A 144,179-nucleotide genomic window follows, 5' to 3' on the forward strand; every position below is an offset into this window, starting at 1 on the left:
TTGATCAGTTGTTTAGACATGTCTGATTCTTTGTGACCCCATGGACTGCAGCACGCCAGACTTCCCTGTCCTTCACCATCTCCAGGACTTAGCTCAAACTCATGTCCATCCAGTCAGTGATGCCGTCCAACCATCTCATCCTCTGTCATCCCCTTCTCCTCCTGCCTTCAGTCTTTCCTAGCATCAAGGTCTTTTCCAATGAGTCGGCTCTTCACATCAGGTGGCCAGAGTATTGGAGTTTCAGCATCAGTCCTTCAGATGAATATTTAGGGTTGATTCCCTTTAGGATTGACTGGTTTGATCTCCTTGCAGTCCAAGGGACTCACAAGAGTCTTCTCCTCAGTTCAAAAGCATCAATTCTTCAGTGCTCAGCCTTCTCTATGGTCCAACTCTCAGATCCATACATGACTCCTGGAAAAACCATAGCTTTGACTATATAGACCTTTGTCAGCAAAGTAATGTCTCTGCTTTTTAATGCACTGTCTAGGTTGGTCATAGCTTTTCTTCCAGGGAATAAGCGTCTTTTAATTTCATGCCTGCAGTCACCATCTAAAGTGATTTTGGAGCCCCCCAAAATAAAGTCTGCCACTGTTTGCATTGTTTCCCCATCTATTTGCCTTGAAGAGATGGGACCAGAGGCCATGATCTTACTTTTGAATGTTGAGTTTTAAGCCAGCTTTTTCACTTTTCTCTTTTACCTTCATCAAGTGGCTCTTTAGTTTCTCTTCCCTTTTTTCCATTAGGGTGGTATCATCTGCATATCTGAGATTATTGATATTTCCCCCAGAAATCTTGATTCCAGCTTGTGATTCATCCAGCCTGGCATTTCACATGATGTACTCTGAGGAACCAGAGATCAAAATCAGAGATCCAACTTCTGGATCATCGAAAAAGCAAGAGAGTTCCAGAAAAACATCTATTTCTGCTTTATTGACTATGCCTTTGACTCTGTGGATCACAATAAACTGTGGAGAATTCTGAAAGAGATGGGAATACCAGACAACCTAACCTGCCTCCTGAGAAATCTGTATGCAGGTCAGGAAGCAACAGTTAGAACTGGACATGGAACAACAGACTGGTTCCAAATAAGAAAAGGAATATGTCAAGGCTGTATATTGTCACCCTGCTTATTTAACTTGTATGCAGAGTACATCATGAGAAATGCTGGGCTGGATGAAGCACAAGCTAGAATCAAGATTTCCAGGAGAAATATCAATAACCTCAGATATGCAGATGACACCACCCTTATGGCAGAAAGTGAAGAAGAACTAAAGAACGTCTTGATGAAAGTGAAAGAGGAGAGTCAAAAAGTTGGCTTAAAGCTCAACATTCAGAAAACTAAGATCATGGCATCCGTCCCATCACTTCATGGCAAATAGATGGGGAAACAGTGGAAACAGTGGCTGACTTTATTTTTCTGGGCTCCAAAATCACTACAGATGGTGATTACAGCAATGAAATTAAAAGATGCTTACTCCTTGGAAGGAAAGTTATGACCAACCTAGATAGCATATTGAAAAGCAGAGACATTACTTTGCCAACAAAGGTCCATCTAGTCAAGGCTATGGTTTTTCCAGTGGTCATGTATGGATGTGAGAGTTGGACTATAAAGAAAGCTGAGCACCGAAGAATTGATGCTTTTGAACTGTGGTGTTGGAAGACTCTTGTGAGTCCCTTGGACTGCAAGGAGATTCAACCAGCCCCTCCTAAAGGAGATCAGTCCTGGGTGTTCATTGGAAGGGCTGATGTTGAAGCTGAAACTCCAATACTTTGGCCACTTGATGCAAAGAGCTGACTCATTTGAAAAGACCCTGATGCTCGGAAAGATTGAAGGTGAGAGAAGGGGACGACAGAGGATGAGATGGCTGGATGACATCACCGACTCAATGGACATGAGTTTGAGTGAACTCTGGGAGTTGGTGATGGACAGGGAGGCCTAGCATGCTGCAGTCCATGGTGTTGCAAAGAGTTGGACATGACAGAGCAACTGAACTGAACTCTGCATATAAGTTAAGTAATCAGAGTGACAATATACAGCCTGGTGTACTCCTTTCCCAAATTTGAACCAGTCCGTTGTTCCGTGTCCAGTTCTAACTAGTTCTTGTTTACCTACATACAGGTTTCTCAGGAGACAAGTAAAGGGATCTGGTATTCCTGTCTTTTCAAGAATTGTCCACAGTGTGTTGTGATCCACATAGTCAGTGAAGAAAAAGTAGATGGAATTCTCTTGCTTCTATGATCCACAGATGTTGGCAATTTGATCTCTGGTTCCTCTGCCTTTTCTAAATCCAGTTTGCATATCTGGAATTTTTTGGTTCACATACTATTGAAACCTAGCTTGAAAGATTTTGAGCATGACCTTGCTAGCATGTGAAATGGGTGCAATTGTGCGGTAGTTTGAACATTCTTTGGCATTGCCCTTCTTTGGGATTGGAATGAAAACTGACCTTTTCCAGTCCTGTGGCCACTGTTGAGTTTTCCAAACTTGCTGGCATATTGCTTGCAGCACTTTCACAGCATCATCTTTTAGGATTTGAAATAGCTCAGCTTGAATTCCATCACCTTCACTAGCTTTGTTCGTATTGATGCTTCCTAAGGCCCACTTGACTTCTGACTCCAGGATGTCTGGCTCTAGGTGAGTAACCACATCATTGTGGTTATCTAGGTCATTAAGACACTAGGTACATTTGTTCTGTGTATTCTTGCCACCTCTTCTTAATCTCTTCTGCTTCTGTTATGTCCTTACTGTTTCTGTCCTTTACTGTGCCCACCTTTGCATGAAATGTTCCGTTGGTATCTCTAAGTCTCTTGAAGAGATCACTAGTCTTTCTCCGTCTGTTGTTTTTCTCTATTTCTTTGCATTGTTCACTCAAAAAGGCTTTCTTATCTCTCCTTGATCTTCTTTGGAAATCTGCATTCAGTTGGGTATATCTTTCCTTTTCTTCTTTGCCTTTCATTTCTCTCCTTTTGTCAGCTATTTGTAAGGCTTCCTCAGACAACCATTTTGCCTTCTTGCATTTCTTTTTCTATATATCCTTGCTCATATATAAATATACACATGTTCAGTTATCCATTTCAGGATTATTGGAACAATTTCAATTTTTTGATCTATATTTTCCCCTTTCATCTTAATTTGCCTTTACATTTCAATAATACCCCATTCAATAATCATTTTGTCATTTTCATTATTTTTCATGTATTATGTGTTAGCATTAATATGGATAATAGATGCTTTTACTACTGTCACTGTTTCTACTATTCTTTAAAGACAGTTTTCCATATAGTGATTTTAATCTTGATTTTCCTTTCATTTGGCTAAAGGATTTTTTTTTTTTTTTTTTTACAGAAAAGGTAAATAGTGGGCACTCTTGGGCATTGTCTTAAATTTCTCTTGCCTTTAAACATGATCAGTCATTTGATGGTCATATAGTTGTTATGTCACAATCCTTTTCCCTCAAACACTGTGGATATTCTTCCACTGTTCTCTGTCATTAAGTGGCTTGAAGAAAAGCCATCACCAACATAAGTGAAGAGGAACTAAAAAGCCTCTTGATGAAAGTGAAAGTGGAGAGTGAAAAAGTTGGCTTAAAGCTCAACATTCAGAAAATGAAGATCATGGCATCCGGTCCCACCACTTCATGGGAAATAGATGGGGAAACAGTGGAAACAGTGGCAGACTTTATTTTTCTGCGCTCCAAAATCACTACAGATGGTGACTGCAGCCATGAAATTAAAAGACGCTTACTCCTTGGAAGGAAAGTTATGACCAACCTAGATAGCATATTCAAAAGCAGAGACATTACTTTGCCAACAAAGGTCTGTCTAGTCAAGGCTATGGTTTTCCCTGTGGTCATGTATGGATGTGAGAGTTGGACTGTGAAGAAGGCTGAGTGCCGAAGAATTGATGCTTTTGAACTGTGGTGTTGGAGAAGACTCTTGAGAGTCCCTTGGACTGCAAGGAGATCCAACCAGTCCATTCTAAAGGAGATCAGCCCTGGGATTTCTTTGGAAGGAATGATGCTAAAGCTGAAACTCCAGTACTACTTTGGTCACCTCATGTGAAGGGTTGACTCATTGGAAAAGACTCTGATGCTGGGAGGGATTGGGGACAGGAGGAGAAGGGGACGACAGAGGATGAGATGGCTGGATGGCATCACTGACTCGATGGACATGAGTCTGAGTGAACTCCGGGAGTTGGTGATGGACAGGGAGGCCTGGCGTGCTGCGATTCATGGGGTCGCCAAGAGTCGGACACGACTGAGCAACTGATCTGATCTGATCTGATGTTTTTGTTTGGCTACTTATAATTTTTTTTTCTCTTGAGTCTTGAAAAGAATTACCAGCAATTTGAGGGTCTTAATTATTTTCTGTGACTCAGTGGGTTCTTTATGTGGGCTCAATCCTTATTCAACCCTAGGAAGTTTTTCTCCAGCAGTTCTTTCATAAGTACTCCTCTGCCTGCCCTGCTCTCCTGAAACTCCGAGTACTGTTGACCCTTGAACAAGATGTGGATTAGAGGTGCCGACCCTTCATGCAGTGGGAAAAACCTCGCATCACTTATAGTCAACCCTCTGTATAGGTGATTTTTCTAGTATCCATGATTCCACATCCTTGAATTCAACCAACTGTGGTGTGTGTAGTATTTACTGTTGGAAGAAAACCCACTTATAAGTGAACCCACACAGTTCAAACCCATGTTGTTCATTCACTAGGTCTTCTCTCTTTCCACTTAGCATGTTCATTTCTTCTTTCTCTGTGTACTGAGAAATACCTTGAAGTATTACTCTAATTCGTTAGTATAAGTTTCTGTAGGATCTGATGTGTTTTTTTACTGACAACTTTCCATTTTACACTTTACTAATAGTGGTTTTCATGTGATAGCAGCTAGTGTGTGGACATGCATGCATGCTAAGTTGCTTCAATTGTGTCTGACTCTTTGCAACCCTGTGGACTATATTCCACCAGGCTCCCCTGTACATGGGATTCTCCAGGCAAGAATAATGGAGTGGGTTGCCATGCCCTCCTCCAGGGGATCTCCCCTACCCAAAGATCAAACCCGTGTCTCTTACATCTCCTGCATTGGCAGGTGGATTCTTTACCACCACTAGTACCACCTGGGAAGCTTGATAGCTGCTAGACCTGATCTCAAATTACCTTCTTTTCTCATAATACAAGGTTTTATCAACTTTAACTGAGAAAATATTTTTTTTTCCTGTAGTCAATTTGTTTTATATGGAAGATGTTTGCTCTAACCCTCCAGAAACGTCCCCTTTGTTTTAATCACTAAAACTTTTCAAGGGCCCAGAGATTGGCTGTAAAATTTCTGCAGCAGGGCAGTTTATCACTGAGAACACACATGAATTCTGCCTGAGATTGTGGGGGGTGGAGAAAGTTACATAAATGTCTTTTAATACTTTAAAGTTTTTAATTAAAAAGCATTATAAAACTTTAAATCATCTAAGAATTTCTAAACATTTTTCTAGACAACTACTACTGCTAAGTCGCTTCAGTCGTGTCCAACTCTGTGTGACCCCACAGACAGCAGCCCACCAAGCTCCCCCGTCCCTGGGATTCTCCAGGCAAGGACACTGGAGTGGGTTGCCATTTCCTTCTCCAACGCATGAAAGTGAAAAGTGAAAGTGAAGTCGCTCAGTCGTGTCCGACTCTAGCGACCCCATGGACTGCAGCCTACCAGGCTCCTCCATCCATGGGATTTGCCAGGCAAGAGTACTGGAGTGGGGTGCCATTGCCTTCTCCGTTTCTAGACTAGAGGACCACTGTTTTGTGATGAAACAAGGGAGAACTCCTAAATAAAACCAGTCACTGCTCCTATTTGCTTTCCATGTTATTGTAATAGTACTGAATTAGCCAGGACACCGTTTGATCCTCCCCCTAACTGATATTGCTAGGAATCTGGTATGGGGATCCTTCTGCTTTTCTTAGCAACCGTCCTTCTAAGCAGAAGCAGAATGTGAGGTCCACTAGCCATTGGTGTATGTAGATAACCCAGCGCACCATCCGAAGTGCCCTTAAATTTAAGATTAGTCCTTTCCTACAGCTATAGGGGTGTGCTGGAGCTGACACAAAACTCAGCTGGCTATGTTTTCCAGTATTTTGCAATTTGGTTGTTATATACAGCTCTTATTTAAAAGTATGTGATACAAACTGAAAAATAAATTATAAGTATCATTAAAATTAAATCATGTAAACTTACAATCAAATGTACACTCAAAACTCATCATTTCCTAGTTGCTTTACAACATTTTATTATCTGTGCTCTTAAGGATACTTTTTATCTCTTGTATCCATATGGTGGCAATACTAAGTCATATCGGTGTGCTCCTGTGTATCACTTCCCAATTCCCGTTCAGTGATGTGAAGGAGAGCTGATGGTTGATTATTTTCTACCCTACCTCTGTTGATCCACCATCACCTCTAGCATCAATTTTCTCTGAAATCAGGGGAGAGAGAGATGTGCTGTGGGGTTCTGCTGAAGATTTATAGCTATTTACTTCCCAGAGATGCCTATCCTTCTAAAGCCTTTGATCATAGACTGATGAGAACTTCCTTTGATCCTAGCCTGTGCTCACAAGTTTTTGTAGAAATTTATCAAAAGTTAAGTTCTTCCTATTGATTGTAAGTCCTTCCCTAAGGAAAAGGCCAAAAAACTTGGAGTCCCAGAGATTCATGGGTGTTATTGTAGCTGATACATATCATTTAAATTGATCTGTGAGAGATGAAGTTAAAAAGAAAATGAACAGTAAAAATGAACTGAATTAGGAAGTCCTGTGGGAGAACGATGAATAGGATGTAGTGTCACGTGAAGTTGGGCTCTAGACCAGATCAAGCTGATGTGCAGATAGGTAAGAGACAGTAGCATCTGGTTCCCCACACCCTTGCCATCTGGCACTGCCAAAGATGTCATATGGACTTCTTGAAAAGGTGCATTAGCTTTTATTTTGCACTAACTTTTAGTATCCACGTGCCAAAATGTACATTAAGTGTCAAGAGAGATTTACCACTGAGCTTTCAGCCTGGAACAGTCTAGCATATAAGTTGTGGTCTGTGATTTTGTTGCCTTTCCTCTGAAGAACTTGCAGATCTACTTTTATCAGGTATGTTAAAGCAAATGCAGCTAGGAAATGAACACATTGCAATATGATTACAGAGCCAAGCCGTAGAAGCTTTCTAGAACAATACCTAGCTTCCGCCACAGGGCACATAAGAAAGTCCTATACAGGGAATATCTATGAAACAATTTTTTAACTTCAAGAACATTGTGTAAGAGGCACTAATCATTTACAAAGTCCACTCTGACAGATTCCTCCCAAGAATCAGGGCAAGGGAAATGTTTATCTCACAGTGAGCTAGCAAGTTCCTTCTATTGGAGTGTTAGGACTATGAAACCATTGTGTGGCCTTTTATTTTTGCCTGACTAATAGGAAGCTCCATTTCCCTTCAATTATTGAAAATTTCCATGGGTATAATTTTATTTTCAATAACTTCTCTCTTCCCCTCTTCCTTCACTACCTGTTTTGTATCTATTTTACACTGCTCCTTTTTTTTCTTCACTCATCATAGTTGTAATTAATAAAATGCTATACTATATTTTTATCAGAATAAATACCTAAATAGAACAGCCAACCATGTATGGATCAGTGACTTTAGTTTGTTGAATTATGAGTAGTCCAATGCTGTGTACCAACAATCCAGTAAAAGTAAAGCAATGAAATATTTTCTGGAAGTTAGTAAAATTATAAATAAATATTTTAGAAGTTAAGTAAATACATTTGGAATGGCCTAGCAAATGTTCGGTCCTATGCTTAGAACTCAGCAAATCCAGTTATGGTTTCTTGAGAACCTAATCTTATTGGCTAGGGAAGTCTTTCCAATGACCATAATTCCTGGCTTCTAGTTATTAGGTGCAGCCATGTTCCAGGAGCATTCTTTATATTATCTTATGTAGTCCTCACCCCTAAGACATCAACTCATTGGGTCAGGTTTTTATTAAATTGCTATCCAGGTGATTCTAATGTGCAGCCTGTGCTGAGAATTTCTAATCCAGAGTAAAAGAAATAGGTGTGACTGCAGAGCATGCACGGAGAAGGCAATGGCACCCCACTCCAGTACTCTTGCCTGGAAAATCCCATGGGTGGAGGAGCCTGGTAGGCTGCAGTCCATGGGGTCGCACAGAGTCGGACATGACTGAAGCGACAGCAGCAGCAGAGCATGCAAAGCAGAGCCAAATGACGCCATAGCATTTGTCCATGCATAGGGAGGACAGCAGCCTGCCTGGAGCCGAGGGTGTGATGTCAGTTGTTGGAACCACCTGCAGAATAGGAACCACAGATGCAGACGTTCAATTCTGGAGAACTTGCAATGGAAGTAATGCCTATGACAGTACTTTTACAAAGAAAAGGAAAAATAAACTATGTTTGAAAAGTGATTATATTAAAGAGGTGCAATGGCTTAGCCTTGACAATACTAGCTCTCATAAAGGCTGGGGAGGAGAGATATCAGCTAAGTGTTGTTCCTTTTCCTCCAAATTCATATTCTGAGGTTTGCCACCAGTTGTTATGGTATTTGGAGATGAGGCCTCTGGGAAGTAATTAAGGTTGAAAGTGAAAGTGTTAGTCGCTCAGTCTGTCTGACTCTTTGCAACCCCATGGACTGTAGCCCACCAGGTTCCTCTGTCCATGGGATTCTCAAGGGAAGAATACTGGAGTGCGTTGCCATTTTCTTCTCCAGGGGATCTTCCAGAACCAGGGATTGAACCCAGGTCTCCTGCATTGCTGGCAGATTCTTCACTGTCTGAGCCATCAGAGAAACCCCAATTAAGGTTAGATGAAATAAAGGAGGGTGGGGCCCTCACGACAGGATTAATGCCAGTTCTTATAGACACCTAAGTGCCTTCCCCTGCCCCCATGCACACATGTGCTAGCACGCACACGTGAGGGCACGTGAGCAGAGAACTGCAGACCATAGGCCAAAAGAGGAAGACTTAGAGTAAGGCCCACCTCCCCAGCTCCTCCCTCTTCAATTTCCCAGCCTCCAGAATGGTGAGAAATGGATTTCTCTTCTTTCTTGTTTATAAGCTATGGGTATTTTTGTGATGGTAGTCCAAGCTAAGACAAGGAGCAGCCTGGACGAGAGGTGATTTTTCTAAACGAGGTATCATGTTAAGGTGTCTTCTCTCTGAGGCTTTGCTTAACTGCTCCCCGTGGCCTCTTCAGGCTTATTGTTCATTCCTCTCTACTGTGTCTCTTATCGTGATAGACAATGGTTGTTTAAGAGTATGTCTTCCCCAGCAGACCCAGGTCTTTGAAGGCAGCTGCCTGCCTTCTTTATTGTTGGACTGCCAGTGCGTGCGTGCTAAGTCACTTCAGTCATGTCTGACCCTGTGCAACCCTGTGAACTGTAGTCCATCAGGCTCCTCTGTCCATGGGATTCTCCAGGCAAGAATACTGGAGTGGGTTGTCATACCCTCCTCCAGGGGAATCTTCCTGACCCAGGGATCGAACCCGTGTCTCTTCCATCTCTTGCACTGGCAGGCGGGTTCTTTACCACTTGCGCCCCCTGGGAAGCCAGAGGGACGGGTAATATGGTGTACCTGCTGCTGCTAAGTCACTTCAGTCGTGTCCGACTCTGTGCGACCCCATAGACGGCAGCCCACCAGGCTCCCCCGTCCCTGGGATTCTCCAGGCAAGAACGATGGATTGGGTTGCCATTTCCTTCTCCAATGCATGAAAGTGAAAAGTGAAAGTGAAGTCAGTCAGTCCTGTCCGATTCTTAGCGACCCCATGGACTGTGGCCCACCAGGGTCCTCCGTCCATGGGACTTTCTGGGCAAGAGTACTGGAGTGGGGTGCCATTGCCTTCTCCGGACTTGTTGAATGAATCAATAGGCCGTTATCAGACTTCTCAAACTCATTAGTCTCTGTGAAAAAGATCATTACCTCTGTCAACAAAAACTGCTTAAAATACCAAACCATGAGTCACAGGGCCTCTCAAGACAAGTAAATATGAAATAAAGTGACCAGCACATTTTCTCCACTGTGGTAAAGTTATCCATATTTTTTGGTTTGGGAGAGTTTGGACTATAAATCATTGAGCTCCGAAATGAGACCTCTGTAAATAAATTGGTTCCAGCAGGTTAGTCATAGAAGGTATGGTATATTTCCCACTCAACACCATAATTCTCATGCACAGTCTTGGTGATGCATGGAGCTATCCTGTAACTTTACTCTTAACGTGGTGAGTGGTGGCAGTTGGAGGTTGACTGTCCTAGTCTTGTCTTACAGAGCAAACCTTTACACATATCAAACCAGGTACAGCTTTAGAAATTTTTATTTAAGAGAAAGTTAAACCTGAGGTCATGCTTCAGACAGCTGTGATTGAGTGCTGCACAGAGCAGGGAATTTCTGAGTTTCCTTCTGGAAAGTAAATGCAGATATGCATGTTGATGGTTACTTGTTTATCCTCCCGCTCTTCTTTTTTTGCTGCTGAAAGTATTTCAGCAGTTTTCTGCTGAGCTGATTTATGACGTCAGTACCAAGCTGGAGGTAAAACAAACAAACAAAACAAAAAAAGCTGCTATCTTTTGAGAAGATTATCTGAAGTTTGAGTGGTTAATAATCAATTATATATCTGTGTATACTTGAGATGTCACAACAGGATTCTGTTATTTCTTATAGTTTTATTGAGATATAATTGACATAGAGCAGTGTATTTAATGTATACAGCATAATAATTTGACATATATATTAAGTTAACATCTGTCATCTCATATAAGTACAAAAAGAAAAAATCGTTTTTGTAATGATATCTCTTAGGATTTGCTGTGTTAACAGCATTTAGATACACCACACAGTGTTAGCTACATCATTTTGCACACTACACTCTTAATCTTTTTTTATCTTACAACTAGAAGCTTGTACCTTTTGATCTCCTTCATCTAATTCCCACCCCTCTTTCTTGTAACCACAAATATGACCTCTTTTTCTTTGAGCTTTGCTTCTTGTTCTGTTTTTTGTTTAGTTAGATTCCAGATATACATAAGATCATACAGCGTTTGTCTCTGACTTATTTCACTTAGCATCATGCCCTCAAGGTCATCCATGTTATGACAAATGGCAGGATTTTCTTCTTTTTCCGGCTGAGTAATATTCTAGTGTGTATGCGTGTGTGTGTGTGTGTGTGTGTGTGTGTGTACTATAAAGGTTAAGGGGCAGGTATCTCTTTGACATAGTGTTTTTGTTTCCTTTGGATGTATTCCTAGAGGCAAGATTGCTGGACCACATGGTACTCCTATTTTTAGTTTTTTGAGGAACTTCCATACTGCTTTCTATAGTGGCTACACCAGTTTACATTCCCACTAACAATGTACCCTTTTCTCCACATCCTCCTCAGCTTTTGTTATTTCTTATCTTTTTGATAGTGGCCGTTCACAAAGAGTCAGACACAACTGAGCAACTGAACTGATAATGGCCTGACTTACATATAATGGGAAATGATTACTATAATAAATGTAGTTAGTATTCATCATCACATATAGATAAAATAAAAAGAAAATGCAAAACAAAGATTATTTTCCTTATAATGAGAACTCTTAGAATTTACCCTCTCAACCTCTTTCATACATAACATATAGCAATGTTAACAATAATTATCATGTACATTAATTGTCTTATTCATCTTATAACTGGAAGTTTGTACCTTTTGACCACCTTCCTCCAATTCTGCCTCCCCCTACCCTTCACTTCTGGTTGCCACATATCTGATCTTCTTCTGTGAGTTTTTTAATTTTTATTATTAGAGTCCACAAATAAGTGAAGTCATACAGGATTTGTCTCTCTCAGTCTGACTTACTTCACTTAGCCTAATGCCCTCGAGGCCCACCTATGTTATCACAAATGCCAGGATTTCTTTGTAATTTTTAAAATGCTTAAATAATACTCCATTATATATATGTTTTGAACTGTGGTGTTGGAGAAGACTCTTGAGAGTCCCTTGGACTGCAAGGAGATCCAACCAGTCCATTCTAAAGGAGATAAGCCCTGGGATTTCTTTGGAAGGAATGATGCTAAAGCTGAAACTCCAGTACTTTGGCCACCTCATGCGAAGAGGTGACTCATTGGAAAAGACTCTGATGCTGGGAGGGATTGGGGGCAGGAGGAAAAGGGGACGACAGAGGATGAGATGGCTGGATGGCATCACTGACTCGATGGTCATGAGTCTCAGTGAACTCCGGGAGTTGGTGATGGACAGGGAGGCCTGGCATGCTTCGATTCATGGGGTCGCAAAGAGTCGGACACCACTGACCGACTGAACTGAACTGATATATATGTATATATGTGTGTATCACAACTTCTTTATCCATTCATCTATCAGTGAACACTTAAGTGGTTTCTATGTCTTGGTTATTGTAAGTAACTGCTATGACATGGGAGTGAAGATACCTTTTCAAGTTCGTGTTGTTGTTTAGTTTGGATATATTCCCAGAAGTGGAATTCCTGGATCATATGGTAATTTTGTCTTAATTTTTTGAGGAGACTGCATCCTCACTAGTAATGCACTAGTATATAATCTCACCAACAGTGCACATCCTTGCCAGCATTTATTCTCAGTTTTCTATTTGAGGATGGCTGTACTAAGTATGAAGTGATATTTCAATGTATTTTTTAATTAGTTTCTTTTTTATGGAAGTGTAGTTGATTTACAGTGTTGTAAGGTTAGATGTTACTTAGTAAGCCCTAATGTCTGAGCCACCAGGGAAGCCCTATTTTATATATAGTAGTGTGTATATATAGTAGTGTGTATATTGGAGAAGGCACTGGCACCCGACTCCAGTACTCTTGCCTGGAAAATCCCGTGGACGGAGGAGTCTAGTAGGCTGCAGTCCATGGGGTCACTAAGAGTCGTGTCACTTTCCCTTTTCCCTTTCATGCATTGGAGAAGGAAATGGCAACCCACTCCAGTGTTCTTGCCTGGAGAATCCCAGGGACGGAGGAGCCTGGTGGGCTGCCGTCTGTGGGGTCGAACAGAGTCAGACACGACTGAAGCAACTTAGCAGTAGCAGTGTGTATATGTTAATCCCACACTTGTAATTTATCCCTCAGCCCTTTCCCTTTTGGTGACCATAAGTTAGTTTTCTATGTCTGTGAGTCTGTGTCTGTTTTGTATATAAGTTCATTTGTATCTCTTTTTTAGATTCCACATGTAAGAGATGTCATATATTTGTCTGATTTACTTCATTTAGTATGATAATCTCTAGGTTCATTCATGTTATAAATAGCATCATTTCATTATTTTTATGGTTGAGTAATATTCCATTGTATATACGTACCACCTCTTCATTATCCGTTCGTTTATCAATGGACATTTAGGTTGCTTCTGTCTTGGCTATTGTAAACAATACTGCGGTGAACATTGCATGCATGTGTCTTTCATTATGTTTTTCTCCAGATACAGGCCCAGGGGTGGATTACTAGATCATATGGTAGCTCTATTTTTAGTTGTTTAAGGCAGCTGTGTACTGTTCTTTGTAGTGGGTATTACCAACTTACATTCCCACCAACAGTGTAGGAGGGTTTCATTTTCTTCACATCCTTTCCAGAATTTATTGTTTGTAGCCTTTTTGATGATGGCCATTCTGATTGGTGTGAGGTTGTATCCCCTCATTTTGACTTGCTTTTCTCTAGTAATTAGCGATGTTGGATATCTTTTCCTGTTCTTCTTGGCCATCAGTATGTCCTCCTTGGAGAAATGTCTATTTAGGTCTGCCCATTTTTGAATGGGTTATTTGTCTTTTTCATCTTGAGCTGCTTATGAATTTTGGAGATTAATCCCTTGTCTGTCACATTGTTTGCAAATATTTTCTCCCATTCTGTGGGTTATCTTTTCATTTTGTTTATGGTATCCTTTGCTGTGCCAAAGATTTTAAGTTTAATTAGGACCCATTTGTTTATTTTTGTTTTTATTTCCATTATTCTAGAGAGTGGATCCAAAAAAATATTGCTGCGATTTATGTCAGTGTTCTGCCTACATTTAGGTCTTTGATCTATTTTGAGCTTATTTTTATGTATGGTGTTAGAGAATGTTCTAGTTTCATTTACATGTAGCCGCCAGTTTTCACAGCACCACTTATTGAACGGACTCTCTTTTCTCCACTGTATATTGTTGCCTCCTACATTTTAGATTAATTTGACCATAGATACATGGGTTTATTTCTGGGCTTTCTATTCTGTTCCATTGATCTATATTTCTGGGGTTTTGTTTTGTATGTGCCAGTACCATAATGATTCGATGATTGTGGCTTTGTATTGTAGTCTGAAGTCAGGGAATCTGATTCCTCCAGCTCTATTTTTCATTCTCAGGATTGCTTTGGCTATTTCAAATCTCTTGTGTCTCCATACAAAAACAATTTTTTTGTTGTTGTTGTTCTAAGTAAGTGTTAGTTGCTCAGTAACGTCTGACTGACTCTTTGCAGTCCTATAGACAGCAGCCTGACAGGCTCCTCTGTCCATGAAATTCTCCGGGCAAGAATACTGGAGTGTTGCCATTTCCTTCTCTTTTGTTATAGTTCTGTGAAAAATGCCATTGGCAATATGATAAGGATTGTATTGAATCCATACTGTTGGATTTTGTTTGCTAGTATTTTGTTGAGGATATTTATATGTTCATCAGACACATTGGCCTGTAATTTTCTTTTTTTGTAATATCTTTGTCTGGTTTAGGTATCAGGTTGATGGTGGCCTCATAGAATGAGCTTATGAGTGTTCCTTCCTCTGCAGGTTTTCTGCAGTTGTTCAGAAGGATAGATGTTAACTCTTCTCTAAATATTTGGTGGAACTCACCCATGAAATGGTCTGGTTCTGGGATTTTGTTAGAAGCTTTTAAACCACAGTTTCAATTTCAGTACTTGTGATAGGTCTGTTAGTATTTTTTATTTCTTCTTGGGAGATTGTACTCATCTAAAAATGTGTCCATTTCTCCCAGGTTGTCCATTGGATTGTCATAGAGTTACTACTTTGTTTTTTTGCAGAGTCAGTAGTATCTCTTCCTTTTTCATTTCTAATTTTATTGATCTCAGCCTTCTATTTCTTTTTTTTTTCTTGATGAGTCTGGCTGAAAGTTTATCCATTTTATTTTTTCAAAGAACTAACTTTTAGCTTCATTGACCTTTCCTATTATTTTCTTCATCTCTATTTCTTTTCTAATCTTTATGGTTTATTGCCTTCTACTAACCTTGGTTTTTGCTTGTTCTTTCTTTTGTTGCTTTAGGAGTAAGTTTAGGTTGTTTGAGACTTTTCCTGTTTCCTGAGGTAAGCTTGTAGTGCTATAAACTTCCTTCTTAGAGAACGGCTCTTGCTGCAACCCTGTAGGGTTTTGGATCATTGTGCCTTAATTTTTATTTATCTCTAGTTAGTTCTTGATTTTTGTCTTTGATTTCCTCAGTGATTCATTGGTTGTTTAGTAGCATATTTTTTAGCCTCCCTATGTTTGTGGGTTTTTTTTTTTTTACAATTTTTTCTTGTTGTTGATTTCTAGTCTCATAGCATTGTAGTCAGAAAACATGCTTGATATGATTTCAATTTTCTTAAATTTACCAAGGCTCACTTTGTGGCCCAGCATGTAATCAAGCCTGGAGAATATTCCATGTACATTTGAGAAGAAGGTGTATTCTGCAGCTTTTGGATGGAATGCTCTATAAATATCAATTAAGCCTATCTGGTGTAATCTATAATTTAAGGCCTCTGTTTCCTTATTGATTTTCTCTTTGGATTATTTGTGCATTGATTAAAGTGGAGTGTTAAAGTTCCCCCACTATTACTGTGTAACTGTTGATTAATCCTTTTACGGCTGTTAGTATTTGCTTATATATTGAGGTGCTCCTATATTGGGTGCATATATATATATATATATATATATATATATACACTTTTAATATCTTCTTTTTAGATTGATCCCTTGATCATAATGTAGTGTTCTTTGTCTCTTGTAACAGCCTATTTTGTCTGATATGAATATTACTATTAGACCTTGCTTTTGACTTCCATTTGCGTGGAATACCTTTTTGTGTCCCCTTATTTTTAGTCTGTATGTGTCCCTAGATCTGAAGTGGGTCTCTGGTAGAAAGCATGTACATGGGTCTTGTTTTTGCGTGCATTCAGCCTGTCTGTATCTTTCTGTTAAGAGTATTTATGTTTACAATAATTATCAATACATGTGTTCTTATTGCCATTTTGTTGATTGTTTGGGGTTTGTTTTTGTAGATCTTTTTCTTCCCTTTCTCTTTTCTTCTTTTCTCTTGTGATTTGATGACTGTATTGTGTTTGAATTTCTTTTGTGTGTGTCTGTGTTTGTACCATAGATTTTTGGTTTGTGGTTACCATGAGGTTTTGATATAGGAGTCAAATAGATATAGATATACAAGGTTATTTTAAGTTGCTGGTCTTTTAATTTCAAATGCATTTCCAATATCCTGAATTGGTTACTTTCCTCTTTTCACAATTTTTGTTTTTTTAAGACTTTTATTTATTTTAAATTATGTTTTATCTATTTTATATTTATTTTTAAATTTATTTTTATGTATTTATGTATTGGCCATATAAGATCTTAGTCCCCAACTTGGGGTTGAACCTGTGCCCCATGCATTGGGAGCATTAAGTCTTAACCACTGGACTGCCAAGGAAATCCCACAATTGCTGGTTTTGATGTCATATTTTTGTGTGGATGATTTCCTACCTTCATTGTATGTTTGCCTTTCCAGGTGAGCTTTTCTATTCATGATTTTCTTGTTTCTAGTTGTGGCTCTTTCTTCTCCTAGAGAAGATCTGTAACATTTGTTGCAAAGCTCTTCTGGTAGTGCTGACTTTGCTTAGCTTTTGCTTATCTGTAAGGCTTTTGATTTCTCCATTGAATCTGAATGAGAGCCTTGCTGGGTAGCATGTTTTTGGTTGTAGATTCTTCCCTTTCATCACTTCAAATATATTGTGTCACTACCTTCTGGCCTGCAGAATTTCTGCTGAAAAATTAGCTAATAACCTTATAGAAATTCCCGTGTTTGTTATTTTTCCCTTGTTGCTTTTAATGTTTTCTCTTTAATTTTTATTTTTTTAAAATTTTTTAAAAATTTTTAAAATTTTTAATTTTCCCTTGTTGCTTTTAATGTTTTCTCTTTAATTTTTATCAGTTTGATTACTATGTGTCTAGGCATGTTCCTCCTCAGGTTTATCCTGCCTGGGACCTGTGCTTCCTGGAGTTGGGTGACTGTTTCCTTTACCATGTTAGGGATGTTTTCACTTCAAATATTTTCTCTGGTCCTTTCTCTTTGCCTTTTCCTTGTGGGGATCCCTATAATGCACATGTTGGTGCATTTTATATTGTCCCAGAAGTCTCTTATACTGTCCTCACTTCTTTTCATTCTTTTTCCTTTATCCTGTTCCAAAGCAGTGATTTCCACCATTCTGTCTTCCAGCTCACTTCTCTGTTCTTCTTCCTCACTTACTCTGCTATTGATTCCTTCTAGTGTTATTTTTCATTTCAATTATTGTATTGTTATCTCTGTTTGTTCTTTAGATTTTTTCTTTGTCAAACATTTCTTATATCTTCTTGGTCTCTTTTTTCCCTGAGATCTTGGATTATCTTTACTATCGTTATTCTGAATTCTTTTTTGGGTAGATTGCCTATCTCCATTTCACTTAATTGTTCTTCTAGGGTTATATCTTGTTCCTTTGTCTGGAACATAATCCTTTGCCATCTCATTTTGTCTAACTTTCTATGATTGTGGTTTTCATTCTGCAAGCTGCAGTGTAGTAATTCTTCTTTCCTCTGTTCTCTGCCCCCTGATGGATCAGGCTGGTCTAAGAGGTTTGTGCAGCCTTCTTGGTGGGTGGGGCTTGTTCCTGCCCACTCGTGTATGGAGCTGGGTGTTGTTTCTTTGGTGGGTAAGGCTCTGTCAAGGTGTGTGTTTAGCAGACAGCTGTGGATTCATGGAGAATTTAGCCAGCCTGTCTACTGGTGTGTGGTGCTATATTTCTGCCCTGTCAGCCTGAGGCATCCCAGCACTGGAGCCTGCAGGCTTTTGGGTGGGGCAATGTCTTGGTGAGAAAATGGTGGCCTTGAGAGGGCTCATGCCAATGAGTACTCCCCAAAACTAGAGCCACTGATGTCTTTGTTCCCATAGTGAGCCACAGATGCCACCAGCCTCCACAGAAGACCATCCAATACCAACAGGCAGGTATGACCCAGACTCCTATGAGGTCACTGCTTTTTCCCCTAGTCTTGGTGTGCATGAGATCTTGTGTGTGCCCTCCAAGAGTAGAGTTTCTGTTTCCCCCAGTCTGGTGGAATTCTTATGATCAAACCCTGCTAACCTTCAAGGCCACATGCTCTGAGGGCTTCTCTCACTGCCAGACTCCCAGGCTGGGGAGCCTGATGTGGGGCTCAGAATTTTGACTCCTGTCAGAGAGCCTCTGTGATACAACTATTTCCCAGTTTGAGGGTGCCCACTTAGTGAGTATGGGATTTGGTTTTATCACTGACTGTGCCTCTTGTACCATCTCATTGTAGTTGCCTTTGTCTTTGGATGTAGGATATCTCTTTTGATAGGTTCCAGTGTTTTTTTAATCAATGATCGTTCAACAGTTATTTGTGATTTTGGTGTTTATGTGAGAGCAGGTGAGCTCATGTCCTTCTACTTGGCCATTTTCTCTCCCAATCTTGTTTTTATGATTATAATTAGCATTTTTTTAACCCACTCAAAGAGTTCCCTTTAGCATATCTTAGAAGGCAGTTCTGGTGGTAATGAATTCCCTCAGCTTTTGTTTCTTTGGGAGTCTGTATTACTCCTTTTTTCTAAAGGATGGCTTCACCAGGTGTAGAATTCTTGGTCAAATGTTTTTATCTTTCAATATGTTATCTTTCAATATGTAGACTATTCTCTGGTGGCTCAGCTGGTAAAGAATCTGCCTGCAATGTGGGAGACCTGGGTTGGAAAGATCCCCTGGAGAAAGGAACGGCTACCCACTCCGGTGTTCTGGCCTGGAGAATTCCATGGATTGCATAGTCCATGGGATTGCAAAGAGTTGGACATGACTGAGCAACTTTCACTTTCATTCTCACACAGACTGCTGCTGCTACTGCTGCTGCTAAGTTGCTTCAGTTGTGTCCGACTCTATGCGACCCCATAGATGGCAGCCCACCAGGCTCCCCTGTCCCTAGGATTCTCCAGGCAAGAACACTGGAGTGGGTTGCCATTTCCTTCTCCAATGCGTGAAAGTGAAGTCATTCAGTCATGTCCAACTCGTAGCGACCCCATGAACTGCAGCCTACCAGGCTCCTCCGTCCATGGGATTTTCTAGGCCAAGAGTACTGGAGTGGCTTGCTATTGCCTTCTCCATGTAGACTATGTCATCCCATTTTCTCCCGGCCTGAAAAGTTTCTGTTGAGAACATGGCTGATTGTCTGATAGGGATTCCCTTATATGTAATTCCTTTCTTTTCTCTTGCTGCTCTTTGTCTTTTGATAATTTAATTATATTGTGTCTCTGTGCAGCCCTGTGCTGGTTCAACCTACTTGAGGTCTTCTGGGCCTTTTGGATCTGAACATCTATTTCTGTTTTGGAACTTTTCAGTCGTTATTGCTTTAGTTAGACTTTGTCCCTTTCTCTTTCTCTTCTTCTTCTCTTCTGGAATTCCCATAATATGAATATTTTTACTTTTTATTGTGTCCCATAAGTCATGTAGGCATTTTTCACTCTTTCTTTTCTTTTCTTTTGTCTTGTTGCTCTGCTGACTAGTTAATTTCAAATATATTGTCTTCCAAGTCACTGATTCTTCTATGGGATTGAGTCATTTTTGAAGCTCTCTATTAAATCCTCAGCTTTTTCAGCTCTAGGATGTCTTTTTTACTGGTTTGTTTCTTTGTTGAAGGTCATGTTTTGGTCATGTGGTTTTCCTAATTGCATTTAGTTTGTGTTCTTATAGTTCACTAAACTTCTTTAGGAGAATTATTCTGAAAATTTTGACTATTCAGAGTTCCATTTCTTTAGGGCTAGCTATTAGGGTTTTCTTAGTTTCCTTTGGTGGTATGATATTTACCTAATTTTTTGTGAACCTTGATTTCTTACATTGATATCTGTGCATTTGAGTATGTAGCCTCCTCTTCCAGATATTGCATGTACATTTCGGTAGAGATAATTCTTCACCAGTTAGTTCAGATTGGGTTTCTGGACAGGTATCCTGGTAATGACCTTGGGCAGGCTGAGCCTGCTATTAGGGTCTATTACGGGGTGAGGCAGCAGTTTGAGCTTTGAGGTCAGGAGTGGGGTCATGTGCCACTGGCTGAGAACAGCTGGATAAGACTGCCAGCTTGGTTACTTGGCCACATGATGCTTTAGGATGGGCTCCACAGTTGCATGGATTATCTGGTCATGTTTACTAGATGGCAGGGACTGAGTAATGTACTCAGGAGTAAGTGGGCCTATGAATTAGCTTCCCTTCCCTGGCAGGACAGCAGGATAGGATAGGGTAGGATAGCCTACACAACTGATTGTATGGGGACCTGAATCAGGCAACACTGTGCACTGAATATTTTGGTCACCAGTTTTGCTCTGGAGACAGAGAAAGCATGGGGGTATGCTCTCTGTTGAAGTTCCCATGTAAGCAGGATTACTGGATGGGCTATACAGCTTCCTGTGTGCTCTGGTTAGATTCCCTGGTCAGATAGGCTGAAGGCTGTCTTCAGCAGTGAGCAGGGCTATAAATTTGTTTCCCTGACTGAGCACATTGAGAAAAGTAGCTCCAAAGCCACAAAAGCGTTTTGTTTGTGGTCTTGACTCACAGAGACGTGGGCCCCAAGTTTCTTGGCTGAACAGGTCCACTAGCTTCACTCTAAGGGTGATCAGCTCTGTCCACCTGCCTCTCAGCTTGAGTGTTGCTGGGTTTCACAGCTTCCAGATGTTCTCACCAGCCCTTCCTGTCATATGAGGATGGGAGCCATGTTCTGCAGCTGGTAGGCCTGTGACTCAGCTTTTCTGCCTGGGTGTGAGCAGACCAGGCTCCAGGGCTGGCAAAACTCTTCCACTAGGAACTTGAATCAGATAGACCAGTATCCTTAGCCAGACTGGGCCACTGACTTGGTTCTGCAGGTAAGCAAAGCTGCTGATTGGGACAACTGCTGAAGCAGGGGCATGCTTCCCTCACTCCCTTGTTCTACGATTCTCAGTTGTAGCTTGTCCATGAATAGTTGAGTTGTGAATTGTTCCTTGTGTGAGGGGAAGTCAAATCAGGAGTCACTTATGTCACCATTTGGGTGACATCACTTATCAATAATAGCCATTCTGGGGACAACTTGTGGTTTTCTTTTGCATTTCCCAATGACTAGTGATTTTAACTTTTTTTCCATGTGCTTTTTGGCCTTTTGAATGCCTTAAAAATGTCTACTCAAGTCTCTTGCTCATTTGGATTATTTGTGGGGCTTTCTGCTATTGAGTTGTATGAATTTTTTATATATTTTGGATATTTACCTCACAAAACGTGCGGTTTGCAAATATTTTTCCCGTTCTGTTCATTGTATTTTCATTTTGTAGATTATTTCTTTTGCTGTGCAAAAGCTGTTTAGTTTGATGCAGTCTGTCTTGTTTATTTTTGATTCTGTCGTTTATGCTGTGTCCCATCCAAAATCATAGCCAAGACCCACACCAAGGAGCTTTTCCCCTGTTTTCTTCTAGGAGTTTCATGGTTTCAGGTCTTGTACATTTAAGTCTTTACAGGATTCTTATTTTTAGACAAATACTTTTTCGTTTTTAAGGGGCAAGTCCAGGGAGGAAATATTTTTTTGAGTTGACACAGTATCAAGTCTTACTATACTTACCTAACTCCAACCATGTCCCAGAAGATTTGGCAGGCCAAGTTCTCTGACTCAGGGTCTTGTGGTTTAGATAGATGGACAAAGTGCCATCTTCAACTGTATTCTTCATCATATTATCAAGAACTTGGCTTCCCATTTTGACTCATCTGAAGTGTAGCTTTAAGACATGAACAAGATAAGAGGATTCTAATTTTGCTAATGCTTCTTGGCCATTGCTACAGATAAAGGGCCATACTACAGTCTTAGTGGTCTATAGCCACAGTCATGTTGTGGGTTGTAACTTTGGCCAAATTGTAAGTGGAGAACTGGGCAACTGAGTTGTTTCACTCAATACACAACATGTGCTCTAGGAGTCCTGAAGACTTTCTGGACTTTCTCATAACCTTACTTCACAGGTGTAGAATTGGAGGTCTACAGGTATGTGGAGTTGATAAATTCCCACAGCTGGGTTAAAGAAAGAGCTGACCTAGCTAAGACGTCCTAAGCTGTAAATGGATCTTAGTCTCTTCCCTATATAGAGTCTATGCTATGAATACAAATGATAAAGTAAAACTACATATCACTCATTAATGGTAGTGACTTTTAATTAAAATATAAGAAGCACTATTTCAACTATCTGGTGATCTTAAGTAGTGATTCTCAAATTTTAGTATTAACATTAAAATCACCCAGAGAACTTCCTGAGACAGATTTCTGGGTCTCACTCTGAGTTGGTCAGGGGTGGGGCTTGAAGAGGCACTTCTAACAGGTTTCCAAGCAGTCCTGATGCTAATGCTGTTGGTCTGGGGACCACACTGCAGGAACCACTGGTCTAAAGCAACCCATGCCATTTCCTGCCACTCATTGTGTGCCACGTGTACCCTCTCCACCACTTGAGAGCTATATGGTTAGATCCCCCAGCAGGAAGACCAACCAGTGGACTTTTCTCTGAACTTCCTAGTGCCTTTTCCAGCACTTAGTAGTGAAGAGCTGTAGCTTGAGTCAGACCGCCTGGGTACTCTGTGGTCATAGGGCTGCATGACATTGGATAAGTCACCTAGATTTGATACTTGTTTCCCCACCTGAGATACTGTCTTCTAACTCATAATTGTGAAAGAATTGTTAAATCAGATAACACATACATAGTTTAAATGGATAATATTCACTTGGTCTATCAATCAAAGAGCAGTGAGGAGAAAAGAAATGAATCTAGTCTTAAAGAAAGGCCTGAATAAAGACGGTTGGCTACTTAGGTGACAGAAACCAGACTAGGTTTGGCTCAGAAACCAAACTGGGAGTTCTGAGAGAAACCACAAGTTTAGCAAAAACATAAAGCTGCAACTACACCTTGTGTTAGAGTAAAAATGGGAAGACACAGTTGCCAGAGGAAGAGAGAGGGAGAGAGGAGCATAGTAAGGCTGCTCAGATCCCCAAGTCTTTCTGGCGGGAGCTGGGAGATTCACCACCTAGATGCACTACCGAGGTAGTGAAACAAGGGAGAGTCGCTCCCTAGAAGCTAGAGGTCAGGAGATTCTGAGTATAGAGTTCTCTCTAATACAGAACAGAGCAGGGAAAGAGCAGGAAATGAATCCGAGCGGTACTGCCATACTTGGTGTATTAGTCATTGTTGCCATGACTGTAATTACTGTGTGCCCATCTCATCACCAGACCATGCCTTCATGTCTGGGACCCTCACTGTGCTTAGGTGTTGAGTGCCAGGTGCATGCAAAGTGACCTCATTATAAATTCAGTCAGCAATCAAAACAAGTGGGAAAGTCATTTTAGATTAAGAATGGTTTACATATATTGACTAGATGCTATAATGTGAAAGCAGAATCTAGAGTGAATCTTCGTTTCCTGTCTGGAGGTCCATGTCACCTTTGCATGCCGCACAGTGCCTCTCAGGACCCCTGTGCTGTGGCTGGCCCATATATGCAGCCCAGAGAACAGAGGGACAAAGGTTACTTTCACCGACCAGTTTTTAGAGAACGATTCTGCAGCTTTGGAGATGGACAGTGAATGGGAGGGACTGACAGTGATTACGTTTTCTTACACATGATATTACCTAGAGCTATTTCTTTCCACCATTAAGCATATAGTGAAATGATGTAAATGACACTGCCCCATCATTCACGTGACCACTCCTGTTTTTCTCACTGGACAAAAACGAGATAATGACAGTGATGGGGTGGGTGGGGGACTACAGAAGGAGATGCAACATTAACATAAAGAGGAAGAGTGTTTAAAAATTTCTTTGGTGATTGCTGAAATTTCAAACCATGACTTCAGTTTCAAAACAACCTTTATTCTGTTTGAAGACCTAATACAATGCATTAAAGCAACTTAAAACAACAAGACATAGCTCCATTGAACCTATAGCTTGAACAAATGTCAAGGAGGCACAGTCCCCCCGCCCCCCGCCCCAGGTGCCTTGTAAAGGCAAAATTACAGCTGACCATGACAACCTCCCTCTCGTCAAAAGACCAACTTTATTTTAACAGTATCATAGAAACAGATTTGTAAAAACATCGAACAGATCGTAGCTTTAAAAAATACACACATATAAATGAGCTATTTTTGTTTTGCCTTTTTTTTTTTTTTTTTTTTTAATAGCAGCATCCTGGGCAGCTAATGCTCTCTCATGGTGACAAGCTCAATGTTAAGTTGGTTAGTGTTTCCAATGAACCCAATTCTGTTCATACTAGTCATTTATACTGGTAATTTAACTAGATTTCTAAAAAATAAGAATTTGGCATTTCAGAACTTTGTCTCATGTGAGGCATTGTGCTATAAACTGCCCCTTTCTTAAATGACCCTAAACTCAAATTTCAGGGTCTGCTTTCCAACTGACTTGGATACCATGCATAGCAGAAGCACAGTTGTTAGAACCAGCAGAATTTTTCTCCCAAAAAGGAACATCAGTAGGACTTCCCAAACACGTTACTAGTTCATAACCAGCTATATGACAAAGCAGTTGGTTCCGCAGTGACAGCTCACATCAACACATTTGACTGAACACACCGAAAACGTGGGTTTCCAAGTTCAGTGAGCCACGGAGACCAGCTACCCCAAAGGAGTAACTTTTAAACAACAGAAAAAAGCCAAAGAATTATGAACTTCTCACTCCACTTGCAAACAATTTTCACCTTTGTTAAGACAAAACAAAACAACTTCAAAGAAAAAAACCCCATATACATATACAAGAATTGTACTAGACATTGTCTCGTTATGTACTTGAACTCAACGACTGTGGATCTGTTTTGGCTGAAAGGTGTACTGGAAACAGTCCATGCACATATACATATATACATATATCAAGGGCCGTGAAGTTGTCAGAAGTTGCAAAAACAAGCTTTCTGCCTTTTCCTCATGGTTGTGATTTTTTTCTCGTGGGTGATTTCAGATCGCAGCGCTCCCACTTCTACAGCCCCATCATAGCCTCTCTGCAGCTTAGCTTCTGGCTTTTACCTTCAGGATGCTATACCGGGTGGGGAAAATCCACACATGGATGTAAGCATGTATCAGGAATGCCTCTGCTGTCTCCATTTATACTCACAAGCCACTCAGTGCTGTAAGATGAATGGTTGGACTCCAAGAACCCTGCTGGTCAAACATCTACAAAGACAGATGTGATGGGATGCTATACACTATCAATAAGGCGTCGGGCAGAGGCATAGCATCCTACATAAGGTGTGACTCACTGTGATAGGAAATCATGAATTCTGCCTTTGCTGTTCAAAGAAAAATCTACTGCATTTATGCTCATGAGATGTAGAAATGAGGCAAGTGCCTAATACCATGCCATCTTGCAAAGTGTTGAAGCAAAAAAGGTGAACAGAACTGTAGCTTTTCCACGAAATACTCCATCTCAGATAGTTTAGAAATTAAATGAAAGTTAATAATATACATGGATGTGCTATCAAAAAAGCAATAAACCTAGCTGATAAAACTACTGTTTACTAATGGTTGGGCTTCTGTATGACATGGAGGGATAGTTGTAAAGCAGACACTCCTCGACTAAAACTAGGGGAATCATCAATTGTCTGGAGATGAAAGGGAGATGGTCAGGTCAGTACAGTCAAGTTTGAGGACTGACAGTCTGTCTGGCTGTAAGACTGACTATTGCTCTTGATATGAGTAGCTTCATGTAAAAAGGAAAAAAAAAATACATTCTAGTTAAGTCAGCTGCGGGATTGATCCTTTCAAAGGAACAACATTAAAAACAAAACAAAACCCCTTACCCCAGTAGTTGGAAAGAAAGAAAAACAAACCTGTGGAGAATCTAATATTGAGCAAGAAGAACTGAAGTTGTAAGATTCCATTTTAATCTCCCCTTTATTCCTTCCAGTGTAGGTACAGTTCCCAGTAAACTGAAAGGCTTTTACATACAAGTTGGGGATAGACACCTCTTGCTCTTGCTAAGGTAAGTTGGAAAGAATACTCTTAACAATTCCTCCCTCTTCCCCACAATGAAGTAATAACACATACAATTATTTGGGTGAATGAGGACTGTTACTATGATTCCTACAACGGCCATGACTTCAACAAGCTCCCCCACAATCGGGGCAGGAACGATGATGACCATGTGAGGCTCTCTGATCTAAGTTGAATGGAAAGCTAGGAAAATAGCAGATACCTGGATAAAAATATCTTTTTCAGGTCATGCTTTTTCTTAAAATGGATGTTGGCTGGTTGGTAATGGGTCATCTAATGTTAAAGAGAGACAGGTTTTCTAAATGCAGCAATGATATTTTGAAATCAGTGTTTCCAACAAGGATGAACACTGCTCGAAGACCCTGCCTGCCTTCCTAAGAACTAGCGTTCCAGGAGGTTTGTAATTGTCATGAGGGCATAGTAAGTAGCAGATCAAAGTGGGAAGAGACTCCACTTTGCAGTGATCCACTTCTCCGTAATAACAAGAAAGAGAAAGTGCATGCCATCTCGCCAACCCTCCCCCACCCCACTTGTACAACCCTTTGCTACATCCCCGTCCCTAGATTCAAGAAGTTCACAATTCTTTACGAAACAAACATTGCCAGGTACCGTATCTTAAGTCTTGAAACAACATTGTTGAACTCAGCGATACTTTGTCATATTCATATATCTTTTTTTTTTTTTTATTGAATAAAGCAGCTTTGAAGCTTATCAGGCACTGCCCAACAAAACATTTAGTCCAAAAAAAAAAATCTGTTATGAACTTTTTAACCTTGGGCTAACAGCCAAGTACTCTGTACAAGAAAGACTGTAAAATATTTCATAGTTTTAATTCTGAAGCCATTTTTTTTTAAACTGGCATCCTGTACATTTCTTAAAAAAAAAAAGGAAATGAGTAACAAAATGAATATTAACAAAAAAAAATCAGGGACAGTATTTTCAAGCAACAAAAACTGGGGCAGGGGAAGCTTATTCTGAAGGTACATTTAAAACAGATAACAACAGTGAAAATTAAGAATTGCATAGCACTGTGAATTTAGCCTTCAGCACAACAAAACAGAAGCTATTTGGTATTGATACAAATCCATCTATTTGATAGTTAGTCATCCAATGGTATGTACATATTTTATATACTAAATGTCATTTTGAAGTCCCGTTTTCAAAGCTCCATTTTTCTGTTGGTGGGTCTTCTTGGTTTAAGAATTTCAACAAAACACTTTCTGGCACTCTGCTACAACAGAACTTCCTCTGAACACACGGAGCAGACGTTCCCTCAAGTGTTCCCTGCGAGCGGAAGTGCCTTTCTGCTACATATCGGTTCATTTTGTTAGAAAATGAAATAATCCACAGTGCAGTGCGTCTGGGGGCCACCGTGCACGGCAACACCCAGGCTGGACCGAGCGACCCCAGGCTAGGGCTCGTCAGCCCGTCCCCGCTCCGGTCTCCAAGGTCCCAACTCTTGAGCTGGTAAAGCTTCTGAAAGCACGAACAAGCACCATGGTTAAAGGCCTCTTTGTCCCTGCACGCAGAGATTTTTGCATTTCTTTTTCTCTTTGTGTGTGGTTGTGGCTTTAAATTAAACCAAAAAAAAACCGAAACAGAAAGAGGGAAGAGAGAAAGGCTGACGAAGCACTCGAGACGAGGAACGGCGGCTGTCCGGTGCGTGGCCCTGCGATGCGTCTTCCCTTCCTGCCGTGGGGTCGAAGGCTCGAGTCCCATCTGAAGACAGGCGGCTGGGTGTCCGCAGCTCAGTTCCCAGGTCAGGCTGCAGGGGAGCCCTGTGCTTGCCAGAGGCCTTGGGGAGTCAAAGGTGAGGAGCAGGCTGGAGGGCGGCCCTTCATCGCCTCTGCTGCGCGTACACCGGGTAGGCTAGTGTGACGTTGAGGGAGTCGTTGTGCTGCACGAGAGAGGTGTGCTGGTAGTGGAGCACCAGCTCCTTGAGGGAGCTGTACAGGTTGTAGGGCTCGGCGAAGCCGTAGCCCGTGGCCGTCTTGTTGATGACGCAGTGCTTGACCTCGCCGTCCACCCTGCGCGGGGGAGAGAGCACACGGGCCTGCGTGAGCTAAAGAAGAGCGTCATGCCAAGGTACCCCCGATGCTGCCTGAGCTCGGGACTGGTGGCGCTGTCCCCGTGCTCCTTAGCGGCTGAGTGATTTGCGGGGGTAACCAGCTTCCCTGAGCCGCTGGATGATCATTTCGAGACAGCTTTGGAATTGTCCACATACCTCTCCATCTACTCTAAACTCTCCTATTGCCTTGTCCTCTATTCAAGGTCTTTCCCCTTCCTTCCTGTGGCAGTGGTTCTCTGCTTACACGGAGGGAGATGACAGGCTAGAAAATACCCGAGAGCCTTTTCCTTCAGCAGGCCACTCGCTTCTCTGAAATAATGTTAGTGATCCAACCTCTCCCCCTTCATGGTACTCCCCAGACTCTGACAATAAACAAAGGAAAACCAGCCCTAGGAGGGAAATGTCTTCTGTTGGCAGGGACAGTGAGCAGAGCCCTTTCTCTTACTGTTTTAACTGGCCCCTGATGGGGACTTGACCTGTTGGTGGTGCTTCCACGAGAATCTCCTCAGATTTTTAACTATATGGAAGCCCCCAAACAGCAAGTATGGCTGTTTCCATTTTAAAGATGAAAAGCAAAAGACTTCTCTTGATGAGACAAGCTGCTGACCTGCCGCCCAGAGCCCCAGTTCTCCACCTGAATAGCAGCTTGCTTTCTACTAGCCCTCTGAACAGATAGATACTCCTGCTTAGATGTTCAAATATTAGGTTTTATTTCCTCTTCTACACTATCGTAATGCTTGACAATTAGAACTTTTTCAAATCCTTGCCCCCAAGGTTGGCTGGCTGGAATACCTCCTTGACGTGTTTCACAAGACAGATAATTGGCTGGAGATACATACACCACAGAGCAGGCGTAGCAGCCCTGTTTACTGCTTTCCCGGACAAGAAAAGTGCCGTCTCGCTTCCCTCGCAACAGGTTTTCAGCTTTGTTTCGGTTGCTGCTTCCAACATTCCAAGTCTTCTCATCGTGGTGGGGCAAATCCTCATCATCTTCTACCAGCGAATATTGGCTGAAAAGGTGGAAGAGGAGGTTTCTGAGTGAAGTACAAGTGGCGGCCACTCGCTGCCCCTCTGAGGAAAAGCCCGCCTATCGCCTCGACCTAGTTCCTGCCTCTGCTCTGAGCGACTCAGGCTGGCAGTCACGGGGCTGACTCAACCAGCTCCTCGGGCCTGAGCTTCCTCATAGAGTTTAGCCTTCAACCCCCTGAACAAAGCTAGCAGCACTAAGTGAGACTCTTCCTGTTTTCAAGTCGGCAACTATGCTCAGCTACCTGGGCAGAGAGGACGGTATTAAACAATCCTGTTTGTCCAGTTTAGATCAGGAAATTGACTGACTAGGAGGAACGCCAGTTTTTAAATAATTAATTGAAACAAAAGGTAGACATAAGCTTTAAAAATATACTAAACAGCAGTTGTCTCCCTCCCAACTCCCCTCTGACTGTTCCCAAAATATGTTGGGATTTTCCAGATGGTTCTGGGGCTTCATTATGGACACAGGGTCACTCTTTCCCCAGCCTGTGGTGGGGGTGGGGAGGTGGTGCGGATAAATCTACGTTCTCCTTTGCTAAACTTTCCTTTTTGAAAATTCTCGGTAATGAGGCAGATGTATTTTCTCCTACAAGATAGTCCATTCCTCACTTGCTCTGCAGACAAAGCAAGTCGTGCATTTTCCTCAAAAGAAAAAAAAAAATCACCCCTGCCCCCTCCCATCTGTACTAACTACTTACTCTTCAGTGTTTTCATTGCCCAGCCACTCGTTCAATTTCTTCTGCCGAACACCTTTCTGAGTCAACCACCTGGAAAAGAGTTTTAAAAAGAAAATGCATTAAGAACCCATCCTTTATTTTCGCAATTACCTATCATGCACGGGCAGGATTCCACTTCCAGTACGTACATCAAGTATTGGTCTCTCGTCTTTCTTAGCTGAATGAGGTCTGGTTTAATGCTGTTCATGCGTTTGTCAATCTCACGATACTCAGCCGCCTGCTTCTTCAAGTCCTCTTCCAATCTCCTTCTGCTGTCGACAATTTCACTGATTCGAGACTTTAACTTTTCATAATTATGCATAATCCTGCAGGCAAGAGAGATGCATCTGTAATTACCTGGAGAATCATGAAAGTTCCCCCAAGGTTTCAGTATTGATTCTCAGCAGTTCACCTCAGGTAAAGAATGCTTTCTCTCCCTGTCATTTCATAGAAACAGAGGTCACCTTTAGACAGTATAAGAGAAGTGTGGTGAGCTCAAGCACAAGGACAGTGAAACCCGCCCAGGCCACCAACCTTTGGATTTCCGTCTCGTTGCCTTCACGTTTGAACTTTTCTATGTATTCTTTGCTGTACCGCTCCTGGGTTTGGCACTGTTCTTCAAATATTTTTATGGTTTCATTAAATGCTTCAATAGCTGTTCTTTTCATTTGGATTTCCTGCAACACAAATTTTAATAAGACAGGGTCATTCCTTTCACAAAACAGACAATTTCTTACAGCAAGACACTGCTAGAGACAATTGATTGGCACTACTATCTGACATGTAAGTCCCAATGTTAGCAAGGTAGGACTCTAATTCATAAAACTCCTTAAAATAGTATCAGAGAAGCACACATTTCCTTTGGAGAATTTTCCCAGTCTATGGAAGATGACTGCTTGACACTTTGCTACAGTTTTCATCTTTTTTTAAAAACCATTCCACTTTTATCAGCAGTTTATGGCATCCTTCTGCTCCCTCTGGCGGTCCCAGATATGTGATGGCCTAGAGGAGATTAAGCCTCTAGGAAAACAAGGCAGTAAATGTAGCCTCAACCTTTCATTGCAACAGGACCTACCTATCATGGTTAAATCCCCATTTCAGAGATTAGACAAGTCTGTAGAACTTCCAGTTAGTATTAGCTTTTACTCTAAAGAGAATTCTGCAGTCAGCAATTATGTCAAATCAACTTAATTTATTATTCTGATACTTACAGGCTTCATTTAAAAGGTTTAGAGATATAGTAAGTAAGTACTAGAATAATCAACAATGATTCACAAATAAATGATCTCTCTCATCACTCTATTGCCAGAAAAAAACATTTTACAGTCTTTTTTGGAAGCTGAATATAACATGCACTTGATTCTAATAATTAAGAACTCTACAGTTTTAATGTGATTTTCAAAGAAAACTCACCTGGGAAGTTCGGGTATAGTCTTCATATAATCTATCATATTCCCGACTTTTTTCTTGAAATTGAGTGTTATATTCATGTAATTTTTTCCCTACAGCTTCAATATTATCTTCTTTGACAACTTGATCCTGGAAGGATTATAGAGATTGGAAGAAAAAGGGAAAAATAAATTCAGTTGATAAGGTACTTTTAAATGACCACTGTTGGGAGGATTTTTCCACATCAGATATTTTGTTACAGTATTTTATTGTTAAAGTATTTTATACATTTGTGATCACAAAATTACAGTTTGAAAGTTTTTTGAGTTTAATGACATGGAATTCATCTGCCTCAAAATATTTTCTACGCAATAAAAGAATCTTTTACAAATATTATAATAACATGGGTATGTGATTACCTGTTGGTATTTGGATACTGGATAAAGTAATTTCACATCCAGTTTGGGATTATACTGAGCTAGAGATTCATTCCGGTAGTGGTTTATTAGTTCAACCACAGAGTTGAAGGTTAATGGGTCAGAAAAGCCATATTTCCCATCTCGGTGAAATATCTTGATTAATTTGTTATTTCCTCCTTTCCTGCAAATGCAATATAAAAATAATGGCATTAGAATTCTCTTAAAAAAACAAACAAACGCCGGTATGTTCTACCATCACCCTGAACATGCCATTCCAGCCACGTGCCCTAACTCACCTTAGTGTAAGCGTGTAATCCCCATGCATTTTAGTAGATGCGTCTCGTACCAAAAAGGTCCCGTCAGCTGTGTCTCGAAGTTTTTCATTCACTTCTTCCCTGAAGTGAAAAGAACAGGAGACAATGCTCACCTCGAAGATTTGATGGTTCTCGAGTTATGTTTTTTAAAGGCATTTTCAGAATTAACACCCAGTCACTCTGGACAAATCAGCACAGAAAATCATGATCCCCAAAAGGTTGCCTCTTTAACTCCCCTCAAAAAAAAAAAAAAAAAAAAGCTTAGACTAAGAATGCCACTTCGTTACGTTTAACGTTAATTCTGAGAGTTCCTGTCTAATAGAGAGTGACTTTACACTCTGCCTCGAGGCAGTGCCACTTCACCCTACTGCCTCCCTGACATCTCTGGCAATAATGAAACTTCTCGGGTATTTAATTTCCTGCGGCATCCAGCACCCACAGCTCCCCGGAGCTCAGTGACTTCTATGGTCGTCTCTGGAAGGGAACCAACTATGCTTCATGCTTATGTTGGATGATATCCTAAAAATGGAATTTAGCAAGCTGGTGCTTTTGCTTTGCTTTCTCTTCCTCTAAACTCCCCAGCTCTGCTGAAAAACTCGGAGTCTCTATAGCCTTACCTCGAGATATCTCCCCAGTACCATTCAGCATCTTGTAAAGACATATTGTTATTCATACCGTTGTTGGCTACAGTAGTGGGTTTTGGTGGTTTGGGAGGCAGTGCTGTAGATGGAGGAGAAAGAAAAAGTTTTTGCAATCCCAACTGCAAATAAACATTTAAAATTCTACCCAAGTTCCCTTAGATAAACAACATTTTCATGTAGAAAAGATTAGCTATGAAACACAGCAGTAATGTACAAGTCCATGAAACTTTCTTTTTTTTTAAATCAGAAATTTTTGACTACCGATTAAAATTTTTAAAAAGAGCTTAGAGACTAGCAAATAAAATGGGCTGGCCATGTAAATGAATTTCAAAGTAAATCCAGGGTCACAGCATCTTCTACTTTTAGGTTTGAGTTGTATTAAAGTTTCATATCTGGTCAAATCTAGCTCAAGTAAGAAACCACGAACAGAGTAGCAGGAGGAATCACATGGCTTGGTTTTAATTTCCTCCTCTTATTTAATTATAAAAGACAAATTTCCTTTCTGTCCTCCACAAATGCCGTTGCGGTAATAAAAAAGCTCATCTACACAGCAATATGTTTTAAGAGGAGGAATTGGGTTTCTCTAATCTTAGTATTTCAGGCACTGTTCTGCCAAATGCCACTTGAAGAGACTCCTCTGTGACCTCAATCTCTTTAGTATTCATGTTAATATTCTATTGGATAACTATGCTCTACATTATGCCAAGACTAATTAAAAACCATATCCCCTCTTCCTCAATGTCAAATCAGTATTCATATACCAACTGGTGACAAATAAAGACTGCAGTATTTCTGAATTTCTTAATTGGGAGGAAGGCTGAAAGAATTGAGAAAGTAAAATAAGTCTAGGATATCTTGCTAAATTCTAAGTCGTAAGTTTTAAAGCACCACTATTACATTTTAAGCAAAAATTATTTCAGGAGTCTAGCAGGTATATCTTATAATGCCTGAGACTCAATAATGGAAAGCCAACTTCTCTCACTGCAGTATCTTAAAAGAAGAGAGAGCAGACAAAGTCTCAACATTTGATTCAGAATAGTTTCAGGGCACCAAGAACTGAGTTGCAATCACTGCTACATTTGACATGCTTTCTAAAGTACCGAGTGTTATCACTGCAAAGTACCACACTGTTCTCAACCACTGTCAGAAAAGAAGCACCAAGGATGCAGCCTTTTAATTAAAGGAACAATATACAACAATATAACCCAAATAGCAAACGAGCTCGAGTCACAAAAGACACAGGTGAAAAACTGGAATCCAATTTATATCCATTCAACTAAGAATAAGCATTTACCAAACACAGCCTGACCTGCTTGCTGCCACAGGCAGTCAAACCATTTGTTTCATTTTCACACTGTGAGCAAACTCATTAAATTAGAACAAATTAATAAAAACAGACATCCAAAGAGGAGCTGTTAATAGCAGTTGTCAAAAAAATTAAATGCCACAACATTAACCAGTTCTCTAAAGAATACTGCAGTATTACCTGGTGGATCCATTTCTATATAAAACATCAAGTCTGTGCCACAATTTATATCTGTCTTAGCATATTCTAAATCCAGGTCTTCCATATTCCAAACAGTGTTGTACATTTGTGCGAGAGTTTCCTTGGCTGAGCTCAGTTATAAGAAAAGAGTCCGGCTTTCTTTGTAATGGTGTCTTGGAATTCATTTTAAAACCTATAAGGGGCTGCACTGTAACCTATGACATCACACACCCCAGCCAATCAAGTCACAAAAATGTCACCAGACCACTCCTGCTTCATCATTTCTCTTCCCTACCAGCCTTAACACAGCCCCAACCTCACGAAGATCCTACATTTGACAGAGCTGCAATGTGTAAACGCTCTTCGTTTCAAAAAGGTGTTTAATCTGACTGTTCTTCTTGAGCCGTGAGTTGTCTAATTCCTTTTTATTGCTCCTTGCAGCATGGTATGCTCCACTGTTGGCAGGCTGACAAAGCTGATATGCAGCAGCACGTAGCTTCCCCCCACCACCCCGTCCCCGCCTCCCCCTAGTGCATCTGGGTTTATAGATAGCCTGATCATTTCTTGGTTTAAAAATCTTACAAAGGCATCCAAATGGTATACTTAAGATATGTTTTACAGTCCTAAAATGCCTCCGATATATATTAAGAGCAAGAAGGATCAAGAACTCTCTGGATATTTCATGCACTCAGAACTTATACAGTGTCACAAATGTACTACATTAGAAAGCACAATTAAAAGAAAATGTAGAGGCAAAAATCTCTATTAAACACTGCAGTTGAAACTAGACTTTATAGAATATGGAATGCAACCCCCACCCCCTCAAAAAAAGACAGGCCATAATATCAGAATGCAGAGTACAGGCAGAGTTATCTTTGCAAAGTATTTCTCACTGATGAGCCCATCTTCAGATTTACTATGCTAAATACTGCTTGAGGGGGTGGGTGATGTAATCACTTGGGGGGGGGTACTTTTTTCCCCCCTTCCATCTCAAATGCCTCACTTTGGGAAGAAATATTATTCCTTCTTAGCAGTATTTAATGTAAAGAAATCAACTCCCCTATAAATCTAAATGCTAGTTCTTCTATAATGAGCAGGGAGGAAGGAAGAAAAGGTTCCCCTCACCCATGGTAAATGTAGCTAATTTAAAAAACTACAGTGGGCTGTGTGATCTGCGTACGTGTGCCTGTCACATATTTCTGTGACAATTTAAAGAACACAGAAGCCCTTGAAATTTATTCTTAGAAGTTGTCAAATTTGGAATCATAAAATATATAGAAATAGCGAAGGCAAGGCAGTCTCTGAGCACTGCTCACGTGTCCCTCTTCCAGCTTATTTCATTCTCCCACTAAGGAGGAAGGCAGATGCATCCTACACCCTCCCACCCTCTCTCACTCACATGCTCTCTTTGCTTAAAGCTTAAGTAACCCGAAATGCAAAGACAAATGGTAAAAATGGTAAAAGTGATGGTGGGGGGATAAGCCCTCAGAAAAGAAGGAGAAAAAAATTTTTTTTGAGTTTAATAAAAATGTTGACCCAAGTCCTCCCAGCAGCTTCGGACAGCACACAGCCCCAAGGGCTCCCCCACCCCATGCCTCTGGGCGCACTTGGTGCAAACCGGTCCTGCTGCTGGAGCCCATGTGGCAAACAGACCCGGGAGGAGGGCAGGGAGACAGGTGACTTTTCACGTCTCTCCCAGGCCTGGCCAGACCCCAACTTCCAGACCAGCACTTGGTAATTACCTTCCCTCCCCATTTCCAACGGGAGCCCATCTTTCCCTTACACTGCCCAAGGAAATGGGGGAGTGGTTCCACTAATCTCTCATCTGCCCTCCTCATGCAGTGCTTACTATCTCTCCCTCTCTCCCTGGGACACACACACACACACACACACACACACACACACACACACAGTAGAAATGAACCTTCCAAAAGAGTCCCCCCAAAACAGTGCAAAAGCCAAGGGCCAGAACAGTGCGTAAATGAAAGGCAACTTACTTTGCAGGTTATGCATTTCAACGGTTTCCCTTGGAAATGCTTGTATCCGACAATGGAAAAAAAAAAAAAAATCCCCAAACCGATTCCTCCAGCCAGGCGGCGCAGGACCCCGGGACTCTGCCGCTCAGCGCCCGCAGCCCGTGCAGAAGCCGGCCGCCCGGAGCCCGGGCTGCGCCGGCGAGAGAAGGAGCCGGGGCGCTCGCACGTCCCTCTCAGATAAAGATCGCGGCTTCATGATTAACTTGGGCAGGTTCAAATATTTGCTGAGCTAGGGATTTCGGGTGGGGGAGGGGAGGCCAAGTCCAAGTTGTCATCATCGGCTAACAAGTGGCCACTGCCAGCCCGGGTCCTCCTCCTCCTCCTCCTCCTCCTCGCCGAGGAAGTGAGAAGGCCATTGTCAGGGGGCCTAAAATAGGTTCTCCACAGGCTGCGGCGGCAGCGCGGCTCGCAGGCTTGTGGTGCTCAAGTGGCCACAGTGCAGCGAGGCACTTGGCGCTGCCAAACACAGGAAGTGGCTGAGCTAGTTCAGCAAAAAATAGAATCAAAGCCTCGCTTGTAAAGGCCTGAACCTCTCTCAGAAGGGCCCAGAACACCGTGCCTCGCTCGCGTCCACCTCCTCCCACGCACCAGCACAGACAGCCCTGCAGGTGTCACGGGAGAGCCCCCGGGGGAGCCACCCTGCAGGGAACAGGGTTACAAACTGGTCCACAGGAGGAGGCTCCTAGGGAAGAGTGACTGTATGGCTCCAGTAAGTGCCGTAGTATTAAAAATACACTCAGATAAAAACTGTACTCTGCAGCTATTTGTATGGAGTCAATTTCAACTCCAGTTGAAATGGCCATAAAAATGCATTAGGTTCATGCATACGCTACAGGAAGCAAAGAGTAGGAGGGCAAGGAGATGGCACCCCATGCTAGAGGAGTCTTTTCTCTTTACTTGATAAAAGTTGCAAGGAACCAAACTTAGGACCCTTGGCTTCTATTTAAAACAAACAAACAAACAAACAAAAAAACCCTAAAATTTGGCCAAAGAAAATTTTCACTCACATCAGCACAGATGGCTTCACTGTTATCTCAAGAACCTTAACCCAATGTAAAATCACAGAATCACTAGCTTGAAAACCAGAGCAAAATTCAGAGATCACTTAAAGGAATTCCCTCCTACTATAACACAACACACGTTTCAAAACCAGAACACTTGCTAGAAGACAAAAACAAAATTTAGAGATCACTTCAAGCAATTCCCTCCTACTACACACACACATGCCTGAAAACCAGAACACTCGCTTGAAAACCAGAACAAAATTTAGAGATCACTCCAAGCAATTCCCCCGTACAACACACACAAACTGTTCTGACCCAGAGTGAAGTGGTTTGCATAAGATTATACCACTAGTCCTAAACTCCTTTTTGGTCCTAAACTCCTTTTTCTCCACCCACTGGCCCTGCTCTTTACTTCCCTCTGCCAGAGAAAGTAAAAATTAACAAGTGAAACTGAAGTTAATTTCTTTTAAGCCACATGCAAAAAACTTCACACCTAGAACAAAACTGACTTTTTTTTTTGTTTCCTATTTTTAATTTTTTTGAAAAGCTGCCTTCTAATTATCTTCGAAGAAACATGCATTCTGTGATACCCTTAGACTCTATACGAGAAGGTGACATGCAATGTCAAAGGTCATATGCAATGATAAAGGAAGATCTAAGTGCTGACCCAGAGTCCAAAAGGGAGGAACCAGTTTCAGAATTATTGCAATATCTGGGAAATGCTGCCAAACTCACAACGAGAGTGATTTTACAAGCTCTGCTTTGGTGCAATTGATAGACTATGAAGCACCTACTTTTCCTATGGGGGAAAAATTAGTCTATAGGTGAATTTCCTAGCTCCTGCCAGCTGATTACAGACATAGGGTTAGTTCAGAGAATACTCCTGCATCATGAGTTGCATAATCTTGCCCTACCTAAAAAAAAAAAAGTCTTTCTAAAGCTTGGGGATCTTGGAAACATCAGTCACTCACGCATACCTGTCTGGATTCACAGAATGTGTCACGTCAAAACCTTTTAAGATTAAAATGTTCTCTAGTCCAACGGTCTGTTTCCTGTGTCAGAAGAAAATTATCCATGGGGAAACAGCACACTACTTATAGAAAATCTTAAAAAAGATTTGAAAACTTTGCTTCAAATTTCTCACAGTATGTACAATCATCTACCACAGAGGTTCTATTAATTACTCAAAGTATGAGAAGAGTCTCTTCCCATTCAATTTTAGTCAATTTAGTAATCTGCAAAACACATGCTATTTATTAGTTTAAAAAGGGAGCCCTCTGCTGGTAGAACAGAATCAGTAACTTTGGCTCCAGAGAAAACTTGCTGTGTATTTATTTAACTCATCTCCCAGTGTTCAAAAGTTCACACAAAAAAACATAACTGCCCAACTGTCATTTAATCTATATGATTCACTAAGAAAAAAAAATAAATGCACAGATGTCATAACAACCTTGGAAATATTTTACACATGCCTGCTAAACTCTTGTAAGAAAACTTTTAATTTCTGAAACCCAGAGATTTCAGAAATCTGGGTTTCCACAATAGAAAACTTACTCAATTGAAAACTAACTTTACCTTCTAGATTCTTCAAAACTCTAAGTCTTACGACTTTCCTCTTCCTCAAAGTTTTGTAAAATTCATTTCAGAGGCAAAATAGGCCATGTAGCAGTTCTCAGCAGGTGTGAGCTAGTCAGGAAAAGGTTTCTTAATTGTTAATATAGTGCGAAAGTTCCAGACTGAATGCTGAATCTCATACGTGCCAATCACCATTGAGTGGCCAATGCCCCACAGGCAGCTTTCAACCTGCACAGCTTCTTAAATGGTTTTGTGGGCCACAATTTATGAACAAAAGCCCATTGGAAAAAAAAAAAAAGGCAGTGAGAAAAAAAATAAATGAACCCAAATCTTCTTTTAAGGGTTCAACTAATGCCTCTTTACTTAATTTTAACTTAAGACAATTTAGAGTAGAAGGGCCTTTCAGGGTGATGCCAGATCTGCAGTCCAGGGCTCGTCATGACCCTACACTAAGGAAAATGTCCATTAGAGTTTATACATAAACTCAGGTTTACAGATGCACCAAAGTTATACGTTCTATAGACTATCGGAAAAGGTGTGCCCATTGCTTAGCAGAAAAAAGAAAAAAGAGCCCCTCCACAATTTCCGTCTCAGCTGTCCCTTGAGACAAAGGAGGCTGCACTGTGAAAACGTAAAGTAAAAGTGAACCGTAGCCTCCACGACGTGCTCCTGCTGTTCAGAGCACAAATACACTTCCTATTTTTTGTCAAAACCTAGCACGCCTGGCCTGTTTACTCCTACCCATCTATTAAACAGACACAGTTTTTTCAAGGTTTCATTTCTCACCTTCGAAACAAGCCTCTAATGTCAGACCGCATTTTAAACCCAATAAAAAATAAATCAGAGAAAAGTAAAACTCTTTGAAAGTCATTTCCCTCTGGCTTAGTGCTTGCTTTAGTCCTGGTTGCAAACCAAGCCCGGAGCATTTAAAACAAGATTTATGAATCAGGCTCTTCAGGATAAATGTTTTGCAATGCACCAGTGGTTAAAAATTAACTCTGACAGGTGTAGAAGGGCAAGGGGGAGAAAGAAAGGCATTTATTTTCCCTCTGGGTTTGAGGGTGCAATATTAGACTTCAATTTTCTGAATATATCCATGAAATCTGAAATATGTCAATACACTTATAATGGGTTTCATTCAAAGGCACCCTGTGTTAAATAGCCCCTGTTTTACCTTAGTTGCTCTATAGAAATCTGCTTTAGCAACCTAAGGATCAAGTAGGGTAAACATAACACAAAGTGATTCAAGAAAACCTGCTGCTCCACTTTAACCATTTTTGACTTTCAGTAACAAAGAGAACAGCAAACTGTCAACCAAGTTCTAAGAACATACCGGGTGCATACTCTTTGAAACCTTAGTTTCTCTCCCTATAGGAGAGAAGTTACTTCACAGGTGTGCTGGTTGCATTAAATGGGTTGGTGTGTAAGAGTTCTCTGACAGTAGGGAACTTTATCAAAGAATTTTTAAAAATTTTATTTGGAGGATTATTATGCTATGCCCAGTTCTACGCTAGGAAGAGCCGAAAAGAAGGCTTTGTCCTTGAGAAATGTAGCCGAGCAGATGAAACGAACAGAACACTACTGAACAGCTAAATATAAGAGGACGAGGGACTTCAGGACATAAATGTACTGAATGGGTCAAAACCCTGCACATCCAGCAGGGGAGAGGCTCCCTGGGTGCCAAAGAAGAGGATGGCACTGTCAGCGGCTGCTGGGCACTGATACATCGTGTGCACTGGGTTAAGGGCACCAGGGCAAGGTGGCGGAGGAGGGCTGGTCCTGAGATGCAGGCGCCTCCACTCACCCGGCTGCACACAGGGCCGAGGCCATCAGACCTCCAAGCAGTGCGCCCACGGGGCAGCAACTGCCCGGAGAGTGTCCTTTCAGATGCCCTCCAGCTTTTCAGTGGGGAGCACTGCCTGCTGGGATTTGGACAGCACTAACCAGGAAGGCGGCTTGAGGAGACGGAGCTGAGAACGAGGCCAGCTCCGGTAGGGTCTCAAACACTAGAGCTGAGAGGAGGACACGAAAGGCATGCTATATTGTCACGCGCTTCAGTCCTCCTCACCTCCTTCAATTCTCATAACCATCCCAGGAGAGAGGCATTATTCCCATTTCACAGACTGGAAAACAGTTTGGAAAGGCTGAATGAAGGTCTTGGCAATGAAGCCAGCAAGGAAGCAGCAAGAATTGGAATTCAAACACCTGGATCTATCTGACTCATCCTGTTCTCTCCATTGCATGATGTATGAAGCACGACAGAGCAACTTGGAGCCTGATCTCAAAAGCTGTAATAGTTGCATTGGGGCTGTTCCCTGTATGTGATCCCTGAGCGCAAACGTCACCTATTTTTAATGTATTACTTGCTGGAAACTTCAGAGAACTTTTTGACTGGACACTAACAGCAGCCCTGTTGCCAGTGAAGATTCCCAAAGTCCAGGCGGCAGACAGAGCCGCAGGCTGGTGTCCTGAGCCAGGCCCCCCGCCGCAGACCCACCCCTGGCTCACACTGGTTGGGGTGGCCCCAGGTGAAACCATCAAGCTCTATGGCCTTCAGGTGCAAGTGAAGAGCTGGACAATACTTTCAACTCTAAAGTGACGCTTTGGATGATACTGTCACTTAAAGTATTTACTGCTTTTTCAAACCTGGTAAAAATATCGAGCTGTTATTTTTATCCTTTACAATTTATTTTGAATAAATCTTTGAAACTCTTTCAATGAAATGCTATTTCTTCTTCCCCCTTTCAAGTTGTACCTATTCTTCAAAGCCCGTTTCAAGTTCTGTGTTTTTCCCTATAAGTTTTTTTTCTGTCTATTCAATTACCCTAAAAAGTCACCAATCACATCTCTCAAATTCTTTTTATACTTCCAGTACACGCCCTCCCACCTAGAATTTAATGAGATGCTATGTGCTGATGGGTCTTATTTGAATTGACACAGTGCCTCACACATCATTAGTTCTGCCTTTCATTTCCAGTTCTAACTGGCAACAACTAGAAAAGGTATCTGTTTGCCCCATAATAGTCTTGCTTGTCCTCCACCCCCCAAATATCATTCAGGCATTCATTTCTATTCACGATAATGAAGTTACTGCAAATGAATGATTTATGACTGTTCCCTGGAGGTGCGCCAGTACTGTTCTTCCCAGCCCCATGGGACGAGCACGTGTCAGGGTAATGATGAGACTCCAGGAAAATATCACGTTCCTACCAGGCCAAGGAAGTCAGTTCTCTAACCTGGGGTGTCCCGCCAATCATCTACACTGGAGCCATTCCTGAATACAAAGGTGTGGGTGAGGAGATACTGTCCTGGGGTGGGTGGGCTATTTTCACCAGTGAGAGGCACTGAAGCAACAAGTTAATTCCAAAGGTTCCATATGATTTCCAGAATCACGTGAGAGATATCACACAAATGGGGAAATGCCTCCAACTCGGGTTTAAAAATTAATTGGATGCAATTTGAGGGGGAGAGGCTGCTTGAGTTCTGGGATAGTCATTTTCAACAGAGCTGATAGAACAAATCCACCCTTGAAATTGGCACACTAAATTCTTAGCAGAAAGATGTAGGTAGGGTCCATGACATAGCAAGCAGTCTTGAGCATGCGTGATGAAAAACAGTTGCAGAGCAAGCTTTTCTTGGGTGGAATTAGGCTGAAACTGAGAAAGACATTTAGCCACTTTACATCAGAAGCAGAAGCATCAAACTCCACCACCGATTCTAGTATACTCTGTGCAGTACAAACGCTTGAAAACTCTCGTGGAATGAAATCGTTTGTGCGTCTCTGTCAAGCTTGGTCTGGCTTTTCACTTCCATGTTTCCCCCTCTTTTCTGGAGCAGGGTGGGGCGCTGAGAGGACTAGGAACCCCCCCTTTCCTTGCAAGCTGGGCGCAGCTCTCCCTGTCTCTGAGATGGACCTCCACAAGAATCAGGAGGAAGTGAAAGATGGAAGCTCGATGCTTTGACCCAGGGTCCTGTCCTGTTCTTGCTGGTCCTCTTCCTCTCCACCCTTGTGATCAGTCTAGAGGGGGTGGTCTATAAGCAGCTCTAGTGCCCTGGGCACGCTGGCCCATCCCCGTCCCACAGAGTACTTCTAACCTGTCACTGCGTCATTTCCTACTGAGCCCAAAGGCAGCTTCTGAACACCAACACAGAGCTCCCTAACCATTATCAAGTGATCTGAGCAGTCACACAGATGAAACTTTGTGGCCAACACCCAGGACTACATACCTGGGCCATACCTGTTAACATTCTCCGATGCAGTGGACCTACAATCCAGGATATCCCTGTTTTATACCCTCCTTGCTGGGATCTGGAACACTGGAATGGACCAGAGTTGCCTTATGGACTGTTTCTGCTACAGCCTTCACCTGTGGATCCCATATTTTGGGTCTGTCCATAGAAGCCCTGCCCGATACCTGCGTCATGAATGCCCATCCCATCCTTTAGGCGGGTTTTAAGTTGAGGCCTTCCCCTCTCTGTCCACCCAGTTCAGATACAACTAAGCCTGGCTATGTAACACCCTTAAAAAAATCCGTGTGCACACGCGCACACGCGCACACACACAAGCACAACATAATGTACCAACGTATGACTGATAACTGGGTTCCCATTGCTTGCTCATACAGAGATGAGTTTGGTAATTTGCATGAGTTACTTGTAATAAGCAATACATTCATGATGTTTTAATTAAATTCAAGACATAAACTCACACTACAAGCGATATTACTGGTCCTGAAACCTCGCACTTCACTTCTAGGGTGCTCATCACCATTTCTAAATGACCAGTTCACTTTTAACCAAGGTGGTTTAGACTTTCCACAGTAGAAGAAAAATACATCAGTTTAGATAAAATCCACTGCTAGTTCCATCTGCATTTCCCACTTTGTTAAAAGGCTAACTGAATGCCAAGCTGCTTTCACGGAAGTGTATGGCTTGCTCTAACTTGTTGCAGTCGACCCCTATTCTCCTACTGCTTGCATTACTAAAAATGTTTATTTTGACAAGACATTTCTTAGCCTACGTATTTCCAAAAAACACATTCCAAAATACTTTAAATTACGTAGTAATTATAAACTCCCTACCTTATAAGTATTAGAAAGAAAAACAGAAATGTCAACAAGTAAAATGAACGCCATAATTTATGCAGCAACCAGAAGCATTGAGTTGAAGGGGTCAGGGGAGCACTCCCAACAACCCTCACCTAAAACCAAGATCATGTAAAATCCACAAATTTTAAAAGCCAGATAATGCTGATTATATATGCAGCACCCAGATATTTTTTCTTTAAATCATAAAGGAACATGTTATTATGGATCTCAATTTCATGAGAAACTTATGCTACTTCAAAGGAGGTTGAAAGCTACCATTTTTCAGGCTCTAAAAAATGAACAGCGAGGACATTTTAAAAGTTCAGAAGGCATTACCTGGTGCAGGCTGGCGTTCATTCCATTCGGTGGAGATTAAGATTTCTATAATTTTTATGAGGTGTTCAGTATTCTCAGAACTACAAAAAAAAAAAGAGAGAGAGAGAGGTCTGTTAGAAACCTTGTTCCCTAAACAACAAACTCATTTTCATTTCTGCACATTTGGGTGACTCTGTCTGATGGAAGTATGCAAATGCATTTGTGAACTAGTATCTTTAGAAGCCTAATGACCCATCACCTTAGGACTACCCTCATGATCCCCAAATCCAGGTTTCTCTTCTATCACTTACCTTGCTGCTGGGAATCTGAAAAGCAGAGGGCTGAAGAGTTCAGAAAGTACTCTTGCATTCAGAAGATTTTTGCTGGACGTTTGAGAGAGCTTGAAGAAATGTTTTAGCAAATACTGCAGTGTGAGCCAGTACTGATGAGGTATGCTGGGCGACCTAATGAGTTTCTTCAACAGCTGGATGTATTCTTCAGAACTCTGCACTTCTGTGAGTGAAAACAAAAAAAAGCAAGGAGAAGACTAAGAGACTGTTGGTAGCTATCAGTGACTAAACACCTAGATTTCCGTTCTAGCTACAGAGGAGTCGTTTAGAACGAAGGCACGAGAATCAGCAGAGAATTATGTTTGCTCTTCTCATTAGAAAAGGCATTATGAGAAAGTCGAAATCTCACGTCAAATGGAAACGCAAGAAACTCTTGGTGTGCAGAACCCAGGAGGTACTGGGTGTGCTGCCTTCTGTGGGCCAGCTTCGAGTGTGATTGGCTAACTCGGGGGAGCAGCAGATAAGTATCGCAGGTTTTAACTTTGAAGGTTACGAACCACAATTTCCTGTCCCCGGAGCACTTTAACTGAGCATTAGCTCCTGAAGCGGAGAGTCTTCTTCCCTGAACTCATGTTCTACTGGAGGAAGGTGATGAGAACATCCCCAGTCCCTCAGTCCTAGTCCAGTTCCCTGAGTCCAGTGATGATGCTTGGCACTCTGAGCCATTCTCTGATGTAGTGAGTCTTAAAATACCGACCAAGGGTTCACAATTAGCCAAATTCAGCATGGGGATGCAAAGGAGAACATGGGTCTTCTACTGGATACCCTGGAAGGGAGGGACTCTGTGCTGATGGGACCGGGTGGGGGAGGGGGGGGGACAGAGTCCTACTAACATTTTCTAAGCAATCTCTCTTTATATGCAGCACTTGAGTCTACAAGTCCATCCACATCTCAACACAAGTTCAAGGAGGCTCTCAGAAGAGACAACATACCTGGGGCTAAAGAAATCAGTTCACTGGAAACGGCTACCGGAATGACAGGATTCGGTAAGTCCAGGAGATAGCGTTTGAAGGCGTCAGCTAAAACGTGCACATCGAACATCTCCAAGTCCAAGGAGGCGGTATCTATTAATAGAAATGTGCCACAACAACAACAACAAAAAATCAGACCTGTTATGCACTGTTTGGGGTGATTTTCTGAATGTGCAACTTACATGTGACACGTGAAAGGAAGCAGGATGAGGACAAATAGAAGATGCCTGAGCATTTATTAGCAGTGTTCTCTCAGGGGCTGCTCGTGGCATTTCGAATAGAGCATTTCTCCTCATGCAGATCTGTCGCCCACACTGCAAGCATTTAGCATGAAGGCCCCTGCCCCTGCCCCTGCCCATGGTGCCAGAACACATTCCCAGACTTTGCAGCAACAGAAAACAGTGCCTCTGCTGTGGCTGAATTGTGTCCCCCACAACTCCTATCTTGAAGCCCCAACTCCCAGCACCTCCACATACCAATGTATTTGGAGACAGGGCCTTTGAAGAGGTGTTTAAAATAAAAGGGGCCATAAGAGTGAGCCCTAGTCAACTGGACTGGTATTATAAAAGGAGAGAATTTAGACAGAGACACAGCAAAGGTGCACGCACAGAGGACACAGCAAGGAAGCGGCCACCTGGAAGCCAAGAAGCAGCCAAACCTGCTGAGCTGGGACTTCGAGCCTCCATAACGGTGAGAAAACAGACTTCTGTTTTTTAAACCACCCAGTCTACGGAATTTTGTTACGGCAGCCATGGCAAACTGCTGCAGCCCACACAGCATTTGCACATACATTCTGGAGACGGGGGTTCTGCCCTGGTGGAGAAGGGTTCTGTCTAAGGGTGCTGAATCACATGGTAAAACCTTCCTGAAATCCCAATGAGGAAACATGAAACGCAATCCTGTCCCCAGATTTCCTAAAATCTGAGTTGTTCAATATCAGTATCAATTTAACCCAAGAGAGTAGAGACTGATTGATTTAACAGCAAGCGATTAGAGAATTTTACTAATCTCAAGAATAGCCATAAAAATAATGTAAACATCCTTAGAATATTTCTCCCTAGTACTGACAGAGTATTCTGATTAAGGTATTACTAATTAAACCTGTGGGCACCGAACTATCTCGAAAGAAATATAACATGTGCAATCTGTCCAGTAAATCCTTCATCTGGAAAAGAGGTCAGGCAATTCAACCCTGGGCTGATGTGAATCACAGCTGCTCTGTGAGTACCTGGGGTATAATGAGGCATACGGCCCAGTGGGAAGAAGTGCTGCTGGGGGCTGGAAGGACCACAGTCACTGCTGAAGGATGCACACTAGTGATGGGAAAGACGACTCAAGAGCAATTATCTGGGGACTTGTGTACTCAGTGGAGAACAGGGAAGCGGAGGAGCAAAATGCTACATCTTTAAACAGCTTTTTTTTTTTTCTCATTAAAAAAATTTTTTTTAGAGGGTAACTGCTTTACAATGTTGTTAGTTTCTGCTTACAGCAACGTGAAATCAGCTATTATGTATACATGATGGTAGCTCAGTTGGTGAAGAATCCGCGGGAGACCCTGGTTTGATTCCTGGGTTGGGAAGATCCACTGGAGAAGGGATAGGCTACCCACTCCAGTATTCTGGCCTGGAGAATTCCATGGACTGTATAGTCCATGGGGTTGCAAAGAGTCAGACACGACTGAGCGACTTTCACTTTCATACATTTGTCGCCTCCCTCCCACCCCCATCCTACCCTTCTGGGTCATCACAGAGCACCGAGCTGAGCTCCCGTGCCATACGGCAGCTCCCCGCTCGCTGCCTGACACATGGCAGTGTAGCACGTCAGCCCTACTCTCTGTCCCACCTGCTCCTTCCCTGCTGCCCCGTGTCCACAAGTCAGTTCTCTCCGTCTGCGTCTCTATTCCTGCCCTGCAAGCAGGTTCATCAGTACCATTTTTCTAGATTCCGTATATTTTCCTTAATACACGATATTTGCTAAACAGCTTTATTAACTGGGCTTTCAAATAAGTCTGAAAGGCGCACTGCTGCAAGTGCTGATACCACGTTTGGTAATCTGGATTCCAAGGCAGTTAGAAACTAACTAGGAGGAGTAACCTAACCAGGAGACGGACGGGACTGGGTGGTGGCCCAGGAGAGGATGAGAGAGAAGCAAAGTTCACGGGGAGATGTTCAGCTTGAGAAGGAGCGGCAGCATCCTGGACGCTCGTGAACCAGGTGTGACACTGTATGAAGCACTCAAGTGGAGCTGGAAGCTCCCAGAGTTCTTTGAGCACATCGTCATCATAAGCCAAACCTGTCTCACCAGCTAGGTAGATCTTATGAAAGATAATCGTGTAATATCATAAAGCTCAGAGATATCCATCTGGTAGCAAATATGGACAGGGAAAGAACGAAAAGGTGGAGAAGCAAGGGGTTAAATCACTTAAATGTCCCACAAAGAACAAACCAGGTACATATCACATCCTTAGTTAAGTGTGGGGAAGGGCAAGACTAGGTCTCTGCATAAAAGATCCATGTGGAAAGTAATATAACTAGTGTGACTGTCAAAACTGTGTGTGCATTCCTGCTGGAGCATTCCATAGCTGCTGGCCAGCTCCCCCCACCCCCCCAACCTGCCACCAAATCACCTGTATATTCCATTTAATATCACTTTGCCCAGAAAATTTGTATTTCTTAATTTGCTCATCCTAAAAAGAGTAATAAACCATTTTTGCAATGAGGTATAAACTTTAAGATGCTAAATATTCCCCATGTCCTTCCCTCAGGCAGGCTATCTGCTGCCTTTTCTCTGTGCAGGAGCAGTGCTGATAAGCCATCCCTCTACTGGGACACTTCCCACTACGGTAATTACGAGTCTCTCTCGGAGACCGATGGGCACTCCTAGGCTGACGTCCCTTGAGGGCACAGACTGTGGCTCTCACCTGCTTTTCTCACATCCCTCAGGGCTCAGCACAGAATGTGCTTGTTAAATGTTTGTGGGCTGAGCTACTTTGTGGGCTCAGGACTTTCCTGAGAGTGATGTTAACTCACTGAAGCCCTTCTCCAACACATGAGGTATTATTCCAAAGAGACTTTATAGCTTTTGAATGAAATAACCTTACTTCGAGTCTTCAGGTAACCTCACCTTATGTCAAATTCCACCAGAGCTGATGTAGTACGTTCTATTTATTTACAGATAACTTCTAAAGCTCCTTGGACTTTCTGACTTCTGTTCTAGAAGTCTCCTTTTCCGTATTAAAGCTATCCTAACATGCTTTTCCAAGAGCTGGAAACAGCTGTCATGTGAGGACTATGGAAGTTGGCTGAGTCTTCAGGTCTGGGTTGGGGGCATTTACAGTCTCTTCCACCCTGCTTTTCACTGAGTCTGCGCCTGACAGGTAACCAGTAACCTTTGCCACATTTCAGCCCTTCTCCCACTGGAAAGGAGTCCCCTCCCTGACTGATCTCTAGCTGAGTCAAGGGGTTGTCGACTGGGGTCCTCAATTTTGCTGCCCTACTCCTGACTTCAGGAGACACCAGTACCTGCAGACAGTTCTGATTGTCACAAGCTGGGTATAATCTCAGTGGCATCTAGTGGGCAGAGGCCAGGAGTGCTGCTGAAATCCTACAATGCTAAGAACAGCTCCTTGACAACAAAGAATTATCCATCCTAAAATGTCCACGCACTGAGGCTGAAAAAGTTTGAATTTTAAAATTGAGGCATCTTGACACATGATTACCACATAATGATTTCTTATTTGTATATACCATTGTTAAAGCATCACCACAGTAAGTCTGGTTGATATCCACAGAGTCACACATAGAAATTCTTTTCTTATGATGAGAACTTTTAAAGAAAAAAATCTGAATCAGGTTAAGAGAAACCAAAAAGGTGGGGAGAGGGAGAATAATTCACACTATTAAAATTTTAAAAAAGACAATGTATTTTAGGGCAATACAGTGGGGGGGTAAAAAGAGTAAGGACTTCTAGGGCCAGAACAATCTGCATGCAAGTCATGGCTTTATAAGCAGCATAACTTTTATACACAAGACTGATGTGTGGATGAAAGAAAGTAACTTAGTAGGTGCTACTAAGAATGGGCTGTGGTCCTCCACGCACATCCACCCTTTTCTGACACTGGTGATTCATGGGGTTAGTTAAAAGCCATGCTTTTTGTTTTTGAGTTTAAGTGACTTATCTCTGAGCTTCCTCCAGAGATAAGTTTTTAATCTCTGGAAATTACGGTTTTTTTAAATAGACAAATCCTCAAGCTGGAAATAGTCCTGGAGGATCCTCACTCCTAAACTGAGATAATGTTTTTTACTCTTTTTGTTTTGCCACAAAATTTACTTTTATGGCACAGAATCCAAGGAAAACCAGTTTTCTCTGTGTGTGTTGATCTCAAATGGGGAAGAAAGCTGTCTATCAAAATATCTTGTTGACTTGAACTTGGGTTATTTATTCCCTCTTACAGGTGGTATGAAGATTTTTTTTTAAAAGCTCAACTGGATCATTTTGGTTTTGGTTACATTTGAAAACGTAACTACTCTTTTTCAAATAACTCCCATTTCATCAGTCTCTGAAGTCTAAACATTTCCTGTGACTTTTAACGTGCTCAACTTGACCAATTTTCTGACCAAAACATGTATCTCTAGTTCAATTGGCTAGGACAAAATTCAGTGTTTCCTTAACACCCTGGTAAAGCTGTTAGAAAAAAAAAAAAAAAAAAAAAAGCCAAAAAACCACGGCTTTTCACCTTACTTTTTCTGCCAGTCAACTTCTAATGACCTACTCTGGGTGTGTAGGAGGATGGACCCTGTGTTGTGTGTAAGACTGATTTCCATGTACAAAGGAAAAATGAAAGTTAAAAAAAAATTTTTTTTCAAGCTTCAAACATTTGGGTGGTGTGTTTCAAGTTAAACTATCGACTGATGAAGATCTAATCTCCTTTCTTTCCCAGAAACATCTTTTCTAGAAATTTTCATAAGCTGCCTCGTTTTGAAGCTGCCTTACACTTCAGATTTTTTCATTTATTAAATATCACGTGGGTATTCTTTGCATAACTGTACATCTGAAAATGCTTCTTCTAAAACTAGATTTTACTTTTGGTTCAAGCACCCAAATCCAGTTAAAACAGTGCAAGGCAAAAAAAATTATCAGTAAAAAGAAAAGAATTGGGAGGGAATAAAGGGTCTAAAAGATTCCAGAAGCTGATGTAGACGATGACTTGCTGGAATGATGGCAAGTAAATTTGTATTTTTATAGTTGTATTCTGTATGGCAACGAGAGAAGGAACTAATAGTTAAGGTACCATTTGGTTAAATTAATGGATGCCATTTATGGTGTGCTAAGAGTTGACTTGAATTGGCTCACAATTCTTCCCAAGTGGTAACACATTGGTAACATGAAACTAATCACGTAGGAATATTTACACTACACTACAAACCAGGGCTTCCTCCCCTTCTCCAAGAATTGGTTTACCAGCACACTACTAAATATAACAATATCATGATGTTGCAAGTGTTACTCACTCAGTTGTGTCTGACTCTTTGCAACCGCATGGACTATACTGTCCATGGAATTCTCCAGTTAAGAATACTGGAGTGGGTTGCCATTTCCTTCTCCAGGGGATCTTCCCAACCCAGGGATCAAACCCGGCAGATTCTTTACAGTGTGGTTATATGGCTCAGCTGGTAAAGAATCCACCTGCAATGCGGGAGACCAGGTTCAATCCCTGGATTGGGAAGATCCCCCGGGGAAGGGAAAGGCTACCCACTCCAGTATTCTGGCCTGGAGAATTCCACGGACAGTACAGTCCATAGGGTCACAAAGAGTCGGACATGACTGAGCGACTTTCACTTTACTTGACAAAAATATGGCATGAAAAGGCAAGCAAGCAAGAAAGGAATGAAGACAGAAAAGAAGGGAAAAGGTCAGAAGAGACCTTTGTTAAATGACAGGTTCATAAGTACTTTTTCAACTAGTCCAGATGAATTAGATGTAGCCAATGGCAAGGGTGGAGAAAGATGACAGATGAGCAGAACCAGAGAAATCCCAAGATGTTTCTCTTCTGTGCAGTTTCTGCAGGTCCAAGAGGCTCATGGCTGTGATGCCAGCCAACGTACCTGCAGGCAGACGGGCACAGACACCTCTGCTCAGGAGACAAACATCAAAGGCCTGCCCACTTACAGAAAGAACACAGAGGGAAGTGTGCATGATTTCTGAGCTCCCTCCAAACCGAGAACGTTGCACGCTTAAGCTCAAGTGTTTTGTGCTTTACCTAAAACGCAAAGGTAAGAACCGTCTTTCCCTCTGTGTATTTCCAGCTCTCTGACACTCACCACAATCAAGAAGCTGTCGTAACTCGGCTGGGTTGCTGGAGCTCTGTGTTCTGTATAGAGTTGAACATTCCAGACCTAGGACACAAAACAGACTGAGTATGCAAAACACAGCTCTCTGGGGAACCTGCAAGCCTGCAGCCAGATAGACATTCCAGTTTTCATCCAGTGTCTATTCGAGATGTGTACGGAGCATTCTTGGAAGTCAACTCCCACTATTCATCTTATCTGGCATATCAATAATTTTGGCAAAATCATCTGGCCACTGAGAACAAGTTAATTCTATTTATTAAGATAGGGAGAATTTAAAAGTTTCCATAGAATAACTACACATTAGTATGGAGTGAGAAGTCAGAGCAAGACTATCTCCCCAGGTCACGGCCACAAACAACTTATGTATCCAGCACAGGTGGCAGGAAGTGGATTCAATGAACATCCACGCAACAGATACAAATGATGACACCCACGAGATCAGGCCATAACCTGTGAGCTGATTTCCCTGACCCGTTGGATTACCTTTCTTTTCAATGGCTTCCACGAGCTTGATAAGAAGCGGTGGAGCAACGTCAGGGGGTGCGAACTGCTCTGCAAGGTCTGGGAGAGTGGAAGCTGCAAACAAAAACAATCCTGCGGTTACGTTTGATCGAGGGTAATCCAATGCAGTCAACAGCAGTGAAAACGACCCCAACACGAGGTCATGGACTGCAATCAGGACAGCAGCAAACTCAGGCCAGGAAGAAAGAGAGCGCCTGAGCGGGGCCCTGTGTTTAGAAGGCTCCTCTCAGGCCACCACCCTCCAGCACTGCCTCTTCCCACGGGGTGAGCTGCCTGGGGCACACACCTGCTGCTCCTCTCCTAGGACACGATCAGAGGGCTCCCCAGAAGCCCAGATCCCCTGCCTCAGTGGCTTCTTGGGTCGCTGCCTCAGGCCCATCCTTCTGAGCGCAGACCTAGCTCCGGCATGCCCCACTGGCCCAAGGCATGGGCTGTGGCGGAGGAGAGTGGGCTCAGGATGGAATGGAGTCTGGCCGTGCAAGGTTCCGGCGGCATGGGGCCAAGCCAGGCGCGGACCAGCTCTCCACATGTCACCACGCTCTCAGGCAGAACTCGGAACCCAAGAAATCAAAATTCAGGTCCAGCTTCCTGGTCATTGTGAAGATATAACTGTCAACGTAATAGGATGGAACCGCTTTTATCAAACTGTCTGTCGATGTGATTTTAACTTTCAAATATTCAGATGCAAGTTGGGGCTCCTTTGTGTTTTGTCCCAGGCCCCACAAATGCCAAGGTGGGTGTACTATCAAATACAAAAGAGGTCCAAGTCCCCATGGACCTGCTGCTGAAATGCCTTTATTGGCTTACACATGCTTTGGTCAGTTAATATCTTAACACATGTGATACTGTCACAAACTGTTCTTTCCATGCTTTTATTTACATGTTTTACCAAATGATAACAAAAGAAAAAAATCTAATTGGGTGACACACATAATGTCCTTCAACATTTGATAACTGCATTTTTCACTCCAAAAAAATATAAGTACCTTTCTTATAAGACACCAGAAGAGGGAGCTAAATATACGCGCCTCAAATTTCTCAAAATGCAAAATATAGGTAAATGACAGTCTTTATGAAAATACCTAGCTGTGAAGTCTATTTATCAGCCACCCATAAATCACTTTTAGACACTTAAGGTTCATGGCCGTGTGTGTACTCTCACATAGTTTATATAATCTAAGACTAAATATTGAAAACTTCGTTTCAATGAGATTTCAGTGGTGTGACTTTTTAAGCCATATATCATGTTAAGCAAAGTTCTAATGCAGCCCATCTTTCTAATAGTGAGATAGCACTATTAGAATATCTCACTAAAAGTGAGATAGAAAAACAACAGACTCACAAGACAACCACAGTCAAGCAAGATTATGTTAAACTTTGACCTCAGAAAATTATTGTTTATGTGATTTTGGAAACCCAGACCCTGTAGTATAAGACCCTTCTATTCCCTGAGACAGTAACGTGATCTTGCCACCTAACTCTGTTAGCCATACCAACTACTGAGGATAAAAGGAGAAGAGCTATATTATGGAAGAAAATCCTATAGGAGCACTCTCCAGAAGAACTTGCTGTGATAGTGGAAATGCTCTATTAGCTGTGCTACCCAGCAAGTGCTCCGAGCACTTGGAATATAACTCCCGCAACAGAGGAAGAGAATTTTTAATGTCTATTGACTTAAAATGAAACAGCTATAAATGACTACTGACCACAGTCCTGAAGAGCACAGTCCCACAGCCTGAACAAGGGCAAGTTTCGTCAAAAGCACATGAAAGATTCCTGAGTTGACTTCGTACTACAAAGACCTCACTGTAAAGCCGGCCCTGAGCACCCAGCATCGGTACATGGGACTCAAGAGTGTGTGAACACAGGGCACGCAAGGTCTATCCCTGAGTCTCCTGGGCCATTTTGTCCTGCTGCAACAGCACTTGAACATACTTGGCACCTCATAAAAGCAGGGCAGGCACGCTGCTGACTCGCCAGACAGTCACGATGCAGAAAGCGGAGTGGCGACTTCATCTCACCTGTGTTTCCGCCACCAACCTGAGCCTACGGACCACCTGGAGAACTTGTTATGCAGACAGACTGCTGGTAAAACTACAAATCCCCAGAATCAGAATATCCAAGAATGAAGCTAGTTATCTGTTTTAGGTTAGTAATAAGTTTTAGGACAAGACGCTTACTCCTTGAAAGGAAAGTTATGACCAACCTAGATACCATATTCAAAAGCAGAGACATTACTTTGCCAACAAAGGTCCGTCTAGTCAAGGCTATGGTTTTTCCTGTGGTCATGTATGGATGTGAGAGTTGGACTGTGAAGAAGGCTGAGTGCCGAAGAATTGATGCTTTTGAACTGTGGTGTTGGAGAAGACTCTTGAGAGTCCCTTGGACTGCAAGGAGATCCAACCAGTCCATTCTGAAGGAGATCAGCCCTGGCATTTCTTTGGAAGGAATGATGCTAAAGCTGAAACTCCAGTACTTTGGCCACCTCATGCGAAGAGGTGACTCATTGGAAAAGACTCTGATGCTGGGAGGGATTGGGGGCAGGAGGAGAAGGGGACGACAGAGGATGAGATGGCTGGATGGCATCACTGACTCGATGGACGTGAGTCTGAGTGAACTCCGGGAGTTGGTGATGGACAGGGAGGCCTGGCGTGCTGCGATTCATGGGGTCGCAAAGAGTCGGACACGACTGAGCGACTGATCCAATCCCGTCTGAATATGAGAAGCAAATCCATGCAAGTGACCCCTAGCCACTGCCTGAAAAAAGGTCCAGCAATGACACTGCCCACATCTGTTAAAATATGAGTACACCTGAAAAGTCCTTAAAATAGAAGTATCTTGGGGTGGGGCGAGGGATACATGAGGAGATTGGGATTAACATATACACACTACTATATATAAAATAATCAAGGACCTACTGTATAGCACAGGGAACTCTACTCAGTATTTGCAGTAACCTGTACAGAAGAAAATCTGAAGAAGACTATATATATGTATATATGAAACTGAATTGCTGGCTATGCTGTACACCTGAAATTAACATGATACTGTAAATCAACTATTCTTTAGTAAAAAATGCAAATATCTTGAAAGTTTCTTTTTAACTAGTCTTTTTAATTAAAAGCACTGTAAAAAAAAAAAAAACAAAAAACTATAAAAGAGCACAGCATCTCATTTCCTCTGGTAAACTATAAACTACTTCCTTTTGCCTTAGATTGTCAGCTCACAAAAAATATCCTCCCCTACAGATGCCTTCTACACTGAGCAAAATGAAATTTCCTATCAGCACATGTAACAGGAGAAAAACACAAAGGTAGAGATCAGAGGTACAGAAATATTATTAATTAGGACTCACTGTAGCATCTCTGGAGAAGGCAATGGCAACCCACTCCAGTACTCTTGCCTGGCAAATCCCATGGACAGAGGAGCCTGGAAGGCTGCAGTCCATGGGGTCGCTAGGAGTCAGACACGACTGAGCGACTTCACTTTCACTTTTCACTTTCATGCATTGGAGAAGGCAATGGCAACCCACTCCAGTGTTGTTGCCTGGAGAATCCCAGGGACGGGGGAACCTGGTGAGCTGCTGTCTATGGGGTCGCACAGAGTCGGACACAAATGAAGCGACTTAGCAGCAGCAGCAGTAGCATCTCTTAACCTTCTCAAACTTACAGATCTCAGCATACACCAAAGTGCAAAAAGCTAAAGATTAAATAGTAAATACATGAACCCACATATCCGCACAACATTCACCCAACTAACATGTCTAGCTCCTCTTTCTCTTCCCTCATAAATTACACAGGCTTTTTTTTTTTTAATTAAAAAAAAAAAAAAAAGTTAAAGTTGGCAACCAAAGATGGAATTGCTTAATAAACGTTTATCTTCTCCCAGAATCTTATCAACACGATCATTTCTGCAAGCAAATATGAAAGTTAAATTAAGTGATAATTAAAGATTTCACCTAACTGTGATTGAAATGTGTACCCAACAGTTGTTATATTACTGGGCTGCAAATACTACATATAAAATTGTTTCTTCACTTCAGTTTGAAGGAGGGAAAAAAAATCTTTCCTAAGTCCTTTCAATGTTTCTTTGGCAAAACATGGTAGTTTGCTTTCCATATCCTGAGATGCAAAGTATCATCTGTTTCACTCATACAAGTGCAACGTGAAGTTTCTAAAAAGCACTGTGATGGCTATCAGGTATCTATAACAACACCTTTCTCAAAGTACACCCCAGAATATTTTAAAAAGAAAAATACTAGACGTATGCAGTAGGAAGTACAGGTACTCCTTTGTAACACATCGAATGAATTTATCACTGCATCTTTTTTTTAATATTGAAAAAAGCTTATTACTCAAATGTATAAATCATTACAACTGATTAAAGTTTTGCAATGGGGGTTTTAAAAAGTAAATTTTACAAAGACACAAGGTTTTTAAAAATAACAATGCAAGGATTTCCTATTCTGTAGTACAATATCTATGATTCAGTCCATTTCCCTTTAAAATATTTAAACACAGGGGATGTGAAAGCTTTACCCAAGAAACTTATGAAGTTCACGTTTTCTACTTTGAGTATTAGGATCAATTAACAGTCAAAGTCTAAAAAGCATTTTAAAACAAAGTATTATTTCCACAATCCTAAAATCAACTATTCCTTTAGTTTTATTAAATACTCAAGGTCAATATTTACACTTCTGTTAGATCCCATTTTAAAGAATTTCAGCAGGAAATGACAACTGCTAAGAAGTACCAAATTTGGCAAGTTGTTCTTTGAAAAGTCCTTGATGAAGTACATCATACAGGTCAATAAACTAAAACATAATGGAACTCATATATACACACACAATATAGAGGTCATATATGGTGACCATTAAACAAAACACAAATTAGCAGAGCGTAATCCTCATACATATGAATTCTCATTTGATTTCACCTTGCAGACAGATTTGTATACCTGAATGAGGAATGTTTTTTTGGTTTTTGACTCCTGCTGTAATCAGTGTAAACGTGTGGAGAGCCAAGTCTACTCTTACAGCTGGGTGAATTTTAGATTCCTCCACTATAAGCAACACCAGTTTTTCACTTAGCTGAATCACTTTTCATCAAAAGAAATAGGTATTAAAGAGAAAGAAGACAAGAAAGAACAGCAGAAGGCTCTAAAAGTGATGGTGAAGCCAAGATGCATCTTGTTTAAAAAAAAAAAAAAAGAGGAATCAGCCTTTTACAGGAACACCAATGAACTAGTCATACTGTTTAAGAGCCCACTCATTGGAAAAGACCCTGATGCTGGGGAAGATTGAGGGCAGGAAAAGGGGGCGACCAAAGGATGAGATGGTTGGATGGCGTCACCGACTCAATGGACGTGAGTTTGAGCAAACTCCAGGAGACAGTGAAGGACAGGGAAGCCTGGCATGCTGCAGTTCCACGGGATCACGGTCAGATGCCACTGAGCGACTGAACAACAACAAACTAATGAACCTGTCCCAGGTTGTAGAAAAGAATTCTTGAGGACATGTCAGTCAGTCAGTTCAGTCACTCAGTCATGTCCGACTCTTTGCAACCCCATGGACTTCAGCACACCAGGCTTCCCTGTCCATCACCAACTCCCAGCGCTTGCTCAAACTCATCAGATGCTGCCTTTCCCACTAGTTCTATTTCCCCCCCTTTGCCCTGGCGACAACCAATCGCATGCACAGGAGAGAGCCTTCCCTCCCGAAGCAGGCCCTTCCCAAATCACTAACATGGACAGGCCTGAACAGTCCTTGGGCGCCAGTGGTGTGTGGGAGACAGTGGCATTCCTCACGATCAGTGGTGCCAACGCCGCTACAAAGTGCAAGATGAAACCAGCACACAGCTGCACCTTTTGGAGGCCTTCTCCATAAAAAAAGATATTTTAGAATTAGGGCCTGGCAGGGACGAATGGAAAATTTAGGCTGAAATTCTGGGACTCCAGAAACGGCCCAAGCCAAGTATTTCATTACTGATGGAAGCAGCTTGGAAGTACATAAAAAGCTGCCACTTACCTTTTAAAATGTAGTACAAATAAACAGAAAAGAAAGTATATGCAAACTGTGGATCAATATTAAATCAAGATGCTTGCCTATTAACTGTTGCTCAATCAAAACTTTTTTCCACCTGGAACAATCTCTCTCAGTCTTTCAAATGAAAAATGGACATTCTGGTAGGCTAAAATCTAACAAATCCCAATAATACTTTTCTTAAATAAACCTTATAAGCACATTCATACTTTATGCTTATAATGGTTAGTACTCTGAACGTTTAAACTTCTCAAGTTCCACGGGCAAAGCCATAACAAATGCTGGCTAAGGCAATGCAGAAAAAAGCTAAACAAAACAAACAAACCCCACAAAAATAAAATAATCATGAGTTCCTTAACTCTGTAACTGTTTAATCAGCAGTATAGAGAAATTACTAAAAGCACAACTTTAAAGCCAAAGAGACCTGGGTTTTAATCTTGGTTTTGCCACTTACTGAGTATAATCTTGGGTATGTTAATTAACTTGAACCCCAGTTTCTTCACCTGTAAAATGGGAATAATTTTAAGTGTAGCAAGGATTAAATGAATAATACATAAACAAACACGGGTAAGCACAGTGCCTAGAATGTAGCAAGCACAAGCTAATGGGTAGCTATTATTAATTTTGAATTATCCATTTAATCTTTTTTATTATTATTCATAGTTTTTTAAAATACCTAAAAGCAATGGTAAGTTTTAACACCAGAAATTATTAATTAAGACAGAATTCTCAACAGTTTTTTTTTTTAACGTGGCAAACAGGAAATATTTAATTAGAGTAGATATCTGCATTTTGCCTTTCCATATATAACACTCAGTATCTTTTCAGAAATCATATCTAAATTATCACATGATTTTCACTACAGCGCACTTTTTCCCTGTTAGGACTATCTATTTGAGCTACTATGTTTCAGTTTTCTGAATGTAAAGGAAAGATGTGGTTGGAATGATACTGAACTTGGTGTAAACTAGGATTTTTCTTTTGGAGTAGGAGGAAGAAGAAAAATACAAGCAACTGAAAATGGGAGTAGAAAGTAAATGTCAAAGGAAATCTTAAGCCATAACTACACTATTTTTAGGCATAACTAGTTGGGGGGAATTAAAGAGTTGTCAACAGATTTAAATAAGAAGTTTGCAAATCTTTTCAGATCCCGTAATTAGTCTTTAATACCTTTAAGTTTTATCTTCTCCCATTTATCTCTTCTGCTCCACAGCTGAAAAAAGGGATCTGAGATCCTCTGCCCATCAATTTATTTCTAGACAAGAGACTAGTCCAGGAAACAAACAGCAGGCAAAGACTTTATTAAACATAAGCAGACATTATAGTTTCGCTTCTGATGGCCTTGGCTGAAGTCTCAGCATTGAGATAATTGAAATGCAAGATTACACTTAATCTTTGACAGGCTAGCCTAATTAATTGTGATTCTTATCACCTAAATTGGAGTCTGATTTAAAGATTACCATTTATAGCATATAGCAAATTAAGATGCTGGGCAAGAGATAAATGGGGAAGAGAAAAAGACTTCTCCCTCTCCCCACACGGAAAATAATTTGTAGTTGAGTCCCTAGGATCTGGGAGCCTAATGGTTTATAAGAAAAGTTGGGATCCTTTGGTTGGTTGGCTTAGAAAGATTTCATACAAAGTGTGCTGAGAGGCCCCAAAAGGGAAGGAAAGAGAAGAACCGTGTGACTCAAACCCAACGGACGCTTGACCATTTATTGAGTGAATGACTATTACTGAACATCAGTCAGGAATCACACTGCCACACTAAGTATTTTACAGACAGGCTTTCACTTATTTTTTATAGCAGTTCCTTATCACCCTCAATTTAAAGGCGAGGAGACGGAGAGAAATGAAGTCATTTAATCACAAACCTCCTGAATAGTGTCCCTGAGTCCAGCTTGGGCCTGTTTCTCTTCACCAGAATCTTATTTTTTCTTTTCAAAGACAGAAACCTGTGATAAGTTTCTCTGAATCTCCCACCAAGGCTCCCTAGTTTAAGGGTAACTGCAGCAAGGGAGTCACGTGACACACAGTGGCTGCTCCCCAAGTGGGCAGCTGTAGTATTGATACTCTCTGGTGTCTTCAAGTAAAATGACTCTAATAACACCAGTTTTTGCAGCTCCCCACCAAATAAACAAAGGATGTTCACGCTACCATGCGACTGCACTCATCTCACACTCTAGCAGAGTAATGCTCAAAATTCTCCAAGCCAGGCTTCAACAGTATGTGAACCCTGAACTTCCAGATGTTCAAATTGGATTTAGAAAAGGATTTAGAAGAACCAGAGATCAAATTGCCAACATCCATTGGATCATCAAAAAAGCAAGAGAGTTCCAGGAAAACATCTGCTTCTGATTTTTTGACTACACCAAAGCCTTTGACTGTGTGGATCACAATAAACTGTGGAAAATTCTGAAAGAGATGGGAATACCAGACCACCTTACCTGCCTTCTGAGAAATCTGTATGCAGGTCAACAAGCAACAGTTAAAACTGGATATGGAACAACAGACTGGTTCCAAATTGGGAAACAAGTATGTAAAGGCTGTATATTGTCACCCTGTTTATGTAACTTATATGCAGAGTACATCATGCGAAATGGCGGGCTGGATGAAGCACAAGCTGGAATCATGATTGCCGGGAGAAATATCAATAACCTCAGATATGCAGATGACACCACCCTTATGGCAGAAAGCGAACTAAAGAGCCTCTTGATAAAAGTGAAAGAGGAGGGCAAAAAACTTGGCTTAAAACTCAACATTCAGAAAACTAAGATCATGGCATCCGGTCCCATCACTTCATGGCAAATAGATGGGGAAACAGTGGAAATGGTGACAGACGTTTTTTGGGCTCCAAAATCACTGCAGATGGTGACTGCAGCCATGAAATTAAAAGACTCTTGCTCCTTGGAAGACAAGCTATGACAAACCTAGACAGCAGCTTAAAAAGCAGAGACATTACCAGTACACAACAAAGGTCTGTGTAGTCAAAGCTATGGTTTTTCCCGTTGTCACATATGGATGTGCTGCTGCTGCTGCTAAGTCACTTCAGTTGTGTCCGACTCTGTTCGACCCCATAGTCGGCAGCCCACCAGGCTCCCCCGTCCCTGGGATTCTCCAGGCAAGAACATTGGAGTGGGTTGCCATTTCCTTCTCCAATGCATGAAAGTGAAAAGTGAAAGTGAAAGACGCTCAGTCATATCCGACTTTTAGCGACTCCATGGACTGCAGCCTAACAGGCTCCTCCATCCATGAGATTTTCCAGGCAAAAGTACTGGAGTGGGATGCCACTGCCTTCTCCAGTATGTATGTGAGAGTTGGACTATAAAGAAAGCTGAGCACCAAAGAATTGATGCTTTTGAACCGTGGTGTTGGAGAAGACTCTTGAGAATCCCTTGGACTGCAAGGAGATTGAACCAATCAACCAGTTAATCAATCCATAAAGGAAATCAGTCCCAAATGTTCACTAGAAGGACTGATGCCGAAGTTCCAATACTTTGGCCACCTGACGCAAAGAACTGACTCACTGGACAAGACCCTGATGCTGGGAAAGACTGAAGGCAGAAGGAGAAGGGGACCACAGAGGATGAGATGGTTGGATGGCATCACCGACTCAAAGGACATGAGTTTGAGCAAGCTCCGGGAGTTGGTGATGGACAGGGAGGCCTGGAGTGCTGCAGTCCATGGGGTAGCAAAGAGTTGAACATGACTGAGCGACTGAACTGAAATGACCAAATAAAGAAGCCAGTACATTGCCCCTCACTAGAAAATACCCTGAACTTCAGATCCTGACTGTCCTAAAAAAATAATGGGAGCCCCGTTAATAACATGAGGGAGGTGGGGGCTCCAGGTGAGTCATGCTCTCTCTCTCAGGGGCAGGGTGGACCATAGAGGCACACCCTTCTCTCCCACTTTCATCTGATAATAGATTTCACAGTCAAGTGCAGAAAAAGTAAGAAATGCTTTATGTAGGCTCTTTCAACGAAACTTGAGAGGCACCAACCTCATAAGAATCAAAGGATCCTCTCATCAGGAGAGGGCTAAGGTAAACGAGAAACCGAACAGAAAGATACTACTGGGGAAACCGGAGGCCAGAATGAAGCATCTCAGTGGAGGCTGGAACCTTATAACTAACAGTGTAGAAGCAGGACATTACCCGACCAAGGAGGGAGTGCAGAGGGGGCTCCTGCCAAAGAGGCAAAGCTGTCCAGCGAAGCCGTTTTAAGAAAGCCTGGATGGAAATCAGAGAAAAGAACCACTAGATTCACTCCAGTAACTAAAGAGAGCAGGGCTTTTTCTCTGACAATTTTGAATATGCCAGAAAGAACTGTACAGTGAATATGAACATCCTAGATTTTATTATTAACATTTTACTGTATTTAATTACATATCTTTCCGTCTGCCTATTTTACTTTTTTGGATGAATCTCAAAATAAGTTGCAGAAATCAGTTGCCATGGACTGAACCACATCCCTCCAAATTAATATGTTGAAGCCTTACTTCCAACGTGATATTTGGAGATGGAACCTTTGGGAGGTAATTAAACTGAGATAAAATTATAAGGGTGGGGGCCATCACGATGGGATTAGTGCCCTTGTAAGAAGAGATACCAGAGAGCCCCAATATGTGCTGAAGTCACTCCAGTCATGTCCAGCTCTTTGCAACCCCATGGACTGCAGCCCTCCAGGCTCCTTTGTCTATGGGATTCTCCAGGCAAGAATACTGGAGTGGGTGGCTATTTCCTTCTCCAGGGGATCTTTCTGACCCAGGGATCAAACTCACGTCTCTCATGTCTCCTGTGTTGGCAGCTGGGTTCTTTTTACCACTAGTGCCCCCCCTAATATGTGAGAACACAAAACAAGCTACTGTACACAGTCCAGGAAAGGGCCCCCGCCAGAACTCAACCACACTGGCACCTGGATCTCAGACTTTCAGCCACATGACCTGAACTGAGAAACTACTTTTTTTTGTTGCTATTTAAGCCACTTTGATATGGTATTTTGTCATGACAAACTGAGCCACCTAACACATCAACACACTATACCCAAAGAGAGGAAAGAAGCTATAAATCTAGGCGGGGGGGGAGGGTGGTGGAAATCAATGCTAAATACCAATTCTATAGTTATTTAGTAAATGTCCTCTGTGTCAGATAGAATATTCCCCATGGCAGCCATTTGGGGCAGTGCTTCCTGAACTTTAATGTGTATTAATAACCTGATTCAGTAGATCAGGGTGAGGTTCGGGATTCTGCATTTCCAGCAAGCTCCCAACTGATGCCCAGCTGCTGGTCCTCAGACCACTCTGAATAGCAAGGATTGGGCCCACCAATTGGAGAGAGAAAATCCAGATCACTGTGGGAGACAAACTCTCAACAATTAACCTTCACACACTGATAACTTGTTGCTTAAATTGCTCTGGGCTTCACAGGCTGATCTTATACCAGATCCCACAGCACAATATCCAAATATGTGTCAGGCAGGTGATGGGTCTGGCTCTCAATTCTAATTAGATCTGCTATCATACCCAATTAAGTATCAGAAGAGAGAGATGAGCATTTTTCTTCTCTTCCAAGGTGAAGGATCACCAGCAGAATGGAGACCAAGGTGTGATTTTATGACTGTTGCTCTGTGCCTCTGTGTACCATTGTGTGGGAAGAGATCACTAAGTCTCAAGGTGTCCAAGGTCCCACAGAAGTTCAGGCCAAGGGCTAGAACCCAGTCCTGAGGCCCACACAAGAGCTTTTCCTACCTTGCCACATTCAGAGGACTCAGCTTGTTAAACTGCAGGGTGGGTGGGAGGGAGGAAGGTAAGGAAACATTAGAAAAGCTGACCTGACAAGTTACTCCTACTACAACCAGTGGTTTCTATGTACTGAACAATTAGTGTTGGAAACTGCTCAGCACTTGATGTGCTTCACCTCATTTAGTGTGCAGAACTCTGTGTGGAATTATGATTGTCCCCATTTTACAGAGGAGGAAACCGAGGCCAAGTTCAGCACGTTGGCCATAAAACCACTCCATGAACCTCATTTCCTCCTTACACAGACATGCTGCATATGCCTTTCTGGAGGTTACGAGCCACAAGAAGCAGGGGGAATATCCTTGCAGGAAGCCAGTGGTAAAGCACTTGGCAACAGGAGACACCCACAGCTACACCCCTTACTGACAACAGGTGCGACTGTTCAACCTGAGCTTGGACTAGAGGGCCAGCTTCTCACCATCACCTCAGCTTTATCAGGACTGAACCCTCGCCAGTCTACTCAGCCAGGCTAAATATTCTCAGGACAGCATTTATTAAATGTTTTCTCATAAGGCTAAACTAAGCACATTCTTCCCCAAGGATGTAATGGGTTTTATTTTGCTAAATATAGCTGACTAACTTATCACTTTCTGCAAGATACAAATGGACTTATTTTGGTTAATCATCAGACGGGGAGAGGGCCCCGCGAATAATTTACCAAAAAAAAAAAAATTAAAGATTTACATAGTAACTTATATTTCAGAGAGTCCAAAATGAAATATTAATGTCATATGCCTGCTTAATAAGGATAAGGGAGTTAAAATGCTCATGATCAAAGAGGCAGAGAAAAGGAAAAAGATGATGTGTCCACAGGATTACAAAGAAAAAGGTGAGAAAGACAAGGGACCTGAAAATAACTGAATAGATATACCCTGTCAGCTAACAGAGAAAATTAAGCAAGCAAGAGGTAACTTAATCATGCTTTTTGATTAAATGTGTTTTTTTTTAAATCACGGAAAACTAAGCAATTCATATATACAATAAAGGATAGCAACTGTGAGATAAAAGCAAACACAACCATTAACAATTGTGCGAGGAATCAAGAGTTTTTAAAAAATAAGAGTCATACTTTTACAACCTCAGACAAATGTTAGTAATTCTGGTGGGTTAATAAATTCTCCGTTTTCACAATGTACAACAATCATTTGTGAAATGAACACAAGGCTATTCACCCCTCAGCTAAAGAAGTCCATGGACTTGCTCTGGATGTAAATTTCTTTTTAAGGATAACAATTTTAGATGGGTCAGTATTGGCAGCAGTTGGATCCTATCATTAAATTCTCAAAAAAGCACAGGGTATAATAAATAGTACTATGCTACAGAGACTTAATTGTGCCAGACCAATCTACCATCTTCTTTCCCCCTAAACTGTGACCAAAAAAAAAAAAAAAACCCAGAAAAACGAGAAACAAAAAAACCAACTGTGATATACAGGAGGTCCTACAGATAGAACAGAAGCAAAATATAAAATGAATTAATTACAGAAAGAAATCTGACTACGTTTCCCAAAAGACCAGAAGTGAGCTAAAAAATACAGATTTTTTAGGTATATTTTTAGTAATTGCTTAAAAGTCAGCAAGGACAGCGTGGTTTTGTCAAATATTATAATACAATACGTGGTCAAAGAAAAGGAGTGAATAAGCTTAACCCAGATACAGAAGTATTCAATCAGTCATAGTCATCAACATCTTAGATTAACAGAAAATACACTGTTAACAATTTGCAGATATCACCGTGTTTAAGCGTCCCAGTGAAAAGTGAGATTGGTCAGAAAAACCCTGGTTTCCTACAGTTGAAAGACCTGTGACGTTGTCATGAAAAAGGACTCAGCCGCCTCTCTCTTAACCACCAGAACCATCTGCACTCCGCTCGGTTACACCACTCTGTCTTCAGCTGAAAGGGGAGCGACAGGGCCTGAACCACAGGAGCCGGTTGTGTACATTTTGTTCTTCTAGATTAGGCCTCAGTAACTTTATGAATTATGAGCTGTCAAGTACTTTTTCATCTGCTATAGAATATGCTTCTTAGAAATTGTGGCTATAAATAAGTCAACAGATGTTTTCTGCTGACTTCAACAGGAGCTTTTAAAAGGGGCTAAACCTAAGCGAATTAATCCAAAAGGCTGTAGAAGGTTTCCCCCTGTTGGTCACTTTTTGCATTAGTCTTTTAAAGACTAAAGGCTTTCATTTCAGCCTGTAAAATACTTTCTGGGCATTACTTGAATGTAATTTATTAAAGAAACTGAAAATCAGGGTCCTAAAATACATTGCTGGACTTTCTGTGACTTCTGTTTAAAAAAAAGCAAACCAAACACTATTAAAATGCCATACCTATGCAAGACTGTTACTGTATCATGAAAAGCAACTCAGAAGCCACTGTGTCATAGTAAGGAAAAAAAAAGACAACAGGCAAGGACATGAGTTCTAGATCTGTAAGTAACACATTGGGAACTTTGGGAAAGATATTTAATACCTCTGGGTCTTCACTTCTGTATCAATGAAGTGGTAAGGATTAGATAAGTTCTAAAGTAACTACTAGTCCTTAAAATTCCATGATTTGAAGATAAAAGTCAAGGAGATTATATGCCCAATATAAAATACTAAATTGCACTTAATCATAAATTACTGTAAAAATAACTATATTCCAGTTAGCCACCATGTTGCTGTAAATCTGAAAAAAAATCACAGGTACCTGGGAGATGGCTGGTGTTGGCCCCAAGCAAAAACTTACGTTAAATAACCGGGTGGGGGGTAAATTAAATAAAGTAAGTAGGAAAATGGCAACATTTAGTTGTATTTCATTCTTATACTTTAACCCATCATTTCCAAAAGAGGAGGGGAAACTTTTTTGAAAGTGTTTTTAAGTGAGATATAAACTTCCACTTTTCCAGAATGAATAGTAAATTCAAAAAGAACTAAAACCTCTCTCCCATTTGTGTGAGTGGATCTAATGGAAGACGACGAACCACATGTTCTTAAGTGTACTCCACAGTCACTGCTGCTGCAAGTCAGGGAATCTAACACTAAATGGTTTCTATCCAGCAGTCTTTAACCTTTGTGGCACCAGAGACTGGTTTTGTGGAAGACAATTTTTCCATGGACAGGCGGTGCGGGTGTTTGGATGATTCAAGCGCATTTTAATTCTATTATTACCACATCAGCTCCACCTCAGATCATCAGGCATCAGATTGCAGAGGTTGTGGACCCCTGCTGTATACCACGATTAAAGGGGGCAGAGGTGGGGAGGAAAGATCGTGAAATTAAGAGTGAGGGTCAGGCCAAGTGAGGAAGGGAGGGGAGGAGGGAGCAGTCACTGGCTTAGACTGTTCTAGTCATCTAGGTCACTTCCTAGTCATGGTAACAGCCTTGCAAAGTCCATCCGTCTCACTGTGTATGTGGGAAAGACACAGGTTAGGTGGCTAGAGCAAGGTCAACTGACTAAAGTTTGGCAGAGCAGATACTATAACCCATGTCTGTCTGAATCCAAGGGCCCTGCTCATTCTACTTCACCTGTGATTTTCCTCCAGGGAGTTTTCTCCTGTTCACCCTCTTCTGGGGTCTCCCTGGTGGCTCAGCCAGTAACAAATCTGCCTACAGTGCAGGAGACCCAGGTTTGATCCCTGGGTCTGGAAGATCCCCTGGCAAAGGAAATGGCAACCCACTCCAGTATTCTTACCTGGAAAAATCCCAGAGGCAGAGGAGCCTGGCAGGCTACAGACCATGGGGTTGCAAAGAGTAGGACACGACTGAGTAAGCGCACGTGCGTGCACACACACATACGCACACACACACACCCTCTTCTGAGTTTCTGAATTAAGTTGCTTGTAAACCCAGTTCCTTTCAACACCTTGAGATTTCTGACCAAAGCACACTGGGCTCCAGTAAATGGGAGTCCATGCAAAATCAGCTTGCGATCTATGCTGTGCACTCAGTGAATACAAATGTCAGTGAAAAAACAGGTAAAGGGACAGAATTAGATGCTCAGAAGAAATTGCTCTGTTCCCCAAATCCTAGATCTTTGTAAGTTTACCCAGTCCCCTCTGGACTTGGGGCTTGCCATTCAGTCATTTGAAAAATGGTACATTTTCAAAAATGTGGCAGTAGGAATAATCCCAAATCACACAAGATCAGGAAAAAATCATTCAAGATTGCTTAGTAGCTGAGGCTCTCATTACCGTGACAGCAATAATAACAATAGGTAACACTTATGATGTGCCAGATACTGTGCTAAGTTATTTTACTGAAATTATCTGATTATGATAATCAAATATTCTATCTGTATTCTCATTTTACACAGAAGAAAACGGAGGCTCAGAGAGGTTAAGAGCTTTGCCCAGGCTCACACAGCTGTACCAGTCAGAGCCAGGACTTAATTGAGAAGGGTTATCTGGTTTGGAGAACCAACCAGCAGTTCCCTTGCAAAGGGTTCTTCTGCACTGTCACTCCCCCCGAAGACACAGGGCACATGGCTTCTTTAAAGACTGCACCTTTTCTTGTCTACTCTGGAAACTGGTACAGCCAAGAGTCAGAACCACAAAGGAAAAAAACAAAAACACAAAGCTGTCTAGAGTTCTCCCAAGGACAGACCAGGAAAGCAGAGAACAGGTGCTCAGGAATAGCACCTCCTGCTGGCCCATGTCCCTGGTAACCATGTATTTTGAATTCTATGACATTCTATAGGATGTTGAGCCTAGATGCTCTGTACTCACAAAGGAGAGAAACCCCCTCCAGGCATGGGGACCACCAGTCCTCTCCACTGCTGAAAATCATGGCACGAGACAGACTATTTCCAAGGTCCTGTCTTTGAGTAAGTGACGATTCATTTTGGAAAAAAAGACACAGATATGCATACATGAAATGGAATCCAACAGAATATGCAAAATAGTCATTGAGTTTATAGAAACTCAGAGAAAGAAGAGGCTTTCAGTACCTTTAATGTGCTTAGTTCCTCAGTCATGTCCAACTCCTTGTGACCCCAGAGACTGTAGCCCACCCAACTCCTCTTTCCATGGAATTTTTCAGGCAAGAATACTGGAGTGGGTTGCCATTTCTTACTCCATGTACCTTGAATGGTGGGGTCCAAATGTAAGCCATGTTGGTTAAAATTTTCTACTAGCCACGTTATCAGCAAAAAGAAACAGGTGAAAGTTTAATCTTCTATTTAGTACTATATATCCAAAATAGTAGTATTTCAACATATGATTGGTATAAAAGTTATTAATGAGCTATTTGACAATTTTCATTTCTCTTTTCATACTCACAGCCACATTTCCATGGCTCAGGGTGACTGTGAAACATGTGGCTGGTGGACCCTGTACCAGGAAGCACAGCCTAAGAAGGACAGCTTTCAGCTTGTCTTCATGTGAATTTGGTAATCTGCAAAAGATGTTAGCTGTGGGATCAAAACTAAAAAAAACAGACAAAAAAGAGATATATTCCTTAGATCCCCAAAGACCAAACAAGAGTTCTGAGTTTTCTACTCTTCTTTACTCATTACTGTGTATAATGAGTACAACCAGCTTTAACCCTACTGTGAAGGCATTGAGTCTAGGGCACCTGCAGAGTTCATTATACACTAAGAACCTTCTGGAATATGCAGCAGCAGATGCCCGGTGTCCATCACAGTGCCTGGCTTGGGGTCAGGACATGAGGCCAGACTGTAAGTCAGTTTTTCAGAAATGCCCATGATTAGTGAAATTGCTTCATCTGGTGGCTCTCCATCTGCTACTGGCTACCCTTAGAATTTGCATTCTGTGTGTCTGGGTGCCTCCTGTTAGAAACAGGTGGCTGACTGCAGCTGACAGAAGCTTGCATTATCTGGGAAAGGCTGCTACAGTCCAGCTATTAAGTCAGAAAATCTGAGGTCTGGTTAGGTTCAAATCTTGACAGCGTGAGCTGCAATAATTTCATTTATAAAATTAGGGTTCGTTAACATGTCTGATATTTGCTGCAGGATAAATAAACAGAAGTAAAAAACCAAAAGGATGGAGGTAGAAATGTCTACCTACTCTGATGGGCAGAGGCAGGCACCTTAGAGAGCGTTCCTTCTGATAAGCTGGTCCAATGTGTTACCCAGCATCTTTATATTCAGTCTCTTAATACACTGACTCTTTTCAGAAGGTATAATTTAATGTATCCATTCTTATAAAATCTTGGAGACTAAGCCCTATGGGTTATAATAGTAAATGCCTTCTGGGCTTCAAACTTCGGCTAAAACATGGGGCTGTGGACAAGGGTGGAGACACTTAAGGGACAGACTGAACTGTCCGAGGCAGTCTCTCCTGCAGCAGGTGTCCACGCCACCTGCTTCTAGCCCTAAAACTTGACTTTGTCCCAGTACATGGAACATGATGCTTCAATTCAGCTCCTGACACTTTAAAAAAAAAAAAGTTTCACAGCTCAAATATCTGCTTCCAGTTTGATCCCAGAAGAGAAGCTGTTTCCTTTAGAAAGTCAAGCTGCTATTGTTTTCTCCAAATGTGAAATGTTTCACGGGTGGCAGAGGCTGGAAGAGGCAAGCAGCTCCAATTCAGATGATGTGATAACATGAGAAAGAGCTCAAAGGCACCGAATCAAGATTCCTCATGCAGGAAAGGCAATGAGAAAAGAACAGAAATCTCCAGTGAGTGCGTCCTTCTGAGCCCTCCGGGCTCTTTCTGGCATAAGGTCTACAGGTCTGAAGGCAGTACGAATTTCCGAACTGCCTGAACTTCTAAGCAAAAGTCTGCATGAGCTGGCTCCTTGAAAGGCAGCTGACCCAGAGTTCTTCAAGGTAGCATGGCTTTTGAGGTGTCAGTGTGAATGGTTTCAGGGTTTGACTCTGCAGGTGAAACCCTGGTATAATGTGCTTTATGGTGGTAATACCCAGGAAAACTGGCTGAAGGGTATGGTCTGTAAAACTAGGTCCACACCACCTACACTGAAGAGCCAGGAGATTCATTTCAGCTGCAAACTCATATTTCCAAAAAGGTGCTCCAGATCATGAAGAGAATATAGGTTTGGGGAGATCACTCTTGGAATGTGCCCCAAACTCACTGTACAAGGACACAGAGGATATGATCAGCTGACCGAATGCATTTATAAAGGGGCCCCTGTCACCCCAAATGTTTAAGAAGTCTTGTTCTACGAGGACCATTGGAAGATAAAACTTTGGACAGATTACAATGCATCTGAGGTGCTTAATTAAGAAACCTTAGGTGCTTAATGAAAGAGCAATCACTTTAGAATTAGTTTGACCTGGGTTCAAATGACACCTCTGCTTCTCTTCCACCGGGTGGTGTCTCCAGGGCAGGGAACTGGAGGAAGGACGATAATCACTGGACCCTGCACTTTGTGAAGTGCCTGATACATAAAAGCCTTTTAATGAATGAATGTTGGACTCCTCTAAGCCGACTCTTTCTGGATCTCAGTTTTCTAAGACATAAAACTATAAGGAGTGGATTATTTCTAAGATCTTTTCAAGCGCTCTCTGAACAATGGTTAAGAACTGAACTAGCTGTTTGAAAATAACTGAGCAACTGTGTTGTGTATTTCTGTTAACAATATGTTAAAATACCTAACGTAACGTATCACCAAGATTTTAACAATCATAAGTAATAGATCTTTCCTTACTCAGCACTTGAAGATGGTATATGAATAACTCAGAGATTACTGATGAACAATAAAATGATGTTATGGTGTTAGAAAAAAAAAAAAAAAACAACGAAACAAAACTGTAACACCATATACAGTAAGTGTTTGAAAATGTCAATTAATGAGTTCTGCAAAAATTGTGTAACAAACAAAGGAGAATACTGCTCTGCAAGATGCAAGTAAAAGTATCCTAACTTCAGAGTAGTGAAAGCCCCTTTCCCCATCCTACCGACTATCAAACTCTATCACTCCCTTTTAGGATCTTCCACAGATAATAAGCCAAAGGCATTAGGACCAACTTAAAATTAATAAAGGCCAGGCCTGTATTAATGGGTTGGTCTCTCATGGTAAAGTCTGCACTGCAGCAGGCTACTTGGTAGATGAGAGGGAGTGAAACTTGTGGGTAGAGGGACTTTGTGACCTCTCCTGATGAAGACGCAGCTTCCCCTGTCCGTCTATCACATTTCTTTGAGTTATGAGCCCCTATACTTGCTCCCGGAGAAGGCAATGGCACCCCACTCCAGTACTCTTGCCTGGAAAATCCCATGGACGGAGGAGCCTGGAAGGCTGCAGTCCATGGGGTCGCGAAGAGTCGGACACGACTGAGCGACTTCACTTTCACGCATTGGAGAAGGAAATGGCAACCCACTCCAGTGTTCTTGCCTGGAGAATCCCAGGGACAGAGGAGCCTGGTGGGCTGCCGTCTATGGGGTCGCACAGAGTCGGACACGACTCAAGTGACCTAGCAGCAGCAGCTAGCATACTTGCTCTTGTAATTCAAAATACTGACGAGGAGAGAAATGACAGGCTGTGGAGGTGAGCGAGGCCTGGCTGGGCCCTGCAGCAACCCCCTCTCTGGGGCTCCCACCTGAGACTGTAGACCGTGCAGTGGCCCGTGTCCCCGTGGTACCCACCACAGAAGTGAGCAGGGTGTGCCATAAAGCACATCTGCCTCTCCCCAGTGTGGCCACGCCCCGCGGAGGACAAGTACTAATGTAACCCCAAGCAGGCCAGGTGGATGCACTGGCCTTCTTCAACAGGGCAAAGCCTAAAACAACTGAAAACCAGGGGCCTTGTCCTGAGCGTCTCCATCCTCTCCTCCTAAAGCTGTGTCCTGCTTGGCAAACGTTTCTTCCTCCAACATCCCGCTCTCTTGCTAACTCTCCTCCCACAGCCCTGAGACCACTCAGGGCCCCACGGTCTCTCACATCACCCACCCCCTCCACCCACCACCCCCCCTCAGAAACCAGTCTCTTAGGAAAGGTCTGATAAATAATCACACTGAAATGGAAGTTAACAAAGCTTTCTGTGTCATATCAGAGGGACAGGGCTGATTTTAATAGGGTCTGCGGCAAAATTCTTCTACAGAAACTCCAAGCATAATCTTCTCTGAAAACATACACCCACTTATATGGTCCTTTAGTACTTTGCTATGAATGAATCATCAGAACATGTCTAATTAAGATCATTAAAATGCTCAGGATCTTGGTGGGTGTGCAAAGCTGAGACTGGATGATCACTGAAGATACCCAACCATCCTCGCTGTTAGTGCTTCAGCAACAATCCACTTCACACCACAACAGTAAAAGAAAGAAGGATAACAATAATGCCTTCAATTTCTAGACCCTTTAAAAGATTACAAAATGAGTTCATATGTGTTTGTTTTTGAGATCCTCGAGAGAGAGAAACTAGATAAAGAAAAAAAGCAGAGGGGAGCGGTCAAGGGGGAGAAAGACCAGGTTAATAAATAAGTTCAGGATGTTATCATTTAAGACCAGAAAAACATCCAGTTGGGGTCATCAAAGTTGTTTTGAAGGATGTGCTATGTGGAATAAATAGATACTATTTTTAAAGGTTTCAGTGTATACGCCCCTATGAGTTCAGTGTCCCACTCCTTGCAACCAAGTACTTCAGAAAAAAAGAGTAAAACCACACCACAGAGGCACTCAGTTACCAAGCCTGCAAAGCCCATGACTTCGTGGTTTTTAAAGATGTTATCTGCATTTTAAAGCAAAATGGCTTGCAGACCAAAGTTCCAAGCATCACTCTTGGGAATTCTGCAAAGCATAAATACCATTCCAGCCAACCTAAGAACACTGCTGAATGTATATATTATAATCTCTCCATTAAAAGTGATAGAAGACCACAGACACCAATGCTGAAAAGCTGCTTCACCCCGATGGCCAGCACGTTTCTCTGGGCCCTCCATTTCTGAGTTAAAAGAAGCAGTGCAGGGTGGTTGAAGTCAGGCTGGGATCCTAAAAGAATGCTATGAAAGTAGTGAAGCTGAGAATCAAAATGAAGATATACGCAATCATTATGAGCAAGCTTAAGCATGTTCTCCAACCCCCACTATCATTATAAAATCACTGACCCATTTCCCCCAAGGAGTATTTCACAGAACATGGCTTCAAATTAATGCTTGGTCCATTAGGGTCAGGGAGAAGTAGCTAACAAGTGACATTTGTTTAATCCATTGCTGAAGGAGATGGTGAGGCTGAATCAGAGGCAGACCCGGATAAAGATGCTATTCGCATATAGCTTGGTCAAGAATGAATACCTCCAAAGACTCCGGAAAAGCCCTGAATTCACCGTCTGTTCCTGTCCAACACTAGCTTCCCTTTATCAGCAAGAGTGGGCCATTCCCTCCACATCCGTGGCATGGAAAAATCTTTATCCAACAAAAATTTCAAGAGTACTATAATGTGAGTACTTTGCAAATCAGGGGCTGAAACCATTTTCTTTCAGTAATTTTAGAAAATTATATACTGTTAAATTTCATTCCCCTTACTGAAAAATCTCAGAAGTTAAGCTCTAAGGAAATACTTCTGGAGCCATCCAGCAACACACGTTCCAGTCTAGATTCATTTCCCTTGAAGAAATCTTTCCCTGCCAGCAAGTATCGCCTCAGAGCAGCATCGTTTCCACTCACAGTGTAAATCGTGACCCGACTCGTGTCAACTAGGGACAAAGGCGAGAGAAGGATTTGGAGGCTACCCAGGGGAAAATTTAGGAGTAAGATTCTGGATCCTCAGGAAACCCTGATTTAAGACACTGCTTCATCTGCTTCATTAAAAAAAAAAAAAAAAAAAAAAACTGTCCTTGTGCAATCTACTTCCCTGTATTATATACAATTTTAAGACTGAAAAGAAATATGATTGATTGATTATGGGCATGAACCATAGCTAAGCACTTCCAAGGGTGTCTTCCCTTAAATCACATTAAAATTGTACAAAGTAAGTTACAGATGGTGACTAACTCAATTACCAGGCTATTCAGACCAGCACCAAGGTAAGAATGACTTCAATACTAAACCAATGTTCAGGAAATGTTGAAAGCGAAAGTGTTAGTTGGCGGTTGTGTCCGACTCTTTGCGACCCCATGGTCTTTAGCTCTCCAGACTCCTCTGTCCATGGAATTTTCTAGGCAAGAATACTGGAGTGGGTTGCCATTCCCTTCTCCAGGGCATCTTCTGCACCCAGAGATTGAACCCGGGTTTCCTGCAAGGCAGTCAGATTCTTTACTGTTTGAGGAAACATACCCATTATCCTGTCCTTAGAATGCCTGACAAAGAGCCACTTTTTTAAAACTGAAGACTTCACTACAGCAGTCTTTATAAAGCTACCCTTTTGGATAGAGGTCTCAGATGAAGACACCTTAAGATGATTCTTGCTTTATGAAGAGATTCCAGTATCCCAACATGACATCATTCATCCTCTTTGAAGTTTTTTTTTTTTTTTTTTGCCTTTCAATTTGGACTAGATGATCCCTATGGTCCTTTTCCAATCTAAAATTCCACTCAAAATTCTGTTCGGTAAACTTTCCATTTTCCACCCTGGAGAGGACAAGAGGAGGGAACTGACCACACCAAACACAGCAACATCTAAACAGCGTGTGAGTTTAGAGTTGGGATACAGATCACTCTTTTGTCAAGAACAAATCTCTCCTGGCCCACTTCCTGTTTGTTGTTGGTGCCAGGAGAAAGGGTGTTCACAGAGCCATCTTCAGAAGTTATGCCCAGCACTGGTGGGTCAACTGCTTTAAATCATATCCAAGCGCACAGGCTCCTATTCACTTGTCACATTTATGACCAAATGGCAAGCGTTTCAAAATCACTCAAGATTCTGGAAAGGTTATAAAAATATGAAAACAAACCCCCAAAATGGGATTTGTGGGAAAATAAAAAGAAGACATTTAACAGCTCTTTCTTGGAATGGCTATTGATGGATTTATAGCTCACTGTTCTCAGTCATTCCTCTGACTAAATAAACTTTCCACCTGCTCAGTCCGCTGCTGAGAGAATCTGACTCCACCACAGTAAGTCTGAAGCGTGTGCTTCATTTACCATAAGGAGCTCAGACGAGGCAAATGTGTGCAGCTGGAACTGACTTGTGCCACATTTCGCCCATCCCCCAGCTCGTAAAGATTTCTGCAAACACCTCTGGAATCCCAGCTGTTTTCAGTGAAGAGTTGATGTTGGGAGCATCTTGCCTAATGTACTGAACTATCATCTTATTTAAAATAGGACTCTGAATCTTTTCTTTTTAAAGTAAGGACTAGATTCATTCATTTTCAAGTCAAATAAATGACCCAAAGATAAATTTAAGTTTAACTCTTTTAAAAACAGTCATATTTCACATTGAATGTGCTCCTGAGGCCAAGGGAAATGTTCTTTCCTTTCTGAAAGTTTCTCGCCAAGTACTAACAAACCCAGTTTCTTCCCAAGAATATTTGTTTTCTATCTCGCTGAGTCGAGTTTTAAAAGGGCTGGAACCTTTCACAAGGCAGAATAATTCCATTTGCTAGTTGGCGCTTTCTCCAAATCCAGCTTGAATCCTATGGGACACACAAATCCTCGTCTGAAATGTAGGATAAGTGTCATGAAACATACTTGGGAACTGGGAAACCGCAGCTCAAAGATAAACATGAAGATATAAGTGAAGACTCTCTTTGAATTAAAACTGTAACAAGGGGAAATACCATCAGGCACTAATTCTTTAGCCAAAGAAACAAGAACATTCAAGGAAAAAGTATGCACATTATCACTAATTGGAGGAAGAAAAATATCAATATGGATAATAATTAGTACCACTAGGAAGAAGGGACAAAGTAAAGAAATGCACATTTACCCTGAAAGACTGAAACTAGACATATAGTCAATTCTTCCCATCAAAGACTGGGTCAGGTATTATCTATGGAAAACACCCCCAAACTAGAAGCAGCAGAGAAGTGGACGCTCAGGAAGGGAGAACAAAACGAGGTAGATTTTACAGCTCCCGTGCTGCCCAGCAGCTGCCACTGGATGGCAGCTGGGTGTCATGTAGGTAAGAAGTGTGAAGATTTAGGATGGGTCGTTCAACATCCTCAACATGCTCTGCCCCACAACGCAAGGCTTCAGGAGATTAAAAAGTAGATCCTCTCCATAAAGAGGCTGAGGACCTCCAGCCTAGGAATTGCCAACCTCTGTTCTCATCATCAGCAAGTCCTGCAAAAAAATCCTGATTTACTATAGTATAGAATTGGGAACTGAAGCAAATTTAAACCTCCTAAATAACTTCCAGAATTTTGAAATTCAGAAAACTCTCTCCCTACAGTTTACTATTGAAACATTATCATCCCAAGCCCAGTACAACAAATTGAAACCACATTTTATTCTACTTTTTCTTGTTAACTTGATGGCTTCACCACACTTTTAAATGCTACACATGCCCCTCCTTCTCCCTTGGCATTTGATCTTTTTTTTTTTTTTTTTTTTGGGAAATCAGTAATCTCACCAGTGACAAGCTTTGCTTTCAATAAGTCTATCTGCCAACTTAAACAGCATCTCCTAAGGCAACAGAATAATGAAAGACACATGTAGGTACTTGTCGGTCATCAGACACCAACTCAAGTCGGCCTGAAATTGGGCCTGTAATTCTGCTGGTCCTCAGGTTCGGGAAAGTGTGCCAAGAGTGGGCCAGCAAGGCCGAGGTCTTAGTCTAAACAGCACAAGAGAGATGCAAGGGATGGACTTTTTCCATCTCTGCTGGACTTACTGTGAGACAAGGCATAGCCTTCTCTTCCACAGGAGATGTCAAGGATTGCTCAAACCCTTGGCAAACGTCAGGATCTTAAGACACCACATCGTGAATTCTGCCTCATTCTTGCCAGTGAACTTGAGGCAGGGCTTTCCAAGCCCAAATGCATGATTCAGCCGGAACATCTCCCAGGTCAGCCACTCCTTCCACACACAGCCAAGGCTCCACCAACACCCCCTACCCCCAGCAGGGTGGGGGACATGCAGACCTCCAGATCTGAGGCCCTCCTTGGAGGACACGAGTCCCCTCCAATCCTTCTCTCTCAGTGGTGTCAATTTTGTGCCTTCCTCTGGATACAGAAAGACTCAATTTTCAAACCCATAAAATCTGAAAAATGAAAAGGCTAGAAGTTTTGAAAGAAAGAACAGGAGTTGTTCTAGCCCCTAAGGGAGGCCTCCTACTTTATGCAGCTGAGTCTACCATCTAGAATCAGTGGCTGATGATTCAGGGCTCCTGTATTAGTCAATGGCTCAGGAACATTCAGCTTGCTTAGTTCAAATAAGTAAAAACGTCAAGGACCAGTAAAGCTCAAAAAAAGATATATTCATTATAAAGTTTTTTTTAAAACACAGGGTACATTGAAAAACCAACTCAGAAACACTGTACACCTTGCATCTACTGAACCAAGAAACTCTGGGTCATCTCATGCACAGCAGGGCCACCAGAGATGTCTGGAAAGGTGTTATCAAGAATACATTACACATTATCAAATAGCTATTTTAAAATCAAATCTAGAATTCAGGAATTTTAACTAAGAATCAACTACTTTACAAGAATCTTCCTGGCAAAAAAAAGAAAAAAGAAAAAAACCCTCAACCAAACAAACAATACAAACCCTAAGGCAGTTTAAATGGGATCCTTATTCGAAGGTAACCCATTGTATGCTGAGAGGTTTTGACGATAAATCTTTAATACCCAACAGGTGGTTACTGTGTCAGGAAATTAATCATTTCCCTCCCTTCCCTAGTGCCTCAGAGCATCCCAAGGCAACAAAGTTGATGGGAGCACCAGGTTAATTTCAGTATGTGCATAAAAGGTAAAAACACACACTTCTGATCGGAAAGGATCATTTCAGATATGAATTAGGTTTCATTTAGCTCTGTGGTGCTGGTAAGCAGATTTTGAAATTGCGTACCTAACTTCAAGAATCCCAAAGTCAATCTGAAATCCCCAGCAGCATTGCTTTCAGATTACTTTTGGGAGCAGAAGGCTAGGGATACACCACCACTAGCAAAATGAGGCTCTCCCAGTGTGGCTGAACGTCAATACAGGAAGTCTCTGACTTATATATGAACTGTGTTTTCCAAGCTCATTTGTAAGTTGGTTGTGCAAAACTTGGAACACATTTTCCCTAGAAACATTACAAAAGGTTCCCCAGATTAGACCACCAAAGTCTATTTCACAAGCTATTTTCAATAACTACATGGGTGATGACTGCAAGTTAGTGTATTTCATGGCACCATGGGTAACAGAATTTATAGTAAATACACACGGAAATCACTTGTATGAATTTCTCTATGTAAGTATCTCAAGACCAACAGGAATAATTCAGACCTCCCTCCCTTTGCCAGTGACGTCAGAGGCACAGGCAATGACGGAGCAGGGGGAAATTCAAGGGGTGGGAAGCAAGAGTTAGAAGAGACCTAGCAATTCCAGGAAGCAACTTGTGGGTTCTATCCAGCTGATGACTGTCACTGACACCCGAGACCCTGTGAGAGGCTCCCCCCGCCCTCCTCCTGCTTGGATGAGCAGAGGAGGGGGCACTGCAGCCCGGGCAACCCACATCAGGGAGAAGGGCAGTGATGCAGGAGAGGGGCTTGGTGCAGGGGTGAAAGAAAGCATCGCCTTCCATTTCCAAGGTTCGCTGTACACACAGCGGGGGTGGCACTTCGCTCATGCTCTTTGTTTGCCTGCACTTTTGGAGCTTCCCTGCAGGCAATGAAGATGTTTTATTCATTATGGTGACCCCAGCATCCAGCCCAGCATGGGGCATAAAATAAGTGCATAATAAATGTGAACAGAGGTGCCCAGGGAATCACCTCCACATCCCTACAGGAACAACTGAAGGTCACTGGCCTGAGCTGGGTATTCATTTACCCATCTGAATAATAAATATTATTAACTGGTAAACAAATCCCATCTGAATGTAAACGACTATATTCATTTACTCACGAAATCATCTACCAACTGCTTTCTATGTGGTGGCCTGATTGAGAAAGTACCTGTGTTAACATTTTCCCCCAGCAGTTTCCATCCAAAGAGTACTTGAAACGCTTGGTAAGTGATGCCTATAAACACCTATTAAAATGCAGCTTTATGGGAGATTAAATCATTATCATAGCAGCACGGTAACAGGAGCTACTGGGCTAGTAGAAGTCCTAGAATGGCCTGTTGGACTAACATGTCCTTTGGGGAAAAGAAACTGTTTAGCTAAGACATTCAACTGCCCTATACAGTATTCTTTATAAATAAGTTTGAACTTAAACAGGTCAATCCTGTATGTTTAAGTACTGGATTCTGTGACAGCACCTCTTAGTGCCCAAGGCAGATCATTTCAGCAACTGAAAAAGCCCAGTACATCTGCTTTGATGGAAACAAACCACAAAAAGACCAAGGTGAGCTAACCACTATACAGATTGACGGTTGGAAGAGTGGATTTCTAAAAGGTATACAAAGCTGGGTAGCTGGAAAGAGTACAAGTTAAGGAGGGCTGAAGTTTCACATGTACCTAATTCCACTCTTCTGTAATGGTAGGAACCCCACCGACTGGAACAGGAAAATGACTCTGAATTTTAAATAATGAGTAAGCATATATTCCTTTTCCTAAAGGAAGGGACAAAAATAGAAGAGAAAGAAGGTATCATTACTGGTAAATGGGCAGGCCTTTACAGAAGGAAATTACACAGACTGATTGTAACAATGTGTTCCAACTTTCCTACATAAAAATGCTCAGGTCTTCAATTCTTCAACAATGTTGACAAAGCTATCTTTTCTTCTCTATTTCAGCTTTTCAAAGTACACAGCAGGTATATAAGCCTACTCCCGACATCCATAGGAATCTGCTGCGAAACATTCCTTGATTTATTATGGCCTCACTCCAACCTCTCTTCTGTGTGATTTTTGTTTTTAATTGTACCTACTAATTTAAATTCATCAATATGTTGCTTTATAACAGTTTATGTATATTTTTAACACACATATAGGTGTGCTATGTACAAATTAAGTCAAATAACATATGGTTCTTCTCCTAATTTCCCTTGTACCACCTCTTCTGTAGCTGTTAAGAGTACTTGGTTCCCTAGCCAGGAAGGATGATAAAACAGGCTTTGTCAAATTTATTAACCAAATAGATGATGCCAACAAAGGGCATCAAATTATTTGGGAAGTACCTAAGATGAAAAAGCTTAACATTTTAAATGCCAACACATATGAGCAAAAAATAAACACAGGAGCAGTGATAGCCTTAATCCTAAATTTATTAGGATATATACCTACATATACATATGTAACACACAATCACTGATAAAACGCAGTGTAAACTTTAATTATCTGTAGATGTAAAGGGTGTTTAGATACTGAGGAAACACAGAGGGAGGTAGACTTAAGATGGTATAGTATTAACAAAGAATTGGTACACTGGTGTTTTATATTAAGTAGAAGTATTCCTAATAATTGAATTTATATGTATGTATAAATACATATCGGAGAAGGCAATGGCACCCCACTCCAGTACTCTTGCCTGGAAAATCCCATGGACGGAGGAGCCTGGTGGGCTGCAGTCCATGGGGTCGCTGAGGGTCAGACTCGACTGAGTGACTTCCCTTTCACTTTTCACTTTCATGCATTGGAGAAGGAAATGGCAACCCACTCCAGTGTTCTTGCCTGGAGAATCCCAGGGACGGGGGAGCCTGGTGGGCTGCCGTCTCTGGGGTCGCACAGAGTCGGACACGACTGAAGCAACTTAGCAGCAGCAGCAGCATAAATACATATATAATATTGGGAAAAAATAATTAAAAAGAACATTTTCCCAGTATGCAACCATTTGGGACTTTTCAACAAGAAAATAGGAACTTTTTTTTTGATTATCAAATGCACCTTAAAAGGACATGTGACGACCCTGGAGAGAGGAAGTCACCCAGGGCTATGCCCCATGTAGTGTTTGCGATCTGGAAAAAAACACATCCTGGCACCAAGGGGCACGAAAAGCCAGTGTCACCAACCCCATCCCATTTTGGTTGGACAGGAAATGCTGGATTTCAAAGTCTGAAGGGAAGCCCAAACTACAGAGTTAGAAAAATGTTTTCAAAAAAAAAAAAAAAAAAGAAAAATGTTTTCAAAATCAAGCTTCCAACATTTGTCCAATTAAACATGCACTTATCCACTTAGGATTCCATTAAAATGGAATTCTGACAGTCTCAAAAATACATGTTTAAAAAGGGATCCTGAGAACAGATATTTAAGGGATCCTTCTCCTTAAATATCTGCTGTACTTTAATGATACTGGCTGTGCGAAGTTCAAAGCACAGAATAAAGATTCTCATCAGATCACACATTTTCAAATACCTCCACCCAGAGCACCACTGAAATAATTCTGTTTTGATCACACTTAGTACTTGGGACTGGCAAACCTTTTTTTAGTTTTAGTTCTTTTCTTTAACCAATAGGTGGCAATCTTTATCACCAAGAATATTCAGGCAAAAGATTCAGTTGGGTAAGATTGTTTTTTTCTCCCTCCTGTCAAGGCTCAGAATTTTTTTTTTGTTTGTTTTTAAACAAATGAACTATTTGACAAATGACTGGTAATGGTAAAAAAATGAAAGAGTTGTAATTTACTAAGTTATTGTAATTTTGGCTTGGAGGAGAAAAAGACAACCTGGAAATCTCCTCAAAAATAAACACCAAAAAACAGGAGATATTTTTCGGGAGGTGGGGTGGGTGGGTACCCACCATGGTTTTGACAGTATTATCTCCAAGTACAGCAAAGAAAAAGTATACAATATACCCAGATAGCATAATAAAGATTGTGGAATGTCTATCAATGAAATTGTATAGGTAATGAAGCCATACAAATAGAAAAAGAACACAGGGGTTATAACTAGAAAACATTTTCAGAGCACTAGCCCAGTGTTTTTGTGGGGTTTTTTCGATTTTCTTTTGAGGCAACACATACACAACTCTGGCAAATTCATTGACCTTTTCGTTGAAACTGAGGTACTCAAGTTTGGGTCTTACAAAGAATTGGTATCACTACCGTTGCTGTCTAACTTATGTAATTCTGCTGTAATTGAATCTCACTTCTTCTTTGGATAGCCTCAAAAGAAGCTAAAAAAGAATTCATTACTATGGAGACAAAACACTTCTTCAAATCATTTTCAACTGTTTAAATCGGCCCCAGATCTTTATTTCCTGTAGCTCAACAACTTCAATTCCTTTCATTTCCTTCAGGTCTAAACATATCACTTAAGTCTATGAAATATTTTGTATCTGTCTGTGGCAAATGTGTTTTTCATGGTTTTGACTGGCATCTATGAGTATATCCGGCTTTCACCAAATATTTGGTTTTTAATACTCTAATCAGTATTGTGATGATGATGCCTCCCTGAAATCCCCGGCCTGTAGAGTGTCATTAATTCTATTTTACAGATGAGAAAACCAAAGTTAAGGATGTTACTGTCTTTAGGTCACACAGCAAATTAGTTACAGCAATTAGGACTAACGGTTGGCAAAGGGCATTATTCAAAGCCCTGAGATGCTCGGCCGCCGCACAGGGCTCCGTGAAAGCAAGAACAATGAAAAAGGACGCTGAACAGTGTGATGGTTGCTTGGGTGCTCCTGTAACGTCAGTAATGAACGCGTTCTCCGATGCATCTTTACAAGCCCACAGAGATCAAAACTTAGCCTATGTAAAACTCAACCATCTTAAAATTAAAAGAAAAAAAAATTAGAATTCATCAACTTACCACAACTTGCCACTGTTAATTCATTCACAATGCTATAAATAATGACGAAACATAATAAGCGATGTGCTAATTTATTACAGGAGTTCAAAATTTTCCTCCAGCCCGGAGGCTATTTTGATTAGAAAACAAGGGATAGTTAACAAGACCCATCACATACTGCACACCATGTTCTTTTCGGATGCGGCAATGTATTTCTTCCTTTTGACGATAGCAGCTGAGTCTGAGAATCTACCCAAAGCAGAGAGGCTTAGATGCCCGATTTAATCCGGCAATTAACTGTGAGTCACTTCACCCCTGTTTTGTCCCCTCAATAACAAAAATAATTCCTTGTGCTCCAGGGATGCAGGGAGGTTGATAAAACTGCACACAACGTTGAATTTCTTAGAAACTGTGAAACACATGGGGTGTGTCGTGCAATGGAATATTACAGAACTCTAGATGACGTTCAGTTAAAGCTGTAATTTCTCACCTCTATTCCCACTGATGGTCATGGTAGATCCGAGACATTCCAAACAAGTACATTTTTCTAAAAACATAACACTGTCTTAAGACTATTCTTAGAAAACAAAGGAAGAAAACTTAAAAGCTGACTAGTCAACTACTTAGGAACAGCAGCATTGATGTATTCAGCACGAGCTACAATTACAGTTACAACAAAAAACTCTTCTTTCTACCTGAGAAATTTAACTTACTATTCGATATAAAATGTGCAGTTAGAAGGAAAGTTTTCAGAAGGACCACTAAGTGAGCTTCATGTTCTAATTAAAAGAAATAAATCCTAAAGTCTGTAATTATGACCTGTTTAGGTGAGAAACTTTCAACACATGCTTCCTGCTAATTCTCACCGAGGAACAGACTTTTTCATACATACTTCAGTTCTGCATCCATGCAAACACTCTTCACCACTGTGCACCATGCCAGTTCTTTTGTTTTTCTACCGAACTAGTATTAAAAAAAAGAAAAAAAAAATCAAGGTGAATTATTTCATTGTTAAAAGGTTTTTATGTATAAATAAAAGATCACCAAGGCTCAATGGTTAACAGAATCTGGGTTTGCCCCAGATAAGTCATACTGCTGCTCATATGCCTCTGTCGAATCCAAAGGAATGTAATCTTAGTAAAGATATAATTAATGCAGCTACAGAACACTCCAAATTAATGCTTTAATTTAAACTACATCTGTCTAATCTTCTCATTGTAAGAGACCAGAGTAGCTAATGCTGGATTCTAGAAGAGCAGGAAGTAAACAAGAGTAAAGAGAGGAAACTGAAGTTACTTAATTGTCTATGAAACTTAAGGAACCATTTTATGAAGCTTCAATTAAACAGTCTCTTGTCACCCGGGTCCATGTGGGTGTTCAACAGCAGACTCTTCAGAATCTGGATCCCAAAACTAACTTGCTTCTTCCTCCTGAGCCCCCAAAGTGAACTGAGCACTTGCTTCATGCTAAAGCCGTGGGCTGGAAGCTTGTCATGATGTAGCTTCTTTTTGGTCACCGTATCAGACTGTCTCCAAAGTAGAAGAAAGGCTACACAAGGGGATATATGTTTACCACAGTTGCTTACACTGTCCCACTGAGTGAAAGAACAGAAGCTTTCCATCTCTCAGTCCCGCACCCAAGCAAATACACTTCTTTTAATTGTGCTTTGAGCAGATTCACTTTTCCTTTACCTAACTAAAAAAATAAAAAGAAAAATCAAGTCAAAGTGTTTCCATTTTAAAAGGTTTTTATGTAGAAACAGCGGATAAGATAGTTGGAAGGCATCACCGACTTGACGGACAAGAGTTTGAGCAAGCTCCGGGAGTTGGTGATGGACAGGGAGGCCTGGCGTGCTGCAGTCCATGGGGTCACAAAGAGTCGGACATGAATTGAGCGACTGAACTGAATTGATGTAGAAATAAAAGATGACTGAGGATCAGTGGTTAACAGAGTTCTCTCCAGAGAACATACTGGGTAAGATACAACTATTAATACAAATTCTTAGTGGGGTCCAGGCCTCCTCTCCCCTCCACAATGAACTGAAATCAGTGACCTCTGTGGACAATTGGCTACAAATTATGATACTGCCCAGGCTCTAGAGTGAAATGATTTATTTAGCTGCAGCTATGGTAGGACAGAACGTTGTTTCCTTACCCTGCCCTCTTTTAATTCACTGAAACTTCCCTTCAAAAATGTTCTCGGTTACGACCTCCATGGATGGTTCTTCCCAGAGCTGAATTTTCTCTGAGGAAAATCCTCTCATCTAGTTGGAGTTCGAAAGAGAGGACACTTTTTTTTTTTTTTTTTTTAAACAGGAAATAGAACATCAAAACCCTTCAAAGTTTTATGTGTCTAATTAGAGCAGAGGAACAAATCTCTTAAAATGATACCTTAAGAGTTAAGAAGGCCTAGTAGGTTTATAAACCTATCAGAGAAGAGAAAAAAGAACAATTCTTCTGATACCAAGAACAGAAATACAAGTGACTTTCACGTAGCACAGAGGCAGAGTGTTCAAAAATGGGCCTTCCTCTTTCTTCGTGGCCTTTTGTAAATATTGCAACAGTGGACCAGTGGGAATTCTGGCAGGAAAAAAAGTCCCATCAGAGACTGGCTTTTTGTTTAAAAAAGAAAAAAGTCTTGCTTATGCAGAAAATTCTTGCTTTTTCCATTATGTGGTGTCTGGGGGAGGGTGGGAAGAGGAAGGCTTCTTTCTATATCTGTAGAGCACTGTAATTTAAAATGAGTCATGTAAAACATAAATGAAAATGTTAACCTCTGAGAACAGGGGTCAGTAAATTTTATTCCCACTTAGATCCAGTATTCTCTGGCAAGCGTGACTAAACTCAAACCAGGGGCTTTCCCTATAGATATACAGCAACTTACCCAGAAACTGAGGGTTACGTCTGAAAGAAGACAAGCTTAAGAAAGAGGCCCTGTGAATTTGAGAAATCCTTGTCTATGGTTGAGCTTTGGGCTAACTGGTCAAGCCCTCATACCTCCCAATTAATGGGAGTGAAGCTCCCCCTATCCCAGCTACAGAGGATACTCTTAACTTCTAAGAGGGGAGGAGTTTTCTGCCTTAGAGTTAAAATAGACTGCAGTAATGGACACTGGAAAAGCATTTGAGGGCCTGTCTACTCTTGCAAGAACTCTGAGCCCCCAAGCTGTGGTTCACTGGAAGTAATGCTTCAAGTAAAAACATTAAATCCATCTTGATGACTTAACAAAACCACCTAGCACCTAGGACTTTTTCTTTGGCTTCTGACTTCATGCCTGAGATGAACTGAAGTTTGGCTGCTGTGTTCCCTGAGGAAGACCCAGAGGCCACATGGGGACATTCAGTCAGTCCCCTGATCCATGTTCTAGCTTCAACTGTTCTCAGAGCTACTCTCTTTTCAAATTTTTAAAATTGTTAATTTTAAACAATTAACCTTTAAACGACACATTAAAGCACACATACTCTTCTAGACTGGCACTGCTATCAAAGAGTTAAACTCCAGGTTTAAACACTGATACTGTTCTGCTCAGATCAGATTAGTCGCTCAGTCGCGTCTGATTCTTTGCGACCCCATGAATCGCAGCACGCCAGGCCTCCCTGTCCATCACCAACTCCCGGAGTTCACTCAGACTCATGTCCATTGAGTCAGTGATGCCATCCAGCCATCATCCTCTGTCGTCCCCTTCTCCTCTCTTCTGATAGCACAACACTTTTGCATGAACGGAATGAGGTCACTGTTTTAACTTATAGATTTCATATTCTTCCCTTTTTACTGCAAGAAAACTGTTAGAGAAGTTGACATTTTCATACAAATTGTCTCAAAAAAGTCTCTGGTTTGACATATGGTTCAAGCACATGATCTTGACAGAGACAAAATATCAGCCAATCAAGCATTTTTAGTTATCTGTCTTTAACATTTTTCAATTAATTTGAGGGTAACCTGATTATGGAGCAAAGATTACAAAGATGTGAGACTGTTTAAAATGTCTGCCTTTTAGTATTTGCTTTCAGAACCCGTGATTGCTTTAATGACATGATTTCTGGAGAAGTTACTTCTTCTAAAGGTTCCTTCCTTCCCCATTTTCCTTTGGGGATGATACAGGTTGGAAAGCACACATCCTCAGGTCAGAGCCTGCATGCCAAGTCTCAGCTGTCTACCATCTACTACATCAGATGTCTAATGTCATCTACTAGGTTGTTCTTTCTAAGCCACCACCTATAAATAGCACTAAATAAATAAAATTATGGAGATAAAGCACAGAGCAAATGCTCACGCATGCTAGCAAACATATCAATAAAGAATAAACTTGGAACTTCTCATCTCAGAGGTAAAACATTTCATCTGACACATATTTAAGAAAGGAAAGAGCCAGCATTCAGATTCAATGAACTAAAAAGTAAAATTTTAAAAACCGCATATATAACCTTTTTAGCAAATCAAAAATTCGTGTAATCATTCAACTTGCTGTTCAGTCACTAAGTCACGTCTAACTCTTTTACCACCCCATGGACTGTAGCCCATCAGCCTCCTCTGTCCATGGAATTCTGGAGTGGGTTGCCATGCCGTCCTCCAGGGGATCTTCCCGACCCAGGGATCAAACCTGGGTCTCCTGCATTGGCAGGCGGATTCTTTACTACTGAGTCAACAAGGGAGCCCTCATCATTCAACTAAATGACCATAAATAAAAGGTCTAAAATACGGTAACAAAATTATCAGAGCCCATACCACCTCTGTCTAAAACGCTGAGTATCAACTGTGTGAGATGGATTTCCGGGAAAAGACTAACATCAATCAGTAGTGGTCTATTCAACGTGTATAAACAAGAGACTTTCCTCCCTTCCTTTAAAGAAGGTTTAATTACTCTCTTCACCCCCACCCTCTCCATTTCCCTTTCTGAGGAAATTATACACAAATGTGAGACAACATAACCTGAAGACTATTAACTATATTTACTAGCATATAAAATTTGGAACATTTCAAAATACAACCTAAACACAACATTTGACACAGACAAAAGATGATCCTTTAGGGACCCGGAGACTCTGAAGCCAAAGCCTTGGCTGCATTTTAAATTCTTCTAGAAAGTGGACTGAGCAGGGGTTGCCCAAGAGATGAGGAGGACAGTGGTTTTGCATTCTGGAAAAAGATCATTGTGAAACTGACCCTATGCTTCTCTTCTGGAGTATATGAAGGAACTAGCCTCACAGCTATACTCTAACTAACCCCTGCCCCTCAAAAAAAAAAAAAAAAAATCCCATAAATATCTTCACTCTTAAAGAATATAAATTATTGAAAATATTAAAGGGATGTAGTTACTAGGCTGAAATTCACCCAAAGCAGCTCAGGGGATGAAAACAGTTAACCAGTGACAACTGCTTTATGTGGCCACACTGCCTTCAGATAAGCAGAGGTCTCAGCCCACTGCACAGTCTCCGGAAGCTGGCAAAGCAAACAAGAGCAAACATTTGTGTGTCTTGCGAGGCCCTTCCTTAATTCAGGTCAAAGTCAGATGACTCTAATCACAGAAGAGCTGGATACATGTGATCTGACAAGAAACGGAGTTTTAACCTAAACAACTGTACATTTCATGTTCCAGTGTGTTTAAACTTCCTCTAAATGTTAAAGCTGACCAGGTTTCTCAAGCTTCCCTTGAGGGGAAGATTAGACCACAAATGACAGTTACAATATAACTGTGCATGTAACTGCAGAGTGATGGTCAGGAAAGTAGCGAGTTAGAGTGAGCTTTCAATCCTTTCAAGCCTGTTTTAGTGAAACAGCAGATCAATTATATTTGCATAATCAACCCAACAATGACTTTCCTATATTGCCTTACATACTGCACTAGCAGATAGATGTTTACATAAACATTGTCTACATAAATGTTATTAAACACATAAATTATAACTTTATATAATAATGTATGTTACATTATATACATGCATGCATGTATATACATGTATACATGTTACATACATGCATGATTATGTGTTAGTTATACCATTTTATAAATTTATCTTTTGTTTTATATATCTATGTATATATATAATATATATAACAACATATCTATGGATATAGATATATAAAACGTTTTGAGAAACCCTAGCCAAGTGAGGGCTGATGCAAAGGTTAGTATTTTAACCATTTAACAAGCCCCACAGCTTCCAACTGCCGAGGGAAGGACTGCCCCTTAAAACTAATCACCTCTTCCCAGTCTGTTCCGATGAGGTCCTTTTGCTGGACCCAAGAGTAACTCGTGCATTTGTTTCATTCTCTTTAGATGTTCTTGGGTCTATTGCCTGAGAATGGAAAAACCTGGTTAACTCCTTTCCCCCCCCCCCATATCAGACCACAGCATAGGTCACTGGCAAACCAGGAGATGATCTGTCCTCCTGGCTGGGAGACCGTGGCCAGAAACACAGTAGTGTCACACAGCACAAACAACCCTGCCCAAGCGTGCATCACTGTGTCACACCGTCACTTACTAATGCTGGGTCAGGACGTCCCTGGTGGCTCAGCGTTCATCTGCCTGTCGATGCAGGGGACCCGGGTTCAATCCCTGATCTAGGAAGATTCCATATGCTGCGCAGCAGCTAAGCTGGTGAGTGGTAACTATTGAGCCCACACTCTGGAGCCCTCAAGCCCCAACTACTGAGCCTGTGTGCTCCAACTACCGAGGCCCACACACTGTAGAGCCTGTGCTCCGCGACAAGAGAAGCCACTGCAACGAGACCCCACTCCCAGCAACTAGAGGAAGACTGCACACAGCAACGAAGACCCAGTACAGCCAGATAGAAAGAAAGAAAGAAAGCTGGGTCCAAAGTCACACGGCTGGGGTCAAACCCTAACTCCTGCATAAACTATGTGACTACGGGCCATTAACTAAGCTTTTTAATTTCTTTATCTTTAGAGCAGGTAAAACATTAAGGCCAATGTCATGACACCTAATGAAAAGTAACATGTCAATGTAGCAAAATGTTAGAATAGCATCTGACACAAAACAAGTATTTGTTGAACACACAAATATAGGTAGGTAACAAATTGAATTTTGTATTTCTGTATGTATATATGTGTTGATATATGTATTTCTTTAAATTTTCATACACGGTAAACATTTTCTCCATGTCAATAATAGTTTTGCTCTTTGTGTCTAGTTGTTTTTTTAATAAATATGCCTAGGTATTTGGAAAAAATATATCTTACAGTTTTACTCTTCAGCTAATTATTTTTAAGATAATCAAAATGAATTGCTTTTCAATCTATGCTTTTCTAATTATAAAACTTAATGAAATGGCAATTTTGAAGTTCACCCTCCTGACATGAGAAGTTGAAAGTATCTCCCTGAGTTCTTGATTATCAGAGAACACCTCTCAATTCCTTCCACATGATATATAAGTAGGCAACACACTGAGGTCTTGCGTCAAAATTTTTCTTCCTCAAAACTCCATCCACCACCTTGGCTTTACTGGTACAAAAGAGAAGGAAGCCTGAACTTGGGTTTGTGATAGTTAAGCAGATATTTTGGCAAGATGTTTGATAGTATTCTTAAACAAAATTTTTTTAATTGTCAAAACGTATCTAGAGGTGGCCTTTCATTGATCTTATCTGAACAATGTGAGCAACACTTTCAAATCAGCACAAAATACACACAGGCTTATTCTTATATTTGTTTTTTTTCCATTTGATATGACTTAGTTCTTTCTCATTTATCAACACTTAAAATCCCCAGGTTGTATCTTTCCACAATGCATCTACAATCTTCTTTATTCTCTCTTTGGACTCTGGAAGAGCTTTGAGTTTCTCCTCCACGACATTAATTTTACTTTCAGTAGTGTTAATTCTATTCTTTATTGCCATCCCCTACAGATTTTAACGCGCTATACAGCATTCTTAATTTCTTTACAATTTTTTCTTAATGGTTTCACTCTCATTTCATCCCATCTAATTCTTTTTAGCTCATTATCATCTAACTGCTTTCTGCTCCTCTTTCATTTGGGCCACTGTTTGGCGGTCTGCTCTTCCTTCAATCTTCGCTATGATCTCGCCTTTCCTTTACAAAGCAATGTTTTTCAGCTATTTTCCCCCTCCTATTTATTGGTCATTATACAGGGAGATATCTGCCTAGCCCTGGTGTTTGCTCTGAGCTACTGCTGATCCACATGCGTGCTGGCTTCAGACCAAGAGCTAGTGGGCAAGTTGAGCTGAATAGTTCCCAGGCCAATTTCCAATGTGATTTTCATTCCAATATAGTTTTGCTGAAAGCAAACCTTCTCCAACCTTTACTGCCAAGGCTTTCTGAAGCTCTAAATGATGGTGGACTCAAACAATACTCAAACCCTCAGGAAACACAGCTCTAACTCTACCCGACCTCCAGCACTTGACTTTCATGGAGTAAGATTCTCAGGATGTAACAGTAATACAGCCCCTACCCACCCCACCCCCAGCTCTGCCTGGTTATTTTCTGAGTTATGACCTTCCACTGAATAAAAAGGCACTGTTGGAGGAGATTAGAAAGAGGAAGGGAAGAGCATTCTGGGGACAGCTGCTAGGAGGCTCTTTCTGAATTACAGGCAGAGTCAGCAAGGACATGGCTCTCCCTACCTATTTTTAGGTGTCAAAACTTATTCTGCCCATTATTTTTAAACCCAGTTCCGTTTGGTTTACAGCAGACACTACTCCAGCTAGTTCTAGTTTTTATAACTGTTTAGAATGTAAGGGCTTTTCTCTACCTTCTTAGAGACTCCAGCGAGAAGCATGTCAGGACTACCTGGCAGACACCTTTTTAAATCAGAAAACTTTTAACAAGTTTCCTTTTTAATTGAAAAAATTAATAATAATCAAAAATAAAAGCATCCAAGAATTTTTACTGGCACTCATATCCCTAGAAAGACTTTCTCTGTGTAATGTCACAGTGTCCTTTTAAATTAAACACCTAGAAATAAAATTCACCTGAGCCTTTCACTTGCCCTCATCTACCCTCTTGTCGTCGGAATTCAGGTAACAAAAACACGATGTTTATGTTATAAACTTGGCAGTGACTAACATTCCTGAGAAATAAAATTTGACATTCAAAGGAATTTATTTAGCCAAACTCTAAAAATGGCATTTATTGCTAATTTTGACAGAACTCAGGTACGAGACTTCATATTCACTTGATTTCATTTGAGATTTCTTATAATCAGGAATTTTAAGCAGCTGCTATCCACACACCAAAACACATAATTTTTATGCTGAATATCCTCAGCTTTGGGCTTCTAAGAAGCAGGTAATAACCAGCCTGTGCTCAATTTTAGCCAAAATGACTCAATTTTGAATCAGAAGTCAGAAAATGTAGAGCTCAGGGAAACATTTGAGGCAGACATTTAACTTCTTCCAACTAATCACTTATCAAAAACTGCACATACACACATGTAACCCCAAACTTGGTTTCAGGTTCATGGCCTTATCCATTATCAGTCTCTTTGCGACTCAACTCTTTCATATTTTTAGCAACATAAGAAAACTCTGTAAGTTGTAGGTAAAATAAGATAATTTGTGTGACTGTATGAATGTAACAGCCAATTAAACTTAACAGATTAAATACACATAATTACAGACCACCCAAAAAGCAGAAATGACTTCTTCAGTTACTGGTAACGCCACAAAAGACTGCTTCACGAGACCCACCCAACTGCCTGCTGGAGTGTTCCTGAACCTCTGAATGCTCCTTTTAGGGAGCCCCCCTTTCAAATATTTATACAATCATTTGAGCTTTAGTTTCTTAATCTGGGAAATGGTTATAATAATGCCATATTTGCAGGGTGGCTATAAGGATCAAAGGAAAAATGTCTTTAAAATGCCTAGCAGAATGCTTAGCAAACTGTTAAGTCAGCAAATTTTTAGAGTGTATTTTGAAAAAGCCATTTTCAGTATTTAAATAAATACATGGGGAAACATGGGACAATGACTCTAATGTATACTTTGATAACTAAATTCATTACATCTCATTCCTTGGTACCCTGTAGATAATCACTGAGCAATTATTTACCAATAAAAATCACATCTTGCTCTAACTTCTTTGAACCTCTCTCCTTTGAAAATGGAAAATTTACTTTTTGCTCCTGGAAGAAACATGGCAAGACCTAAGTTAACCATGCTGTAAAATAATCTGAAATTATAAATTAACAATGTTACAAATATTCAATGACATTTCCATAGTTAAGACACAGGAATAGAAAGAAATTTCAAATGAATTATTTACTGATAAAAGAAGCAACATTCTTAAACATTAGAAAAAATTTTTAAAGAATAAAAATAAAGCCACTAGTGGTTTAGTGCAGATTCACAATAGGTTATTCTATGAACAACCTCAGGTCATTTTGAAAACTGCATTTTCCAAAACACAGTAGCCAGTGGGAACCAATGCTGCCTTTCTCTTGCTGTGGCGGTGGTCCCACGCTCTGAGCCTGAGGGCACTGTGCAGTTAAAGTCTGGGAGAGAACACTGACCCCCCAGCAGTCCCTCTAATTTTACAATGCACACTCACCTAACACTTATGCAAGAGTATTATTCTCTTGGGTAGATATTTTAATATGTCTATCTCATAAACTGGAAGAAGTCTAAATAAATCTTTAAAACTTGAATAGGCAAATGTTATAAACATCACCTCCTGCCTTGGAAAATTTAACAAAAAACCCACTAGAAAAATCCCTAGGAGCTCTGATCACATATCACGTCAACAAATGCAGTTATGCCACACAGACACAGGCCAAGGGAGGCATTCCATCAATGTCTTTTAACTCGCTGATGAACTGCAATGTGTAAAATGGGAAGACTCCCAAACCAATTTTGATGCCAGCGATAAAGGTAGAGCATAAATTCTCACACTGGTGAAACAGATCTTAAAATCATATAGTACATAGATCTGCAAAAACTTGGGACCAATTTGGCACTTTCATTAGCAACAATCCCACATCATCCCAAGTACAGACCTGCAATCAGATCTTGCGTGAGGTCACGTGAGCACATCTGCTCAACTGTCCTTGTTTATTTCTCTGAGTTCCTTCCTTATTTTCTCTTCTAGCTTCTGGGTTACACTATTGTTATTATTATTTTTATTTCTTGGCAGGGGCTTCCCTGGTGGCTCATATGGTAAAGAATCTGCCTCCATTGCAGGAAAGACCCGGACTTGATCCTTGGTTCGGAAAGATTCCCTGGAGAAGGGAATGGCAACCCATTCCAGTATTCTTGCCTGGAGAATTCCATGGACAGAGGAAACTGGCAGGCTACAGTCCATGGGGTTGCAAAGAGTCAGACACGACTGAGCAACTAACACACACACACATACATTTTTTGGCTGCGTCCTTCAGCATGTGAGATCCCAGTTCCCTGACCAAGGACTGAACCTTTGCCCCATGCACAGGAAGTGATGGAGTCTTAACCACTGGAGGTCCAGGGAAGTCTCGGTTTGCATTACTGGGGAAACACTACTAGTAAGAACTTACATTTTCTGGGTTTTGGTTGCCCAACAATTCTTATAAACAGGAATGGAGAAACTTTCACTGGTCAAGTGTCACTAAGAGGTTAAAATAAAAATATAGCAAGAACTCAAAAGATCCAGCATCTACTTCTTATTTTACAAGTAGAGACCACTGAGATAAGAAGGGTTACATAATTTACAGGAAGCAAAGCTGAGTGGAATTTTTGATTCCAATAATATATCATAGGGATTTCTATTTCACATATGCCTACATCTTCACCATCTTGTTTATCAGATTTGATCATCAAATTACAAATAGTCTCCTACAATAGAGTGTAAGGAACTCGCAGTGCTAAGTTTAGTCTGCGTCAGATTGTGACAGGACAGAAGGATCTATAGGTACTGCATAACACAAGCAGCCAACCGAGAACAGACAAAATAGATGAATGCAAACACCCCCAAGCAAGAAACAGAGGAGAGAAGGTATTCAGGAAAATGACAGCCAAACTTTAGGTCGCATAAAGTCAGGAGGACAAAATTCTGCATATAAAAATGAAACAAAGATCTTCTGCATGCCCGTTTTGTTTTTAACTGCAAAGTTATGTCTTATCAGAACATTTAAAAAATGCATACTGCATGCAATTATCATAGCAGATGCAAATCAGTCTTTTATATAAATTAGTAACTAGGAATAACACATTTACTATATAAAGTATGCTAACATTCCATTAAACTTGACATTTTAGGGAGCTGTACCGAGTAATTAAAATAAAGCCAATTTCTAGTTCACTCTGACCTCCTCTATTTAGATTAGTTTCATTGAACGCTGAAAACACTGTTTTGATATTGAATGCTATAAATTCAATGAAGACCTCAAAAAATAAGATATAATCCATTATGTAATTATGCTTCTCATTTCTAGTTAAAGTATCAACTTATTTTCTCCCATTTTAGCCTTCAAACCAATTTTATGCCCTTCCTCATGGAAATTTGTTAGCAACAAAAATACACAAATATGCAACAGCCAGCTGTACTGCTAACATCTGTTTTGTTTTACTAAGAAAAACATGGATATGTAAATAGCATCTAATACTTGGTATTCTTATTTGCCAGAGGTACCATATTCTCCCCTTTCGGGAAGCTACTTAGCATATAAGGTGCCATGTGTCGCTAAATTTCAGAATTTTGAATGTTTATTTTCTCAAACTCTGACTTACTGAAAAAGTGCTTATTAATCAGAATTCAGAATTTTGCCTGTTTTAGACAAAGATGCGTTCACTGAGAAACCAGAAAAGACTGACATCAAAGTTATCAAACGATCTATTGACAACTAAGCTAAAAAGTTAAAACAGAAACACTTTTAACATACAGCCTTCTACTTTCACGACAAAGAAAACTGTATCAGAACATTAACATTAGCTAGGTTGCTAGTAAACAAAACAGGATCACTCCACTCACACAGCTCCTGCTTGAATCAGAAGTGGGAGGGCTTTGCTGGGTTGCACAGATACAGACATGGGACCCTTTACCCATTTTGGAAAAAAGAACAGGGAATGAAACCTGTAGAGCCAGTAGCCTTAATAAAAGCCTCTGAAATAAAGTAAGTAAAAAGTAAATAATATTAATTTTACTTAAGTAAAAAGTAATAATAATGTTCATACTACAGCTGAGATTCTAAATGACACAGGCCATGGTAGCCTGGGAGGAAAGCTTTTCCTCGAATGTCTTATCTGTAACCCTGAACTTAGCTGTCACGGAAGCTCCAGGAAAGAGAGTATCAAGACCTTCTCGTCTAATAACACACTGGAAGAAGGAGGGAGGAGTTCTAAATTCTCTAGCTGAAGAGGAGAGAGTCCAGCTCATTTCCACCTGGGAGAGGGGAGCTTCCGGCTCCTTCTCACCTCGGGGTGGCCTGCAAGTTTCTAACGCGGCTGGGTCAGCTCCGGGTGGAACCTTCCTGCTAAAAAGCAGCAAAGGTGAGAATCCTTTCTCTTCTCGTCAATTTCCTTTTCAAATAACCATAGATACGGAAATTGTTAATTAGGGTTACTTCCTCCAGGGAAACTAAATAAATAAATTTAACAGGGACAACATCTTAAAATTAGAGAATTCAGTAGAAACACTGGTGCTTCTGAGAGAGAGAACTGTGTTCTAATATGTAACTAAATGCCTGAGTGATATATTCTATCATGAGAGAAGTGGTTAGGCTCACCTGATTTTATCAAAAATGATTATCACATTCCCCCCTCACCCAGGCCTGCTCTTTAATCAATTACATTGACATCTTTCATCAGCACTTTTCTCTTCTTACTAAAACACAAAGAGCAAACACATATATTGGGAATTCCCTGGCAGTCCAGTGGTTAGGACTGGGTGTTTCCACTGCTGGAGCCCACCGTTCAATCTCTGGTCAGGGAACTAAGATATCCACGCTCCCGCCCGCCCCACAAAAAAACTACTTATATATTAATATCTGGGTAAAATTTTCTATTGTTCTGATTTTTTTCTGATTGGTCAGAAGTTAAAGACAGGACACCAAGGCCCTGATCTTCAAATATCCTATAACCAGGCCTGCTTGCTCCCCAAAGCAGAGTGACTGATGAAAAACAGGGAGTCAGCACCAAAGTGAAAGGTCTCACCCCATCACTGGTGGTTAACCACAGTCCTCCCGCATCACAGCAAAGTCTCACTTAAGCAGGAGAAAAGGTGAGGAAAGTTGTGAGAAAGCAGATTCTGAACTAAAACAGAATTCATGAGGCAGGAATTCGTGAGGCACAGCAAACTATTTTCACGGGTACCATTTCTGTGGGTAACAGCAGTACGTTCTACCACGGGGCTCAGCAGAGGTGTATAATTTGGGATCAGGTCGCCATCCTCTGTGACCTCTGTGTAGTGTAGCTGATTTATGTGATTTATTACAGCTGGCTTCCCAGACAGGGAACGACAGCCGTGAAGGGACACACAAATGCTGAGTGTGAAAAATGGAAAAATCACGTGCCTGGGGAGACCGTGAAAGCAAACACAAGCTGCAGGCTTTTCTCCTTTTCTGTTTAGAAAGAATTTTGATCAAAGTTTAAAATAAGCCACACCAAATGTGTGCTTTATGTTTTATATGTGGGACCAGCTGGGACCCACTGTGAGAGTCCAAAGTAGGAGCTGGGGGAGGAGTGTGTGGATGGGGGATGGAGGTGGGGATGAACTCAGATTCCTAAGTGATCACTCAGGCTAGCGGATTTCAACATCCTCTACAAACTGCTGTGGTCCTGGAATCTCGCTAGTCTAAATATTCCACATTAGCGTGACTTTAATTAAAGGACTGCAGAAGACTGTCTCGAGAAATAGCCCCAGTGGATGCTATCTGAAATTTCAAACACATTTTGATTCTCTTGATTCTCTTATCCCTAAATCCCCACTTCCATCAACTCATTTCCTTGTGTCAGGGGAAATATGGCAGCATGGTTGAAGAGGGCTGTGTTTATGGGAATGCCATGTCCCGTGCAAGCAGCCTGATGCAGAGAGGGTGGAGGGATGGCTTTTCAAGAGCTCACATGTCCCATCCACTGTGCACACCCATTACCTGCACCAGGCAGGGAAGAGGTTCTCTTCAGAGAGGGTAAAACAGGGTTTGACTGGGTTTTGCGGAAATGAAATGTGCTGCTCATAGCCGCAATTTTAGCTTCCATGCAAAGAGGAGATAAAAGATGGGGAGTGAGGGCATAAAATCTGTTCCTGAGGACACTTGCTGATCTTGACACAAGTTCTATTCACTTTGCTTAAGTGGCTGACAGAGCCCACTCTCAGCTCCACAAGCTTTCCTGCCAGCAGAACTACCAGTCCTAGGAAATGGGATAAAAAAATAACAGTTTTACAGACCACCAGGCAACAGTCGAGGCCAAGGCTGCAAGATCCCTCAGATGTGAATGATGTGCATGCACAATAAACCATGATGTCTAAAAACAGAAATGGGCTACAACAGACTTGACATACAAAGCATATGGCTCATTTCCACAGTAACGTGGGCTGTGAACCAGTTAGATGATACATTTCAACAGCAAGCATCTGTCCCCCTGCTGAGCACCCACAGCACTGTTGGGACAATAGAGACTGCTCTGCCCTCACGGGGCTTATAGTCTACCCGAGGGAGCAGAAAATAAACAAAGGACACAGCAAGTAAATTCTGTAGTAAGTTAGATGATAAATGCTTTGCCAAAGCGGAGAGGAAGGCTGCCACGTGAGACTGAGGTAGGCAGAGCCAGTCTCCTTGAGAAGAAAGCTTTAAGCAAAGAGTGGAGAGTAGGTCAGCTAAGAGGGTGTCCAAGCAGAGCGCAAGGTGGGAAAGGGGCTTAAGGGGGGCTGCAAAGTGCATCAGAGGGCACGCCATCTCTCTCAGGTCCTGACTTCATCTTTCATCCCTGCTTTCTGGCACAGAATAGGCACTCAGATCATTTAAACTCCAAGAAACACAAGGTTATCAAGTATAGAAACTCAATCCAAACAGGCCAGCACTTACTAAGAAAACTGCACGCGAACCAGATAGCTGAATGGCACATTGTCCTGAGAGGAACTGGGTGCCAGATCTTCAAATAGGTTTGTGACCCTCTTTTCCTCCCCAAAGTGAAACATGACAGCTTTATTTCTAGGAACATACAAGAAAAGTGGGGAAAGCATGTTGTTATCTAAGGGGGAACTTCTCACACAGATTCTACTTGTGGGCAGAGTTTAAGGACAACTTCCTTTTACAAAGAGGGTAGGCAGTGAGGGGTCTTAAAGGCACGTCCCAGCGGCCTCCTTTTATTCCAAGCAGGGGTGCCGTGCCCACCATCCCCAGGATACTCCTTCCACAAAAGAGACCTGCATGTCACAGGGGTACCTCCTCAATAAAATAAAGACAGTCAAACCTGAAAAACAGGCTAAGTCAGGTGGAGTAAAAACGGAAAAAAGGCCAACGAATTCAATTACAGTAAGAAAAGAACCATCCTTTCTCACCTTCACATAATTTGTCCCTGAAAACACTTTTCAAAAAATAAACACACGCTTAGGCAAAAGAAATTAGAGTCCCACAGGTTCCAACAAACCTGTCCTTACAACTGTTTTCCCTATCAACCTGACGTGCAACTAGCATGAGCTGCTGAATCCTCTTCAGAAGACATTAACATTCAGATTAACGTTTCTAGAAAATCTAATATTTAGCATCTCAGCTCCCTACCCAACCTCCCCATACTACCTTTTCAACCTTTCAATGGCTCCTAGTTTCTCATTTATATTCAGGCCTGCTCTGTACTTTAGTGCACATTATGTATCTCTTTCTTATTAAACTCTGTTAAAATTTTTTATTTTACTCTAACTTTCTATACATTAAAAAAAAAGAAAAAGCTGTTAAAAATCTCAATTGTTACCATAGTACATGAGAAAGAAAGCATTATAAAATATTTTATATTTTACAAAGAGAAAATTATTTTTAAGGAATAACTGGCTTCTCCATATGCTATAATCAAATGAAGTTACACCTGACAGTAGATATCAAACGCAATTTTTGTTTAGCAGTTATTTTTACAAAATTTTTGTCCCTAACCTTGGCAAGGCACCCCTTTCCACCTGTTAAATAATCTTTTCTACTCCAACTCAGATATTTTTATGATTTTGTAATCTTTCGTATTGTGTGCATGCTTAGTCACTTAGTCGTGTTCGACTCTCTGCAACCCTATGGACTGTAGGGTCCTCTGTCCCTACAGAGGACTATATGCACCAGGCTCCTCTGTCCATGGAACTCTCCAGCCATGAATACTAGAGTGGGTAGCCATTCTCTTCTCCAAAGGATCTTCCCAACCCAGGGATCGAACTTGGGTCTCTTGCATTGCAGGCAGATTCTTTACCATCTGAGCCACCAGGGAAGTCTCAAACTGCGACAAATGAAAATGAAGTGAAAGTCGCTCAGTTGTGCCTGACTCTTTGTGACTCCATGGACTACAGCCCATAGAATTCCGTCCATGGAATTCTCTAGGCAAGAATACTCCAGGGGGCAGCCATTCCCATCTCCAGGGGATCTTCCTGACCCAGGGATCGAAACTGGATCTTCAGCACTGGAGGCAGTTTCTTTACCATCTGAGCCAACACAAATTGCCAACAACCAACAGACCACAGAAAAAGCAAGGAGTTCCAGAAAATCCTTTACTTCTGCTATATTGACTACATCAGAGCCTTTAACTGTGTGGATGACAATGAACTGTGGAAAATTCCTAAAGAGATAGGAATACCATGTGGAAAATTCTTAAAGAGATGGGAATACCAGCCCACCTTATCTGCCTTCTAAGAAATCTGTATGCACGTCAAGAAGCAACAGTTACAATTGGACATAGAACAACAGAATGGTTACAAATCGGTAAAGGAGTATATCAAAGCTGTATACTGTCTAAGAATTTGTCCATTTCTTCCAAGTTGTCCATTTTCTTGGCATGTAGTTGCTGATAATAGTCTCTTATGATCCTTTGTATTTCTGTGTTGTCTGTTGTGATCTCTCCATTTTCATTTCCAATTTTATTGATTTGATTTTTCTCCCTTTGTTTCTTGATGAGTACAGCTAATGGTTTGTCAATTTTATTTATTCTCTCAAAGAACCAGCTTTTGGCTGTGTCGATTTTTGCTATGGTCTTTTTGTTTCTTTTGCATTTATTTCTGACCTAATTTTTAAGATTTCTTTCCTTCTACTAACCCTGGGGTTCTTCATTTCTTCCTTTTCTAGTTGCTTTAGGTGTAGAATTAGGTTACTTATTTGACTTTCTTCTTGTTTCTTGAGGTATGCCTGTATTGCTGTAAACCTTCCCCTTAGCACTGCTTTTACAGTGTCCCACAGGTTTTGGGTTGTTATGTTTTCATTTTCATTTGTTTCTATGCATATTTTGATTTCTTTTTTTATTTCCTCTGTGATTTGTTGGTTACTCAGCAGCGTGTTGTTCAGCCTCCATATGCTGGAATTTTTAATAGTTTTTCTCCTGTAATTGAGAACTAATCTCACTGCACTGTGGTCAGAAAAGATGCTTGGAATGATTTCAATTTTTTTTAATTTACTAAGGCTAGATTTATGGCCCAGGATGTGATCTATCCTGGAGAAGGTTCCAAGTGCACTTGAGAAAAAGGTGAAATTCATTGTTTTGGGATGAAATGTCCTATAGACATCAATTAGGTCTAACTGGTCTATTGTATCATTTAAAGTTTGTGTTTCCTTGTTAATTTTTTGTTTAGTTGATCTATCCATAGGTGTGAGTGGGGTATTAAAAGTCTCCCACTATTATTGTGTTATTGTTAATTTCCCCTTTCATACTTGTTAGCATTTGTCTTACATATTGTGGTGCTATGTTGGGTGCATATATATTTATAATTGTTATATCTTCTTCTCGGATTGATCCTATGATCATTATGTAGTGTCCTTCTTTGTTTCTTTTCACAGCCTTTGTTTTAAAGTCTATTTCATCTGATATGAGTACAACTTTCCAAAACTGAACCAGGAAGAAATAGAAAATCTTAACAGACCCATCACAAGCACGGAAATTGAAACTATAATCAGAAATCTTCCAAAAAACAAAAGCCCAGGACCAGATGGCTTCACAGCTGAATTCTACCAAAAATTTAGAGAAGAGCTAACACCTATTCTACTCAAACTCTTCCAGAAAATTGCAGAGGAAGGTAAACTTCCAAAAGAGGCCACCATCACCCTAATACCAAAACCTGACAAAGATGCCACAAAAAAAGAAAACTATAGGCCAATATCACTGATGAACATAGATGCAAAAATCCCTAACAAAATTCTAGCAAACAGAATCCAACAACATATTAACAAGATCATACATCATGACCAAGTGGGCTTTATCCCAGGGATGAAAGGATTCTTCAATATCCACAAATCAATCAATATTATACACCACATTAACAAATTGAAAAATAAAAACCATATGATTATCTCAATAGATGCAGAAAAAGCCTTTGACAAAATTCAACATCCATTTATGATAAAAACCCTCCAGAAAGCGGGAATAGAAAGAACATACCTCAACATAATAAAAGCTATATATGACAAACCCACAGCAAACATTATCCTCAATGGTGAAAAATTGAAAGCATTTCCCCTAAAATCAGGAACAAGACAAGGGTGCCCACTCTCACCACTACTATTCAACAAAGTTTTGGAAGTTTTGGCGACAGCAATCAAAGCAGAAAAAGAAATAAAAGGAATCCAGGTTGGAAAAGAAGTAGTAAAACTCTCACTATTTGCAGATGACATTATCCTCTACATAGAAAACCCTAAAGACTCCACCAGAAAATTACTAGAGCTAATCAATGAATATAGGAAAGTTGCAGCATATAAAATCAACACACAGAAATCCCTTGCATTCCTATATACTAACAATGAGAAAATAGAGAAATTAAGGAAAAAATTCCAATGAAGAGAATACAATACTTAGGAATATATCTACCTAAAGAAACAGAAGACCAATATATAGAAAACTATAAAGCACTGGTGAAAGAAATCAAAGAGGACACAAATAGATGGAGAAATATACCGTGTTCATGGATTGGAAGAATCAATATAGTGAAAATGAGTATACTACCCAAAGCAATCTATAGATTCAATGCAATCCCTATCAAGCTACCAATGGTATTTTTCACAGAGCTAGAACAAATAATTTCACAATTTGTATGGAAATACAAAAAGCCTGGAATAGCCAAAGCAATCTTGAGAAAGAAGAATGGAACTGGAGGAATCAACCTGCCTGACTTCAGGCTCTACTACAAAGCCACAGTCATGAAGACAGTATGGTACTGGCACAAAGACAGAAATATTGATCAATGGAACAAAATAGAAAGCCCAGAGATAAATCCACGCACCTATGGACACCTTATCTTTGACAAAGGAGGCAAGAATATGCAATGGATTAAAGACAATCTCTTTAACAAGTGGTGCTGGGAAAACTGGTCAACCACTTGCAAAAGAATGAAACTAGAACACTTTCTAACACCATACACAAAAATAAACTCAAAATGGATTAAAGATCTCAACCTAAGACCAGAAACTATAAAACTCCTAGAGGAGAACATCGGCAAAACACTCTCCGACATACATCACAGCAGGATCTTCTATGACCCACCTCCCAGAATATTGGAAATAAAAGCAAAAATAAACAAATGGGACCTAATTAACCTTAAAAGCTTCTGCACAACAAAGGAAACTATAAGCAAGGTGAAAAGACAGCCTTCAGAATGGGAGAAAATAATAGCAAACGAAGAAACTAACAAAGAATTAATCTCAAAAATATGTAAGCAACTTCTGCAGCTCAATTCCAGAAAAATAAACGACCCAATCAAAAAATGGGCCAAAGAACTAAACAGACATTTACCCAAGGAAGACATACAGATGGCTAACACACACATGAAAAGAAGCTCAACATCACTCATTATCAGAGAAATGCAAATCAAAACCACAATGAGGTACCACTTCATGCCAGTCAGAATGGCTGCGATCCAAAAGTCTACAAGCAATAAATGCTGGAGAGGGTGTGGAGAAAAGGGAACCCTCTTACACTGTTGGTGGGAATGCAAACTAGTACAGCCACTATGGAGAACAGTGTGGAGATTCCTTAAAAAATTGGAAATAGAACTGCCATATGACCCAGCAATCCCACTGCTGGGCATACACACTGAGGAAACCAGAACTGAAAGAGACACGTGTACCCCAATGTTCATCGCAGCACTGTTTACAATAGCCAGGACATGGAAGCAACCTAGATGTCCATCAGCAGACAAATGGATAAGAAAGCTGTGGTACATATACACAATGGAGTATTACTCAGCCATTAAAAAGAATACATTTGAATCAGTTCTAATGAGGTGGATGAAACTGGAGCCTATTATACAGAGTGAAGTAAGCCAGAAAGAAAAACACCAATACAATATAACACATATATATGGAATTCAGGAAGATGGTAACGATAACCCTGTATGTGAGACAGCAAAGAGACACAGATGTATAGAACAGTCTTTTGGACTGTGTGGGAGAGGGCGAGGGTAGGATGATTTGGGAGAATGGCATTGAAACATGTATATTTATCGTATGTGAAACAGACCGCCAGTCCAGGTTCGATGCATAATACAGGATGCTCAGGGCTAGTGCACTGGGATGACCCAGAGGGAGGGGATGTGGAGGGAGGTGGGAGGGAGGTTCAGGATAGGGAACACATGTATATCTGTGGCAGATTCATGTCAATGTATGGCAAAACTAATACAATATTGTAATTAGCCTTCAATTAAAATAAATAAATTGATATTTAAAAAAAAGATAGGAAAATAAAAGTGTTAGCAAAAAAAAAAAAAAAAAAGCTGTATATTGTCACCCTGTTTCTTTAACTTATATGCACAGTACATCATGAGAAATGCCGGGCTGGATGAAGCACAAGCTGGAATCAAGACTGCCAGGAAAAATATCAGTAACCTCAGATATGCAGATGACACCATCCTTATAGCAGAAAGTGAAGAGGAACTAAAGAGCCTCTTGATGAAAGTGAAAGAGGAAAGTGAAAAGGCTGGCTTAAAACTCAACATTCAAAAAATTAAATTATGGCATCCAATCCCATCACTTCATGGCAAATAGATGGGGGAAACAATGGAAACAGTGACCAACATTATTTTCTTGGGCTCCAAAAGCACTGCAGATGGTGACTGCAGCCATGAAATTAAAAGATGCTTGTTCCTTGGAAGAAAAACTGTGACCCAGACATACATATTAAACCTAGACAACATATTAAAAAGTAGAGACATTACTTTGCCAACAAAGGTCTGGCTATTCAAAGCTATGGTTTTTCCAGTAGAGATGTATGGATGGTGAGAGTTGGACTATAAAGAAAGCTGAGGGCCAAAGAATTGATGCTTCTGAACTGTGTTGGAGAAGACTCTTCAGAGTCCCTTGGACTGCAAGGAGATCAAACCAATTAATCCTAAAGGAAATCAGTTCTGAACTATTGTTTTGAACTGTCAAGTTAAATGTATCATTTGGGCATTACTTCTAACAAATGGTATAATGTTTATAAAACAAGTATCCCTGTTGGGTTGGGATGGAAGAGAAAAGCTCTTCTCTTCAAGAATCTTTAGTGAGTTCCTTGACTTTTATAAAATATTCACAATTCTATTTAGCCTTGCATTCTGCTTCTTCACTCTTGGTACTTCATTCATTTACACTAGAATAAGTCAATGTTAAAGAAGACACAAGAGTACCAGGAGCTTATCCAGAAATACAGAGTCAGTTTTACTTGACAATAACCACTGCAGTTGAGTCCACCCATTAGAAACACATCTTTCCATACCTTTCTCTGTCTGTGGGCAAAAGATTATACAGGGGGAATAACGCTTGAGATTTACTAGTGAAAAAATGACTTGACAAGGCTGTTAACAGCAAAACAGCAAAAGGCTTGTCCCTGTGAAACACTTTAAGGAACAGCTGTGCTCGGAGCTGAAGTGGAGACCATCTCCCATCAACAATGAGTGGGTTTCGGGGTTTCCCTGGTGGCTCAGTTGTAAAGAACCCGGCTGCCAATGCAGGAGACATGGGTTCGGTCCCTGATTTGGGAAGATCCCACACGCCTCGGAGCAACTAAGTCCATGTGCCTCAACTAGCGAGGCCGCAGTCTAGAGCCTGGGGAACCACAATTATTAAAGCCCAAGTGCCCTAGAGCCCGTGCTCTGCAACATGAGAAGCTACCACAACGAGAAGCCCAAGCACTGCAACTAGGGAGTAGCCCTCTTTGGCCACAACTAGAGAAAATGAAGACCCAGTACAGCCAAAAATCAATAAATGAAATTACGTATATATGAAGAAAAAAAAAAAAACCACGAGTGGGTTTGGATCAAGGTGGTTTCCATTTGAGAAAAACATTCAGTGGCTTCTTTTTTTCTCATGAACAGACGACATGACCCGGGCAGCAAGAGGTTCCCTATGCATCTATACTAACTACAGGATTGAGTTTCGGCTTCAGCCAGTACTCCTGGAGAAGAAACCAAGAGGCAGACATCAGGTTATAAAAACACTGGTTTCCTCTCTGCCGAGTTCTGTGGTCATTTTATTACTCTCTCCATTTTCCATGAAGAAATATACTTACATTAACCTTACCCTCTACTTTCCCCTAATGATTATTTGGATATACATTACCAATTACACGAATAAGAATGCAATAGGTGTTTGATTCCACGGTGACTCTAATAATCATGTTCAGAGACATTCACTAAACAGGTTCTCATATATCATGTCCTATTTTTATAACAACTCTCCACCCCACAAACACAAATTTCTAGCCATGTAATAACTAATCAACTTTTATGCACCGCATGTAAATTCAAGTAAAGCTGCTAAAACAATTTCTGCCCAGAGCATTTTAGCCCAGCCCAACCAATCTGAGACTTTTCCTTTAAAAAAAAAAAAAGGAGTCATGAAGCAATCACTCATCAATACTGACCTTGTTGCTCACTGTCTGCTTCAGTTTTTGAAGGACCTGGGGCAACAGGAAGGGGTCGAGGTGGCCGGGGCTTTGGTGTGGGAGGCGAGATCTTTTTCCTTCCAATATATTCTACGTAAGTTCCCGGAAAGTCTCCCCTCTCCCCTGTCGTCTCGTTATAGCCATTTAACCAGCCAATTTCTTCAGGCTTGGCTTCCTGTCCATCACTGAATCCAAGAGCGACTAAGGACCCTTTGTTCACAGTCAATATGTCCCCCAGGTGCAAGTCAATGTCCTCTTCCCGCTCCTTCTTATAGTCGTACAGCGCCCGGTACTGGTACCCCTCGGCACTCATGGCTGCAGACCTGAGACCATGCGACGGCTGAGGCTGGCTGCACACTGCAGTCTACCCTGACGTTTCTCCGGGAAGTGAATTCAGAGTGTGTGCGAAGGCTCCTGATACACCTCCAGCAGGAGACAAAGCATCAATCTCCAAAGGTTTAGGAGGAGAGGTGATTGGCCATCCGGCCGTCCATCTGTCCTCCATGAAGGGTGTGACTGAAGTCAAGGCTCTCCTCCTCTGTGGCCACGGTCCCCCCACCAGCTTCCTCTTCAGCGACTCGTCGACAAGCCGACTCCAGGCTGAGTCCCCCGGCGAGGCCCGATCCTTTCTGACACTCTTGTCACACTGCCCATCTGTCATTGACTGTGGCACGCCACATGCGAGCTGCACCTAGCAAAGGGAAAGCAAGACTTATGAATGAGCAGCACACTTGGGCCATCTGCATGATCCTGGACTTGGACTGCCATTCAACAAGTACTTAACCAATCTGGCAGACGGACATGGGCCGGCGTACTTGGGCTTCACGCGGTATACACAACAAAGATGAGGGAGGCAGGCAGTCCCTGCTTTCTAAGAATGCTCGGCAGGCTGAGAGGGGTGCTGGCACGTGGCAACATCTCTGAGACAAGAAGGGACACAAGGAAGCGTGACATGAGGTACATGTCCTAAGAGAGCAGAGACTGAACGCTAGGGAGTTCCAGCAGGGGAGAGCCCACATCTCACTGCAGGCATCTGAAGACAGAAAGAACATGCGGCATGAACTTAGGTGAAGCTCTGAGGAGGCATGTGTCACATTCTGGGAAGAGCCAGAACAGGCAGTCCAGTATGTGTGAAGCCAAAGAGGAGGCGTCAGATCCGAGTTAGAAAGATAAGCAGGGATTGTATGACACCACACATGCTCGTGGCGGGTTCATGAGTAATGCTATCTGCAATGAGCCAGAAAAAGGCTTGGAGAAAGGGGACGGGCAGGACCAGGGTTACATGTGAAGAATTTCTATCTAATCCTGATGCATGAGAGGCGCTGTCATAGAAACAGAAGAGGAGAGCCAGGCAAGGCATTTTGCAGCCATCTGGGCAAGTGGGCATGAGGGCATGAACCAAAGTGGCAGGAGAAGGCGTGGAAAGGCGGGAACTGAAAAGGGACAAAGAGGTGTGGTGGGGTGGGGGGGCACGGCAGTGCTGAAAAATGGATGGAGAGAGAGAAGCACACGGGCCTAGGATACTGCATCCCAGTGTGGGAGACAGAGAGACCACAGCAAGATGAGGAACAGGACTGCAGAGAAGCCAAGAGGAAGGGCTCTTCCCAGCCTCGAGAGCTGAGTGAAGGTTCAAGGCGCTGTCCGACTACTGGGGCCTAGAGATCAGCTACTCCATCCACTATTTTAGAACTCATTTATACATGACATCAGATAATCGAGAAATATTTACTTGTGTGTCTGTTTAGCAACATGTTACTATGTGGTAATGCAAAGAAATAAAAAAGACACAAAAATTCAGTATATAATACCAGAACTTAGGTCATTTTGCTGGTGCCTTCCAAGCAAAAAAAAGCAAAGTAGAAAGTATAAACTGTACAGAAAAGTACAAAATAAAAAGGAAAAACGCTCTCTCCTTCCCACTTTCTCCTTTATCCCAAAGGTTATTACTGTTTGATATTAAAAAGCAATAAAAATGATTTTTTTTTAAACAGAGAAAGAGAGCAAAAAGGATGCCTGATCCTGAGTTCATGAGAAGACCGTAGATACCAGTATCAGGTAAAGGGAAGCCAGGAGGCCTTGGTGGGCTAGCAGTGATGCAAGCAAACCCACGTGTGAGTAGCTGAAAACCTGGTCTGTGATTCAGGACAGGGAACACACCTGAAGTTTGGTTATCAGCTGCAAATAAGACATGGGCAAACTCAGTGGAATAAAGGAACTCAGGGAAAAAAAAGAAATTAAAAGTCAAAAAAAAAAAAAAATCCAAGGACAAAACATTGAGGCTCACTGAATGCTGCTGAAATGGGAAAGTCAAGGTCTGAAGACAATGCCATGCCCTGGAAATACGGGGTAAGAGGGTTCAGGTAGAAAAGGGTGATCTCTAAGATGAAATCCTGCAGAGGCCTCTGGGAGTGTAAAATAGGCAGGGCTAGGTCACCCCAGGGCTGCGTCCATCGTGGACGCACAGTAGAAGAGCAGAGCAAGCCACTCTAGTCTAATGGTATAGAGGATCTGTTGTTGCTCGGTTGCTAAATCGTGTCCAACTCTGCGACCCCGTGGACTTTGCGGCACGCCTTTAAGGAGTTAAGGAATAAAGAGAAAGCAGATAGCTGCTGCAGATCACTCTATGAAGACAGTTCAGTGGAGGAGGAAATGCAAGGTTCTTTTTTTAACTAGTGGAGGCAGAGGGCTTGGAGAGTCAAGAGACTCTCTTAAGATAGGCGGTAAGCAGCTTGGATTGCCGCTAGAACAACACAGAACAGCGCGCACTTGGACGCACTATGCGCCCCACGTTCATTTCTCCAGGTTATCTTGGTCATAAAGAGGAAAAGCAAACTCAAGGTTTCAGTTAAGCTGGCTGAACAATAAAGCAATAAAAACAATAGCCTCACAATGTCGGTGTGCTATGTCAAAGAGAGCTTTTGTAAGTTTTCAAGAGTGGAACCCCTTAGAAGTTTAACATTATAGGCACTCTGCGGTGCAGGCATCTTAAGAAGCAAAACCTAATCACAGATTAATTGTTATACTGGCATTCAGAAGTGTAAAGCATTCAACTTTACATGGCTAAAGCCTCTTAGCTGTAATACAATAACGCTCTTAGGAGAGTTACATATTAAAAGAAGCAAAAACAAACACTAGAGATCTTTGTGTAGCAAGAATATTAATTTGGGGTAGTATTCTACTTTGCATTTCAGTCGGCAGAGGAAAAAAAAATTAAAGCAGCCAGCAGAGCATATGAGAAAAATAAACTATGTTATGTTTGAAGACAGCCTCTCCTTTTGCCAGATCCAGAATCAAATTAAATATTCACTGCATAAATTCACACGAAAATGTAGAACTAGCAAATCCCATTTTTAGTACTAATGTACTCTGTTACAAATGAGACACAGAACTCTAAAGAACATGGAAATTTACATATCCCTAAATGCCTGGAAACCAGGCAATATGCCTAAGAATAATTTAATTCCTTCAAATTTGCCTTGAAATTTTTGTTAGCTTTTCCTGGCAGTTTATATCTTTTGGGGGGCGGGGGGGGGGGGGGGAGGAAAATCCTCAACTAGTAGGCTGGGTAGATCTTTCCGCCAGATGCTGCCTATGGCTTCCTGTTTCAACAACCCAGAAGGCCAGTTTGGTGAGATTCTTAACAGAATGAGCAGTATAATGATCCCTCTCTCCCTTCTTCCCTGTCCCCTGCAATTCCTCCTCTCCCCTCTAAAAAGTCTCAGCAAATCGCCAAGCCTTGCTCATGACATCTCTCTGCAGCTATGCATGTCCTGCACCAGGGACACTGTAGTACGAAAAGCCCTAGGTCTGCTCAAGGTTTTATAAACCTAAAAACTATGTTAACACCGGCCTGAAGCTAAATCCCTGCAAAGAGATAAAGAACCCTGAGGAACCCTAAGACTCTAGCAACTGCTAGACTCTAGAGCAGCAATAACAATCCTCGCCTTAGATGCCAGAGACTTGTCTCTACAAAGCCCCCCTTCCTCACCATTTGTAAGAACCACCTTACTTTGTGTGTAAGAATCTTGTGCAGAATTCTGGGCCCTCCATCGGGGGGAAAAAAAAAAACATCCCCAGATCTTCTATGACTCTAGCGCTGCAAGCAACACACACTACTCTTATCTTCTGGGACTCCACCATCAAGGCCAGAAAGACCAATCAAAACAATCCAAGGTCAGCCATGATTCAGTGGCAATTAAGTGAGTGGAGAGCAGTTAAGAGGGAGAGCTGCCTAGCCATCTGGGGGGCAGGTGAAGGGCATCCTATGGAGAGGCACAGAGAGGCCTTGGCTAGAGGGAGGAAGCACGTGGCTTCTCTGCTGCACACCTTACACTTTCTCCTGATGGCCATGCCCATTTTAATGATGTCATAGTCATCATGGTCATCATCTAATACTGGGAGCTATAGATGTATTAACCCATTCAACCATCACCATCAAATATTTATTGTGAGCTATATATGTATTGACACGGGTCAGTGACTATGAGGTGAGTACTACCAACATTCTCACTTTACGCAAGAAGAAATGAGGTGCAGAGAGTTTGTGTCTTGGCTGTGATATCTTGGCCATGACAATGCTCAGCAAGTGACAGGTGAAACTAGAGTTCAGATCCAGGCAGTCTGGCTTCAGAGTCATCGCTTTTAACATTCTAAAACCTGCTGCTCAAACTCAGTTTCCCTGGATGCCCATGGATGGCCAGATACGTCAATAAGGTCACCCATGTAGATTCCTTGCCTGCGTACTCAGACCTCTCAAACTCATCCTGATGGTCTGCTTTTTACTCTCTGTGATAGTGGCCTTACTGGCAGTATCTGTGGCTCTTTCACAAAAAAAACACCTGCACAAAGAGAAGCCTTTCTAACTCAGCAGGAGTGCCCTCAAGTCCAAGACTCAGCATCCTGGACCATGCAGATTTTCTTCCAAAGAGACTTCACTGAGATGCATCCTTGCCAAACAAGTCCATAATGGGGTGAATCAAATACTGGGCATCTAACTTCTAGAAGGCTGCCCTCTTCTGGAATCCTGTCCATTTCTGCTCTACAAGCTTCAGCTTCTGTCACCTAAACGCCTCTTGCTGCTACCCCAGTCCTCTCACTGCACAACTTCTGACAACTCAGTCCCTGCTGGGTGGTGGGGGAGAGAGATGTAAATCATCATTCACAGGCACTGGGGAGACCGTGTCTAGAGGACTGGCAAGTTCTCTTTCTCTCACCTTCAGGTTTGCCCCAGCACAGCAGCAATCTCTGCAACCTCGGACACTGGTAGTGCCTAGGTTACTCGCCTGCGGTCAGTGTGGAGCCCAAACTATATGTTCCCCAGATTCACCAGCTTGTACCTCTAACCCTTTGGCTACATGCACCTGTCCATTGAACTATTTCCACTCAGTTCCAATGGAATTATTTCCATAGTTTAGGTTTTTATATGCAGATAATATCCACCACGGGGCTTCCCTTGCAGCTCAGATGGTAAAGAATCCATCTGCAATGCAGGAGATGCAGGTTCGATCCCTGAGTTGGGAAGATCCCCTAGAGAAGGAAAGGGCAACTGACTCCAGTATTCTTGCCTGGTAAATTCCATGGACAGAGAAGCCTGACAGGCTACAGTCCACGGGGTTGCAAAAAGAGTCAGACACGACTTAACGACTAAACAACAGTATCCACCATTAGTAATTAATGTTTTCAAATACCTGAGGCAGTTTTATGACATAGGCTCTAAGCCAGTGCATAGCCTGAGTTACTGTAACAAAAGCTATAAAGAAAACCTAGGAACAAATAACAAATTAACTTCCTCTTATTAGAAAATCATATGAAATAGTTCGAAAGTTCCTTCACGGGAATTATGTTGCTCCTATCTTTCAAGCCTTTTACAGACTGCCTGCAATGAAGGCAGATTTTCTCTCTGCTAAAATACTGACCAATTATCATTCTGTTCCTCAGAATAAAGTTGTTTCTGACGCCCCACAAGAAGCTATCCATGACTTCTCAATGTCCAACTGCTTGAAAGTAAATTTTCAATTTAACCCTCTAACCCGCAGGCATTTGGGCAAAGAACCAAACACAACTCTTTGAAAAGTCCTCTGACTTTGTTGACTTACTCATTCCCATTTACAAAGGACAGAGGTTTAGCGATCTTGGTGGGGAGGCAGGAATAAAGAATATTTTCAAATCACTTAAAATAAACCAAGAATATATCCTGATCGTGTGATTCTACCTTGCCATGAAATCAGCTGTTTGGCCCTGGTTCTCAGCACAAGACAGACCTTCAATCCGGCTGCAAAGCTACGGATCAGTGCCTGGGCCCCAGCCCTACAATTCATCCTTTTATCTTCAGTAGGGCAAGCTCCCTACCTAAACTCACATCGCTTTTTTAAAAAACAGAAAACACAATTCATCATCTAATCATCATCTAAAAATCTTTTCCCCTTTCAAATATGGTGTCCTGGAAATCATGAAAATCAAATTTTCCTATTAAACATAATGAATTTCAACCTAAAGTGCTGGGCTCAGGGTAAAATTTTATGGGGTGAGAATTTCATCTCAATTAAAATAAAATGAGGGGCTGGGATGAAGCCCCAAACCAGCGTCCTCAAGTATCCCCATTCATTTTTCAAACCAACCAGAATGAGCGCCAGGCTGCCATGCTCTGGGGGAGCTGGGCATCTGAGCCACGCCTCCTGCCCGCAGGCCCTCTGGGGGCTGGGTATGTGGGGACAGGACAAGCCTTGGTCAAACAACAAGAACATGGGGCTCTCCAGAAAGCAGAGCGATGGGATGGCGCCAGCACTGCCCGAGGTGCAGAAACACAGCCCCAGCTGGACGTATTTCTCAGGCTCAGTGATCATCACGGGGAGGCTGTGGCTTCCAGAGCCTGAGAAACACATCCTATAACCCAGAAAAGGCCCTGGGGTGGACCATTCCAGTTCTCTGCATCACCCAGGGGCAAGGAAGCCCTGAGAGGAAGCCGCCCTGGAATGGCAGGGCGGAAGAAGACACTCTAGCGTCTCTCCTCTTGCAAAAATAGGATGTTACTGTGGAAAATTCTCAGCAAGCAGGCGAGTATAAGCACTGGACTTCACACTCAAAGATGCTTGTCCCCATTGGGGCCTAGATTTTCCAACTTGACCAAGCCTCTTAAACCTCTCTGTGCCACTGTTTATTATGAAGATGAAAGGAAATTATTTATACAGAGGCTGAGTTCTGGTCTTGATAATCGGAGCTTAATATAATTAATACCGACACAGTGCTTACTAGGGGCCAGGCACTGTCCTTCTAGTTTTGTATATATCAACTCATTTAATCCTTGCATTCTGGGTACAGTTTATCATCTCCATTTTACAGAGAGGAGAATCAGCACAGAGAAGTTAAATAATGTGCCTCAGGTCAGACAGCCAGTAAATCACAGCTGTAGCAGCAGTACTGTATATCCCATCATTATTATTAGCATTGATTGCCACTTATACAATTCCTATTTAAAACTGGTAACATTTGCCAAGAATTTTTCTTTGGCACTGCTTCTAAACTCTGCAAACTGTACAGAAAGATTCCTGAAGCTAGCCAAAATAAAACTCTGTTTCTTTAACTCCTTTTCAGAGTAAATAGATAGACAGATAAGGGTTGCTTGTGGACTTTGTCCATCTAGTCCTGGGGCAGAGGGTGGCTCTATAGAGGTCAGGGCTGAGGAGACCTGGGAGGGGCCAGGGCTGTGTGAGAGGGTGGTAAGAGGCAGGGGGTGGAGTTAGGGGACAAAACTCTCCAGGAAGCTGCGGTGGCTGCTTCCTAGCTGCCTTCAAAGGAAAACAGGTGATCCCACTCACACCATTCTCCAGGGACCGAAAGCAGTGGCTGCTCCTATTGCAGCCCTAGCTCCTAAGGCTGAGTCCAGGGCTGGACCACTGAAGTCCAGTGACGGAGAGGGGTACAGCCTGGCACCTCCCTTTCTTCACTCTCTCCTCCCTTCTGCCAGACTCCTATGACTGCAATACTCTTTGGGGTGATTATTAACATGAACACCATTTTGACTACAGGTGCAGGGGGTGGGGGGCAGTGGGGGTGGGGAGCATGTATGTATAGATATACTTCAAGGAAAACAATGCTGGGAGGATATAAAATCTCCAAGATGTTTTTATACTAGGATTTTTTTTTTAAGCAAAAGGTATACTACACTCACTCTATCCTTTCAAATATACACAAAAACCCTAACATCACCCAAACAGACATGGTTAGCAGTAATTACAGTCTGTTTTCAGCTGCTTTGGCATCATGTATGTGAAATGGCCTTTAATTGCCACTTTCTTAAGCAAGTAATTCCAATAAGAGCGTTGGTAGAATCATGGCAGGTAATCACATTAGGGTGTAGGTAGAGGAGACCGGGATACAGAGGGGCGGGTAGAAAAAGGGATAGGATGAATATTTCAAAAATGAATTACAGGCTAAGTTTTTTATTAAAAGCCGTCATATAATTGATATTATGCCTTGCCTTCTAAGGTGATAACCCCTTCCTTCCATTGATAAGTAAGGGCTTCTGAGGGCTTCACTAGGACACTCTATTCTCTTGCCTTCACTGGCAAATTCCTGCGTCCTCCAAAATACAGAAGAGCTGTGCGGAGCCCATCTAAATGTATAATATACTAAAAAAAGGCACTTCCCCTTTTCTTCTGCATTGTGTATGCCTCAGTTGTGGGAGAATTAAAAGCAAAACACCAAATGCAAACATGATCTTAGCTTTCAATATTCTACCTGACCACGAAATCTTTTTTTTTAAAATCTGCTCATTGACCATCTCTTTATTCACGAAAATTGATTTTGCATATGACAAAATGCAAACACAATGCGAGCTCAACTAGAATTGTTCCTGTTTTAATGAGCAAGTGGACAATCTTTCAGATTAGATGTCTTTTTAGAATAATCCCTTAAAATACCTAAGAAAGAAAGATTTTGACCAACATAGTAGCCTAAGAATTACCGGGCATTCATGAAATTTTACTTAAAGATATGAGCAAAACTTTAAACAACACAAAATTTGAATAAGTGGAGCAGGCTTGCATGAAAATACAAAACCCTCTATAACCAACCAAGGTGCACTTGACATTTCCAGCAGATAAATTTGCACTACCACCACCACTGTCAATAAGCAACATACATATCACCTATGACTTACTGTACCACTTCTGTTTCCCAAATCAACTTAATACTTCAGGGGTTTACCGTTCTTAATCAATTTAAAGACACAGGTAGAGAAAGACAATACCATTAATCAATGGAAAATGAAATGCTTTTTTCACATCAGCTCTCAGCATCAGAGGTGAAAAGACACAGCGATATCATCATTTTACAAAAGCAGATAAAACAGCAGATAGTAATGTGTACAATGCAAATATCTATTATGCAACTGACAAGAACAGGTCCCAGATCAAGATGAAAGTTAAAAAGCTACATCCTAACACACTTTACAAGCCAGTATCAGATATACAAAACTTTCTTCCAATCACAAAAATTTATATACTTCTATGGAAAAAAAGTACAACTCTCTAGTTGCAATTGGCATATAAAAGCTAAAGAGGCCAGTAGTTGACATAACCTAGCATTTCTGCAAGGCAGAGACCCTCCTCCACAGGCCTTTCCAGTTTAAACCTGATCCTCAACCAAACATATCTTTCCAAATTGAAGAGGGATCCCTCAAAAAAAAAAAAAAAAAAAAATCACTCTGGGTATTTTCTCTGGAATGACCAAAACACTTGCTTCCCAAAGCTTAAGTAACTCTTGTTCCTTAGAAAACTATCATCTACTGCTTTTAAAAAACTATTTCAAGATAGTGTACTCTATCAAGAAATTATGGCTAGGAGTGATTTTTTTCCCTCTCTTTCAATGATTTGTGTGTTTCAACGATTTCAATGTTTGTGGCCTTCTGTGCAGAAGTCACCAAATTCCTGATGATGACTGATAAACCTGTCTTCCTACTCTGGCCTTTTCTAGCTGATACCTACCTATTCTGACCTTTTCTAACTAGCACCTAACCACCTTTAAAGTTGCCAAAACGCAACACAAGCTAATGAGGAAAAAAAAAGGTGGGGGAGGCAAAAAAAAACCCCACTTCCATAATGCCTGGGTAACTTGTATTGTGAATGTCCCGCCTAACAACTAAAAACTTCAGCCCCATCACACAGAAATGACAATCTAATGCTGCGTTCAAAACCCGGAACTGTTTTATCCATTCGTACTTCGCACAGACTGACAAAGAGGAAAGAACTGGAGAGGGGTAAAAAAAAGGCCGGAAAAACCCCTATCGCTTCGAAAGTCATAAAACCCCCCAACCCAGTAAACTCACACTTATATACCAGCAGTGCTGCAGCTACACCAGAGATTAACGGTAAACGTGAGAGCTTTCTGATATTAAACTACGTCCAGAGAGAAGCAGAATTTCCCCAAATCCAGTTCACACACATTCTGCATTCAACATGTAACAGCCATTCCGCTCACACCCTTTCATTACACGATCGAATCTGGTTACCAAAGTACATTTCTGCACTCGAGCGGTTGGCCTGAGCTTTCCTGTTCTCTTTGTCTTGTGATCTGCCGGGCAGTTTCTGCCCTTGGGAAGTGAGCGTGAGAGCTGTGGATTCCAGACAATTCCGCACGATCTTTCAGCTCGGGCTTGCACGCTCTCTCGCTCCCTCTAGCCGGCTCCATATTGCGGGGCCGGTCCCTCCAGTCTAGCCCCACGTTACAAAAAGCTAGATTTCCGGGCTATCCGAAGACCCCATTAAATCTGCCTCCAACAACCTGCCACAGGCCCGGCCGGCACCACACGCCGAGTTAGGGCCCCGGCGATCGGCCGCCCCGAGGCACACTTCCCCCACCCCGGAAGAGGAGGGAGGCAAACTTCGAAGGGCGGGGGCCGCGGGCGAGCTCCTGGGACCCCCGCCCGCCCCGGGGAAGTGCCCGGGCAGCGACCCGGCTGCAGCCGGAGAGCGCGGGGGAAAGCAGAGATCCAGCCCGCTACGCGAAGCCGGCGGTCAGGGAGCTCTTCTCCGCTGAAGGGCTCCGGAAAACTGCAGCCGGGCGACTGGGGGAACCCTCAGGAAAGTGTACGGTGACGGATAGGTGGCGGAAGCCCGAGTTCGCCTGCAACTCCGGGGACGAATGCTCCCGGCGGCGCGCACACCCCGCTCGGAAGAGGACCAGGGAAACGGGAGCCGCGAGGGAACCGGGAGCACGCGGGGACGCTGGCCGCGAAGGGAACCCGCGGCTGCCCGGAGGGCGGCAGATGCCAGCGGCAGGGAGGACGGGGGCCGGCTCGCTTCCCCCGGCTCGGTTCTGCAGAAGGAGAAGCGGCTGCTGGTGACAGGAAGAGAGCGGCGGTGGCCGCGCGCGCACGCACCGCCTCCCCCTCCCGAGCACACACCCGGACCGGCTGCCGCCGCCTACCTCCCCCGCCGGCCGGCTTCCTTCCTCTGCTGGGCCCAGGCTGCACCGGCAGCCTCTGGCGCGCACGGCTCCGATGAGCCCCTGACCCAGCTCAGACCCGCCAGCCGTTCCCGACCCGAGCTCGCCGTCTCCAACCCGCTGCCAGCCGTGGCCGCCGCTTCCTCCAACTCCGCTCCAGCTGCTCGCGACTCCTTTCCGTGCGCCCGCAGCTCCAGCGCCGGGCAGCGGCCCCGCCTCCGGCCCCGCCCCGCGAGCCCCGCCCCCGAGCCCTCGCCAACCAGCGCCCGCGGCTCCGCCCCTCTCCGCTGGCACCGCGCCCTCCGCCGCTGCCATTCACCGCGCGGCCTGCGAGCCCGGCGGCCAGCTGGGCGGAGCTCGGTTCCTGCCGACTCTTCCTGCGGCCCGGTTCGCCTTCCGCCCCCAGCCGCGGGGATGCCCTGGGCTACCCGGCCGAGTGCTCTGGGTTTTCGCCCGCCAGCCCGGCCAGGTTGCTTCCCGCCTAGGGCTGAGCCGGCTGCCGGGCGTCTTCGAGACCGGAGGCGGCAGGTCTGCGAGAGACCGAGGACGAGTTCAGACTTAGAAGCTGCGTCTCTAATCGCGGTGTCTTGAAACACACCCCAGCCTCTTTCGAGCCCCCAGCGTCCCAGCGCAGGGGTTGAGGCTGGGAGGACTCGGATTCCAGGCTCGCCAAAGCCGGAGGCCCTGCAGTTCTCGGCTTGGCCAGTGCGGCCGCGGGGGTGGGCGGAAAAACCGCGCCACCCCGCGTGGCGCCTCGGGGTGAAGGAGGGGTGAAAGGGTGAACCGGAGGGACGGGCGTCCGCAGCCTGCCTGGAACTCCAGGACCCTGGCTGGCACTGCCGCCCCCGGGAGCCAGGCGGGCCCGCCAGAAGGGCAGAGTTTCATGAGGAGGGCGCACGCTGACTGATCCCTCTCAGTCCTGAGATGACGGAGCAAATGTAGGTCGCTCAGGCAGACCGCAGTTGCTCGTGGGGTCGGTGGGAGAAAGCTCACGTGAACTGTGAATTCCTTAAATTTCTTAATTTTCTAATGCACATTTTTCAGCTAGTCCTCATTATTTTAGTTGCTCAAGAAAAACCTGCTGTTGATACAAACCTTCCTCTGACGATATGATGGGATGCCACCACCCGCTCTGTTCCTCTTTCGCCCATAAAAACATGTAATAGTCCGCCTTTTAAAAACCTCTTCCCAGATTCCTCTTTCTGCGGTTTCGAGACCTGCACCCGCCCAGTCGACTTGCCCTAAAGCCCTGTTCCCAATTTCCTTGCAAGAATATTACTTTTTTTTTTTTTAAACCAATAACTTACTTTTGTCAAACTTTGAATTTGGTGGGGTTTTTTTTTTTTTTTTCAGGTATTTTTTTAATTCCGTTGTTTTTTTCTTTTCTTTATTTTTAATGGACAATGGAAGTAGAGGAAGAATATCCTGAAATTTGACTGTCCTTGGGAAATACAGTCATCCCTAAAGGTGACTCACATTCTGATGGACAGCTTAGTTCTACTTTAGGGTTTTCAGGCCTGGCATTTTTGTTATTCCAACGTATTTCTTGAGGTGGAGATACAAAAGCAGACCGCTACCTACTGGTGTAAGAATCCACTTCATCTAAAAGTAAATATGAAGTTTACCAAGCTACATCATTCCCATGCATCCAGTGAAATGAAGGACCTCATACATTGAGCTTTATAAACGAAAGGAGGGGCCTCACCCTGTGACAGAATAATTTTATCCAATCCAATAAACTGAGATATAACTGCTATGACATTTGCTGTGTTTCCGTTAGGCATGGGCCGGAAGAAACCTTAACAGCTGTCTCCTTTCCTACATAATGAGTTCCTGGAAAGACACTTATATACTGCTCTAGTGGTGGTCTATTCTCCCTAAACTAAAAATAGCATGAAATCCTTGATCAAGCTTCTTTTTCTAGATAGACTTCAGCCACTTATTTCCAGTATATATGTATTTTTTCTATCATATTTGAACACAAAGCATAAGTCCATAGAGTGTTGCATGGAAGGACAATACGTCTCTCTTTCCATAAATTGAATAATTTTAGTCTTTGTTTCATCTCTATTAAATTGATCTCTTCACCATTTCACTAATATTCAAATATTTATTCATTTTCTACTAACTTGAATAATAAAAGCGAAAGTCACCAGAACAGCAATATTCAGATTTTTAAAAAATAACCTTTGCTTTAATCTAATCTTATCTGGACTCCCAAAATGTAGCTGTTATAAGAAGTCATGTGGTGAGACCAAGAGCATCTCTAGGTCTTTGGACCTGCCATGGCATTACCTCTTGGGAATTTGTTGGAAATACAAATTCCCTCTCAGAGAAATAGACATACTGGGGGTAGAGCCTGTGAATCTGTTTTAATATGCCTTCCAAGTGGCATGCTAGGGTGTGAGAACCATTGCTCCAGGCCTAAGGCATCTGGAAACACAGACGGAAACCACTGCAATAAAATGCTCAAATAAATGCGCAAACACTACCTTTCAATCAATAACAGCCGAACTGGTGGCTGGCAGCAGTGCCACCATCAAAGAGCTCAAAACGTCAAAGGAGGTACAGTTCTCAAAGGGAGAGAGGATTTATCGTGTGGTGACACGATATTATGGTTGGTGAGAGCGAAGGTGGCTCAGAAGGCAGACCTACAGGGCTCAAGGACCCCCATCACTGAAAGGCTTTCAGAGGCCACAGCAAGCTGAGAAGTACCCTCCTCAAAGAGGACCAGTAGGATATTCTCATTTGTCACCATCACTCCAGCTACTTCAATGACAGGAGTGCTAGAATAAGCTTCTGTTAGGACTTCCCTGGTGGTTCAGTGGTTGAGAGTCTTCCTGCCGAAACAGGGGGCGCTGATTCAATCCCTGGTGCGGGAAGATTGCACATGTAAGCCTGGGCCTCCCAACGACTGAGCTTGTACTCAGCAACAAGAGAAGCCAGTGCAATGAGAAGCACGTGCACCACAGCTAGAGAGTAGCCCCCACTCGCTGAACTAGAGAAAGCTCACGTGCAGCAGCAAAGACCCAGAAGAGCCAGAAATAAATAAATAAACAACTTCAAACAAAAAGAATAAACTTCCATTAGACTTGAAACCTAAGTCTGTCATTCAGGGTCAAAATCAAAATTAAACAAGAACAAATCTTCAAGCCTTTGTCTTAAAGCCCGCAGCATGGGCACTATGTAGGAGCTTGCTAGATCTGCAGAATCCCAGACCTGCTGAATCACAATCTGCATTTTAACGAGGTCCCCAGGTGTTTTGTATGCAAGTTAAACTCTGAGATGCTTTTAGACCAGTCCTCAATTTTGGAATTGCCTGGGGAGCTTATAAAAATCCCAATGCCTGGATTACACAACAGATTATATCAAAATCTTTGGGGGTTGGAACAGAGTCATCAGTAGCTTTTAAAGTTCTTCATATGATTCCAGTATTTGAAGCCAGGTTCAAGAACCACTGTCTTAAAGGACCCAGGTGGGAAAGGTGCCACAGGAAAGCCAACTGGGGAGAGACTGGAGCCTAAATGGCTGGTCTTAAAAGAAGCAGCTGGTACTAGAGTTTAGCTGACTGTGGCCATGCAGGAATGTGAGCCCAGATTTGCCAGGCCTTTCAGAGAGAAGTTGGAAATCCAGATTTTTTTTTTTTTAATGGGCGATTTCCCAATTATTAAATGCTGGCAATTCATTCAACATTTTTTGAACCCTGGGTTTAGGCCACATAAGAGTTATGACCACCAGTTTATAGTTTTATGATGATCTATGACATAAAATTAAGTGGGCCTAAAAAAAGAATAAAAAAAGAAAGAACACCCAAGAAGATAATGAACTTGAGGTCAAACTGTTAATCTCAAGGCTCATGTATTTTGAATCTTCTGTTCCCTACAACACCAAACATTTGCAGGAATTCAATGGCTGAGAATTGGTAATGGGTGAGATACCAGTGCTAGCAACCTTGGGGCAAAATACTCTGACATTTTGCCCAATATTTTTATTTTCCCTATCTCCTGCCCTGATAACTAAAATGGGAGAAAAATCAATCTTTGTATTATTTAGCTTAAAATTTTCCACTCTTTGTGAGCTACCCAGGTTAAACACATATTACAAGGAGCATAAAAAAATTATTGGCTGAAATAGTACTTCCTAGCAAAGGGAGAATTCAGAAGGCCAACAGATTGAAAATTCTCATTCTACTGTTTCTGAGCTTGTACATGCTGATAACCATGTTGAAGGATCAGAAGGAGAGGCAATTTCCTGACTGTACCCTCAGTGAACATGTCAGATCATCATCACCTGTACTCAGAGTTCTTTGGTCATAATCTGTGGTCTGGGCATTTCTTGTCTCTTTCAGCTCTTTAGTCCTCACACTTTAGGAAGGAAACTGAATAAATCAACCAGTATGCAATGGAAGTAAATGAGCCACCTTAGTAATAGTTTTCAGTTAATTCTATTCTGTATCTGCTCTCAAAATCCCCTGTAATAAGAAGCTGGATTTTAAAAAAATTAATACGATAATCTAACTTGAGTTGATAAAATATGAAACATGCAAATGAGATTTTGTAGCTATTTTCTTGAATGCCAAGAACCACTTGTATTTTTGTATAACTCCAGCAAATAATAGACTTCCTGGTACACTGTGGACACTCAGTAATGGAGAAAGGTCTGGAAGCTTAAATGAAACAACTGGAAATTCTTAATATGTGTTACTGTTAAAGCAATAGAATGCAAAGGTTGTTCAGACAGAACCTCTGAAGGTCTAAGTCAGAACCAGATTTGAGGACAGAGCAACTGGACCATTAATGCTACTAGTCAGTGAGTGGTGCTGAAACATCACCAGGCCTGGAGCAACTGGAAAGCTACATGCAAGCAAAAATGACCCTTGATGTTAGTACCCCAGTGAATATGGGGTATTGACTGAAAATGGATCACAGATCTACACTTAAAAATTGAACTATAAAACTTCTAAAAGAGAACATAGGTTTAGGAAAGAGTTCTTAAATACTAGGACACAAAAAGCATGAACTATCAAGAGAAGAAAATCAATAAATTGGATTTCATCAGAAACATTTGTTCCTCAAAAACCACTCATGAAAATAAAGAGCCACATCTTGGAGAAAATATTTGCAAAACATATATCCAACACTGCTGCCGCTGCTGCTAAATCGCTTCAGTCGTGTCCGACTCTGTGCGACACCATAGACAGCGACCTACCAGGCTCCCCCGTCCCTGGGATTCTCCAGGCAAGAACACTGGAGTGGGTTGCCATTTCCTTCTCCAATGCATGAAAGGGAAAAGTGAAAGTGAAGTCACTCAGTCGTGTCTGATTCTTCACGACCCCATGGTCTGCAGCCTACCAGGCTCGTCCATCCATGGGATTTTCCAGGCAAGAGTACTGGAGTGGGGTGCCATTGCCTTCTCCATATATCCAACACAGGACTTGTGTTTAGAATAGGTCAGGAACTCTCACAACACAATCATGTTTTTTTTTAAAGTAAACAAAACAGTTTTAAAAATGGACAAAAGATTTGAACACTTTACCCAAGAATAAAGTGCAGAAGCTCAGCATCTTTAGTTATTAGGGAAAAGCAAATAAAAACCACAATAAGAAGGGATTCAAATAGATAACTTGCATGCAGCGTTGATAACAGTGCTGTTCGTAATAACCAAAAGCTGAAAACTACACAAATGTTCATGAACAGATGAAAGGCTAAACAAAGTATACTGATGTGCAGTGGAATATCATTTGGCCGTAAAAAAGGGAATGAAGTCCTGACACAGGCTACAACGTGGGTAAACCCTGAAAACATCCATACTACACAGGGTGGGGAAGCTGGAGGGACGTTTCATCCTGCCTTTGGAAAACCTTACCAAAGCGTCCCAGGCACCTGATGGGGAGCACCCGTCCCCCATCAGTGAGCCGTGGTGTTTATATATCCCACCTCACACGCCTTCCCTTGGCACTATTTCACTTGTACTCTTTGATTCCCTTTTGTGTAGGCTCCTTGAAGCTTTGTCATTTTGATTAAAAATCGTTTACAAAGCTTACAGTATACTTAGTTAGCTTTCAGCTTTCTGAGCTAACGTCACATTCCAGTCCTTCCAGTTTTAGAGACTAAAATGTAGTCACCTTGTTTAGACTTGGGTGATATATAAGATTTTCTCCATCACCATCAACAGACTCTCCCTCTCTGGCTGGTTGCTCATATGTTCATTGTTAATACAGATTTCTTTTTCAGAGGGTCCCCTTTTCCGAAGTTTGGAGCCACCTTTCTCCAACAAAAGCAACCTCTTTAGATCTATAAACATGAGTCGGTTGAGCTAAGGAAGCAATTCTGAAATGTTCTATGTTTTTTAAATTTAAAATGGGCTTGCATTTGGAAAATGACAAGAAGTGTAAATACGATGAAAAGCAAGCTGATAAATTGTATTTCTTGGTGATTCAACTAATTGGAAATTTCACCCATAGTTGATTATATTCTACACCCAAGCTTTGAGCACTGGCACAAATTGTTAGGGTGCTGTTACAGCTGTCTGGGTAAAAGGATTGGCTTAAATATGCTCATGTTGGCACTGCCAGCATAAAAATTAAGGGCAAAGTCACACTGATAGATAATGAGCCCTTTATCAAGGAAACTGTGTTGGACAATCTCAGTCCTCAGAAAGAATTTTTCAAAAGAAACCCCAGCCTTTGTTCCCTCCACTGGAGGGGATCCAGAACTGTCAGTCCGAGCCCCAAGGATTCAGACAGCCTCACAGAATAAAGGAAATCCATTACCATCAGCCTCTCCAGTCTACTCTCCACCCCACTGCCTTTCCTCTAGGTCTTGCCAAGCTGGGTGTGCAAAGAAAACGCTTTACATCAGGTAAGGCTATATTCTGACAGTACCAATTTTCTAAAAGTAGTTAAAATCTTTTGTTGGGTGACTGTATCCCAATGTTAACAAGGATTTCCTCTCTTCAGTTATGAGCAAAATGCATTGTGAAGGAAAGACGACTCCTTATTTAGGATGGTTTGGGGGGACATGAGCTTCTTTAACCATGGATATGTTTGAAACATACATCTTATGCTTTCTGTTGTAAAAGGGAGCTATGCTTATGATGGCTTTTGTGTTGGATTGCAACGATTCAAGAGGGCTTGGTCATGAATTCTTTCAACTGATGCATCTACTTTACATTGTAGGCAGAGCATGCATCATGATTTCCGTTTTACAGATGAAGAAGATAACTTGGGAAGGCTATGTGATTTGACCCAAGTCTCATAGATGGAGAGCAGCAGAATAAAATCTTGGCTGGGGCTTTTTAACTGTAGGACTGCAGCATATGCTGCCTTGTTCAGTAATACCTCCCTTTTGGTTAATGTGCTCCTTATCCTCAATCTGTGATAAGTCACTTCTAGGCAACTTTCAATCTAACCATTGCAATTATCAGCTAATCTATCATCACTACAAATCCAGGAGAAACTTTGCTTCTGTTTTATGTCTTTTAGCCATGAGGTTTGAGGGATCTTAGCTCCCTGACAAGGGATTGAACTCACAGCCTTGGAAGGCCGAGTTTAAACCACAGGACCACCAGGGAAGTTCCCTCAGGATCTAGGCTGATCAGAAAACTTCACACCTCTGGGAACACCTCATTTGCTTCCTTGGGTAATCCTGAATCACAGAGTTGGCAAGTACCTGCTGCATCTATTAGGTTGGTGCAAACGTAATTGTGGTTTTGGACTGTGAATTTTAAATCATTATAACTAGATCAAACACATCTTTATTAACCAAAATAGGAACCATTACAATCAACACATTTTTGCCAATAAGAAATAAACTTGTTTATGCCTATATTGTAAAAATCCATGCTTCAGGATTTGACAAACACTTGGAAAGCATTTTCTGCATCCTGCTGGTTGTGGAAGAACTTTCCTGGCAAAATGTTGTCAACATGCTTGAAGAAGTGGTGATTGGGCCGACAAGAAGTCAGGTGAATATGGCAGATAAGGCAAAACTCTGTAGCCCAATTTGTTCAACTTTTGAAATGTTTGTTGTGCGACTTGTGGTCAGGCGTTGTCGTGGAGAAGAATTTGGCCCATCTTTTGACCAATGCCTGCTGCAGTTTTTGGTTCATCTCATCGATTTGCTGAGCATACTGCTCAGATATAATGGTTTTGCCAGGATTGAAAAAGCTATAGTGGATCAGGTAGATCAGATGGTCAGCAGACCACCAAACAGTGACCATGACCTTTTTTTGGTGCAAGTTTAGCTTTGGGCAGTGCTTGAGAGCTTCTTCTTGGTCCAACCACTGAGCTGGTCATCACCAGTTGTCATTTAAAATCCAGTTTTCATTGCGCATTACAACCTGACTGAGAAATGGTTTGTTGTTGTTGCATACAATAAGAAGATAACACTTCAAAACAATGATTTTTTTTGATTTCCAATCAGCTCACAAGGCACCCACTCACTGAGCTTTTTCACCTTTCCAATTTGCTCCAAATGCCAAATGACCATAGAATAGTCAATGTTGAATTTTTGGGCAACTTCTCCTTTAGCTGTAAGAGGATCAACTTCAATGATGCTCTTAGTTGATCATTGTCAGCTTCCAATGGCTGGCCACGATGCTCCTCATCTTCAAAGCTCTTGTCTCCTTTGCAAAACTTCCTGAACCACCACTGCACTGTATGTTCGTTATCAGTTCCTGGGCCATATGTTGATGTTGTGAGTTGTCTCTGCTGCTTTACAACCCATTTTTAACTCAATAAAAAATTTGCTTGAATTTGCTTTTTGTCTAACATCATTTCCCTAGTCTAAAATAAATATAAAATAAACAGCAAGTAATAAGTCATTACCAAAAAACAGAAAGTGAGAAATGCACATTAAAATGATGTATAACATAACCACATTTAAGAATGTATTCCAATATCAAACAACAAACTTCAACAATTCAAAACCGCAATTACTTTTGAACCAACCTAATAGTTTAACTCTGTTATATTTCAGAGAAGGAAACTGAGTCTCAGAGAGGGTAGATAACTGTCTCCATAATACTGAGTTAGGTGATGCTCCAAGTCACACAGCCAATTAGTTACAGAATCATGACAAGAACCTACATCTCCTAAACCAGCTGTGGGCCTTACTGGTCTGGCCCATGGCCTCACCGGTATGATTCTGGTTTAGCTGGTGCCTGGTAAGCACTTGCCAAGTGTAACAGGTAAGGTTGACTTATGGAAGACAAGGTTTATGAGTCGTCTACATGACTACAGGTCTGTCAACAATGGCCTTGTAAAATATTAATAATCTTGTACATAATTCAGGCACTGAGCCACATGAAAAAATAGGAGGAACCATGCAGGCTTATGATGCAACCTAAGGACAAAGCTTCTTTAAATGTGAAATGCTATAAAAGACTCTACCACACAATTCTGTGGCAAAGAAATGGCAATTCCTGCTATTTTTTCAGTCACTCAATTCAAAAGGAAAAAAGAATATGTACCCATTTCCCAAACCATTTACCCAGCCAAAAATGATGGCACATACCCTCTCTACACCCAGCAACACCACCATCTCCCTTCTGCAGACCAAGTTGGACCACATTAAAACTGTGTCCTGACATTCCCCTCATGCAGGAGACATTCCCTCACCAATCCTTGGTATAATACCAGAAATCTGTTATTCTACACATCATGAGACTCAGTACCTTCTTTTACTGGCCATAGTTCACGGCACATGGGATCTCAGTTCCCGGACCAGGGATCGAACCTGCAACCCTTGCACTGGACGCACAGAGTCTAAACTGCTGGACCACCAAGGAAGGCTCAGTACTTTGACAGAGGTGGCTTTGTCAAGCTTTTCCTTATTCATCCTCTCTTAGCGAGGGGTTCAGAAACTTCTTGGCTTAACAATAAGGCTACCCTGCAGAAGGTACAAGACCATTCATCTTAGATTCAGGTGGTATCCTACAAGAGGGTATAAGAGCCATTCATCTGAGGCAGGCCAAGCTCATATGCTTTTGCTCTAGTAAGAAGCTTTGGAGAGAGCTGTGACTGTCCACCAGTAGAAAGCTCAGAAGAGATGAGTTTCTGTCCAGGGATAGGTCTTTCTTCACCTGGCAGGCCAGTGGCCCTTGCCTTAGTAACACCTCCCTGCAGAATAGGTTGTTGGGCTAAGCTCATCAACAGAAAGACAGTGTGCAGAAACATAACATGAATTTGTAAAGAGGGAAGAGAATAACCGCTAACCACACTTCTTATGAATTAAGCACTGGTCTACATGCTGTACACGTAAGAATTAATTTCTCCACTGTGCCATCTCTCCCACTTTGCAGATAAAGAAACTGGCACAAAAAGATCAGGGACCTGGTACAGCTGAGTTTTGAACTCAAGCAACTTGGTCTCATACAGCATCTTCTAAACCAGGGGGTTATAAACTCTATCTTGCAGGTTAACTTCAGCCTACCACCTATTATCGTAAATAACTCCCCTTTCTGTGCAGCTTTTATGCTCACCTGGCAGAGTTTGTAGTTGTAACAGGGACTGTATGACTCACAAAGCCTAAAATTGTTACTAGCTCTTTACAGAAAGAGTGTGCTGACCCTTCTTCTGAATTATACTGGAGGAGGGAGAGGGGCTGTTCTCTTCATACCTTTTAGAATACAAACACGTCTGAAAGCTGTTATTACATAGACTAACATGCAATATCCGGGAGAGAGTTTAGCATCTAATTCTTTCCCATTTGTCTTAAAGGTGAGGAAACTGAGGTCTGGGCACATGAGAGAAACTGACCCCCAGATGACACTGATAACAGCAGACACGGATCCAGAATCTAAACCCTCAATTCGCTGCCCTGCTGTGTTTGAGACAACACCTCAATTTTCAGTTAGCGCCTTAGCAGGAAAGAGTTAAAGATGAGTTGAGAGCAAGACTGGAACGAATCAGAGCGACCCTCCAGAAGATGGAGAAGGAAGTTAAAGGTAAGTAAAGAGAGGCCAATAGGGAGGAAACTCAGTCTGTGCTGATAAATGTGTGACCCCATGAGTATAGTTCATGGAATTCTCTAGGCCAGAATACTGGAGTCACTAGCCTTTCCCTTCTCCAGGGGATCTTCCCAACCCAGGGATCGAACCCAGGTCTCCCTCATTGCAGGTGGATTCTTTACCAACTGAGCCACCAGGGAAGCCCGATGAAAGTGTCTGGAGGCAGTTATTTCACAGTTTTGTCAGGGCAGCAGGGCAGGGCCGCTCATGCCTGCCTGGATTCCCATCCCTTGACTTCTCTTTGCAGCCTTGCACATTCCAGTTTTCTCTGAAGATTGTTCAACAGTTTGGATGTTAACTGTGACTCATTAAAACAAAAGTTTCATTAGCAGCACAAAAAAATTAAAAAAAATAAAACTAATGTAGACTGTCTACTGGACTCTCAGAAGTAGAAGTTTTATAAACGGTATTAACCATGCATTCATTTAATTCTAACTGGATGGTAAATGCCTTGAGGGACATTCCAAAAGTCATGAATACATGAGTATGGTCTACAAAGAGGGCCCCACCCTGAGAAGTTAGAATGCAAATATCGACCTGATCACTTCCTAATGTTGTTCAAGGCCCATCCATAAGAAAGCCCAGCCAAAATCTTTATTTCTGATCATTTTCATCACCCATCATATGCAAAGTCCTCATTTTATCTTAGAGCTTCAAAAGAAAACACTGTCAAAACCAGCTTCTTCCTGACTTGTCATTTAATATGTTCTCCTTCATTTCCAAGGGAACAAAGTACATATTTTCCCAAATGCAATTGAAATTGCAACCCCTGCTCCTTCTTTTAGGGCTTTGGGGAGTCAGTGTTAATCAAATATTAATGAGAATCAAAAGAGCTAGAAATTGTTATATAATTTTCCATCTACAGAAATGCAAATGATGTTTCAAATCAGCATAATTTTACAGTTAGTGCATTGCTTTGTTGAATCCATTCAAAACCTTGTAGTCCGGATCATGAAAAGTGTTAGTTGCTCGGTCATGTTTGACTCTTTGCAACCCCATGGACTTTAGCCTGCCAAGCTACCCTGTCTATGGAGTTCTCCAGGCAAGAATACTGGAATGGGTAGCCATTCCCTCTCCAGGGGATCTTCCTGACTCAGGGATTGAACCCAGGTCTCCTGCATTGTAGACAGATTCTTTATCATCTGAGCCACCAGAAAAGCCCAGTCCAAATCATATACATTCAAATACAAATATACTGGTGTAATCACTATCTAATATGACATTCTCAAAATTTTGGAAACTTCAGATGTCATGATAGCGCCAGTCCAAAGAAATAAAATATTTTGTAAAGTATCAACCTTTTTGAAACTCTTCTTAGATGGAGCTGATGGCTCACATATGTGAATTTACTCAGTTGGGATGGATTGGAAAACTTGCACTATTTGCCTAACCTCTGCTTCTCCAGGATTTGCAAGCCTGGTACTGATGCAGTACCCACGGGTTATCATAGGAGCACCCATTTCAGCCAGAGTACAGTGGGGTTTATGAATCAGTGTGGGAGGACCATCCCCTTTTCCTCAGCTCATACTTCCTGGCCACAGCTGATTGGTCCAAAGGAGGACATGTGGCTCAACTGAGCCAATGAGTTCCTTTCTCAGGATTTTGGATTTTGTGATGAGTCAGTCAGTCTGAGCTCTAACATTTAAAGCTCCCAAACTGTCTGTTACCCTATTTTCTTTTATGCTGACATGAAATGTCATGGAAGCTGGTTTGTGAGGAGAGAGAAGAACAAACAGCTTTGCAGAGAGGGGGAACTGAGGAGAGCTACCATGGAGTCCTGACTTCCTGATTTCAGCTTTTCCTACAGATTCAAATTTGTGTCCATGAGATACCTTTATATCATTACAACAAAATGTTTTTTCTATTTAAGTTTATTGGAGTGGGGCTTCTGTCACTTGGCATTCAATGTCTTAATAAATACACAGTATTAAAAAATTTTAAGGAGAAGATGAAATAGAACTATGCTAGGGAAATATGTATATTTACTAAGAAAGCTTATTCACTCATAAGTAAGCTTCTTCGAGTAAATTGAAAGCAGATTAATAAGGCAAGTGACTTGAACTTAGTAAGTGCTCAATAATTTTGTTGTTGTAGCTGTTGTTTGTTTTAATGGATAATAAATAGCAAGGACTGGTGAGTGACATATTGATCACCTGGAGAAAAGAGAAGGAAAGTATGCAATGAAAGCATACTCCACAGGCCACAACTGAAGACCCGCACTCACTCTAACCATGTCTGGGGCTAGCTTTTGTCCCTGTCTCAATAAAGAGGACAATTATCTAGTCTGCTGTATAAGCAGAACCCCAGTAATCATCTTCTCCTTTTCTCCTGTACCAAGTCCATCATTTCACCATTCCACCAGTCCCAGTTGTTCAATCGAAGAGAAGTCTCTCATCTTTACCCATTTCTTTTCATTTCCACTGGATTCTTTACCACTAGCACCATATGGGAAGCCCTCCATTGCTGCTACCCTAATCCAAAGTTGTTGCATCATTTACTTGTCACTCAACTGGACTCCTTTCTGAAATGTTTACTTCCTAGCATTTCTTACTCCATGGTTCTAGCTAAAGGATGCTTTTTGAAGTGTAAATCTGATGATGACATCCATCTCCCCCCAAACACACAATATATACATCTTTTAAATGTTATATTGTTTCCTCTTTGCTGCAGGGCAATGATTCTCATTCTGAACTTCACAATAAAATCATCTGGAGGCCTTACAACAAGCAAACACACAAGCAAACAAAACTTAGGCCTGGGTTTCACTTCCAGAAGTCTGGATTGAATTGTTCTGGAGTGGGATATTCTGATCAGTATTTCTAAAACACTCCCTAGGTGATTCTGATGAAAAGTTAAAGTTGCAAGAACTGCTCTAGGTGTATAAGCTCTGCTTCATGGGGGCTGGATATGGTCTTGCTTCTGCTTCCTTCTCTTCCCTCATTATCTGCCACGTCCCCATCCACTGTTCTCCAGCCACGCTGGTCTTCTCTTGGTTGCTCAAAATCCCCATACTCCTTCCTGCCTGGGTCTACGGCCTCTGAGCAGCTTTTTCCTGTGACACACTCTCCTTTCTCTCCAGATCTTCACTCTATGTCACCTCCTTAGGGAAGACTTCCTGGACCTTCCTGAGTAGGTCAACTGCCCATTCTGGCCCACTGAACTCTGCACCTTTCCTTTATAGGACTTGTCACAGTAAGCTTTATATTTATGTGTAAGTCTCTGAATCATGTTTGTGTTCCCCACTAAACTATACACTCTGTGAGCAGGGGCCCTGTTTGCTTTGCTCACTGCTGCATCTCCAGTCCACAGCTTTCCTCACAAAGGAAGACGAGGCGGCCCTCTTTCTTTGTGATGAGGACCAAGGGAGGAGAGGGAAATATTTCCTGAGGGCTACCCTACTGCTATGGAAATTAAAATTCAGTGCCAAGATTTTTGTTATAAAACTAACAAAAACTCCAAAGGAAAATTCAAGTCTTAAGTGGAATAGGCAATAAAAAATTTTAAGGGGCTTGTAGTTGATGGTGGATGGAATGGGCAGGGCATAAAAGGCTCAAGTTAGGTGAAGGGTCCAGAGGAGAGGCTCTGACTCCACCAGGGCTGGTCTTCGTTTCACCCCCATAAACTTCTACCTATGGCTTAAGTGGCACGGCTTGAAAACACAAAAGGAGAACCTTTGCTCAGTCATCCCCCTGGGCCTTGGCAGGACAAGGCAGCAACGCTATGGGGTTACTGGGAGAGACTGTGGTTTTGTCTGAGTTGCAGAGAGAGGACCCACTTCTCTAGATGGGACATCTAGTTTGGTGACTAGACATGCAGCCAGACTCTCTTTTCAAACTCCTGCAGAGAGCTCTGGTACTTACTTGCCGCATGACCTGAGGACAAGTTCGTTATGTTCTCTGTTTCTGTTTTCAGACTGTATCATGAGCAAGATGACAGTGCAGTGGGTATACAACATTATATAGATACAATCTCTTTAGCGATTCATTATAAAGATAATGGATTCTAGCTAACACAAGCACAAATTCTAGCTAACACAAGGCTTCTTCAGCCATTGTTTTTACAACTTGTTTTCTACTCTGAAACTCTACAAGTTTCCCCATTTTCGCTTCTGTGTTGGCAGCAGGAGGAGGCCTGATAGTTGCATGCTCTGAACCACTGCGGTCGACACCCCCAGTTGCTAGGGGGCAAACTTGCTGCTGCAGTGGTTTAGTCGTTAAGTTGCATCCAACTCTTGCAACCCCATGGACTGTAGCCTGCCAGGCTTCTCTGTCCATGGGATTTCCCAGGCAAGAATATTGCTGCTACCACATAAGCAGCAATATTTGGTTTCTAAATAAGACCAACGTGCAGCACATTTACAATTTCTGAATTTTGGATCAATCATGATTGTGCAAATGATTTACCTTCTGACTACAGGCACTAAAATGCCATTGCTGTCTGCAAACGTCTGTGAAGTGTACTATACTCTCCATGCCTTGTGATATCTCTGAAGGCAAGTCTTTCACCTTCTGAAGGGAAGACGGAGGGCTTGCACCAGCACCCCTTCCTAGGATAGTGACTGAGGCAACCTTCTACATAGGACATCCTCCTGCCTCTGGCCCTGCCTTATGCTTGTAAATGCATTCCCAGGGACATCACATTTATTCACATGCTCTGGAATGCTGGGATTCCCTGGTGGCTCAGACGATAAAGAATCCGCCTGCAATGCGGGAGACCTGGGTTGGATCCCTGGGTTGGGAAGATCCCCTGGAGAAGGGAACAGCCACCCACTCCAGTATTCTGGCTTGGAGAATTCCATGGACAGAGGAGCCTGGCAGGCTACAGTCCATGGGGTTGAGTCGCAGAGGGTCAGACACGACTGAGTGATTTTTGCTTTCTCCTTTACATAACCACAAAATTATTGTGGGCTTCCCTGGTGGCTCAGATGGTAAAGAAGCCACCTGCAATGTGGGAGACCTGTGTTCGATCCCTGGGTTGGGAAGATCCCCTGGAAAAGGGCATGGCAATCCACTCCAGTATTCTTGCCTGGAGAATCCCCATGGACAGAGAAGCCTGGTGGATTGCAAGGAGTGAGACACGACTGAGTGACTAAGCGCACAGCACTGGAATGAAATGTCCTGAGCACACAGTAACATGTGACGGCACAGAGGACTGGCTACATCACACATCCTCAGTAACATCCATTTCAACTAGAAAGTCATTTTTGTTATAACTATACCAATTTCACCTGAAGTTCAGTTTGACTAGCACTCATTGGAAGAGGAATGTGACGGTTCACTTCGTGTATCAACTGTACTGGATCACAGAGGGCCTAGACATTTTGGATGTGTCAGGGAGGGTGTTTCTGGATGAGATTAACATGTGCATAGGCAGACTGAGTAAAGCAGAGTGTCCTGCCTACTGTGGCTGAAACTCATCCAATCATTTGAGGACCTGAATAGAATAAAAAGGCTTACCTTCCCTCAAAGGAGAAGGAATTTCCTCTTGCTTGATCACCTTGAGCTGGGACATTTGTTTTTCTCCGTCTCTGGCACTCAGACTGGCTCTTCCTGAGTTGAAACTCTGCTGGCTTTTAGCCTGGAATTACACTATTGGTTCTGCTGCTTTTAGGCTTTTGGACTCAGACTGGAACTAAACTGGCTTTCTTGGGTCTCCAGCTTGTTGACTGCAGATCTTATGGAGAGTGACTGCAAGTCTCATGGAGACTTGTCAGCCTCCATGATCACTAATTCCTTATAATAAATCTCTCTCTCTCTCTCTCTGTGTATATATATATATATATACACACACACACACACATGTATATTTATGTTTCCATACATATATATGGACTTCCCTGGTGGCTCAAATGGTAAAGAATCTGCCTGCAAAGTGGGATACCTGAGTCTGATCCCTAGATTGGGAAGATCCCCTGGAGAAGGGAACAGCCACCCACTCCAGTATTCTTGCCTGGAGAATTCCATGGACAGAGGAGCCTGGCAGGCTATAGTCTATAGGGTCGCAAAGAGTCAGACACGACCGAGCCACTTTCACTTTCTATATGTATATATATATTTGTATTTTTTTCTATTAGGTTTCTGGGGAACCCTAATACAAAGAGCTCCAGAAGATTTTTCTGCCTTAATAAGGTCAGGAAAGCAAATATTAACTACATTTCATTGCTAACGAAGAGTCAGAAGATTTTAGAGAAACACTAACATTGTGAACATGAGTCACTCACTGTATAGTTCTGAGGGGTTGGAAAAGGGGAGCTGACGTGTACTGAGTTCATGCTATGAGCCAGTCACTTTCACAAACATCAGTTTAATGAATTAAAGGCATATTTACAGAGCTAAGAAATTAGTTTAAGAACAAGTCTGAGGCACCAGTTCTATCGCTTGCCTTTCTGCAAAACTATGGAATTTATTAAATTGAATAAGCCTCAAACATGGCCCTGACACAGGCTATGGCAGGAGCCTTCCCTTACTAAAGGGAGCTACAGAAACTTCAAAGGAGAAGGTGTGATTTCTTTCCTTATATTAATTAACTGGGTGGTCACTTTAAAAATCCTATTCTTCCAGACAAAACTGCATCAGTGTAATGCAAAACAGGGGACTAAACTATCTTTCTGCTTCCAAGACTCTAAACAGCTAGCACAGCATCTCACACTGTCATAGTAGGCTGGGTGCTCACTACCTAGAAATACAGTGGATCCTTGTGACAGGTTATAGGCAATCTTAGGGACATCTTCGTTACCTCACGGCTTTTTGTAAATTTCAGGAAGCCTTCCAGATTCCACGCTGCCCAGTTGTAGAAACTACAAGATTGTATTGCAACAGGAAGAAAGCATTAGGAAGTTAGGTTTTCTGACCTGGGACTGAAGAGAGCCACTCCTGGGGCCTCCCAGTGAGACATTTTTAGGACTTTTATCCGCCTGATGGAATGGATAGAAAAGTCCTGTAATAAAAGGACTCGCGCTAAGTCAACAGGTTGGCAGAGTCTCAACCTCATTCACCCTTATATATGAAAAAGATCTAAACCACAGTGAACCAGTGAACACAGTGAAGTTGCTCAGTTGTGTCCAACTCTTTGTGATCCCATGGACTAGAGCCTACTAGGCTCCTCCATCCATGGAATTTTCCAGGCCTGAGTGCTGGAGTGGGTTGCCATTTCCTTTTTCCAGGGGATCTTCCTGACCTAGGGATCGAACTCAGGTCTCCCGCATTGCAGGCAGATGCTTTACCATCTGAGCTACCAGGGAAGCCCCTGCAATTTGATCAAGTCATAACCTCAAACAGTGGCTGACAAAAAGTTTTATAATGTACCAAAAGCAGTGACTAGAATTTATGACTGGAGACTTGATCTTTGTCACTTAGTTATGTCACTTACTTTCTCTGGGCTTCAGCTGAAAAAACTAGGGTGCAATGAAAGTGAAAGTCAAGTCGCTCAGTCGTGTTCAACTCTTTGCAACCCCGTGGACTGTAGCCTACCAGGCTCCTCCTTCCATGGGACTTTCCAGGCAAGAGTACCAGAGTGGGTTGCCATTTCCCCTGGGGATCTTCCAAACCCAGGGATCGAACCCAGGTCTTCCACATTGCAGACAGACACTTTACCCTCTGAGCCACCAGGGAAGCCCTTGGGGTACAATGAGGAAGGCTGTAAGGAAGGGTGGGGTCATAGGATTTCTGAGATTCCTTTTACATTTAAAACCCCAAGCTTTTCTGTTGTTACTATATAGAGTGGTTTTATCAGCACAATCATCCTTCCAGCTCACAAAAGGTAAAAATTTGGCAGCCACAAAGTCCCTTCTTCATTTGCATTGTAGTATCCTTAGCTTGTCAGTTCTCTGCTTAGATTAACATGTGTGTGTCTCAGTCGCTCATTCGAGTCTGATTCTTTGTGATCCCATGGACTGCAGCCTGCCAGGGTTCTCTGTACATGGGATTCTCCAGGCAAGAATACTGGAGTGGGTAGCCATTCCCTTCTCCAGGGGATCTTCCTGACCCAAGAATCGAACCCAGATCTCCCTCATTGAAGGCAGACTCGTTATAGTCTGAGCCACCAGGGACACCCTGGAGCATTTGATACAACACAGTGCCTGTGCTAGGTACTGTAAGTAAAAAATGAACTCACAGACTTGTGCAGTCTTGAGGAGGATCCAGGTTGCTAGTTTAAGATAATACACTCTAAGTTGTTATTTAACACACAAACACAGACATATATCTGGCAGATTAAAAATGTGTCTTTGATATTTCTCCGTATAAGAGGGGACTCAATCTTAGTGACTCGCTTGTAACCCATTGAGTCAGTGACAGTGATGCTGTGTGATGTCGGAGGTTAGGTTGGCAAAGGCTACTGCCTGTTTCTCTTGGGACTGATGGCTTGGGTGAAGTCATGCAGCATCTGGGAAGTTTGAGCACCCCAAGACCGCCATGCTGGTGTAGGTGCTCTGTTAACTAACCATGCCAAGCTCCCATAGGAATTCCTCAACCACACACTCAGGAGAGAGCACAGTGGAGCCTTTGATGGTAGGAGCCCCAGCCAACATCTGACGGCAACAGCCTGAAAAATCCTCAGCAAGACCTGCCTAGGCTGAGCTCTTCCTGAATTCCCAGCCCACAAAACTGTGACCAAAATAAAATGGTCAGTTTTAAGCTACTGATTTCAGGGTAATGTGTAACGCAAGCAATAGTCACCAGAACAACATCAGCACTGAAATGATCCTTGATTATTCCAGAATCAAAGTGAACACAGTTAGAAAATTTCTATTTCAAGAAAATTTTCCAATAAGTATATAGTCCACGCTCTAGGAGAGAAAGATAACAGTGGTATAAGTGACCTAAAACCTATATAAACAATCATGGCATGTTCTACACTACCTTACTTTTTTAAAGTATAACCTTGTGAAGTAGTTTAAGTTCCTTCAAACTAGAAACATATCTGTGGAACATTATATTCTGAACAATAAAAATTCAAGTTAAGAGAAATGAAACCAAGATGACTCATTAAATAACAACTACACTTGTCTTCTTTTGTGTTATCACTGCTCTTCTGGACAAATGAAAAATGAAATTTTTTCTGTTTGAAAAAAAAAAGTCATTCTGAGTCTGTAATTACTCTAACTACAGTGAAACACATTCTGGCCTGGGGATCAAAGCAATAATATAGCGAGATAAGAATAATCTCCTGCCTCCTGTCCCTTCAGCTAATTTGTGGGGCACTTGACCATCCTGCCACAGATTCATAGATACTTTCAATACCATCAAGATTTGAGAGTTCTAATTAAATTGAAGTAGAGGGCATGATTCACCTCCTGAAAATGGCTGTGTTGTAACTCAGTGGACCTAGAACTCATCTGAGGATGCAGCCTCTAGTCACTGCAGGAAACCTCTCTATTGACAGCTGACCATCTAAAGGTCTACCTGGGAGAGCAGCTAAAAGCCAACCTTGCCTTTTTATTTTGGTTTCTCTATGTGCTAAGTGGTAATTATAGTCCTGACTTCCCTGAACTGTCACTGTGTAGGTTGCGGGAGGCTGCAAACTTACTGGAAAAAAAAAATCCTGAGAATTATAAATGCCAAGTCAGCTTTGCAAATGTGGAAGTTTTCAAAATCAACTCAACTTGCTTTTTTAAAAAAGAGATTAATCTGTAAAATTTGCATTCATACTGGCCATATTTTTAATGGCCCACGGACAAGGGAAAAAAGTGGAAACAGTGACAGATTTTATTTTCTTGGGCTCCAAAATCACTGCAGGTGGTGACTGCAGCCATGAAATTAAAAGATGCTGCTTGGAAGGAAGGCTATGGCAAACCTAGACAGCATATTAAAAAGCAGAGACATCTCTGCTGGCAAAGATTCACACAGTCAAAGCTCTGTTTTTTTTTTCAATAGTCACGTACAGATGTGAGAGTTAGACCATAAAGAAGGCTGAATGCTAAAGAATCAATGCCTTCAAATTGTGGTGCTAAAGAAGACTCTTCAGAGTCCCTTAGACTGCAAGGAAATCAAGCCAGTCAATCCTAAAGGTAATTAATCCTGAATATTCTTTGGAAGGACTGATGCTTAAGCTGGAGCTCCAATACTTTGGCCACCTAATATGAAGAGCTGACTCACTGGAAAAGACCCTGCTGCTAGGAAAGACTGAGGGCAGGACGAGAAGGGGATGACAGAGGATGAGATGGTTAGATATCACTGACTCAGTGGACATGAGTTTGAGCAAACTCCAGGAGATAGTGAAGGACAGGGAAGCCTGGTGTGCTGCAGTCCTTGGAGATCACAGAGTCAGACTGGACTTAGGGACTGAACAACAACTGGCCACGTTTGTCTGTACTGCTATCTGCCTTTGCCATCTGAATTTTAATATTCACTATATAAGTTGACTAAGTAAGTGGGTATGTGTGAGTGAGAGATAGGGCATCAGAAAAGAAACATAAAATTCATTCAAGGTCCTTCTGGGTTTTGAACTAACAAATGCAACAAGTAGGGAGACATCTATTTTCACCATTGCACTAACTGCAGGCGGTATGTATAATCCTATATTTTAAAAAAATAATGGAATAAGGGATTATCTAGATAAACAAATTACCTTTCCCCAGGGGAATCTTCCTGATCCAGGGATCCAACCTTGGTCTCCTGCATCACAGGCAGATTCTTTACTATCTATACCACCAGGGAATCCCAACAAATTAAATAGGGTTTCTTTAAATGACTGACCCTTCGTTTATTTGGAATATGCTTAAAATTATCAAAGTTTGTCCAGCACAAAAGTTTTCAGGGGTGCTTCAGAATATTATACATTCTGTATGTAAATTACAGGAAGAAAGGACAAGTCTATATCAAATAACGTTGGGTCTCAAGCCCATGACAAAAAGATGTTTTAAAATAGAGTTGTTTCTCTTTCTTTGCTAACTCAGTGTTCCCCCTGTGATTTTCCCTTTCCTCCTGTGTTGGTGAGGTCTCATTCTTCTCAGCTTGGCTTCTAGGCTGCATCCTCTCTGAGACCTTCTGATGGCACATGGATCCTCATCCTTCAGCTCCCAGGCTGGCTAAGGGCTGCCTTCCATTCTCCGTCCGTGCAAGTCTTACATTGAGCTGAAACGACTTGCTTGTGTCCTGTCTTCTCCATTAGTCTGGGAGCTCCATGGGGCCAAACCCTGTAGTTTATTCTTTCACCTTCGTATCCAATGTATGGCTGTAGGTGAGGCAAGTGCCCAGACAATGCTGGAGGCTTGTCCCTGGATCTGCCTGTCATCCCTTCAATTATTCTGCATTCTAATATGTAGTATGTCTTTTCCTCCTAATCTTTATGATTTTCACTGGATCCTTTTGAGTTTTGATTCCAAAGTTCTTAAAAGAGAGAGGTCCTGTCAGCTGGTACACAGACTGCAGAAGTCGGGGTGTGAGTGAGTGTGTGTGTGTGTGTGTGTGCGCGTGTGATTGTGTGTGAGAACTGAGTCACCATCTCCCATTTCTGGCTTCACTCCTCACGTCTACAACCCACCCTTGTGCTCAATTTCCATTTCTTTGTCTCATTTCCCTTTTGGAGCACTTCTGAAGGTAAGAAAACTTCATCTTACTACTATATTTGTACTTGCCAAATACTATGCTGAATCCAGCTGCGATTCTTAAATTATTCTGGAGAAAGTGGTATATATCTAGTGCAAAATAAATTTCCTTATACTCTCCAGCTATAAAAAGCTTGTTCCATTTTTTAAAAATATGGCATGGTATACAAGTAAAACTCTGTTTTGAACTTTTTCTGGCATTGAAAAACATAGGGTGAAAATATTCCAAAGCCATTATGAGTCATTCTTTTAGGAATATCTAGTGGTATGGGGAATGGTCATGAGAAGTTAAAAAAAAGGAAAACAACACATAGTATAAAGCTAAACAAAATTGGATTCTATTTAAGTATGTTTAAAATTACTTTTTCCTCTTTCTTTCTTTCTCTCTCTGTGTAAACAGGTGGCAAGGAAGTGTACAAAAATACAAACTCTAATTCAAAGATACAGTACTTACACTTTCTTCTTTATGTTTCTTTCCTGGATTTCTCAATTTATCACAATGATGATGTACTTTTCTATTGTCAGAAAAAAACAAAATCCTGACATGCAATGTAAAGGATAAAAAACCTGAAAGAGTTAAAAACACAGAACAGACTGGGACATTTAAAAGAAAATCTAGGTTTTGTATTTTATCCTAGATAAAGGGGCAAGGCAAAGGGTCTTTCTAATTATAGTATTTTTTAAAATGAATAGTGTTAAATTCTCAAGGGTAGAGAACAGTGTTATGAGGCGCTAAACATCCAGCCCTCAGCTCACCCCACTAACCACACTGCCATCCTTCTTTTTCCTCCTTTTTTTCATAGCAGTTTTTTATTTTTATTTTTTTAAAGGATCCCAGTTATCCTTTCATCTGCTTGGATATATTTTATTTTATACTGTTTGTGTTTTCTCTTTAGAGATGGCTTCCAAAGCCTTAAAGCTTCTGAACGCCCACTCACGTGAGACAGCATCTTGACTCTGCAAGTATGTGCCCTTCAACCCCGCCTGGAGACGAACCCCACTGAAGTCCCTGAGAGCAAACATCGATGAAAAGCAAAGCGATCTGGTATTTACTCAATGCTACTCCTGTCCGGTGGGTCAGAGAACAGACTTCAGTGTCCAGGATAAAGCCGGGCCTTGGCAGCTCAAGCCTCCCCATTGTGATTCAAGATTCGGGGTGTAAACACATGCAGTGTTTAACCATCGCCAGTTTGCTTTGAATGTTTGATAGCCGTGACTGGGGCTCAGGAAGAACACAGTAGTGACTTCTTCACTGGAGCTGAAGTTGAGGCTTTATGTAGTATTTGGGCAAGCGGCCCTGGCAGCTGCAAGCCCTCAATGGGCGCTTTCTAGTCGCTGAGTGGGCTGGGCGGCGTTGCTGGGAGCCCCGGGGCTGGAGCTGCCCCCCGGGCTGGGCCACCCCGTCTCAGTGACAGGTGCTGAGGAAGAGGAGAAGGAGCAGCCCCTCCCCACGGGCTCCCAAGCCTGGGCTCAGTGTCTGCCATGAACTGCCATTTTTACTGCGTTTTTGTTTTAGGAACACAGGACCTTGGCAGGCAGAGATGTACCCTGTGGCTTGGTCTTTCTCTGCTCAGCCAGTGGTGATGAAAACAATAACAAAGACCCTGACTTTGCTAAATGGCCCAGACTCACTTAGATAACAAACCAGTACCGTTTTTGGCAGAAAGCCTTCTAGATGCTTGATGCTGTGTGACCTGCTGGAGTGGGAAGGAGGACTGGAAGGGAAGAGCTCTAAGTTATATTTTGGTGCAACCCAAGGGATGATCTCATCTTGTTGTAGATTGACGACCCTGTTTATTATTAACTATCACTTCCTGGGAACCCTAATGTGCTGGATACTGACTTAAGGACTGCATGTTGTCTTGCTTGTCATAATCTTGCAATGTCTTTTGTTTTTCTTTCTTTCTTTTTTTTTAAGAAAGGAGAACACTGAGTTTCAGAAAGGTTAAGTGATATGTTCAATACTGTTACACAGCTTATAAATGGTACAGCCAGAAATCCAACCCTGGTACGACTATAAAATAACTTCTACTCTTTCTGGGGGAAACACATTTGTAGCTTATGCTTATAAATTTTAACTTTAAGTTTCCAGGTGGCTGTGGCCTAGAAAAGGCAAGTTGGCCATGGGAGTACAGAGTAAATCAATAGTTTATATACTCTTTTCATTACA

The 144,179-nt window shown here is 41.9% G+C and overlaps 1 protein-coding gene and 1 long non-coding RNA gene across 5 annotated transcripts; one reads left to right on the forward strand and one right to left on the reverse strand.

The window, feature by feature from the left end:
• Positions 1–24,135: 24,135 nt before the first annotated feature.
• PIK3R1 (phosphoinositide-3-kinase regulatory subunit 1) lies at positions 24,136–119,575 on the reverse strand. Of its 4 annotated transcripts, none has more exons than XM_019982764.2 (16): positions 119,437–119,575; positions 107,992–108,703; positions 52,519–52,611; positions 52,006–52,080; positions 45,647–45,778; positions 44,676–44,877; positions 44,386–44,465; positions 32,838–32,940; positions 32,203–32,301; positions 31,907–32,087; positions 31,512–31,637; positions 30,633–30,775; positions 30,248–30,424; positions 30,081–30,149; positions 29,193–29,363; positions 24,136–28,312 (listed from the first exon to the last, which is right to left on the reverse strand). In XM_019982764.2, exons 2-16 carry the CDS (start codon positions 108,323–108,325, stop codon positions 28,123–28,125), a joined length of 2,175 nt encoding a protein of 724 aa, XP_019838323.2. In that variant the 5' UTR covers positions 108,326–108,703; positions 119,437–119,575; the 3' UTR covers positions 24,136–28,122. The 4 variants fall into 4 exon arrangements, with proteins under 4 accessions (XP_019838323.2, XP_070630685.1, XP_070630687.1 ...); XM_070774584.1 differs by lacking the exon at positions 119,437–119,575 and adding an exon at positions 118,520–118,663; XM_070774586.1 differs by lacking the exons at positions 44,386–44,465; positions 44,676–44,877; positions 45,647–45,778; ... (2 more) ...; positions 107,992–108,703; positions 119,437–119,575 and adding an exon at positions 36,345–36,512.
• On the forward strand, positions 44,877–45,907 carry LOC139177993 (uncharacterized). The gene is made up of 2 exons (XR_011562413.1): positions 44,877–45,302; positions 45,578–45,907. It is a non-coding gene; the product is annotated as an uncharacterized lncRNA (long non-coding RNA).
• Positions 119,576–144,179: the final 24,604 nt, after the last annotated feature.

Source organism: Bos indicus, chromosome 20 (assembly GCF_029378745.1).
Source record: "Bos indicus isolate NIAB-ARS_2022 breed Sahiwal x Tharparkar chromosome 20, NIAB-ARS_B.indTharparkar_mat_pri_1.0, whole genome shotgun sequence".
Classification (NCBI taxonomy): domain Eukaryota; kingdom Metazoa; phylum Chordata; class Mammalia; order Artiodactyla; family Bovidae; genus Bos; species Bos indicus.

Coding starts and splice junctions, on each gene's coding strand:
- PIK3R1 (XM_019982764.2), bottom strand. CDS start 108,325: ATGAGTGCCGAGGGGTACCAGTACCGGGCGCTGTACGACTATAAGAAG. Junction 44,878..45,646: donor ACTGATTTCTTTAGCCCCAG/GTATGTTGTCTC, acceptor TTTCACTCACAG/AAGTGCAGAGTTCTGAAGAA. Junction 31,638..31,906: donor CAGTATCCAAATACCAACAG/GTAATCACATAC, acceptor TAATCCTTCCAG/GATCAAGTTGTCAAAGAAGA.